A 118,010-nucleotide genomic window follows, 5' to 3' on the forward strand; every position below is an offset into this window, starting at 1 on the left:
TCACCAGGCAGCTCCCAGGTCAGCTCAGGACAGTTCAACTCCCAGGGCTGGACCCTGTGTTGAAACCAGCCAGGCTGGGCAGCCCTGGTCACTCTGCACCACGAGGTGCTCACAAACCCACGGGCCAGGCATTTTGGGCTGGTCTCCCTCCAGAAAGGAGAAGCAGTAACTTCATGATCAGCCTGGGGCAGGGAGAGCACTCTGACCACACAGGACAGGAACCAGGACCCCAGAGCAAGCACTAGATCATCTCACCAGGAAAATCACCTCCAGATCTCAACAGTGGGGGAAGAGAAAGACAAGGGGCACGTTCCTGGAGGAGCACAGATCCATGAGATACCTCCACGTGCTCCTTGGAGCTTGTAAGAATTTTCAGAGCCCTGAAGGCCCAAGGTCAATGAGGAGCAGCACTTGAGGTTGCAGGAGACCCAGGACACAGACCCACCCGTGGCAGCAGGTCCTGGGGACACGAGCCCTTCAGCACCTGAGCCAGCCCAGGACCAGCCAACAGGTGCTGCCACCTCAGCTCCATCCAAGGGGTGACCCAGAGCCACCTCCAGCCCAGCTGGGCATCCCACGGGAGGGGAAGGGCTGGGTGGGCAGGAGGATCAGTGGCTGGATCCCCCCAGAGGGGTCAGGAGCCCCCCAGGGCCCAGCCAAGCCTGTCACTGCTGCCCAGGGCTGAGTTCTCAAGGCTGCCACTCGATTTCCTCATGGAAACACAAATTCACAAGCAAAGTGTTTTGTCAAAAGAAAGACAAAATAAAAATAAAAAATAAAAAAATAAGAGACAGGCTTGTGTTTCTAATCCAAAGGTACTTCTCTTTATTCAAACCAGGGGTAATCACTGGTTAGTGCAAAATGCACCTAAACCTTTTGCCTGAGGGAAATCTACATCTGAACAAGGCCTCCGTTAACTCCCTTAACCCTGAAACCCACAGAGGGTCTGACACGTGTGAAGCCCAGAGCTTCCCAAGTGACTCTGTGCAGCAACAACCCTGCCCTGCCTCCTCACCAGCCCTACCCCTGCAGGTAACAACAGCAAAATACACTCAGTAGATTTCTTTTGTAACTCCCAGAGTTTCTGAACCATCCACCCCCACCACTCGGGTCGGGCATGGGGGGGCTGCAGCTCCCCCCCCCACCCCCAACAGTGCTAACGGAAACCCTGCTTTAAATTAAAAAATAAGCCAGCATACATAGTAGAAAATTTCTCTTAAAAATTTCACAATCTGTAAATGTATATATTTTTTTTTCTTCTTTTAAACATAAAAGTTTACAATATACGGTAAAACAAAGGCTCAGGAAAAATAATTTCAAAAAACAAAACAAAAAAAAGAAACCTGAAGTTTTGAATTAAAGCTGAAGACATTTTTAAAACCCTGTAGTTTGAACCAGTGACATTTTCTTTATTTGTGCTGATGGGTTAGAGAAAGGAAAATGTTTAAAAACTGCAGTCCAAACACCCACAGCTCTGCCTTCAGAAGCATCTTCCCCCACCCCCCAAAAAAAAAACAAACAAGATGAAAAAAAAAACAAACAAAAAAAATAAACAAAAAAAAAGTTGTTAGGTTTTTCTTCCATCAAGTATGTGATTGTCACAAGTTCAGAAGTCTGGGATTGCTGGGCTCTGCTGGGCCCAGACACCCCCGTGTGGACAGAATTCCCTGCTTGCAGCCCCGCTAGCGCCTGTAGGGGTGAAATCCTTGCACGTTGTGGTTCTGTCCTCGTCCAAAACCACTTCCTCCGGCCGGTGGGCCACTGGATGGCTGCACCGAGGGGCCTCCGTAGGGAGGGGGTTGCTGGCTGGGATCAGAGAAACCTTGTCCAAAACCACTCAAGTCTTGTCCATACCCTGGGGAGAAGGGAAAAGGGCAGAGTCAGCTCCCAGCACCAGCTCCCTCCCCCGCGCACAACACCTGCCTGGGACCTGCAGCAGAGCAGCCCCAGGCCCTGCAGGAACCTCCTCTGCTGAGGGAATGGGCCAAAAGCACAACTGCACAGCTCACGAGTGGCAGTGCCTGGCCCCCCCAGCTGGCAGTGGCTGCAGCTCTGCTGGCAGCTCCCAGTGCTCTCATTTTGTTTCGGTTTTTACTGGTTAAAAAACCAGACCTGCCAGGTTCAGCAGAGATGGGGATGCAGCAAGGAGGTTTTTCCTGAAATCTCACAGCTAGGCAGCTGCAGCACCTCAAGCTGGCTGCACAGAGTCAGCTTCACCACCCCCCTGGACAGGCAAGAAATTTCCTTTGCTGAAAAGACACACTAAGACAATCTGAAATCCCCTGTCAAAAAGCAGAGCCCTGCTGTCCACTCCTTTTAATTAACTGATCAGCCTCTCTTTCAAGGGATGCCCAATTCAAAAAATGTAACTTGAAACATGAGGGGGCAAAGCAGAACTCAGAAGGCTGCACCTGCTGCACTCTCTACACTCCATGGTCCAAAACTGCCCCTGGAAAGAACAAAACCCCCCCAAAACTGCCTGCGTGGGCAGCCTGAAGCGTCTTTGGTCTGAGAGCAAAAACAAAGATCTGATTCAAAACCTGGCAGGTGGGGGTGAACATTTTTAAGCCACCAGGAGATGCTGCAGCCCTTGTGCCTCCCCTACCCCCAGCTCAGTTCAGTTTAGGCCTGATCAGGCTCCATCCCACGGGAATGCTGCCAGATCCCTTGGATCTTGCTCTTTCCCAACCTGAGAACTCCATGTTTTTCCTCTCCTGCCTCCCTGGGCTGCTCTGCCACACCACAGGTTTGGAGTGAGCAGGATTTGGGGGTAGAGAGAGGGGGAGAAGACAAAAGACTTGCTGAAATTGTCAGTGTGAAAATGACTAGATGCAAATTAAGAACACTGAGAAATTTAATATAAGTTCCCCTAATTAAATACGACTCTTAACGATAGCAGTGGCATCAGGGCAAGCCTGGGCTGTGGAAGGCAGCATTAACCACCCTAATGCCCAAGGACATTCCCACAGCTCTGCCCCCCGGGCAGCCTCACAGCAGGTTTAACTCTCTTAATCCAAAACAAAGTCTCTTAGTGTGTCTTCAGTATTTCAATTTCAAGCTCTGCCTGTCTCTGAGGGCTCCTTCTCACTAATGAGCCTTAAAACACATCTATCACAGGCCTCTATGAGCTCAAAATGCTAATCCAGTCACTTTTTTTTCCAGAGATAAGCAGGCAACCAAAAATACCATTTAATTGTTTGCCACGGGGTGAGGCTTGGAGTGGAGAAAAAAAAAAATCCAGTTGTTGTCCCTGCTGACTGCAGTGCTGCAGCACCCAGTGCTGGGAGCACAGCTCCCCGTTTGCTGATCACAAAGGGAACCTGACCAGCCAGACATTTATGCCCACCTTGTCTCCCCCCTGCTTGCTCCAATTCCTGCTGCAGCTCCTGGTTTGCACCTGGCAGCAAGCACAGGGTGCACCCACTGCCTCAGAGGGCTCTGCCTGAGCTGTGCCCACCACCAGGCCTTGCTGCTTTGCTCCAGACCCAGAGCTGGGCTGGGTTACCCAGGACTAAGCCTGGCCAGGGCAGCAGCTTGGGAAGCCAAGAGCAGCAGCTTGGGAAGCCAAGAGCAGCATCACTCCCACTGCAATCACCAGTTTTCACCCCAGCCAGCTCGTGACCACCAGGAGCTGCGCTGCCCTGACTCAAGGTCAACATCTGAGCCCCACTGTGCCCCCCACCCTCTTGCAGAGACCCTGCAAGAAACCCCCAGTTCATGTCCCCAAGGCAGACATCCCGAGTTGGTTGTAAAGAGGCACCACCTACCTAGGGCTCCTCACTGCTCAGCCTGACCATAAGAGTGTAAACAAAGTATTGGCGCGTAGCCTGAAGGGTCTTGAGAATAGGAACCCAGCCCTAGTGAGAAATGAGGAGACCAGGGTGACCAACCCCAGGAGAGGCCTGTGCAGAGATAATCGTTGGGGTGGGGGGGACACACCCACGTTAGTGCCTAACTCACTAGTGCTCACAGCACTAAGATGCTGTCGAGCCAGGACAAATCAAATGCCAGTGACCAGAGCGCACTCCGTGCCTCTTTAAAGCCCACAAACGTTATGCATTTATGCAAATACATGCAGATCAGCTAGGCTGCCTGGTGTACAGCAGTGCTGCCAACTGATCTGCAATCACATGAAGTGCTGAAGCTCTTAAACAGGTTACAAGGTTTACACTCAGCTGTATGAGCAGGTGGATGGCTCTGTGGTGCTGGTAAGTGCCTCTGCCTTTTGGCACCTGCACTCAGAGCAGCTTTTGGGCTAGAAAAGCACTCTTGAAGCCAGGGACCAACTGCAGTTGTGGTTTCACCAACTAACCTCAGCATTCTCCCTCAAAATGCAGCACTACACGCCCTGTTCTCCCTCCCCAGCACTCCTGACAGACTGACCACCGGGAATATTTCACTGGCAAAGAGGCTTCCTAGAGCATTCCAGAGGCAAGTGGTACTAGATACATCAAATGTTGCCAGCCCCACTCCCCAGTTCTTCAGTCTTGGAGAACAGATTCTTCCTGAACCTCCAGCACATCCCAAATATTGGCTCCCCACTGAATATAAATGATTGTGCACAGACTTAGATTTTATTCAGTAGGATCCACTTCCCTTTAAAAAGAGTCTGCAAGGAGACAAGTTCCAGCAAGACAAGAAAAACTTCCTCCTTAGTCTCAAGGTCAAAGCTACCTATGGAAGCAACTTTGTTTAGAACAAACTGAGCAACATTACAAATCGCTCAGCATGAGAACACACACTTGCTTTATAAACACATCTGAAAGGCTCATCTTCCCTCAGAGTGTTTCACAGTTTTGGAACTTTGAACAGTATCCATTGAAATAACTGTACCAAGTGTCCCAGCTCTCTGGAGGACACTGCTCAGAGCAGGGCTGAGTGGGAGGACAGATGAGAACTCCCTCTCAGATGCCACAGGGAGGAGCAGAAATTTTATTCAGGAGCACAAGAACTTGCTTAACAATTGAGTTTTTGTTTGGTTTTGGTTTTTTTTTTGGATGTGTGTAGTACTGTCTTGCCTGGCTTCAAGCTTGCTAGATCAGTGCTACCAGCTATCTGAGCAGTTCTCTATGCAGCACCATTAACCTTTACACACTGAAGAACTCTTGCTTTGCCATAGACAGGAAAGGCACAGGGGAAAGGAAGGCACCCAGCTGGATTCTAACACCCTGCCCTGCTTGCCCCTCGGTGTTGCTCTCACTATTCCAAGTCTATTCTCCATTCTAATTCAAGTCAGTGACACAAAAAAGTTGACTACAAGCTCTGTTAAGCTATTGGAGGAAAAAAAATAACTACAGATTCAGAGAGAGCACAAATCAGTGACTTATCCTGCCAGAGCACAACTCTTGAGCTATTTAGAGCTGCTAAAGAAAATCCCCTCTGGCTACATAGTGCCTGATTCAAGGATCACTAGACAGTTGGTGGAGGGCACTTCCATCCTGGGGAAAAGAGCTTCAGCCTCAGCAAAGGGCTCCTGAACACTGACTTTCTACCCAAGTATCAAAGGAGAGCAGGAAGGAGGGAAGGATCAAGCTGAGATTATTTGACACGTTGTTACTTACCAAACTGACTATAAGGAAATTCTGGCTGAGCAGTTGGGGGTTTGCTCATGTCCTGAGTTGCCTGAGATGGTGGTGGTGGTGGTGGAAAAGCTAGTGGTGCTGCCCCTGGAGTGGCAGGTGGAGGGGGGACTCCTGGTGGGGCAAACTGGTCAGGTGGAGGAGGTGGAGCACCATAACCAAAACCTGAAACAGCAAAGCAGGATCTCTGTTAAAGAGAGACAGGCAACATGACCCCCACATCTGGCTGGGCTTTAGATAGAATTGAAAAATAATACTTAGAAGTTGATTAAAACCAAAGTGTTTGTCACCTACCACTGGCCAGAGCACAATTCACTCCTTCACAGCCACTGTGGCTGGAAGAGCCCAACAATAAACCTTTGAACAGGAAACATCTCACCACAAGGGAAAACTGCAGCCAGCTCAGCAACCAGCACAAGGGCCCAAACTGCTCACCTGGGGCACACGAGGAAGCCCTGCTGCCCCAGCTCTTTGCAGGCAACACAAAGACACCCCAAACAAATGGTTTCTCCACAGCAGAAGGAACAACTTGAGACAAGTGGGTGCTATTCTCCCCCTTGTTAACATGAGGTTTGTGATCAGACTTTTCAAAAGGTGGCCTGAGGGGGTAGGTATTAAAATCCTCTTTTCAATGCCAGTTTTGACCTTAATTCCTTAAGCTTCTCCAAAAATGCCAGCCTGTGTCCAGCCCAGGTCAGTAATCTCCAACTTTGCTCCTCTCAGATGTCACAACAGGGCCACACAATAAACCCCAGCTCGTTTAGCAACACAGATTTAGCCTAGAGAACATAACAAATGTTTACTGCACCCAAGGAAAAAAAGTTAACCCAAGTGGTGACAAAGACCCTCATCTAGTTAATTAGAGCTCAGAACATCCAATCTAGGCAGAACATCCAAGGAGAGACAAAACTTAAGGGGAAAAAAAAAATCCAAGCCCAGATGAAGATGAGCAACGTGGTGATGGGCTGCAGGTCACTTACTGAATGGTGGAGGGGTGCCATAGCCCTGTGGGAATCCTTGTGGAGGAGGGAATCCTCCAGGAGGTGTAGAGACTATGTATGAGGTAAATGGTGGTGGTGGTGGAGGAGCTCCCCTTCCTGGAGGAGGTGGTCCATACCCACCTGGAAAATAAGGAGAAACCAGGAACTTAAGTGGCTTAATAATGAGAAGTTGCTACTCAAGTCAGCATCCTCCAGAGGGGGTAAAGCTGTCTGACAGATTTCAGAGGCTGTCTCAGCCTTCTATCAATTTTTACTCAGGGAAATATTTGTCCTTCAAGTACCCCCACTGTAAATAATTGCAGTTAAGAATGTAATTCCTTGATAACAAATGAGCCCAGCTGGTGACACCAGGATGTGTCAGCTCCCATTACTGAGCTGTCAGGAATACACCACCATCTCCTTTGTTCTTTCAGGACAAATTCAATCAAGCCTTTAAATGTAGGTTAAATCCTACAGAAATCCACAAATCACTGTAGATTAAACAAACATCCCCCTCAGTCAGTAGGATTTTTCTTTTCCGATGGGTCCCACACAATGTACTCACCAATTGCCTGTCCAGCTGGCACCCACATCCCTACAACAGAACAAAAAAGCAACTTATACATGCTCTGAAGCTCTGAATTCTGAACAGGGGGAAGTTACAAGAAGTTGATCTTGCTCTGGGACAGACTGGGTATGCTCCAGTAGCCCTTACAGATCCATCTTTTATGGTCCAAGAAATAGTCTTGGACCATTTCTGAATAAGCAATTGTGAAAAGACTGAATAATTCAGAAAATAACACAGAGGAGACAGGAGCCCCCAAACGCAAATCAGACTGAGTGTTCAAGAACTGCAAGCACATCAAGTGCAGGAAACTGCAGCAGAAGAAAGAACCCACTGAGAGCCACAGCAGAGCACACATCCCAAGTGTTTTCAATATACTAGCAAGTTTATCCTGGTTATTTTTAATGGGTTTTTTAATGGTTTTGAACCATACAAATATCATCCTCTGCATTCGCTGCAGCACCAAGATTGAAAGATAAATGCATTTGTGTTGCACGTTCATCTTCCCAGCAGATCAGATACAATTTTCTCCACAAAGAACCTCGTTGCCAATCATCTCCTTTCCCCGTTTGCACAGTTGCAGAGCAGCACATCTGTGCAGGATGCCAGAGCCTCAGCTGCAGCTTTCAAGTTAATAAGCACCATGGGGAAACAAGCAATCCCTCCACTGAGGAACCATCTATTGTAGCAATAGATGAAGCAGTGACACTCCCTCCAGCCCCCCAGGTGAACATTTCTCATCTCTCAAGAGCCAGCAAGGTCTGCTCTGTCAAACACAACTCGATTATTCCCCCGGATTTCTCCAGAACTTATCAAACTGTCTGTAGATGAACTCGACATATTTATCTTGGCTGCAAATCCTGGTGGGGGTTATAACCATCACACCCAGAACACACGGCTGCTCCTTTCAGCCCTGAAGGGTTCCAGCTAAATCGAGAAAATTACAAGCAGTGAGTGCTCCCCTGCAAGCACCAGGAGCCCCAGAGCTGCTTGGTATTATTCCAGATTGCATTAAGCAATAAATCCAAAGACTAGACCATCTGTTTCTCTCTCATCCCTTTCAAATTGTTCTTATAACTTCCTCTGAAACTGCCTCATCCTTGCAAACCCATATTTCAACAGAATGTTTCCTTAGGGTCTCAGGCCAGTGACAATCCCACAGCCCCAGCCACAGCTCCAGGCACTGAGCTCTCCCAGCAGCTTCTCTGCACTGTGGAAACCCTGGGGGTGAAAACCCTCTGGGGACACACTGGACTTGGCACAACCCCTGACTCCTGCCCTACAGAGCAAAGGTTTTTGGAAAAAGAAGTGAAGGAGCAATCTCAGCTGAGTTGGGAAGGACTGACGTGTGGAATTTGAGTTCTGCTCTCCATAGCCCAGCCCAGCCATGGCACTGATCAACCCAGGAACACTGCCCTTTGCCAGCAGCACCAGGTGACCAGTGACCTGCAGAGGCAAGAGGTGATGACAGTGGCTGGGAGGTGGTACCTTGAGGGCCATATCCCTGTTGCCAGGTCGGAGGGGGCTGCCCTGCCCAGCCATTGGCAGCACTTGGCATGATCCTGCTTCCCCACTGGCTGGCCCCAGGGGGCCCAGGGGTCTGGCTCTTGCTGTCCCGAGGCTCCGCTCGCTTCACTTCCACCTAAACAAACAGAGGCAGCGCTCAGGAGGGAGGGTGGGGGGCAGGACACCCCCCTTCCCTTCACACACACCCTTCATTACACTTAAGACTACACTTAGCATCTTACGACTTACGTCTAAATACTTAATTATTAAACTTAAGGCCAGTAATTTAAAAATGTTTCTCAGGTACAACGTATCCGTTGGTAAGACATGGCAAGCCCTGCTGTGAGGGATTGCAGGTAACACATCCTACAAATCATGGGTGTCTCAGCACAGAGCTCATTGGCTTTCACCTTAAAACAGCAGTACCCTCTTACAATGGCTCTTCACTTACAAAAGCATAATCCTTTAAGTGATTTATACACTAATTTAACACGAAAGGGAGGAGTTACAAAGATGAGGTTTTCAGTTAAAAAAAAAAAAAAAAAAAAAAAAGAACTTGCAGTAAAGAGTTCTCTGAAAAAGGGTACTAATGCTTTAACCATTCCAGCATCTTCGGGGTTCATTTGGAAGTTACAGTTTAAACCCACCCCAGCTAAGTGCAATTTCAGCTCAGCTCATACCTGAGAAACACACTTTGGTTGGTTGGGTTGTTTGTTTTTTTTGTTTGCTTGTTTTTAAACTTAGGTTTTATTTAAATGTCTAATGGAAGATAAAGACTTACCTTCCCCAGGCTAACGCTTAAAGAATCTCAATTAACTCAAACAATGTCAGAGGGAATGGATGTGATAAGAGAATCTTACATTACATCTAACAAAAAAGTAAACAAACATGCAAGTAATAAAAATGGACAGTTGAGTCAATAAGAAGCAAATCTTCATACTGTGTTAAGTCAGTGACAAAAGCCCTCCTGTTTTTCAAATTAGCAAGAGACAGTGCTTAACTTATTTGGTTCAAAGATAAAATGTCCCAGTGTTCCAACCCACTAAGTGCATTTGACCTACTTAAAATAAGCTGCACATTCAACATAAACCCCTCAAAAAAAATATCCAATTTCTGATTTAATGAAACACTCTCAGCACTCATGCATGCTGAATTAAAGCCTTTTTTTATTATTATTATTATCTTACGATTAATTTTAATGGGTGCCAGAGTACAAAGGAAATAAATCCCAATCATCAATGGGCCTGAGTCGTATGGAAAATAAAGAATTCAGAATTCTTCCTGCCATGTCTTAAAAACCATTTGTGTCAGAGAACAAACAGGAAACAGGCACAAGGCAAGGACAAAGCCCACCACCCCCCCAAGGACATTCCACATGACAGGAACCAAATCTCTGTCAGCTGAAGGCCCTTCCAGAGAGGAACCAAGGGAATTTTTCAAAGGACTCAAATTAATGAGTCTTAACACATTTGCCCTGAGGGAATTCAGTTCTTGCTTACAAAAGCAGAGTCCTTCTTGCAATTTTAATTCCATTTTTTCCCTTTCAACAACACAGGGATTGATTTCAGCAATACCTTCTTAATTGCAAAAAAAAAAAAAAAAAGAAAAGAAAAAAGAGACACCATTTCCAAAGTAGGCATTATTAGTCAATGAAGAGTGGAGGAGCTGGAGTACATTAATCTAGATGGAAGAATTCCATTAATTTTGCAGTGCACATTTGGAGGTGGGGAGCTGCCAGCCTGAGGACTGGAAAATCCCTCTGCAATATTCCCAGCAGTGAGGTTACAGTTCTACTTCTGCCTGAAGCCCAACCTGCACCAAGACATGAGGCATCTCCACTGCTCCTGGCTGGAAAAAAAACAAACAAACAGCCTACTCCTGCTTTTTGTGTCATTGAAAGGGAAAAACAAAAAGGACAAGAAGAGGTGATTTCATTCTGGTACCAGGATTGTTTGGGAAACAATGGAGAACTCTGGGTCAGCACCGAGGTCGTGGCACAGGAGGTGACATTCCCGAGGCTCCCACAGGGCTCTCCATGCTTTCCCAGACCTGTGATCCTCTGCTCCTGTTTCTATCCAGCACACTGCTCTGTGACAGGACCCCTCCTGTAGGTGGTTTGTTGGTTTCAGGCAATTCTAAGGAAAGCTCAGAGGATGGACACAGGATATAGATCACTCAGACCCACACTGTGAATTTACTGCTGGCAAATGGGAGGGCTCAGCTGCTCACAGGAGGAAAAGGAGTAACCAAGGACACACACTGATGTTCCTGACTCCACAAGCACATTTCTGCATTTGCTCCATTCCCATCATCAGGAATCAGCCCACCCCTCATCCCCAAAACAAGTTCCTAGGAATAAAAGCATGACACACTGCACAGTTAACTCAAATGCCCCTGATAAGCAAAACCACGGACCCTGCTAAAGAAATGCTCATGAAATATCAGCACACAGAGACTTCAAAAGACAATGTAAAATTAGACAATGCAATAATTTTAGACAAGTGACTGTTCCTGTGCTTCCCTGAAACCCACTTACTCTAAGGTCATTTACTTTAATGACTGGACCTACTGTAAAGCTGCAAGGACTTTACATTTACTGGAATTTCCTGTGGTTAATTTTTCTTTCTGAACTTAAATCTTTTCCCTGTATAAAACCTGGGTTTCCTGCAACAATTTACTTGGCTTTTACGGTGTTTTTTTTTTTCCACAGGCTCAAGCATGTTCCTTGCTGAATAACATCAAAGCAAGCCTAAAAACTCCTTCCTATCAAAGACCCATTTGCTGACAACACAGTATGAAGATGAAACAACCAGAGGTCACTTAACTGCATTGTGGTTAAATACTATATAGAGTACGTGGGTTTGTATCAAAGTTCCACAGTAAGTGACCCAATTTTTTAAAAAACCAATCCTTCAGGATGTTTTTCTCTCTTTTCAAGTTTAAGATTATATCAAGTAGATTGTCTCACACCACCTCAAAATTTGAGTATCAAATGCACATCTGAAGGAGTGGTATCTTAAACCAAGCCTTGAACAACTCAGATTTCATTGGGACTCTTGATTCCCCAACATCAGGGAAGGACCCAGGTCTCTCCTTGCCCCTGAGCAGTGCTCCAAGGCAAGGCAGTGGGTGCCAGCCCAGCGCAAGCGAGCGATGCTCAGCCCGAGCAGCCCCCCAGGTCTGTCAGCACAAGGCCTTGCCCCCCCCCCCCAAACCAGCCCACGGCCCAAGTTCTCAGGCTTTCCAGACCCACCTCCCTCCCCTGGCTAAGCTGCTTTCCCCTCCTGCTCAAGCAAACTCAGACTTTCCCCACCTCCATGGATAAAGCCTCGAATTTGGATGTCCAGGCTCTTCCCTCCTAACTGAACCACTCCTTGTGATTCACCAGTGAAACTGAAAGTTGCCCAAGACTTGGCTCTTTCTTAAGGTAAAATAAAACTACAACTACACACTTTTTTGCCCATGATGTCGTGAAAATGCATGTTGACAGCCTGGTCCACTGATTGTTCGTCCTCGAAAGTAATAAATCCAAAACCTAGCCAACGACGAAGAGTGAATCAAGGTAGCAGGGTGTTGTGACACAAAACAGGATGATGAACAGTATTAGGGGTGGACCAAGGGTTCAAGCAGGGGTTTCAGATAACTGAGACTTGTGTTAAATTTTCCCAAAATAAAAAATAATAAGAAGAAAAATAAGTCAATCTGAGAAAATTGCAAAGGGCATTTCCTGTACTTCAGGCAGTGAATGCCTCGTATCTGGGTTTCACACATGCAACTTACAAACGGAGCTCGTTAATCTATCTTGTAATTTGGTTTTATTCCTAAAGCACCTACCAGGAAATGGGAAAAAAAAAAAAGTGCCAGTATAGTCATAAATACAACTGCACCACATGATTGAAAACAAAATCCTTGTGGGACAGCAGATCAGAGTCAAGCAACGTTGCTGCTCCTATCTTTGATTGAAAGCAGGTTCCCAAGGAAAACCTGTCATGTCCCTGCTCCCCAAAGCTGCAAAGCAACTTCCGCCCATCCCATATATCCCATCTTCCAATTAGGGAATTATTTTCCATGGAAAATAAGAAAGTTGTCTTTGAAATGTAGCTGTTAAAGCATGACAAATTTTACCACTCCATGGATGAATGAGAAGCTTCAGAAACTAACAACCTAGATCAGAGGTTCTCAAAAGTTTTCCACACCTTGGAGAGAGTCATTCCAAACAGCAACCCCAGCAGGAAGAGCAAGGCTGCTCACACAGAGCAGGATGCTTTGCCATCACATCCCTTTATTTCTTATTCATGTATATTTCATTTATTATATTTTCTGCTGCTTTTCTCCTGGAAACCCATGCAATGCTTTTCAGTCCCTCTCTTCAACCCAGGACCTTGCTAACTGCTCCAGACCCCCAAGGGTGGCTCACATCCTTAGATCTGCCCCCAGCCCTCGTGGAAGCAGCTCTGCTGGTTCCAGCAGTGATTTAAAAGGCCTCAGGGGAGGGTCTGGTGCCTGTGGATGAGGCTGCAAATGAGGCCCAGGACCACATGGCTTTTTGAGGTGACACTTTGAGAACCTCTGCGCTCAGGTCGTAGCTGCTGGTGCTGCCGAGAGAGTGGCAAAACAGTGGTTAATTGCACAGAACAGGGAGGCTGGTTCATGCCATCAACCACTGGCTGCTGGTGTGACACCCCAGGCCAGGTAGGAACACATGCAGTACATCAACTGTGCCATTCTTTGGATTAGCCAAGGGCAGAGCAATCAAAAATTAGAAAGAAAAACGAGGTGCGGCGTCAAAAAGCACATGGAATATGGATGCATTTCTGCTCTTCTGAAACCCAAGATTTCCCCCTTGGTTTGCATTTTGCTTTGCAGCTAGTGCTGACAGCAGCCAGATATTGCTCTACAGCGTTAAACAGAAATAAATACAGGATCTATGACAGTCAGTGTCTCTCTGAGCTTATCCAACTGGGTTGGGTAAGCCCAAAGAGGCCTATTGTAGAGAAAGTTTATATATAAATATATATATAAAAAAATACACAAAGATACAGGCCAAAACAGATTCCAGCAGGTCAAATTCTGCTGTCAGCAACAAGAGCAAAAGACATCACTAAAATAAACTTAAAATAAAAAGGAAAAAACTTGGCATTTCCCACACACAAGAGACTGGCAGTATAAACGAAGTTTTGTTGCCCTGTGATGAAAGCAGCCTGGAAATGCAGAGCAGCATTTCATCACAATATATTTGTCTGAGCTTCACTGGAAAGCTAAGGAGCAGAGCCAAAGGTATTTGTATTTAAATCACATATTTAGTATTACAGCCTTTATCTAAAAAGGCTGTGGGGAAGAAAAGTGATGGTTACCATCTAGACAGGAAGGCTGCTGGTCTGACTTGATTCCAAGAAGACTGGAAGAGGGGAACAGACTGGTTTGGGGATGGGGTCTGGAGGGGGAGAAGGAAGGGGAGCAAGACATCATGGAGGAAGCCAGGGAAGAAAAAGGGTCAAAAAGGGCCAAACATCACAAGATAAGAACAGTGAAGAAGTCAGAGTACAATACACAGCAAAATCCCAACAACATGTTATTTTAAATACATTAGAAGTGACCAAGTCTATCATCCAGGAGCTTTATTTTTTGGAGGCCAGGGCTTTGTGGAAGACTGGAGAAACAGGTTGCACTTAGCAGGAACCCAAGGAGACTCCTGAACAGAGCCATGACACTGCTTGGCAGCCAAGGGGAGGAAGAGAACAAAGACAGCAAGAACCTCTAAGTGACTTCAGAGCTGCTGGTTCAGCCAAGAACAGAGAGCAGGAGCAGCAGAGACCCCAAAGGCACCGTGTCCTGTGGTATGACCAGCCTGGCTGTGCTCACACCTGGGACCCTGAGGAGCAGCTGGTGGGACTGCCAGGGAGCAGAGGACCCGGACACTTCAAGACACCCACTGGCTCCTCCTCCAGGGCAGGGCTGGTGTTCCTGTGGGGAGCTGAAGGCAGGGGAATGTCACCGGGATCAGTGGGGGCTGGACTGTCCCTCCTCCTGCCAGCAGAGCTGTAAGAGGCTGTGCAGTGAGGGGGCTGCTCAGGGCTGAGAACAAGGCAAACTTCAGAGTGATGCCAGTAGGAGATGGCAGGGAATTGGCCTTCTGAATTTTGCAGTTATCTAGTTATTTAGGAGTCATACTGAAAGGACAGGTATGGACTGTCAGGGCTCTATAAACCAACCCCAACCAGGAGGGGAAGAGAAAACCTGTGCAGGGATGCAGGGCCAGGAGCACTGAACACACACTGAGGATTTCCCCCAGCACAGCCCAGGGACTCAGGCCATTTCTGGAGATGATGCCTGGTTACCAGAGAACAGAAAAGAATGTAACAGAACAAAAATGAAAGCAAGAGGACTCGAGACCACTGTTTAAGAAGTCAGATTTAAAGCAGAAATATGCTGCAGGACATCTGCACCGGGGATGCAGACAGATGGGATCCACACCTGCCTCTCCTGCTTTAAATTCCCATCCAGGAAAAGTGGACCCAAAATCCTTTATTTTTTTATTTATTTTTTTTTAGTATAGCTTTAAGCAGAGAAGCCATTAATTGCAACCAGGATAAATCCAGACCAGGCATGATGCTTTAGTACCTCCTACTCAGAGGCTGCAAGGCTGGGATTAAATATTACAAGGAGAGAGATGATAAAATAATTACTGAAAAGTTTCAGAACTTCAGAAACAAACTACACTCAGATGCCTGTATCTTTGCCTCCTCTACTTCAAATCAGATGCTCTAGAGCATTTAAATAGATGAATTTATGTTCTGCTTAAATAAAAGGTATCTGTTGAAAGAAGATTAAGAGAGCTAAAGTAAAAAAAAAAACAAAAAAACAAATATATTGAAACTTCGTTTACACTCCAATAAAAGACAAAGCCCGTCCCTCCTCTGACTGTGGAACTGGCCTGTACCTCTGTGATAAATTATCACCTAGAGAGAAGAAATCTAAAGAGATATCGTTAATCACAGTCAACAATGCACAGAGAGAAAAGAAAAAAATAAAAAATAACTTACTTAACATTACCATACTTTACTATGAAACACTTAAATATGTCACTAAGGATGTATGTCTAAATTAAAAATAAAACTAAGACTTAACAGCTTAATAAATATGAAGTGAAGAATATATTTCTTAATAATGAGTCAGAAGAGAAATGAAAGTTCAGATGGCAAACTATTCTCCAGCATGTAGAACATGCTACAGGGTGGTCAGAGCAACTGAGCTCCACGTGTTTAAAATATTGCCTCTTGCTTGGCCAAGAGATGACAGATGCAATGGAAGGTGGATGACATGAAACCTACTTCATACTTTGACCAAAGGTACCAACTTGATTAAAGAGCTTGGTGAAACTGGTACCAGTTTGTTTTGGGTTTTTTAGAGCAGTCTAGCATACAGATTACACCTCCCAATCAAAATATATACATTTCAGAATTATTTTGTGTACTTTAAGAAGTGTTTTGATTTGAAGTGAAGCCATTTAACCAAAAAGGATGTAATGGATGGATTCTGTTCTCCTCTGTTCAGACATCCTCTGAACTGGAGAGCCCCCCCTGTAATCAGGAACCAACACACCTTTCATGTGGAACAGGAGGGAACTCTACTTCCCCCCCCCCCCACAGGAGTGGCTCAAAAATCAAATTTCACTCAACTGAAAAACTAGCAAAAAAACCCAAACAATCCATAAATGAACATGAAACATCTGAGTTTAAATGCACAGGTACCAACTGAAGCTGTAGATGAAGAGTCTAGACTTGGAGTGAATTATTATTTTTCCTGAGGCAACACAGAAAAAAAAAGTCTACCTTTTCTGATGGTGTGAAATAGTTTGCCATCTGACTATAGGAGAGTATGAAGAAATTTCAAGGACAAACTAGATCAGCCTTTACCTCGGGGCCTCTGTTTCTCTGCGTCATAGATCATTACAACTTCAGTGACCTGGAAGAGAGAAGGGAAATTCTACTGACTGTGCTACCAGGGGAGTGTTCCCACCAGCTCCCAGGGCTGCTTTCCCACACTCTGTCCTCAAAGCACAATTAAATGCCCGCTGCAGCCACTGACACCAGGCTGGGCCAGGGGGTGCACACAAACTGGGAATATTGCTCTTCAGGGGAGTTGCAGAAAAGCCTGAGTTCATCTGTTCTGCAAAGCTGCTCCTTTGTGCCTTGTTACAGTCTCATCACACTTACAATTTTAATCTAGCACTAAGGTCACTACACTGTTTATACTCAGGCTCCTATAAACCCCCCGCCAGTTTGTTCTCAACCCACTAAACATCCATGTAGCTTCTCAAAGTATCACTTCTTCCATTTTTAAACATTTTCATTCTCAATGTGAAGAGCAGATTCAACTCCAAACACATTTTAAGAATCTGTACAGCTTCTCTGAGCTAGACTGGAGCAGCAGTGTGGCCCAGGGTGCCAGGTACAAACTGATGCTTTGCACAGAATTACAAAAAAAGCCCTAAGTGATAGATGATCAATACTGGAGTGATTTTAAATTAGTAAACAACAACAACTTACAAAACAATGGAAAATGCAAGCTGTTTGAGGGCTTAAAGACTCTCCTCAGAATAAGCATGACTGTGAGCTACAATTTAAACAAAACCAGAGGTGCAACATTCATGTCAGGGGCAACACTAAAGCAGCTGAAAGGAACTGCCTTGAAATTCTCCGATGCAGAAAAGCAGTCACAGAATGTGTGTGATCACATCCAGATGATCTTTAAGGTCCCTTCCAACCCTAGCCATTCTATGATTGAAGTTAATCTGAGCTTATTTTTTACTAGAATCCCCTGAATTAGCTTAAAATCTGACACCTTTCACTTCCAGCTACAAAAGATACTTGTCCAAGTTATTACACATCCACACTGACTGTATCCCACCGGATGCTGACAGCTGGGACTGTCCCTGTGTGGGGTCATGCTCTGAGACAGTGCCAGATCTCTTCCCCACAGTCCCTCTGGATCACCTTCAGGTCCCTCTAGATCCCCTTCCTCACCAAGCAATGACCATGGCTAGGAACCAGTGCCTGCTTTTGTCTCTTCACTCTGTGGCCACAAAACCTCTCTAAGAGCCTCTCCAAAGATAACTCACTCAGAAGCTACATCCACTCTTCAGCCTCTACACTATGGTTAAAGTTCTACTACTTACTTTTAAAGGCACTTACACTTAATGGCTGTTGCCTTCTCTATTTGGTGGAACTGAACCCTGGATCTCCCCAGCCATCCAGAGGTCAGAACTGGAAAGCCACAAGTCTGTGAGGAAGAGCCTTTAGGAAGTGTTGTGTTCCACAGCTGTGGAACATGCTCCCCTGTTTTTATTTACAACTCTACTGAAGCCTTTCAAACTAAAGAAACAGTTGTTAGCCATTGCTAATTTTTAATTATGAATACAGTACTGTTGACATTAGCCACTTGAAACCTGAAAGGTGATTTTTAAAAAAGAAAATAGCAAACAAACACACTAAATGCCACTCAAGAATGACAAGTTCACATCCACTGGCACAGTCCTGAATTTAACTCAGGCAGTCTGAGTTCTTCAAACTCAGACATAAGCTCACCCAAGTACTCACTGCTCCTTCCTAAAAAAAATCCATGAAAATTATTAAATCACCAAGCTATAAGTTATCAATTGCAAAGAGAAAAAATTATTCATCAGCCAACTCAGCTCAGGAGTTTTTTGCAGGAAGGGAACAGAATAATGCACCAGGTTGACTCCAAAGACAGAAGCAGCAAAGGAAGTTACAGACCAGAGCAATAGATCCTGACCAACAGCAAGATACATTTCAAGATGATGAACGTTTACTAGAGTTTATCACAAAGTGCTTCAATATGTCTCTGCAGTAGTTGGTCTAAATTAACTCAAAATTTGACAGCCTAATGAAATCTGAGGCAGGCAGAGGGGAGGGAAAGCACCTTGCAACCGACTGGTGACAAAGTGCCACCACACTGTGTGACTCACCACTCCGAACTTCTTGAAGTATTCCCTGAGCTCTGTCTCGCCACAGTTATGAGGAATCCCACCAACAAAGATTTTATTGGATTTATTGTTATCGCTCCTGGATCCTTTTTGCTAAACCAAGGAGGAAAAAAACATCAGTCAGAAGGACAATAAAGCTGGCTGCTTCTCTCACTTTACACTGCAGGATGAAGAGGGGGCTCCTGCAGGCCCAGGGGAGGCACCTCCAGGGGTCCCGCCCCTGAAGTGAAGCAGCTGCACCTTCAGACCTCACAGTTACAAGCCTCTGCTCTGCAGAGGATCAGAGAACTAGGGACTCTGTTCTGAGGCCATTTACTCATTTTCTAATTAAACCATCATAATCTGCAGGGTGTGAAGTAGGCTGGAAAAGCTATCAGTGCACTTCCAGACACTTGTTTCAAGATCTGAAGAACCCAACTACAGTGCTAAGAGCTGAAGGAACTCCCACTCCCACAAACTGAGCTTAACACAACAGAAAAGGTTCATTAACACTGCCTGGTACCATGTGCTACCATGGAAATCTAAGTAGAAGTCATTTTTCAGAAATAAAACTTACAGTCAAGGCCTTCATACTGACTCCTGATCTTTAAAACATGGATATAATCCAAGTAAACTCAATTAAACTGCTAGAAGGTTAAGCCAAAACTTGGAAAACAGGCAGGATACACCAAGTATCTTTCCTTACCCATCCTTCCTTTGGTCGTGTCCTTTCTGGCTGCATCCCCCTAGGTGTACATGGCTTTGGATCAATCTGGAAGAAGTTCCAGTTTGGTCAGATCTCAGAGTGCAGAACATGGCTCTAGAAGTTAGGTTTGTGGCAGCTGAACACAGCACTGCTGAGATCCAGCTCCTCAGATCAAAGCTACCAACAAGGCATCACTTCTACAACGTGACAAATCACCGAGTTAAAGGCATTTTACAATAAATAATTAAAACCAGTAACAGGTAACTTTGACACCATCCAGTCTGCAAAAAAGAAGCCAGAATTTAAAAGTGCTCTTTGAAGCAGTCTGGAGCAGAAAGTTCTGAAGCAGAAATAAAACCAAAACACAGAAGCAACTTACATTTCGGCCATCTAACGTGTGAGGTCTGCTGGCCAGCACTGTTCCCACACAGTTGGGGTCTTTAAATTTGACAAATCCAAACCCTCGAGACTGGTTTGTTGTTTTGTCTTTCATTATAACACAGTCTACGACTTCTCCATACTGGGAGAAGTAGCTACGAAGAGTTTCTGTTAAAAAGAAAGCACATATTAAACAGAAGCAGGTATTAACACCATGAGGCCGTGCTGGCAATGAGGAGACAAGAGATGAGCACATGGTGAAACAAGTGCAAGCTTCTTCTGAAAATTATTACATTCTACTTCCCCTAAACCAATGGTATGTACTGCTTTGCCTCCACTCACACAAGAGGTATCACAGTAAAGCAATGCTAAAAAGTTGTAATCTGAGCTGACAAAAACTTCCCCGATAGAAAATACAAAACCAAAAGTGATGAACACCCATTGAACTGTCTGCAGGAAGGTTTCTTCATTAGCAGGACAGAGCAGCCACCTCTGCTCCCAACCTTCCCACCTCAGCACTGGCTGTTCCTGGTACCTGCTGCTCACAGGGGCTGGCTCACCCATGGCTTACCTTGTGTTGTGCTCCAGTCCAAGCCACCCACAAAGAGCTTCCTGCAAACAAAGCACACAGCGGGGTTAGGGAGCCCCCCAGATCACCCCCCAGATCATCTCCATCTTATTACCAAAGAAGTCAGCCAGTCTGGAGGGGTCTGGCAGGTCTGAGGGCTCCACAACACCACCCACCACCTGCTCTCCACTAGAATTCCCTGTTCTCTGTGACAACCACCGTCTGTTCCATGAAGAGTCACATAAAACTAGATCTGTTTCATGTGCCACAAGCATGAACAGAGAACATGAGCTTAACACAGGAATACATTTTATTCTTTTATGCAAAGACAAAAACATTTTCAGTTCCTCCGAACTTCATATTTCCAGGTCTTTGCTAAGGCTGCTTTGAGAAATAAATATACAAAAGAAAAAAAAAAAAAAAAACCAACACAAAACATCACAGGAAGTACATTTACCTGCTCTTTGGGGCAGAAAGGAGTTCCAGCATGGAACACTTCACAGCTCAGAAAAATATGTATAAAGCATCACTGAAATCTGAAAAGTGATCCAAGAACCCTGCTATATAGTCATTCTACCCGGTAATCCCCACCCCTCCAATTAAAATGGGATGTCTGGATGCCTGTCAAGGATCATTGGCTCAAAGTCACTTACTGAACTTCTCTTAGCAACACAACAAAACAGCTGCAGGGTCCCTGCAGCTCCAATTTAAGGATGAAAACAAAATCCAAAACTTTTGAGATAAACCAAACTGACAGAAATCCAGATATCCTCGTTTAAATACCCCAGTCTGTCTCATTAACTGCTTTAATCCTGGATTAAGGATCAAGAGGTGTGCACCGTTGTGCATCAGGCCTGCTACACCAAGTTCAAAGAACAGCAGGGCCCTCCCTGCATCCATTTGCTGCTCAACATCAAATGTTACTAGAGACCAGATAAACAGAATTAAAAGATGATTCTACAAAAACACACGACCAGCACAGCTGCTGCAGCCCTTCCTGACAGGTACTGCACCAAAATACCACCAGACTCTGAAGTTCCACTTGCTGCCACCACCTCCAGAGACATGGCCCCATGAAAACCAGCACTGGTGGGAAGTTTCCCTACGGATGTACAAGCAATGGGCAGCATCCATGCATCTGTCCCGGGACCAACTCCCACGTGCCAGAAGATCAAAGCCCAACAGGAACCACAACTCCATGAAGGAATGCTGAACTAGTGCAGTGGTTGGAGTCAGACACCACCTGAACTGTCTGTACTTGTTCTCTAGCTCTATGACCGGGTAAGACCCAAAGCACGGGAGTTTTTTCCATCCTCAGATCAAAAAACTCCAGTCAGCCCTCAGGCTCCCTTGCCCCTGTGTTCTCCAAGTGCCTCATTGTAAAGAAAAGTCCTTAAACTGCTGATTAAAACTAAGAAAAAAACTTCACACGATTCTTTCAAGTTCTACTCCCTGGCCCACCCAGAAAGGCCTGTCAGAATCACTCCTGTCTGCCATTATCTTCTAGTGAAATGAAAGCAAAAGTAGAACCACCAAGTTCAAGTCTAAGAGAGAAGGCAAACCTGTGAGGCAAGTACTAAATAACACAGTAGCACTAATTCAGCAATTAGCTGTGAAACCATCCTACAATCTAGTTTAGAGGTATCTCCAAAGAGATGAGAAAGTCCTGGCTAACACCCAAACTAAACTCCAGGCTTAAAACACATTTGAATCAACCCATCTCTGAGAGGAGCACCCAAACCCGCACCACTGCATGTCCAGGCAGGCCAAGTGCTTGGGCAAGAGCACAGGGAGGAGCAGGGAGGTGCCAGCTGCCTGCTCTGCAACTCTTTATCAACCCTGGGGTGTGACAAGACTTCTATGCAAAGTAATTTACTGCATAATTAAAGGTTAGTTTAAAAGCCACCTCAACACTTGACCCTTTTCAGTAAGAAGCACCAACTCAAAAGCTCTTCTGTTAACAGCTGGATGGCTCTGCACAGACAGGCTGGGACAGTTTATCTCTGGAGGATGCCTTGGAGTTCTCAGTCATCAAAGAGAGGAACCACACTCTGCTTTTGTCTTCTACTGGCCCTCAGGTATCTGTGTGGCTGCAGCTGAGCTGGGGATTAATATCCTTAAATGGAGAAAGCTGAAGTTCTCCCAACAAAAAAAACAAACTAAACTTTATCTCACCTGTTTTCTTCAAGAGCAGCTACCACAGAAACTGACACCCCCACGCCCCCCAAGAGCTGGTGGAGCACAGGGAGCATCAGAGAAGTGAAAGCCTTGACCAACTGTTGTAGATCAAAGCACCTCCTTAAGCTGGCCAGAAAATCAAAGCTCTGCTAAGGTGCAGTGAGTGCATTATCCTGCTGGAGCTGCAGGGACAGGGGCTGCTTCTGCTCCTCTGGCACCAGCACAGGCAGGACCTGCACCAACACCAGCCTTCTCTGAAGACCTGGCTTCTGCTCCCATGTTTCAGGGTGACCAAGTTTTCTCAAGGAGAGAAAAGCTCCCCCCTGGCAAAGGCCCTGCTGGAGCTTCTCCACCACCTGTTAGCAGCAAGAAGGTCACCTGGTAACAGCCACCCTTCCCCAGGGTCCTCACACCTGGGCTGCCTGGTGGCTCCAGATGTCCCTTCCCTGTTTCCTCTCCAGAGGACACACAGATCCCTGTGCTCCTTCCTCTGCTGTTATTTTCAGGGCAAGTTCCATAAAGAAGTAACTTTATTTGCTAATAGCAATGAAAATAACCAATATAATGCTCTACTCTGGTGATAGTTTTGATGGCCCGTGGCTGTGTCAGCTACATTTTCTCACCCAACTGTATTTTGGGATTTTTTTTTAACTAAACTTGATAGTTTGGTGTGTAAGATCAATCTAGATAATCAATCTAAAACCAGCAGCTGCATCCTGACAGAGCCTCACCCTGCCTGCAGGGAAGGGCTCCCCACTCCTACTGGTCACTGACACCTTCCAGTTCCATCATGAATTATTTGTAGTCACCCTACATACAGTTAAACAAACAAAGCAGGGTTGCCTGAGGTCACCTGCAGCAGCTGTATGTAAATCCATGGCCTCCCTGATATGCCTGCTACAAAATGCCAAGGCCAGGACTCCCCTTGTGTTGAACCCAGGGAGCAGAGGCAGGAGTTAATGAGCACTGAGCTGACACAAAGACCCCAGAAGGGTGGCAGGAGGCAGCTGCCAGAGGCAGGACACTGGTGTGGAGGAAGGATGGGGGAGCCTCCCTTGTACCACATCAGCCCCTGGCTCAAGTCTCACACTTGCTGCCTCCTACAAAACCTCCTTTTTCAGTTTATGGGCTAGTAATTATTAAAACCGTGTAATGGGATGGAGCCTGCTGACATCCCTGCCCTCACACCCCAGGGGGCTGCAGCCCAGCCCCACCGACACGGCAGCAACTCTCCAGCAAAGGCTGGGGGGATGGAACACACACCCCTGGCTCCTTCCCTCCTGCAGATCCCTCTTCCCACCTGCGGGACACCAGAGACAGGCACAGGACAATGTGAGGCACCAGAATTCCTGGGTTCTGGAGCAAGAAGTGGAATAACAACTCTCTGTAAGTTCCAGCACATGTAATAAGCTGTAACCAAGGTTCACAAACCCACATCTTCCGCTTCAACTACTTCCTGACAACATTTTACTTGTTAATTTATTCCTTTCTATCAGAAATGTACCTATCACTGAACCAGCTCATCCCAGAACTAGCAAGGAAGCACATAAAGGTATTTTAAAGCCCAACAAAAGCAACAAACTTTTTGCCTACATAAAACCTGGCAGTCTGACTCACTCCATCACTTCTCTCAGCACCGTCCCCATGAGCTCCATCCTGGAGGACAGAAGGAGCTCAAGAGCAGCACTTGCTTTCATCCAAACTAGTCCCAAGTACTAATTACAAGGAATAATGCTCACAAAGCCCTACATACTCACACTGACCCGGCTGCCAGACCCACTGCCTTCTGAACTATTATCTTAAAATCTCTGCCTAGAAAAGTGGTTCAACTCATCGCTTCCCATGAAGACTCGCATCCCAAACAGAACTTCCTCCACACAACTAGAGGCAGCTGACCAGCCCACAGCTCACTCTGTGCCTTCCCCTCTGAGTCTGTTGTGGGAGGGGAAGAAAATTAAAATTACCACCTCTGATGAAAACTCAATCCTTTCAAATCTGATTACAACTCAGAAGGATCAAAAATGTAAGCAGCCTGCAGCCGAGGGGAGAGCTCTTTGGCAGCCAGGCCCATTCTGGGGGAAGTTAACAATATTTACCCCAGGAACCCACAGGCTGGACCCGCCGACAGCTCCAGAGCAGCACAGGGCTCCTCGGGTCCCTCACCAGGCACCGCAGGGTAATTAATGCCCAGCACTGAATAAAAACACTTCCAGAGCAAAACTTAGGTACTTAAACACGCCTCATGCAACATGCACTGTTTGTAGCAACGTGTTACATCCCACACTCTCCTCCTGCCCCCCGGGTCTGGCTGTACCGAGGAGGCTGAGGCAGCGCCAGCCCCGGGACTGCCCGGTGTCCGCTCCCGTTTCAAAAAGCGGGACGTGACGCGCAGGTCCCGTGCCCGGCCTCGCGGCGACAGCCGAGCAGCCGCTAGTTTTGTCCGGGTTTCCTTCCAATTGAGTTTATTTCGGCTATTTTCAGTTCTAACGTGCCGAGTCTCCGGTGACTTACATGCCGCCAGGCGCCGGGAGAGATCACCGAACACCCCTCACGACCCCCAGCCCCGGGTCGCGTCACCGGTTTGAAGAGGCATTTTCAAGTCAAAACAGCGTTTTTCTGAGGGAAACGCCGCTCGAGCGGGGGGGGCTCCCGCCTGCCGCCTTTGTCCCGCCACCCCCCCGGGGAGGGCCCAGGTCCGTGCCCCGGCCCTGATGAGTCACGGGCACAAAGTCCCCGCCGGGCTTCACCGCCCGGTGGGAACGGGGCGGGGGGAACAAACCGACCCCCCCCCCCCCCCCCCCGTGGCGGGAAGCGCGGTGACCTTGGCGCGCGCACCTGCCGCCGCAGCCCGGCCGGTCACGTGAGGGGCCCCCCCGCTCCGCAGGCCCAGCATGGCGGGCGGGCCCGCACCCCGCCGGCCCCGCGCGGGCCTCCCCTCCGGGAAGGGGGCCGGACCCCCGTCCCTCCCCCGCCCCGGTGCCTCCTCCCGCTCCCCCCCCCCCCCCCCTCCCTCACCCGATCTCGTCGGCGCCTCCCACGCTGTTCATGGCGGCGGCTCCTCGGCGGTGCCCGGGGCCGCGCCCGGCTCTCCCCTCCGGCGGCGGCGGCGGCGGCGGCGGCAGGTCGCGGGCTGCGGCGGCCGCTCCTCGCTGTCCCCGCTCCCCCCCCCCCCCGCGCTCCCGAGCTGCGCAACCGCCGCGGCCCGCCCGCCCCCCGCCGCTCGCGCTCCCTCAGCGCCGCCAACCGCCGCTGCGCGCGCACCTGCCCCGCTACGGGGTCTCCGGGGCCGCGCCCAGGGAGGGGCGGGGCGGGGCCGCGCGCGGGGGCCGATGGGAGGGGCCGCCCGCCCCACGTGCGGGGGGGGGGGGGGGAACCGGGACCCCGGGCCGGGCCCGTCCCGCACCGCCCGGCCTGGGCCCCGCACCGCCCGTCCCGCCCCAGCCGCCCCCGCAGCCCCCTGGGCCCGCCCCCCCTCCCCGTGCGGCGCGGCCCGGGCCTGCCGCGGGGGGCGCGGGGTGGCCCGGCCACGCACAGCCCGCAGCGGGGCACCTTGCGGGGCTCAGCGCCGCGCGGGGCCCCCGGGGAAAAGCCCTTCCTGCCTGCGCCCCCGGTTGCACCGATCCGCTCCCGCCGGGATGCCGGCCATCCCCGCTCCAGCCGGGCCCCGCACGGCGCTCCAGGCGCGGGGCCCACCCCCCGCACCCCCCAGCTCAGCCCCGCGGGGCCGGGGTCCCTCCTGCCCGGCCGCGTGTCCCGCCCCCCCCGCGGGGCCCCCGCCTGCCCTGCGGACTCAGCGCTTTTCCAGCCCCGACTATTTAAAGCCGGCCGAGCGCCCGGTGACCCTTCTCCCTGCCCCGCACCGCCGGCCGCACCGCTGGACTTTCCTCCCGCGGGCAGAGCCATGAGCGCGGGGCCGATCTTCGCGGCGGGGGAGGACTGCCGGGGGGCCTGGCGGGGGGCTGCGGCCGGGTACGATGCGCCCGACGCCCACCTGGAGATCCTGGGGAAGCCGGTGATGGAGCGCTGGGAGACCCCCTACATGCACTCGCTGGCGGCCGTGGCGGCCTCCGGGGGTAACGGGGGGTCCGGGCTGGGGTCGTGCCGCGGGGAGCTGTCCCCGCTGCGGGGGGATGTTGCTGAGGGGGGAGGGATCCCCTCCCCCCGTGCGCGTCCCCGCTCGCTGCCCGCTCCCCAGGGGGGCAGCGGGGGCTGCGGTGGCCCTTGTGCTGTCGTGTCAGGGCGACACATTCCCGCGCGGGGCTGGGGGCGGCTGCACAGCCCGCGTGGGAGCGGCCGAGCCTCGGGCCACGTCCCCGGGACGGGAGGGTTTTGGCAGCACCGCTGCTGTGGCCATTTGTTCCCGATACAGCCGCCCGGGGGGGAGGGGGGGGCAAAGGGCCGTGGCAGGGGTGCGGGACTGCCCCCCGCAGCACCGCGCCTTCCCGACCCACGCCGAAAAGAGCCAGATTCAGGGAAAGAGTGGAGAAGCATTTGGGGCTGGGGGTGCTCCGAGGTGCAGGAAAACCAGGGCTCAGCGCTCGCCGGGTGCGCAGCGACCACCCGGTGTCCCTGGGGAGGCCACGTCTGTCCCCCCCCAGCCCCCCAGCTGCCCTCTGGTCCGCAGGCGGCCGCGTGCTGGAGGTGGGCTTCGGGATGGCCATCGCCGCCTCCAGGCTGCAGCAGCTCGACATCGAGGAGCACTGGATCATCGAGTGCAACGAGGGGGTTTTCCGGCGGCTGGAGGAGTGGGCCAGGACGCAGCCGCACAAGGTCTGGGGTGGGACGGTGCGGGGGGCCGGGGCGCGGTACCGGGGCTCGCCTCCCACCCAGACTCACCGCTCGCCCTCCCGCCCGCAGGTCGTGCCCCTGAAGGGGCTGTGGGAGGACGTGGTGCCGACCCTGCCCGACGGGCACTTCAAGGGTGAGACACGGGGCAGGCGGGAGCGGGGAGGGGGCGGCGGGCGGGGGTCCCTGGGGTGCAGGGCAGCACCCAGCCCAGCTCCCTCCCGCGGGGACGGGTCCCCGGGAGCGGCACCAGGTCCTGGGGTGCAGCACGTTGCTGCTTTCTGAGGGTTGGAGACGTGGGGGGCAAATTAAAATAGGGGAAAAAAAAAAAAAGTATCAGGCCGTGAGGGGGAACCCTCCCCCCGGCACCACCGAGGGCTCTCCCGGCTAACGGGTGGTCCCGGTTCCCGCAGGGATCCTGTATGACACCTACCCCCTGTCCGAGGAGACCTGGCACACACACCAGTTCACCTTCATCAAGGTAACACAGTGGGGGGCAGCGCCCACACCCCAGCCCCACACCTCCCACTGCCCTTCACGGGGGTCCGGAGCCCCCAGCTCGTGGGGGATTTGGAGCACATGGGGGCACACGAAGCAGGGAGGAGGATGTGGGAGCTCAGAGGTCAAAGCCAGAGCTGGGGGTTGCTCTGCAGCCCCCACACTCTCCCTCTGGAAAACCCCCATGTCCCAGGATGTCCCCACCACCACGACGTGGTGTTGGCACGAGCTGGGGCTGTGCCTGGAGAGGGCAGGGCGAGGGGGGCAGGGCGAGGGGGGCAGGGCGAGGGGGGCTGAGCCAGCTGCCCCCCATTCCCGTTGCAGGACCATGCCTTCCGCCTGCTGCAGCCCGGGGGGGGTCCTCACCTACTGCAACCTGACCTCCTGGGGGGAGCTGCTGAAGACCAAGTACACCGACATCGAGAAGATGTTTGAGGTGAGGGATGTCCCCCCCAGCTGGGGAGGATCTGGCACCCCCAGCCCCCCCCATAGCTGCCCAGACAGCCTGGGCACCTCCTGCACCCCCAGGCAGCCCGAGTCAGGGTGTTTAACTCATCCCCCATGGCTGGGGCTCAGCAGGGAGAGTTTCAGGGAAGGTCAGAGGGGTTTTACCCACCACGGGGCTCCCTGTGCCCGGCTGCTCGTGCTGCCCCACATCCCAGGGCTCAGCAGCATCTCCACTGGCATCCAGGAGGCTCCAGCCATCCCTGCTCCTTCCTCTCCCCCCAGGAGACCCAGGTGGGGCAGCTGGTGGAGGCTGGTTTCAAGAAGGAGAACATCAGCACGAAGGTGATGGACCTGGTGCCCCCCCCGGAATGCCGGTACTATTCCTTCCACAAGATGATCACACCCACCATCGTGAAGCACTGAGGGGGGCAGCAGAGCCCCCGGGGCTGCCCCGGGAAGGGGCTAATGAGGAGAGAGTGATGATGTGCTCTGCCAGGAGGAGGAGGAGGGCTCTGGTCTCCTCTGATGCTAATGAAAGAAGGTTGAAGCTGCCTTACAGGGGGTGGGAGATGGCTGGAGGCTCCTGGACAAAAGGACTGGAATCCCTGCCCCACCGCGGGTGTCACCAAGCCCCGATGCCCTGGAGGGGTCTGCACAGGAAAGTCCCACCCTGTGTCTGTCCCAGAGGCCGTTTCCCACTCATCCTCCTCTCCAAATTCCTCCGTTGAGCTGCAGTTCCAGAGCTTTTAGCCTGAGGGCTTCGAGGACGAGATGTTTCCTCTGAAACGGGATCATTTTGAGACACCCCGGGAGCAGCGCCCCCCGCGGCGCTGACCCTGCCCACCCTCCTCGCAGTCCAAGAGCACACACATCACACCTCCCCTCTACCGAGAACGGATAAAATTAATTTTAAAAAGATAATTAAACGCACAGCTGCTGCTTCAGAGCGATTTCTTTGTCTTCCCTAAGTGCCTGTGGAGTTCTGCCCTGGCTGCTCCTGTCCCAGGCTGCCCAGGGAACACACCTGGGATGCACCCATGGGCTGCTTCACTCCTGCTGTGCCTCCGTTTGTGATGGTCACATCCTGATTTGAAGCACTAATATTTTACTTAGGTTATAGAAATAACCTCTGGCTGCTGCACACACTGACATAAAGGGCTGGTTAGATCCTTTGTAGGAATTCTCACCAAAAAAGCAGGTGGTGAGGAAGGAAGAGCTGAGCTTGGGGAAGCTCCGGGGTTCACCTGGATGGGCAAAACTTCCCAGCAGCTTTGGCCAAAGAGCCAGTCCCAGGTTTCTGGCAAAGGTCAAACAGTCTCCTTCCCTCACAGGCTCCTCAGACCAGGAAACCACCACTGAATGCCATTAAATTCAACTCCTGCTTTTTAATTATGTTTTTTTAAACGAGTTAAAGAACAGTTTGGATAGGAGGGATGTATTAAGGACAGACAAGCACCTTCACCAGGTAGTTTTATTGGAAGGCTCGTGAGAACATAGATTTATTGTGCGTACGAGTGGTGGGCAGGGAGGGGGGCATAAATAAGAAGCTATTTCCTGTACCAGATCTGGATCTTCTTCTCCCGTTTGATCTTCTTCTGAAGCTGCAGGATCCCATACAGCAAAGCTTCAGCCGTGGGTGGGCAGCCTGGGAGAGGGAGAAGGGAAACCAGCTGCACTGAGGTGTACCCAGCAGAACCAACCAGCCCCGGGCTCTATCCCACAGCAGGCTGGGATTCCCCTCTGGATTTGTGTGTGTCCCAGGCTGCTGAGCTCATCAAAGCCAGAGGGTTTGACTAGAGTGATTTATTTAAAAGGTCTTTACAACCTGTAGAAACGCTTTGTCTTTAAGGCAGGTGGGATCTCCCAGGGCAGTGTGTGCGTGGCTGGAGGGCAGCCCATGCTCACACACCAGAACTGCCCCATCGCCCCCGGCAGCCCCCGCAGCTCCTCCCGAGCCATCAGCAGCTCCAGCCACACAGTTTGAGACTGGAAGAGCTTTAACCCCCCCAAGCCCCCCTCAAACACACAGTTAAGGTCACTCGGGGCCTGCTTGTCGTTCCCACCTGGCACGTAGATGTCGACGGGCACGATGCGGTCGCAGCCCCTCACCACAGAGTAGGAATAGTGGTAGTATCCCCCACCGTTGGCACAGCTGCAAGAGAGGGGTGGGCTCAGCACCTCTCCAAGGCAGCTCAGCACCCCCCAGCACGCCCCAGCACCAAGCCACCCCTGGGTGTCACAGCCAGGGACGATGCCACAGGTCAGGAATCATGGAGCCTTTCCACGGGCCCTGGCGGGAGGGACAGAGGCCACTCTGGCCCTAAACCAAAGCATTTTCATTGCTGGTACAAGGCAGATACTCAGAGGGTCCTTCCCCTGGTCACTGGCAGCTGCAGAACCCTCAGAACCTCTCCCTGACAGGGGGGCACACTCTGCCCCCCACAGCACCTCAGCAGAGACCACCCTCCTCACCCCAATCAAAGGGTGTCTTTGTGTTTCACTTGTACCAAGGCCTCTTTATGCAGTTTAAGAGGCTGGAAACACAAGGAGCCACAGCTTCTCCTCCCTCCATCTCCCCACTCACGCAGACACTGGATTTCTCCCACGCAGGAGATAAGGGTCTCACAGGACTCACCTCCCCATGGAGACCACGTAGCGAGGCTCTGGCATCTGGTCGTAGACCTGCAGAACAGGGACATGTCAGGGCACTTTCCACCTGCACCCAGGGGTGCTCTGGGCATCCAGCCCAGCCTGTACCTTCCGAAGAGCTGGAGCCATCTTGTTTGTCAGGGTGCCAGCCACAATCATCACGTCAGCCTGCCGGGGGCTGGCCCGGAACACCACCCCGAACCGGTCCATGTCGTAGCGAGGAGCTGCCATGTGCATCATCTCCACAGCACAGCAGGCCAGGCCGAACGTCATGGGCCACAGGGAGCTCTGCAGCAGGGGAGGGAGGGCAGAGAGGCAGCTGAGAGCCCGTGGAGGGCTCACAGGGCAGGAGCTGAGCAGAACGGGCAGCAGAACACGGGAAGCACCCAGGCTGTTTGGTCAGAGCTCTGCCCGCGCCTGGAGCGTCTCATGGAATTGTCAGGGTTGGAAGGAGCCTCTGGAGATCATCCAGCCCAACTCCCCACTAAGGCAGGAGCAACCAGGGCTGCATCCAGGGGGGTCTTGAATGTCTCCAGAGAATCCACAGCCTCCCTGGGCAGCCTGTCCCAGGGCTCTGTCACCCTCACCATGGAGAAGTTTTCCCTCATATTCCAATGGCACTTCCCATGTTCCAGCCTGTGCCCGTTGCCCCTCATCCTGTCCCTGGGCACTGCTGAGCAGTCTGGCTCCATCCTCCCTGCACCCACCCTGAGATACTTGTAGGCATTGATAAGGTCTCCCCTCAGCCTTCCCTTCTCCAGGCTCAACAGCCCCAGCTCCCTCAGCCTTTCCTCGTAAGAAAGATGCTTCAATCCCTCAATCACCTTCCTTGCCCTCCATGGGACTCTCTCCAGCAGTTCCCTGTCTCTCTTGGACTCTCCCTCCCACACTGACACACCACCCAGTGTCAGCCTCTGGGTAGGAAACTCAGCGACTCCCCTGAGGAGAATTTTGAACCTATTTGCATCCTGAGGAGGAGGTGGCTCTGATCCACCTCTCACCAGCACCGTTTCTCCCCCAGCCCCAGGGACTCACCCTGCGTGCCCAGTTGACCAGGTCATCCAGCTTGGTGACAATGTACTCGCCACGGCTGGTGGGGACGTAGGACTTTTTCGGGACAACAGCTGAGCTCTTCTGCACCTGGAGAGAGCTGAAGGCAAAGGGTCAGGCTCCACTTGCTCAGTGCAGCTGCAGAGAACACTCATTGGCCTCAGGGAACTGTGACCCCCTAAGGAACCAGCGCTGTTCACACCCCCTGTGTGTGTTCATATGGGGGGTTTCCCCCTGCAGGGTGTGCTGCTTGGGTTCCCTGGACCCCAGTCACAGAGGGCACATCTCCGGGCTCACAGCAGCCTGGCAACCCCGGCCTTCGGGAAGGGAAGTGGGGAAAGGATTGTCAGACAGGGATACGGGGAGAGAAGGTTTCTGCCCCCGGGCCACCGGGGATCCCGCAGCCGCGGGAGGAGGGACGGGCTGCGGAGCTGCCCCGCAGCAGCCGTGTCACCTGTCAGCGCGGCCACTCGGCGTCTGATGGAGCAGCCGGGGGGGAGCGGAGGTCACGGCGGGCCTGGGAAAACAGGGAACAGCAGCTGGAGAGACACGGGACCCCCGGCATCCCAGCCCCGCGGGAGCAGCACGGGGGTCAGACCCAGCGCGGAGGGGACCCCGAGCGCCCAGCCCCCCCCGCCCGGACCCCCAGCCCCCCGCTCACCGCCAGGCCAGCGCGCCGAGCCCCGGGAGGCGAAGACCTGCGAGGAGAGGGCAGGAAAGCTCAGCGCGTGGGGACGGGAGCGGGCCGGGAGGGAGCTCAGCACCGGAGCCCCGAGCACCCGCCCCGGAGGGGACAGGGACAGCGCAGCCCCCCCCGCCTGCTCCCCGGGACGAGCCACCCCGGGGGGAGCTGCGGTCCCTGCCTCGGGGTCCCGGGTCCCGCAGCAGGTCCCGTCCCGCCCAGGCCCCCCCGCCCCGCTCACCGCCCCGCGCCGCCATGTCCCGCAGCCCTTCAGGCAACCTCTGCGCGCTGCGCCCGCCCAGCGGCCCCCGGCGCAGCGCCTCACGGCTCCGGCGGGGAACGCGGGCGGCGCGGAAGGTTCCGCGGGCGCACGCCGGGCAAAACGGGAACCGGGGGCGGAACGCGGCGGGACGGCCCCGGCGCCCCGGAGGAAAAGGAAGCGGCCGCCGTCCCTGGGTGGGCTCGAACCACCAACCTTTCGGTTAACAGCCGAACGCGCTAACCGATTGCGCCACAGAGACCGCGCTGCTGCCGCCGCCGCCGCCGCGTCCCCTGGTGGGGGCACCGGGACCCCCGGGACCCCCCGGGTACCGGCCCTCCCGGGACCCCCCGCCCTGCCCCGGCCCCCGGGACCCCCCAGGTACCGGCCCTCCCGGGACCCCCCGCCCTGCCCCGGCCCCCGGGACCCCCCCGCACCCCCACACCCCCCCGGGGGGCTCACGGGAGGGGGGGGCAGGGCCGCTCCCGCGCAGCCGAAATAGCTCAGCTGGGAGAGCGTTAGACTGAAGATCTAAAGGTCCCTGGTTCGATCCCGGGTTTCGGCAAGTGCTTCTTTTCCAGCCCCAGGGGGTGGCAAAACCGCCCCCGTTCTCCCCGTTACCCCCCGCCCCGCTGACCGAGCCAACGACCCCCACATCGCGTTCGGGTTTTTGTTTTAATATCCTCAGAAGCAGCCCAGGCAGGGCTTGTGGGCAGGGGGGAAGGGGCCTCAATTAACACCAGACACTAACAAGGAGCTCGAGCTGCAGGGGAATTAAAAGTGCAATTGGAATATACCCACATCATTAGTATCTAGCCCAAATGCACAGCTGTGTCCCCACTGACATTTAAACTTCCTCCTTACTTTGAAGCCATTTTGCCTTCCCCTGGACAATTTTTCTTATGATAGAGAAAAATAGGAATCATTTGGCTTCATAATTAAATTACCAATTAACACTGAGCACCTGCCAGAGGAGGTGGCAAAGCTGCACCTGGAGGGAGGGAACCACAGTTCAAGGTGGTGTTTCCAAAGATAATTCACAGTGATCCTGAACGTGGGGCCTCTGGTTCATCAAGGGTTCCAGGGTTGGATGGGGAAGTGAAGGGGTTTGTGACCCCAGCAACTGCTGGATTCCCAGCCTGTGTTGGAGCTGTAAAAAGCCTCTGTCACACCAGCTGCAGCACCAGGCACCACTTTTATTTCCCACCTTTTAAACACCCAGGGCAGGGGAGGCAGCAGGAGCACTGGGCTCCACCCCCCACCCACCATCTCCCCTTCCTCACGTTTTGGCCCAAACCCCCCCTGGCAGCTCAGGGTCCCAGGCAGGAGCTCTGCAGAACACGGGGGGGGTTGGGCAGCTTTGGTTGAGGGGCTCCTGCCCCTTTGGGGGGGGTTCAACAGGCCCAGGGAAGCAGCTCCCAAGGCAGGATGAGAAGCAGGGGCTGCAGAGACTCCACAGTGACACATTTTCCACCAGTCCAGTGTCTGCAGGAGGGGGCTCAGGCCTGTCCCCCCAGCTCAGGTGCTGCTGGCAGCCTCTGGTTTGATCTTCTGCTTCTTCCTTCCCAGAATTTCTTCATCAAATATTTCCCTCTCCCTGAAGAGAAAGGAAGTTCTGTGGTGAAAAATCATCCTACCAGTTCCTGGGGGCCCCAGAAGGAGCATTCCCCACCTTCAGGGGTTTCATTTCTCAGACATGAAGGAGGAAACAAAACTCCCCTGCCCTCAAACTCCCATTTTTCTGTATCAACACTCAAGGAGTAGGAAAACCCCAGGAAACAGCAGGAGTGTCAAGGTACCTTTTGCTCACAGATGGTCCTTTGATGTATTTCTCTTCTGCCTTCTTGTAATCAATGTCATCCACAGCAGAAATGGCATAAATGATGGCCTGTAAGAGTCATTAGTCCTTTTGTACACATGAAACTGAAGCTGAACTACAGACAAAAAGTGACCCAAGACCCTCTCAGCAGAAGGACACATTGTTAGCATGAGGTTCCTCCATCACCTGGGTGAAATGCCTTGTTTTGTACCTTAAGTTCTGAAACAAAGGATGGAAACTTGTCCTCTAGCCCCCCCCAGGAGATTGTTCTTAGAACCAGATTAAGCCATTTGGTTTCTACAAAAGTTCCTCATGTTTTCCCAGAAAAGTTCCCAAGATCAACAAGAAGTATCTAAAAGTCTAACTAAAAAACAACCCCCCCCAGCACCACCACAAGGCCCAGGGGCCTCTTGCCAAATCAAAACCAGCAACAAACAAAGCCTGTGAGAGCTTCAGGAGCAATCACCACACACCCAGCAGGGATGACTTGTCTTTGGACACCTAAAACTTCTCCATTCTGTGTAAATGGCTTAAAAATCAAGTGCTGAGGCCCCCAGGATGGCAGGAGAAACCCACCTGGCTCTGACACCTCTGGGGACACTCAAAGGTTTCCCATCAACACCAGCTGGTATTTCCTTAAACATTCACATTCCCCAGTGTTCCATGTTTACTTACTTCAGGCAAAAGGACGTCAGAGATAAATTTGATCCCATCCCCTTTGATCTGGTGCAGGCCCTTGGTGTCCATCTCCCTGTACACCTCCTTCAGGTAGTTCACCACCAGCTCCAGCTGCTCTTCATCCTCCAGGTAGGTCTCGATGCAGGTCACATAGTGCCTGGAGTTCAGGAACTCCTTCAGCCAGCGGGACTGCTTCCTGCTTTTCAGAATGGCCAGGAGATGCTCCTCAGCCCCCTTGGTCTTCACTATGAACTCCACAATCTTCTGATTGGCCCTGTCTCTGGCAGCTCGTGTTCTGTCAGGAAGGAGTTTCTTGGAGGGCTTCTGAGGTGAAGCTTCTGGAGGCTCTTTATGATCTTCCTCTGCTGCACTGGGAAAGGTCACTTGGGCTGGGCCTTGGTAGCCTTCCTTTCTGACTGGGTAGCCTGAGAAGAGAAGCCACAACCCTCCTTACACACAGAAAACTAAGGGTTCTCACACACACACATAAAGCTGGAAACAAGGGACTTTCCTGAGAGGTTCTTCTTCCTCCCCTACCCCACCCAAAGGGTAAAACCCACCCCCAAAGTCTTAATTTTGCCTTACAGAAGGAGCAGGAGCCGGGACCCTTGGCAGGAGCTCTGAGCTGAGCTCACTGCAAGGTGAGGTAACCAGCTCCCTCGTTGTCTTGAACGAGATTTATTCAACTTTCGTCCTGGGACGGAAAAACCTCCAAGAGCACTAATGGGGTGTGGTAACTGGGGTGGATCCCCCCCTCCCAGGGGGATGTTCACACACTCACCACACACGTGTGATCAGAGCCACCAAGATAAACACACAGGAGTGAATTCACTTACTGATGTCAGCAGCAAAATACTCCAGGAAGGATCCCGTGAAGGAATGACAACCTGAAAAGCCCCAGACAGGGTGAGCCATCAGCTGAATGCAGCCCAGGAAGCAGAGCTGACAGCTGGGGTGTCTCCCAGGGCGGGTGGGATGACCCCTCCTTACCCACTCGGATGCGATAGTCGGAGATGAGGCGGATGCACCACTCGATCTCCTGCCGATAACCCTCCCTGGCCCGCTCCTGCAAAACCAGAACATTCCCAGCCCTCCAGAGCCACCCGCTGGAGCCTTCAGGTCCAGGGTACGAATTAGGCAGCAGAAGTGGCTCATGATAACAAACCAAGCTTTGCTTGCAGCCTCCTGGCCCCCAGCTGCTGCCATCCCACAGGCAAGAGGCCCATGGAACAGCCCAACCCTCCCAGTGTTCCCAGCAGCAGCCTCAGCCAGATGGAAAGAGGTGGCAGGAGATCCCATCCCCAGATCACTCTCCCTTTTGTGGAGCACAAATTACATTGAAATGCTTTGTGGAGCAGAGTGAGAGAGGACAGAGGCCCCTGAGCACACCCAGCCCAGCCAGCAGCACCAGAGGGCAATTCCATGGGGTGACCACAGCCAGGCCCATCCCAGCCCCTGTGGACACAGCTGCTACTCACTATCAGGTCCTGCTTTTCTTCACAATCAAAGTGTTTCAGGTTCTTCAGAGACACAGAGAAACTTAGGAGGAAAAACAAAAAGGCAAATGAACCAATGAGGAAGAGGCAGTTGAGCTGCACCTGATTTACCACAGCTCCACACCCCCCTGGACATGAGGCTTCCCAAGGAATTCAGGTTCCACTGGTTCGGGTTTTCCCAATAAGCCCAAACTATGGAATCTTGTAACAAGCCCAGCTCCTTTTTCATTCCTCACCTCAGCACCAGGGGCTCCCCCCAGCCCCAGCCTGTCCCAACAGGCAGCACCTGAACCCCCCCCTCTTGGGCCCCTCCCTCCTCTGGAATCTACACACCAGTTAACTGGGTGTTAATTGCCCTTTGGCAGGGAGAGCACAGGACACAGAATGAAAGGAAATGAGCCCAGAGGGTGATCAGGACCCCAGGATGTACCCTTTTTTCTTGGTGCTGGCATCCCCCTCGATCAGCAGCACGCAGGCCCGGCGGTGCTTCCGCCGCACGGTCTTGACCTGTTGGAAGGACAGAGCCCCCTGAGCCCCAGGAACCCCAGCAGGTTCCCCATGGATCTCACCCAGGACACCCCATGCTGCAAGTTACACCAGGATGAAAATCTTAAAAGTGGCAAGAAGAGCAAGTGCCCAAACTGGAGGGGATTTGTTGGAGCACTGCCTCCAACACCTCTGGCACCCCTCTGCCCCGACTCTCCACACAATCCCGGCCCCAGGAGCCACGTTCATCCTTTTACACATTTTTATCACACGTTATTCTACTCGTCAAGAAGGGCAAAAGACCCTCAAGACCTGGGGAAGCTGCTCCTCCTCAGCCCCAAGAGGGCAGCAGATGCTCTTACCACGGCCGGCCAGTAGGGAAACCTCCCCATCTTGCACCAGACCAGGATCCCCTCCTCGATCGACTGGGGCTCTGCGATCAAACAGACAAGTCATTTTCCTTCAGCACCTTCACCTCTCAGGAGTTTCACCTCGAGGCTTTTACAGGCTTCAGCCCAGGTGACATCCCCCCAGAAGGCAGCACAGGAACTGGGGCAGCTCAACCCCTGCCCAGTTTCCCAATGTTTTGTGCTGTTCCCGGAGCATCCAAGAAGTGGGTTCCAAGCTTGAGCAAACCTGGATTCACTGCCCAGAAAGGTGGGGCCTCCCCACCCAGGCCTGTCAGCAGATTAGGAGCACACACCGACCCTGGGCAGCAGGCTCAGGCCACGGATCTCACCTTGGAGTGATAAAATACTGGGAAGCTCCTCCTCTTCCTCCTCCTCTTCTACCAGCGGTGAGAGGCGAGAGAGACTCTCTGAGGAAACAACCTCTGAAGACAGGGCAGATGGTTCCAGTCCTGCCAAGAGCAGCAAAACCCCAGAGCTCATCAGCATGGACCAGTGTGTGGGAGGACCAGAGGTGTGAGCAGGTCACACACACAGTGAGGGACCCAGGGGACAGGGTCTGTCACACCCCCCTGCTCCCTGCCCAGGGAAAGGCAGAACAACCTGGGCAGAAGGTGCAAAGGGAAGGGAACCAGAACGGGCTGTTCCCTCCCATCTCAGCCCTGCCCACTCATGAGACAGGACAGAAAAACCCCACGTGTGGGGCAGGGTGGGAACTGCTGCCACGGGCAGGTGCCCAGCACAGCCCTGACAGCCCCAGTGTCGCCCTGTGCTGCTCAGCCAGCAACAGCCTCTCCTGCCTCCCCAGACCTCACAAGGACTCAAACCCTGCAATTCCAGACCCACATTCCCACAGAACTACAACCCAGCAGGATGAAGCTTCCCCTTCCCAAGCAACGTGCCCACCTTCATCCTCCTCAAAGTCAGGCAGCTGAAACTGCTTCACTTTACTCAGAACCACGGGGGAAAGGCTCTTATTTTCCTCCTCTTCTGGCTGAGCAGGGACACTCTCAGAACAGGCCCCAAGGTTGGAAGGCCCAGATGAAGATGGGGGGCAATTCCTGCTGTTCCTTTTCCTCTCAGAGGACACCCCTGCCCCGCTCTCTTGCTCTCCATTAACCTGTTTCAAACACCTTGGCTGTTCTCCTCCATCCAGCTGCTCTCCCACACCTTCAGTCTCAGTGCTGAGGCCTTTCTCCAAGTCACCTGAGGCACTTTCACAGGAGGAACCTGGTAACTTCCTTCCAGGCTGAGTCCTTCTGGGGAGGCTCCTGGTGGGTGCCCCCCTGGCAGGTGCTGCTGGGTCAGGCCCACAGGGGGTGGGCAGGGCAGAGCCCCCCTCAGCCAGGATCCCTGCTGGATCCTCAGGGAACCCATTCCCACCCAACACACCTGGTCCTGCACCTCTTGGCTTTTTTCCTTTTTGTTTACTTCTTCCCTCCTTGGGCTTAGGAGGGATTTTGTTTCCTGGTTTGCACTTTGCCAACAAGCTGCTCTTGGATTGTTTCTCTCTTGGTAGTGACTTTGACTCTGGGAGTTTGGAGGTTTGATGCCTCAAGTTTGATGCAGCAGACAAAGCCCCAGCACCACCTCTGGAGAGGTTTGCTCCACCTGTGTGTCCTTTAGTGTTCTTGGAAAGGAAGGAACCCTTCTCCTTTTGCCTCTTCCCATCACTCTTCAAGCTGAGGTTATTCTTCTGTCCTCTTTTGCCCCTGGAAGCCTCACTTCCCAGCTTCTCTTTGGGCTGAGGGAGCTGCTGAGACCTGCGTGAGGGGGTAGATGAGACAGACCCTGCTTTGTTCTCCTGGGATAATGGGGGATTTGCTCCTTCTGCAGGTGGCACTTGTCCTGCTGACCCATTCTGACTCAAAATATCCAGGGCAATTCTAAGAGAGCGGCAATACTTCAGCTCTTCCACAGCCCTCCTGGAGTGATCCCTTTGATCTGATGGAGAAGAAGATGCAATAATCAGGAGAGATTGGATTTGCTGTGCTTAAAAAACCCAACCTGACACTTGAATGGTCTGTGGCTTTTCAGGCCAAGCACCCAGAGCCAGCCCAGGGCAGCTGCCCAGGCCTTGTTTTGATGGGATCCCACTCAGGTGATTTCCTGACTTTAGGGATGGAATGGAAAGGGGGGGAAGGGAATTAAAAAAAACCAAACAACCCCACCCTCAGGAAACACACCAGGGAAATAAGAAGAACTACTGTCCCCCAGGTTGACTTTTTCTGGTCTATTTTACACTCCCAGCATGGACAAGGCAGCAGTGCTGCCAGCTCCTCACCCAAGGTAGCAGCAATGTTCTCTATCAGGCTCTTCTCCAGCGGGACGGCCCCAGCACAGCTCACACTGGCCCTGGAAGTGCAACAGACCAGGCTGAAAACCCCCCAGGACCAAACACACCCCAGGGAGAACAGACCCTGCTTCCCCCTGACAGTAAACCTGCAGCTTTTCCTCCCCCAGGGCTGAATTCCTCAGCAGAAACTCAGAAAAGCAGCCCAGGGTGGGAGTGCCCAGGCTCACTGCTGGGGGGCTCCAGCACTGCCCCCCTGCCAGCCCCAGGGAGGCACCAGCTCTGGGGTCACATCAAATCCTTCTGTAAATCTATGATCTCAGCTCAGAGATACCTGCAGATACAGGGGTTACCTCCTTTCATGCCTAAGAGTGCAAACGGAACAACAAAGACACTTAACTGTTCTTTCAAGCCAAGGATTTCAACTTTCAGAGAACCCTCCTTTGTTTCAGGAACAGATTTTTTCCCAGTAGCTCCAGCTTTGCACAAAACCTACATTTAAGACAAAAAAAACCCCACAGATGCTTAAAATCCTTGCCCAAGACTGCTGGAGAGACCAGACATCAAAACACTTTTACCAGGAGCAGCAGAGATAGACTGATGTCCCACAGCACCAGGATCTCTGCAGATTCACTCCTGAATTATAAAGTCTGTACCTGGAGCTCTTACCTGTGACTCTGCTCCACCCCTGCCCAGGTTACCCCCCCCCAGCCCACCCTCAGCTCCACCCCTGCTTTACCTTGGCTGGCCACAGCCGCTCCTGCCACATGCAGAGCACAAACTCCTGCTCTGTCATGTCTGTGCTTCACGGGGAAAGCAAAAGTTCCAGTGAGCTCTGAAGGAAAAGGAAATGATAGTCACCCAGCACTCGGCCTGCTCTTCCTTCCTTATTTATTTTTTTTAAATACAGGACTTAAAACACATTATCCCAATTACAGTTTTATCTTTGAGGTCCCTGGACAACCATTACTTCGCATGAATTGTCCAAAATTAAGTTCTCAGGGAGTATCATTTCACGTGCCACAAAAGGTCTCACTGAAGGTGCAAGTCTACAAAATCCTGTCACAAAGAAACAAGAACTGCTGCTGTGAGCCCAGCCACCCTGGAGACCCCGATAAGGAGCCAAATCACACCATGAGGGGCCAGTTTTTTTGTGCAGCTTGACAATGACCTCCCCTCATCCTCACGTATTTCTGTAGCGACCTGAAAGGCGTCAGGACAGTTAAGCACAGTCACATCTCCCGGTACTTACAGCACCGCAGCCTGCAGCCCCCTCGGCGCGCTGGAACACGGTCCTGCCGCACAAACGGTCAGAAAGAGCCGGTTACCGGGGGGCCGGGGCCGCCGAGCCCGGGTCACCGCCACTCGGCCCGGGGCTCCAGCAGCGCCGCCGCAGCCGCCTCCCCCCACCCTGCCCCGCCCCGCTCCACCTCAGCTTCCCCCGTTGCTTCCCGGCCGCACCGTGAGGGGCGAGCGGGGCCCCGAGGCGGCAGCAGGCCCGGTGACCCGGCCAAGGGAACGGGCCGCCCTCCCCGCCCCGGAGCGAGGCCGCCCCACCTCCCGGCCCCGGAGCGAGGCCCCCAATCCCGCCCCACGGCGGAGCGAGGCCCCCCCCGCCCCAGGCCCGTCCCCGTTACCGAGCCCCAGGCCGCCTCCCGCCCCGCGCGCCGCCCGCCATATCAGGCTGCGCGCCCCGCCCCGCGCATGTGCGTCCCGCCCCCCCCGGGTCCCGCCGCAGCCAATCATCGAGCTTCGCGCATGTGCGTCCCGCCCCCTCGGACCGGCCGCAGCCAATCAGCGGGCCCCGCGGGAGCCTGGGTCCCTGCCCTCCCGCCGCCAAAACACACGCGCGCTCCAGCCAATCAGAGCTCCCGCCCCTCCCATCGCTCCGCCCCCAGCTCCGCCGGCTATTGGAGGGTTGGTTGTGACGTCAGCGCGAGCCCCTCCCCGCTCTGTCGTCATGGCAACAGGCCCCGGGCCTGGCGGGGCCGGCGCCTCCAGACGAACCATTGTAGGAAAATGGGCCGAAAGCTCCGAACCCGCCCCCGGCGGAGCCGCCGATCGGCCCCGGCAGGGGCTGCCCCCGTGGCGTGAGAGCAGCAGCACAAACGCAGGCCCCGGAAGGGAGGTTGGTCCTTTATTGGTGTCTGCGCTCCGGTACCAGCCCCCGCCGCGTCAAACGTCCCCGCGGGCCGCGGTTCTTGAAACACGCCCCGAGAGCCGCACACGGACCCAGGGGGTCTCCTCTCAGCCCCACCCCCGGGAGCACATGGGTTTCCTGCCTTTCAACACTGCGAGCTGGGGAATAACTTTGTTGACACGAGGAAAAGCTCTTCCTGCTGTTTTCCCTCCCGTGCTTTCTGCCGCTGCGGACGCTTCGTTACCCGCTGTTGATGCCTCAGCCCCTTCCAGGATCAGGAGCTTCGTATTTCATGTCAAAGGTTATGAAATGGTCCTTTAAGACCTGGGTTAGTAGAGAACAAGGTTGCAGCTGGAGCCACGGAGCCTGAAGGACAGCACGGGTCACCCTCGGGGCAGAGCCCAGCACACAGGGCTGAGCCCGCCAAGAAAAGGAGAGGAACCAGCTGCCCTGCCTGCAAAACGCCCAGGAAGAGCCAAACCAGTCCCCTGGCCACAACATCCTCCCATGGAAGCAGCGTTTGCTTGCTCCAAAGTGAGATCTGGCTGTGCAGCTGCTTCCCCTTCAAGGTGTGACCATGAGATGGAAAAAACAACACAGTTCTGGTCCTGACAATATTTTTCCAAATTAAAAACAAAAAAATCCCTCGGACACCTGGTCTTTCCTCTGTGGGGATGGTGCCTTCCAGCTCAGCAGCACTTGTTTCCCTCCCCTCCTGTATCAGCTCCTCAGTTCTGTCCTCATCCTGGGAAGATGAACCTCGGGAACAATTTCTGGTCTCCTCCAGTTGAGATTTTGGGCCCAACACGGCTGTTCTAGGCACAGACCTGGAGGGCTGCAGGTCATGGTCATCCTCTCAGCTCAGCACACCGCGAGGTGGATCCCACCAGCTGAGATCCATGGAGCAACTGCCCAGACTCCTGTCATCCCCCCGTGTCCGTGGGGCTTTTCCTGTCCCATCACTTGTTCTGGACTAAAATCCACACACCCTTACCCTGGGGCTGGGCAAGGAACTGCCTACAAATCATGGCTTTTCAAGAAGTTTGTCAGCAGATTTCACACCAAAACCTGTGTCAACTTGTTGTCTTCACTCAGGAAACAGCAGCACCATCGTGTGTTAGAGGCTGGCAACAAAGAGCTGGTTGTTCTTCCTTAAAAATTTGTGGTGTCAATTGTAGCTGGAAACGTCACCAGAGGCCAGAGGAGTCGTGACAATCCCAGTGCCACCAGGGATCCAGAGCAGGACTGAACGTGGGAGCAAATGAAACTGGAACCAAAGCTCAGAGTGGAGGTCCTCAACCTTCCAGAGACCATGGAAGGGCCACAGGGAAATGCTGTTTCTCCAGAGAGGATCAAGCAGCTGGTTCAGAGGCTCCTGCAAACGCTGCCAGACACAGCCCAGGGGACAGGACTGCAGGTGGGACCTTGGTGGCCAGTGATGATCCTGGTGGGATCCAGAGGGGGACCCGGAGGGGGATCCCTCTCCCCTCAGCCAATAAACCCCTCAGGACTAATAACAGGAACTTACAAAACTCAGTCACCACGACAACTCACTGCCTTTGGAGGGAAGGAGAAAGAAATCCTTTTTTCTGCTGTTTGCTCCGTGGTTTTAAGCCAGGTGGGGCCTTTCCCAGCTGCAGTGGCCAAGACTGGATCTGTGGGCAGAGTCCCCAGCCTGGGCTGCTCAGCGGGGCCCGCCCGGACACACGGCGAGCGGGAAGGACAGCACAGGACACCACACCCCACAGCCCCGGGCTCCCCATGCACACCCACACCCGGGGGGCTCTGGTGTGCCCCCCCCTCTCCCCGTGCCAGCTGGGAGGGTCAGTGGGATGTGGGCACCGTGCCCAGCCCAGCACATCAGCTCCTGCCGCCGGCACCGGGCACGGGCACCTTGGGCACAGCGGGGACGTCGCTCCGGAAGGCCTCGAGCTCCTCGGGGGTGGTGGTGGCTTCAGGGCTGGTGGTCCCTGTCCCCTGGGACAGGCGGGTGCCAGGGGGACCCCCCTGCTGGCTGCGCCCGCTGCGGGAGCAGTCGTGGTGGCCGTGGTTGCCCAGGCGGCTGGAGGCCACCACGGCTTTCATGGCAGCCTGTGGCAGAGCACAGGGGGGGCTGTTAGCAGGGGCTGCTGTCCCCCCCAGGGCCCTTCCTGAGGTGCCTGAGTCCCCGGAGCCAGCAGAAGGGGAGATGGTTCCTGCTCCTGCACAGCCCTTCCCCTCGGGCAGGGCTCCCCAGGGGTGCAGGGCACAAGGAGCTGTCACCCCCCTCCCAGGCCAGCCCCCCCGGCTGCTGCACTGAACGTTGACCTGCTCGGGGCAGGGGATCCTGAACTCCCAGCAGCTCTGGGTGGCTCCAGCCACGTTCACAGGGGGGCAGGAGCAGGAAGCACCCCCAGGGCTAACAGGGCTCTCCCCCCTCACCTTCAGCTTCCGCCGGGCGTTAAATTCCTGCAGTTTCTTCTGCGTGCTGTCCATGTGAGCAAACTTCACAGCCTTCCCAGTGACCCAGGGGTGCTCCAGAGCCTGGTGGACAGTCAGTCTCTTCTGGGGGTCCAAGACGATCAATTTTCTCACCTGTAACCAATTTCACACACACACAGACACACACAAAAGGGCAGGTTGGTTGACAGGCACCGCTCTGAAGCCTCCCAGCCCCCCCCCCCCCCGCTCACCAGGTCCTTGGCGTTGAGGGAAACCTCGTCCCACCACGGGGACACAAACTCGTAGTCGCAGGTGAGGATGCGGCCGTACATGTACTGGTCCCCGCGGGGGTCGAAGAAGGGCTCGAAGCCGCAGAGCCTGCGGGGACGGGAGGGAGGAGCTGCGACCCGCCCGGGCCCCGCCGCGTGTGCCGGTGCTTCCCCCGCACAGGGGGGGTCGAGGGGCAGGGGAGGGTCCGGGCACCGCGACTCACAGGATGTAGGTGATGACGCCCACGGACCACATGTCGACTTCGGGGCCGTACGGGCACCCGTGGAGGATTTCGGGGGCTGGAAGCAGAGGTTGGGGTTCACCCGTGGGGTTGTGGGGAGATCCCGGCAGCGCGGGAGCAGCTCCAGCCATCCCTGCACCGAGCTGGGCGCGGCCTCAGGCAGGGAACAGCCCCCCCGGGACCCCCCAGCTCCTCCCTCCCGCTCACCGCAGTACCCCGGCGTCCCGCAGACGGTTTTCATGGTGTCCTGTTCATCCACGATCTTGGAGAGCCCGAAGTCACCTTGGAGGGACACAGGGAGGAGCGGCGCTGCCGTCAGAGCGAGGCACCATGAACCCCCCGGTGCCCACCCCCCTCCGGGGGGGCTGCCCAGAAACCCACCGATTTTAAGGGGAGCGTCGGGGGACAGGTCTGCGTAGAGCAGGTTCTCCGGCTTCAGGTCCCGGTGGACGACTCCGTTTTCATGCAGATACTACAGAGAGACAGTGGGGATGTGGGAAGGGGCAGGGAAGCCCCGTCTGGCTCGGACAGGACTGGGGAAGAGGCAGCAGGGATTCGGGAAGAGGCAGCAGGGATTCGGGAAGAGGCAGCAGGGATTCGGGAAGAGGCAGCAGGGATTCGGGAAGAGGCAGCAGGGATTCGGGACCGGCACAAACACGGGACCAACTCATCTGACCGTTCCTTTGGGAACACCCGCGGTGCCGGAGCTGCCGGCGTGGCCGCCGGGGCACAGTGAGGACATTTCTGGTTATTGAATTTCCATTTAAAACCCTCCCGTTGCCATAGAAACCCCGTCTCCAGCAGCCCCGGGTGCAGAGCAGCCCTGACCTCCCTCCCTCCGCTCCTTCATCCCCCCCGAACCGGGATGGGAAGAGGCTCCTCGGCCAGCAACGGCTTCGGAGGGCCGAGGGGGCAAACATCTCTCCCCGGGGGTCTTTGGGATGCTGCAGCTCCCAATGCCTCTCCTGGGGGTCTTCGGGAGGGTGCAGCCCCCTCAGTGACACCCCTGAAGCTCTCACGGGACCTCCTGACCTGACCTCAGGGGCTCCGGGGGGGAAAATGTTACCGAAACAGCCTCCAGGATCTGCTTGACGACGTGGGCCGCGTCCCGCTCGCTGTAGAAGCCCCTCTCCACGATCCTGCGGGCACACGGGGTCAGGGTGGCAGTGCCCTGCCCCCCCACAGACCCCCTCACCCCCGTCCCCCAGCCCTGGTGTGCATCAGCCCCCTCCATCCTCATCCTCCCCCAACATCGGAGGGAGGTTTGTCCCCGCGCCCGAGGGGCAGGGCTGGAGGTGGAGCAGGGATGGGGTGGGACGGGATGGGGGCACCAGCTGTACCTGTCGAAGAGCTCTCCTCCTGTCACCAGCTCCAGGACGAGGGCGATCTCGGAGGCAGTCTCGAAGATCTCCTTCAGCTTGATCTGCAAGGAGAGACAGGAGGGATGTGGATTTGGGATGCAGAGCCGGGCTGTGCCGGGAGGAGCTCTCGACCGCAGGGTCAGGACTTCATCGGGGCAGCCACGTTTCCCTCCTTCCCTTTCACTGGTTTGAACATTATTTTTCTTCAGCTGTTTGGAACAGCCCGGCTCACTTAATCGTGCCTTAAAGAGGACGCTGGGAATGGGAAGAGAAGGCACGTGGTGCCTTTAACCTCCTCATGTCTCCAGGCTCGTCAGCTGGACCAGAAGATCAGGGAAAGCTTTTTAATTTCACAGCTTCTTTGGCCACGCAGGCACCTCGGGTGTCTGCATCCAGCCCTGGGGGGTCAGCCCAGCAGAGCCCTCGTCCATCCCGGGCTAGATCCTGCACTTGAGGGTTGCAGGAAAGACACACGGAGCCCTGAGGAGCCAAATCCACTCCTGGGACCAGGACCCTGGGACTGGTTTTCTCCTGATTTTTGGTCTTTAGCTCCCATGCGAGGTGGGCTTGTCTGCATGAGACCTTTGTGCCACTGCAGCAGATCTGGAATTACCAGGTCTCTCTTCAAAAATATGACAAATTGCAATTTTTTTAACTTATTTTTTTTTCCCCCCCAAATGGAAAACAGGGAAATTCATGCTGCTTAAGACTTTTGTGACACTGCGAATTTCATGGGGCTTTAATCATTACCTTCACAGGCTGGGTGACAAGCCGTGCTACCCCGCGGGGTGAGAGACACTATGTGGCAGCTTATTGCATTATAATAATACACGGAAGCACTATAATTTTCCTATTAACTTCAAAAGTTTACAATCCTATTATCATCTGCTGTTGAGGTTGGTGCTGCACGATAGCGGCGCCGGCGCGAGACGGAGCAGCTCTTCTTCAAACATCACTGGAACTGGGGAGTGAGCAGAACCCTGCAGAAAACTCGGTGATTTAAATATTAAAACTGTCCTGCTGGTTCCTGCTCGGAGCCTCCGTGGTGCTGCTGCCTGGGGAGGGCAGGAGGAGGGAGGCAGGAGTGGGATTTTCTGATGACACATCAGAGGAGCCTCTGCCCATCACGGCTGATACCACTTGAGTGTCCCCCCAAGGAGCAAGTGATCCCCGTCCTGGCTGTTGTCCCTGCATCTGCCTGAACATCCTGGGGCAGGGGAAACATCTCTCTGGAAAAGGCAGAAGCCCCAAAATTCTGGAACACCCCCAACAGCCAAGGCAGGTCCGTGGGAAGCTCCTCGGGATGCCCTGGCTCCAGGCAGGCTCTCCCTCAGCCCTGTTTTTAGGATGTTTCTTGGTTTCATCTCTTTGTGCCAAGGTTAGGGGGGCTGGGGGGTGGGCAGGATGTCCCCAGGGGCTGGAGCCACAACTGCAAAAACTGGCAGCTTGGGCAGCAGCTGCCAGGATCGAGGTGATGTCCTGGCCATGTCCTGGGGATGTCCCAGCCACAAAGTCCCTCGGAGCAGGGCCTGTCACAGCGCCAGCCCCCAGCCCCGCGGTGGCAGCAGCTGCCCGGTGGCTTTTTGTGTCACCTCTTTAGCTCAGCTTGTCCCAAGATGCTTCTGCCATTTGCCGGCGGAACTAAGCAGCCGGGAATAAGCCTTTTTGGCAGGCGCAGGGATTTGGGGGGATGTCACGGAGCCCCCCAGGCCCTGCCGAGGGGCCGGCAGGGCAGCCCCGGCGCTGCCCAGGCTGCCGGTGATTAGCTCCGCTCCCGGGCGTTGCGAATCGTTCCGGCCGCGCTGCCGTTATCCCCGGGGCGCCGGGCGGCGGGAGCGGCCCCGGCCCCGCAGCCCTTTATCTCCCCTTGCAGGACTCATTACAGGCGGGCGAGTTGCTGCGGTGTTCATTTGATCTCCTGGATGGAAATTGCTCCCGAATTGAAATCTCAGGGCAGGGGACGCGGCGGGGGGGAGCGGGGGGAGAGAGTGGGGAGGGCGGGGGGGTCTGTCCATGGATGTCAGAGCTGGGAAGCTCAGCGGTGCTGCAGGGAGAGAGTCACCCTGGCAAGGACCTGGCACGGGTGACCTGTCTGCAAGGCAGGGAGGGGACACGGGGCAGGGCTCCCCGGGGGGGGTCACACTCACGATGTTGGGGTGCGAGAGCCGCAGCAGGACCCCGATCTCTGTCCTCACGATCTTTTTGTCGATCTGGAAAGCAGAGCCCCCACGGAGGGGGTGTTACCTGGGCCTGGGTCAGACACACCCCCATCCCATTGCTCCTTTAAGGCTCCCATGTCTGTCCCAGGGCCCATTCCAGCAGCAAAATGCACCCAGTCCCCCCGCCCCCCGTTGCACCCCCAGTGTTTTTGTCCATCCAGGACCCCCAGACGAGTGCCTGACCAACAGCCCCGTGCCCATCCCCCTGTCCCACTGGTGCCAAGGTGCTTTGGGAGTGGATCAGAGCCCCCCACCCTCAACACTCACTGTCTTCTTCAGTATCTTGGCAGCATATGGGGCTCCAGTGCTCTTCTCCTCGCAGCTGAACACCACTGAGGTGGCTCCCCTGAGGAGGGCAGAGGTGTGTGAAGTGGCTGGGACAGAGGGGGGGTCCTTCTCACCCCACACCCCCACCACAACCTGTGCCAGTGCCAGGCCTGAGGACCTCAGTGTGCATCCCCCCACAGTGCATCCCCCTCCCTGCATCATCTCCAGCTTTCCCTAGTAAAGCCATTTTAATGACCACCAAGTTCTGCAGGGGGGTTAAATCATTAAGCATCTTTCACGACAGAATGGGGCTTCCCCATCCCTGCTTGTGGCCAAGGATGACCCCAGTGGGGACCACAGGGTCCCCATCCCAGCTGCATCCCCGCCAAGGCTGCTGAGATCCCGTGCTGCCACAGCCCCCCCACCAGCTTAACCTGCTCCAGGTCAGGAGGAGGATGGTTCCCATTGCCCACAGCTCCCAGGCATTTTAGGTTGAGACAATAACGTTTCCCAACCCCAGCCAGTGAAACCAGCCTGTGGCTGCCAGGTGTTACAGGGCTTGTTGACAGTGTCATCTCCCCTGCCTGGCTCCTCAGAGAAGATTCATTCTCACCCCCCCCAAGTAATCAACCATGTTTGTTGCTCTTTGGCTTCTCCATCTTCTGGGACTGAGCTCAGGCTCTGCCCGGAGTTGCCCAGCCCAGCACCGACCCCAGAGCCCGGCCCCGTGCACCCAAACTCCAACTTTCACACCAAAACCTCCCCCAAGACCAGCCCCTGGCGTGGCTGGCAGTGACCACGTGCCGGCTGCCCCGGTGCTCCCACAGAAGATTTGCTTCAAAAACCAGGGCGGATTTTGCAACTCATCTGGCTGAGCTTGGGAATCGTGTTCCCATGGCAACAGCAGAGCTGGGTACCACGGGGCTGGGGGATGCAAAACCTAGCCCTTCCAGACCTTGGCCATTTTCCAAACATTTTCCTCTCTTTGCTCAACATTTTCAGTGATGTTTCATTTTGCAAATAAAGAGCAATTTGGAAACAAGCAGCTCAGGCTTGGTGTGGGAGAAGTGCCTGTCACCACCTTCTTCTCCAGCTCAGAAAAATGGGCAGAAGCCTGCAATTTGAACCCAAAATGGCATCTCTGCTGCTGCTGCTGCTGCAGCCCCACTGGATGTGCCAGAGCCCAGCCCCTCGCCCTGGCAGCTGCTGCTCAAGGCCTCAAATAAACATCCACCCTCAGCCTTGGCTGCAGGAGGAGTTAATTTCATTTGCTTTATAGATGATCTGGAAAATGTCGAACAATGGGAGAGGCTGAGCAGGGGGCAGGGGCACGTGCCAGACTGGCACTGGCCACACCTCAGGAGGAGGCCTTAAACACCAGGTTTTACCCGAACTGCTGGTTTTCAGGCTCAAAGGCTCCTCTGCCAATGGGGAAGGGTTAAATCACATGTCTCCAGGCAGCCCTGGGAAGCAGCACATGGCATCTGTGGAACCTGGGACACCAGCTCTGATGTCCCCTGCCCATGAGGCTTTTCAGAAGGGCCTTCAATAAATACATTAGGACAGTCTCTGCCAAACAGGTGGAGCCTCCACTGAGGCAGCTCCCTGAGCCACCAAACATGAGGACACAGCTGGTACCCTTGGAAGGGCTTTCTGACCCAGGGGGACAAATCCAGATCTCGGAACAAACCCCCAGCATCTGTGTCCTGTTGCAGGGTCTCAGACTGCCTGTCCTTTGTGGGGGGCTGCTCTAGGGGGGACCCACCCTGACCCCACACACTGCCAGGCTTGCTGTCCACCTTCCCAAAACCTTGGGCTGCTCAGAGGGGGATGGGTGTTTCCACAAGCCTGCTCCCCACCCTAGGAATGAAAAACAGAGCTCCCTGGGCACAGGGAGCCTGGGAACAACTGGCCAACCCCCAATTAGCACTTCCAAAACTGCTACAGCATCCCTACAGATCCTAAGCCCCAGCTTACATGGGAGGGCAGGATCTCCCACCATTCCCACCCTTATCCATCCCTCCATTCCCCCCTGCATCCCTCTCTCCATCACCCTTTATCCCCTTCCCTCATCTCCATTAATCCCCCCCACCCCTCTCCCCACCAGGCCATTCCCTGCCCTGCTCAGGACACACTCCCCTGCACTGAGGGCTCCTTCCCTCCCCGCCAATCCCTGCCGACCCCCCCTCGCCCCCCGCCGGCCGGTACCGTCCCAGCTCAGGGCCCACGACGTAGAACTCCTCCAGGGCCGCCTCCCGTCGGGAGCCGTCGATCCAGTACTCGGTGCCGGTGTTGGAGGAGGGCATGGTGGGCCGGGGGCCGCCGGCTCCCGCCAGCTGCTGGGACCAGGAGCCTGAAGCGAGGCCGTGTCCCCCCCCACCGCCCCACGCCCCCCGGCCGCCCCCGCCCAGCTCGGGATTATCGAGCGCGATGGAGCCGCAGCCACAAATCCCCTTCCCACCAGGCACGTACGCTGCCTTTTCGGAGATAACACCCCCCGCCTATGTCGTGCCCCCCCGCTTTTCACACCAGGCCCCCACGCTCTCCCCGGCTCCCACCCCATCCCCACCCTTCCGGCACGACCCGGCACCCGGAGCCCCAGCTGTGCCACAGGGAGCGGCACGTTGGGGTCTTTGCACCCCAATTTACACCCCCAAACCCTCCCCCGACATCAATCCGCCCCCTCTTTCTCCCCCCCTCCCGGGACTCCACACGCCTCTTTGCAGCCCCCTGAGGTCGGGGTGGGCTCTGGGGACCCGCACATACCGGTAGCTGCGGCGCGGCTGCGGGACGGAGCCGTGTCCCCCCCGGGCGGTGCCTCATCCCCGGCGCGGGGGTGGGCGCTGGGTGCGGGGGCCGCTCAGCCCCCTGACTCCTGGGCGCTGCCGCTGCAGCCCCCCCGGGCCTGTGCTGCCCACCGGCGGGCAGGGCCCCCCGCGGCTCCCCACCGGGGGGCGGGGAAGCTCAGGGCTCAGCTCCTCGGCGGTGCCGAGCAGGGCTGGGGTGCGGGGATGGGAGACGGAGGGAGGCGGGACGCAGGAGCGCGAGGCTGCAGGGATGCGGGAAGGCAGGGAGAGCGGAAGGCGGGGGGGGATGCGGGACGGGACCCTCCCAGGCAGCATCACCGCCCGGCTCCGCTCTCCGGCGGCTCGGCCGTGCCCCCCCCCGGCCCGCGCCCGCCACTGCACCGCGCCCCGGGGGTCCGGGCTCTGCCAGGGGCGGCCCCGGCCCCCGCCCCACGGAGCAGCCGCTCCCCGGGACCCCCAGCCCGGCCCCAGGATCGGGCCCCGCCCGACACCTCCTCGGGTACGGGGGGTCGGATCCTGCCCCGCATCCCCGGGGAGCACCCGCAGCCCGGCATCCCCCTCCCCGGAGTCCCGACACTGCCCCGCTGCCCGGGGGGGTACCCCGAGGCCGGCACCCCCCACCCGGGTCCCGGGGGCCCGATCCTGCCCCGCCCGGGCGCTGCCAGGCGCGGCCGCACGGTGACGCCACCGGCCGGCGGATGGGAGCGGGGGTGGGGGGTAAATAGGGGCGGGAAGGGGGTGGGAGGGGCTGAGGCTGGAATTGGGGCGGGATTGGGCTGCGGAGATTGGAAGGGGGCGGATTCGAGGTGGGGTCTGGGTGGAATAGAGGGCGGGGTGGGATGGGGCCTGGGATGGGGTGGGATTGGAGTTGGGACTGGGGATGTGGTGGGCTGGAGGCAGGAACAGGATGGGAATGGGGATAGGGTTGAGGTGGGGCCAGGATGGGAATAGGGGTGGGATCAGGGGCTGTTGGCCCCGTGGCGGGGGCTGCCCTCGCTGTCCCTCCCAGAGCCCCGTGGGGGTTTGTGTTTCCCTCAGGAAGGGGGAACAAACAAATCCCGGCCGACGGGTCACACCAGGGTCAGCTCCGACACCCAACACACCCGAGCATGGGGGGTTCAGCAACACACCCCAACTCCCAGTCATCCATGGCCTGTGGGAAGGGCTCCTTTCCCAGCCCTCCTCGGCAGAGCTGCCAGCCAGGGGCAGGTCTTTCTGTTTTGCTATTAAAAACTGGAAACAGGAAGAATGTCCCGTGGGACAACGACCTTCCGTGTGGGAGCGATGGCTGCAGATGCCAGCAGGGCCCTGGGGACACTGGGGTCCCCACTGCCATGGATTGGACAAGAGACACATGGAAGGACCCACCGCAGAGGTCTCTCTGGCAGGAAATGTTCTCCTTGTGATGGGCTTCCCAAGTGTTTATTAGAATATTTTATCATATCTGAGGGAGGCAGACTCAGCCCTGACTGATCTACTCCAGTTGCAACTGTCTTTTGAAAGGGATGTTCTTAAAGGGAGTGACCTGCTCAGTGAATAAATTGGCTCTGCCTCCATCTCTCCCCATCCTGGTATGTAAGGGGGGGCTGGAAGAGGCTGGTTTGCATAATTAATATTTATCACTTCACCCTGAACAAGCACAATTCCCCTGCTCATCCCCAAAAAGAGCAGTGGGCTGCGTTTGAAGCTTGGAGGCAGCCCCTTCCCTTGGGAAAGCTGATAACAGGCCTCTCAGTGAGGGGGCTGCAGCCCCCCCGTGGTGCCCACAAACACCCACCCATGGGTGGGGCTGGATCCAGCCTGGTCAGTGGGAGGTGGGATGGGGCTGTGGTGCCATCTGGGCAGCCCCAGTGCCCTGAGTGTCCCCCCACATCCCAGGAGCACAGTAGCCCAGGAAGGGGGGGCTGCCCTTTGTAGCCCCCCCATCCCCAGCAGGACACGCACCCGGGGTGCAGCCCCCCCACCTGCTGCACCTCCAGAATCCGGCCCCATCCCCGGGCTGGCTGTCCCGGGACCCCTCCTGCGGGCAGTCTGTGGAGCTGGGGCTGCAGGAAAACCTCCAGCCTTTTGTCTGTGGGAGAGGAATTAATTATTTTGTTCTCTCGTTACACTGGAATAAAATCCATTTTAGAGCAGCATAAATTTAGGTGCCTGAAAGTCGCTTTTTTTAACATCCCAGGAAACATTTCTCTCCCTCCCTTGCCCTTTTCCAAATCATTTCTGTCTTCCTGTGCAGCCATCGGGGCTGGGGATGAAGCACAAGATGGGGGAGGGGGGGGCATTAACCGGGCCGCTGAGGGGGTGCGGATCATCCCTGGGCACAGGACACAAAGCGAGGCCAGAGTGGGGACCCCCGAGGTTCCCCCAATCCCCAGCCCTGGGCTGGGGGGTCGCCAGCAAAGCGCAGCCCAGGCAGGGCAGTGGCTGGGGACAGTCCCCACGCCCGTTGCCACCGAGCGAAGCATAATTGTTCGGAACATAAAATGGAAATTAACACATACGGTGAAACTCCCCCCGGCACCCCCGCCCCCCGCCCCCCGCCCCGCGTCTTAATTGAATGGCACGAAGCAAATGAGGTCAGAGCTCACTTAAGCCAGACAAGGACACAGGAACACACCGCCTGGCAGCAGACAGGTCTGTCTACCTGCAGATGTTTAGCATTCCTGCCAGGAACCGTTCATTAACAAACCGAAGAGCCGGTTGGAGCGTCCCGGGAGAGCCCCTGGGGTCCGTCCTTCCGAGGGGCCCGTGGGACCAGGGAGCGGGGAACAGGGCAGGGCACTGGGAGGGAGGAGGAGGAGGGAGGGGATTTGTCACCCGTGGAGGTGCAGGGCTCGTGGGGTGCAGAGGCAGCGTGTGGGGGCCCCTCCAGCACCCCGAGTCGGCGGCAGGAGAGGTGCTGGGACCCTGCCAGAGCAGAGCAAGCCCCGGGATGTGCTGGGATGTGCTGCCAGGGCTGAGCTCCTGTCCCGTCAACTTCCTCACTCTCTTCCCACTCTTCAGTGGGATTCCCTCGGCCAGGGTTGTGGGAACGTTTCCCACACTCTGCCTCAGTTTCCCTGGCTCTGGCACAGCCCACCCTTCAGAGGCTGATCCTCCCCATCGTCAGGGCTCCCTGGGGATGCTCAAGGCTCTGCCTGGGGCCGTGACCCCTCCTCTTGGGCCAGACCCCACTGCTTTCCATGCTCCACACGTGTCCCCCCAGCGCTGACCCAGTCACAGCTCACCAAGGCTCTGGACAGAACCACTGCCCCCCATCCCTGCAGGACCCCCACCTCCTGGGCTCCCCCTGCCAGCTCCACGCCAGGCCCGGGGCACCCATCCCCACGGGACACACAGCCCTGGCTGTGCTCGGTGCTGCACGCTGACCTGGGGTCCCTGCTCCCCACGTGTCCCCCCCAGCGGGACCCCAGGGCAGATGGGCGGTGGCGCTCAGAGCCACCGTTTGAGCACCCACATTCCCAGGCCTGGCTTGGCCAGGAGCACCTCGTGCTGCTGCCCCGGGGCTTTGGCTGCCCCCTCCTCGCCGGGTGCCAGGGCAGAGCCCCCTGGCACGTCCCCTCTCCCAGGGGACACTCAGCATCCCACATTCCCCTCTTCAAACAAAGGCGGCATCTCCCAGCGCCGCCGCCCTCCTCCTCCCGCGTCCTCCTCATCCTCCTCCTCCTCTTTCTCCCTCTCTCCCGTTTTGTTGTGCTTTTTTTTTTTTTTTTTTTTTTAAACAAGAAATGAGTTGTCTTCCCGCAGATGTGACTAAAAGCACTCTGGAAATGTCAGCCACTGCTGGAAAGGGACCCAGATAACATTTAGCTTTAGGTAAGAGAGTAGATTTTCTCTGCACTAATTCATATTTATAAGCTCTCCCGTTCCCGGGGAGAGCTCGGCACTGATAGCACTTGCTGATTGCCAGCGAGCGGAGCAGGGAATTGTTTTCATATCTGAGATTAAAGAGTGGTTTCTGCTCCCAGTGGCACCCGTGTATTTACGCTGGTCATTCTCAATTCATTCTTATAAGATTAAGACTGGAAATGGGAAATGGTTCTATAGAGCCGAGCCCAGGGGCCGCGGGGACGGGCAGCGCCGGCTCGGTGGTCCCGGCACATCGGAGCCCGAGGAAGGAGCAGCAGAGCCTGGACCCTGCTGTGGGACAGCCTGGTCCCCGGGTGGGCACAGAGCAGACCTGGGCCAGGGGCTCCAGGTGGAAACACTTCGCCTGGGATGGAAACTCCTCAGCCAGACTCTTCAGCACGGTCCCTCCGCGGGGCTGGGTGTGGATGAGGAGGGCGACGACGAGGGGGACGAGGAGGGGGCGGCCCCAGCACAGCGGGACGGATGCGAGCGGTAGATTAGGTGAAAGATTTATTTCTACTATTATTTTTCAACACATCCCAGGGTTTGTGTCAGATGATTAAAAGCAAACAAGTAAAGCCCTTCTTCTCCACAGCGGATCAAGGACTTGGGAACTTTTAGAGCTTTATCTAGTTTTTCTTTCTGATTTTTTTTTTTTTTTTTTTTAAATCGTGTTTGCGAACTGGTTGAGCTGCTCTGGGGAAGAGTCCGAGTGTAAACACGGGGGGGAAAGTGTAAACTGGGCTGTGTTAGGGACGGTAGGGCCTGGAATTAGGGGGTGGAAGGGGAAAAAAAAGAGGGAGGAAGGGGAAAAAAAAGAGGGAGGAGGGGGAAAAAAAGAAGGAGGAGGCGGTGGGGGAGGCGGGAGGGGTTCGGGGTGGAAAGGGAAAAAGGCGAAAGGAGAAACAAGACAATGGCAGAAGGCACCCCGGGGACTTCCTGAGAGGTTTTAGAAATTCAAAATACGCCTTAGAGCCTCAAAGCTGTGTCAGTCACAGCCCCGGCGCAGGGATCACTAAGGCTGCGGCCAAACAATACCAGATTGTGTGAGGAAGGTGGGAAAATCGGGGGTCTCAGCGGCTCCCGCTCAGCCCCGCGGTTCCGCCCGTCAAGCACGCGTTCCACATGAATCAGCTCTGGACAGAGCAGCGGCATAATCCCCGCCAGCCTCGCTATGACAACTTGAAGGAGAATTCGGCGGCTGAGTGACAGCAGACGGAGAACTGACAAGGCAAAAGGCTGCAGGACTTTCCTTTGCTTTTTGTTTTCCCTGCTTTTCTTTCTTTCTTTCTTCCCCCCCCCACCCCTCTGTTTTCCCTCCTCTTTTTTCCACCTCCCCCCCCCTCGGTAACTCTTATTTTTTGGCGCACACGCGTCTGCACTTGTGTGCTCACCTGTGTGTGTGCTCACCTGTGTTGTCTGTGCTCACACAGGCTCCTGCCCTGCTGGAGGGGGCAGAGGGGTTCTGCTCCCTCCTTATGGCCAAAAGGACCCCCCTGACCTCACCCCACTCCTGGGACCTCACCCAACCCTGGGAATGCTGGGGGTCCAGCTGGCTCCCCCACCCATAGTCTCTGGAGGAACAGCAGCAAGTGCCCCGGGGAGTCCAGGGGTGCCCCGGGGACCCTCTGGCTGGGAGCAGGTTGGCAGTCACCTCTGTCCCTGGGGAAAGCCACACAGCACTGGCACCTCCCCTGCACATGTCCCCAGAGCATCAGCCAAGGCTCCCTGGGGCCTGGGGGGCAGGGGGCAGCTGTAGGACCCTCCCAGAGCTGCTGAATCCCTTACCAGGCTGGGGGGTCTGGCCGGGCCCAAGGCTCCCCTCACCCCACCCATTAGGGCTCTAATGCCCACGGGCTCATTATCAGGGGCCTGATGGGAAAGGGGCAGTTCAAATAAGTCCTTTGCCAGAACCAGCCACGTGTGTTGCAGCCATCGAGGGGCTCTGACACCTTCACATCCACACCCCTTCCTGGGGGCTCTAGGCCAGGAGGGACCAGGGTGCAGGCAAAGTGGGGTGGGTTGGGGGGAGGGGGGGTCATGGGAGGGGGCTGGGCCAGGAGCTGCTCTCAGAGAACATTTAATGCTCACAAGCTGCTCCTTGAACCCCACAGCACCGATCACCCCATCCTCCCACGTTCCTGCCTCATTAGCTAAATTATGTGTATTATTAATAATCATATCAAGAATAAAAAGGGCTTTGTCACCTCTGGATCCTGCTCCCTTTTGGGTTCCCCTGTTCCGGTTCCACATCCCTGCTCGGGGAGGCAGGAGGTATAAAGGAAACTAATTAAAAATTGCCAGTGTCTTATGTCGGCGCGTTCGGCAGTGGAAGACGAGCGGCTTGTTGCGAGGAAATCAATTTTACAGTTACAGGAGCAGAATAAATAGAGGTGGGGTGAGAAAACAGGAGGGTGAGCAGGGTCTCTGGGGGTGCCAGAGTAGGGCAGCAGGGTTGTGGGATGAGCCATCCTGGGGATGCTCCAGGTATCCGTGTCCCCACACCTGGAGTGTCCTCCAGGCCTGTGGCTGCTCCAGCCCCGTGGCCACTCTCACCTGTGGAGGTTTTTCCTCAGAGCGTGGGTTTTCCACCCAAAGCTACTCAGCAAACCACGCTCTGCACCACAGCACAGACTGGCCAGTTAGACGGGTCCATTTCCAGAAAAGCCAAAATTTGTCCCCAAAAATCCACCCCGAGCCTCACTGTGAGGCACCAGGGGGGTCATCCCATCCGGTCACCATCCCTGCTCATGTTCTGAATCCATTCCCTGTCTCCACACACGAATCCCTGTCTGGGTTTTATTTATATCTCTCCACAGGCGTGTGGCTAAAATCTATTGGTTTCGTGCACAATTTCGTTGTCGTTTTGGGGTCAGGAACATGGCAAACATGCCGATTATCCCTGGCGGAGCCATCCCATCCCTCCAGCACTGTTATCAGCTGCCTGGAAATGAGGGAACAGATCGGGGGGGGGAACCAAAATTACTTTTATGCTAAACTGGAGGCAGGCGGGCAGAGAGCAGGGGGGGAGCATGGCAAGAGCATGGGCAGGCACAGGGGTCTGCTCCGGGACCCCTTCACCAGCACTGGGGTCTCCCTGCTGCTCCTGCAGCCATCCCTGCTGCCCGGCTGGATCCACATTCCCTGCCTGGCCCTGCCTGGATTTTCTTCTCTTTGCTCCTCACACCAGGACAGCGCCGATCCCCTAATCCCCAAATCGTCCCTTGCCGGGTTACATCCAGCTCTAAGCTCCTCATAATAGATTTATTAGAAAAAAAAAAAAAAAGGAAGGAAATAAAAAGCCTTCTGAGGGTTATTACAGGATATTTTTGTTTTAATTGAAAACCACCCTAAGCAGAGAGGGCCACATCCTCAGTGGTGCAACCCAGCACAGGGATAAGCCCAGGATGGGGGTGCAGGATCTGGCCTGTCCTGCCAGATCCCACCCAGGCCTCTTTGGTGCTCCCAGGATGGGGAACTCAGCATTCCCAAAATTGCACTGAGTGTGGCAGGACCAGCCTGTCTAGGGACCCCCAGGGTCCCTCCACCCTGGTGGATCTGGTGCCCACCATGCCCCTCACACCAAGGTGGGAAAGAGATGGCAAGGATGGCCAGAAGGGAGACCCCCCCTGCACAGCCCCCCACCCCACAGCCACCCCTGAGCACAGCCAAGCATAACAGGGATGACTTTTCTGACTTTTCTGACATTTCTCTGACTTTTCAGCCGAGCAGCAGCAGCAGCGAGGCTGGCTCAGCCAGGATTGCCTTGTTTCTCTGCACCTGATTGAAAATCAATGCAGGAGAAAATGGAAAAAATGAGATTTGGGGTAACAGACACCCCTGATCTCCAAATCCAGGGCTGGAGTTTGCTGGGCATGGCCAGTCCCCGGCCCAGGGGACCTGCTGCCTCTCTCCTCCAGCTCCATTCACCCCCTGAGATGGGTTCTCAGAGTTTGCTCCACTGAGTTGGGTTTTTTTTGGAGACAAGTTGCCTTGAAACCTCAGTTCTCTGGTGTGGGGAGCCAGGAAGGTCTCGGTGTGAATTAGCATTTCTCTGGCTGTGCCTTGCATTTCAAAACCCCCTTTATCTCTATTAGCACCTAATAAAGACAGAGCTTTGCTCTAATTCATAATTATAGCACCGGCTGGAAATATTTGTATTTCTATTCCCTGGGAGTTTGTCTCCAAACCTCTCAGCCAGTTTGGAGCAAGAGATGGACAGTTCCCCCCAGCCCAGCTCTGGCATCAGTGAGGGGCTTCATGGGGTCACCCCAAACCCAGAGGCCACAACCATTTGCACAAGGGCTCGATTGCTCGAGGGGCTCTTGCACAAGGGCTCAGGTGCCCACGAGGCTGCAGGGAACACAGCCGTGGCCCCGGTGCACACAACCCCCTTCTCAACACAGCCCCCTCGGGGTCCAGGAGACCCCCAGGCTCCAAGGGCCACCGTGCCCTCTCTGGCTGTGGCCACCCGGGGCTGGATGTGGCCAGCAGCCGCCAGGCTGGCACCCAACGTGCCGCCCGGCCGGGCGAGGAGCTCGTTGTGGATTCACGGCACTCCCCGGCACAAATGGGTTTAAACTACCTTAAGTGTTTCAGCAGGGAACTGGCGCTGGCGGTGAAACACTGCATTACCACAGCATTAGGAGGGAGGTATTGATCCTAATCCCCTGGTTCAAAAATAGGATTATCAGAAGGGGAGGGAGGGAGTGAGGGAGGATGCCCCATCCCTGTCCCCATCCCAGGCAGCCCCGGTCCCTGCAGGAAGGGGCTGAGGGACCGCGGTGGTACCTGGATGTCCCTGGCTCCCAGGCGAGGATGTCTCCTCCCACAGGTCAGATCAGCATCTCCTGGTGGCAGCGACCACCCCATTTGCCGGTCCCCAGATATTTCTATTCCCCAGCCCCTGAGAAGCCACCTGCCCCGATCAATCTCCACCCTGAGTCCTGATTGATTGATTGATTGATTGATTGACTGACTGATAGAGCAAACCACCTGGGGACTTGCCTGGGTCACCGCCACACTTTTCTGTTTTTTTCCTGCTCTTTTTTTCCCAGGGAGGAGGGAGCAGACCCTGGTGCACGATGCTCGCTCCTGACGGGCTTCACTGCCGTGTGCCAGGAAAGGATGAGACAGAAAGGGGCTGGGGGAGCTGCAAAGCCCCTGGGGTATGGGGCTGCAACAGGAGCAGGTTGCACCAGAAGCAGGTTGCACCAAGGAGGAGGTTGCACAGAGCAGCAGGTTGCACCGAGGAGCTGTCACTATGCCCCAGCCCCGCCCCTGTGTCCCCAGCGCCCCCAGGAGCCCCCCAAGCTGATGCCAATGGTTATTCAGTCGTGAAATGGATTCCCTGGACTCCCCCGTGTGCATCTTATTGCCTGTGACCCTGGGCTGGATGGCGGCTCCTTATTACACATTAATGCTGTGATCCAGGCTGGGGACAGATTCGGGGCTGGAAATGAAGAGGGGAGGGTCTCTGAATCCTCCCCCACGCCTCCCCCACCCTCCTGCCTCCCCTCTCCCAGCCCTGAGGATTTCTCCGGCCGGCCCTGCCCCTGCTGCCGGGCTGAGCCCCCCCGGCACGGCCGCCCCCTCCTCGGCTATTTGCTTCTCCCTGCCTGGCTGCCTCTGAATACAGTTCGCGTTTCGCTCCTAATCTCCTCTCCTTAGTTTTTAATCCCCTCTCTCCTCCCGGGCTGCCTTTCCCTCTCCTCCCTCGCCTCCGCTCCTTCCCTCTCTCCCTTCGCCCTCCCCCTCCCCGCAAGACAAATTACCCTTAATGATATGCTGAAGGCCATGACACCCATGTTGTCTCTTTGTCATCCTTCGCGGTGCAGCGTGAAAAGATAATACAAAATGCGGCACTTATCTACAATTGAGCGCCAAGACAACTTGCTAATCCCTTAATAACGCGGCGGCCGGGGCCCCATCGGCTGCCGCCTCGCTCCGCCACAAGCCAAATCGCCGCCGCCGCTGCCAGAAGCTGCTCCTGCCCCTCGCCCGGTCAGCGCCGTCTGCCGGGGGAAAAACCCCCGTAAATAACCCACCTCAAAGGATGCGGGGAGGGGATGGGGATCTGGCCTGTCCCAAGGGGCACAGTGGAAGGGCCAGATGCTGCCCCCAAGCTTAAACGGGCTGTATCCCTGTGGGCCCGATCCGGACGCTGCTGGGAACCCATCCCCGACGGGGCCGGTCCCGCTGCAGGGCGGTGCAGGGCACGGCTCGATGTGCGCCCGCCCATCGTGGCTCTGGGCACCCCTGAGGGTGTCCCTGAGGGGTTGGGACACTATGGCCACCCCCAGGGTCCCACCACAGGATGAGCATCCCTGCACCCAGAGCGTCCCTGCGGGACGGGGACACGGCTCCCGTCCCCCGCTGCCCTGACGGACAGAAATTGCCACTTAATTTCCGGCTCCCTTTCCCCTCCCCACCCCCCGCCGTGATTTACCTCTCCCGAGAGGAGCCCAGAGCTGTAAACACACTTTTATTTGTCAGTTGTGTCCCTGCAGCCGGCGAGGCTGTTGAAGAGGTAATATATGATTTCAGTCCTCTTTGCTTGATGATGTCGGGATTAGGAGCCCTACATATTTTATAGAAACCTCTCCATGATCTTCCTTTATAAATCATTGAAATCCAAGTGTCTTTTCTTGGTGTGTGATATAAAATATTCACGGGGTGGGTGAGGGCTCTTCACCCGTGTTTACCCTCCCGCTTCCCAACCGGCTGCGTTTCCATCCCGCTCAGCCGGGGAGGCCCCGGTTCAAGGGGAGCTGGACCGTGGCACATCCCTGGGGATGGCAGCTCCCGGCGAGGGGAATTTTGTGGGGCCGACACATTTCCCCAGACTCGTTTTGGTGTAGAAAGCAGTGATTTTTGGCACAGCGCCCCAGAGCAAGCTCCCCACAGCACCCAGCAGCCCCGTGCTGGGGTGAGCCATGCACAGCAGGGCCGGCTCCAGCTTCCAAAACCAGGGTCCCCCGGCAGCTCCGGCGTTCCCAGGGCCGGGCCCCCCCACATCCCTGCTCCCCCCAGCCCCAGATCCAGCCCCGCAGCCTCCTCCTCCCCACCCCATTAGCATTCATTGCAATTCTTTTCATTTGTTACCTGGCAGGGGAATGAAAACACGTTGTTCCCCCCAGCGGGGTGTTTCCTACAGCGAGCCCCAACTTTTCAATCATTTCTTGGCACCGGCGTGGCGAGCGGCCCCCCCGCCCCCCAGGCAGGAGCCATTGCTATTAAAAGGCTCACCCAGGGGCATGTATTTTACATAAGACGCCGTGTCCCCGCTGTGCACTGTTCAGGAGGATCATGCTGGAGCAATCGGGCCGAATATAATGCCGGTTACCTGGCGAGAGCGGAGCTGGCCGAGGGGGATGGATGCTGCTCCGTGCCGGGGGGGGGAATCGCTCCCGAGCAAAGCTCTGGGGGCTGCCAGGGGCAGGGGGTGATGCTCGGAGCCTGCTTCGCCCCTCGGATGGCCGAGCCGGGGGGGCTGAGGGGGGGTTAGGATCACAGTTTAGTCGTGGCCTTGGCGGTGTTGGGCAAACGCTGGATTCGCTGATCTTGAAGGTGTTTTTTTCCAACCCAGACGGTTCAGTGACTCTCTGAAGGTCCTCGGGATGTGGGTGAGCTGCACCCCCCCTCCCCAGACTCCTTCCTGCCCCACACACCACCCGGCCCAGCCCCGCGTCCCAACCAGCCGGGAGCAGCGGTGCCAGCACCACCCACCGTGCAAACATCGGTGGCACCAAACTGGTGCATCCAGGAGTCTGAGCCCGGCAGCATTCCCAAGCCATGAGCACAGGCACGAAGCCGCGGGGAACACGGTGCCTGACCTCTGGGAATCCATCTGAGTGGAGAAAATGGGAGACTGATGCTGGGCAGGAGACATGGGGCAGCTGGCAGGGACAGAGCCCGGAGGGCAGGGGTGGGGTTTCAGGGGGTGGTCTGGCCAGAGCAGGGTCAGAGCCCCGGGAAGGTCAAGAAATTTGCAGCTTCTGTGGAAAGAATAGTTTTCTGCCCTCCCGGAGGAGGGAGCTGAAGAGGTGCTGGGGCGGGGGGCGGCTGAGCTGCCAGCCTGACCTGGACCCCAGCGCGGGGGGAGCCTGGACGGTGTCAGCGGGGCTGGGGCTGCACCCCCGGGGCAGCCTGGGGGCAGCAGCCGGAACGCGGTGCCGGGAGGGATATTCCACGGGCCAGCGGAGCACGGTGCTCCATGGGATTAGAAGAAAAAAAAAACTATTAAGGCTGAAATGCTGCAGTGGAGCCAGAAGCAGCACCCGGTGCTGCAGGAGCTGCTCTGCTAGGAGAGCTGCACCCCCTGACAGGGGCTCAGGACCCCTCACGTCCTCCCCCCAGCTGCCAGCAAAATCCCGATTGCAGCTGGGACTACGGATATTGGGGGGTCATGGGGCTGGGGGGAACCCCCTGGGGCTGGAGGCTGTTTCCTTCTGAAGAGATTTAAGACGTGTTTCATTTCTCCGGGTCAGCATGCAGAGGAAATCCCTGTTATCCAGCAGTGCCAGACACTTCAAATCAGGAAAGAGATGGGAAAGCTGTTCCCGTTCCCCCACAGCCTGGGGTGGGTTATTCTTCCCCCCCTTCCCCCCAGCATTGCTGCAGCCTCCAGCATGGCAGGAGATACCACAGGCTCCCCTGACAGGATAGCAGGTGAGACACAGGGATGCTCAGGATGGGAATGACCCTGTCCCCACTTCTGGGGGTGGTGGTACCTTGATGGTGATTCCCAGAGTGGAAACTCCTGCATTCCCAGGCTGGGCCAGGTCTCCATCCCCAAGAGTCTCCAAATCCAATCTCATCACGGGCTGCCTGAGCTCTGTGATCCCTTCCAGGCCTTGAAACTCCCCGACTCCATCCATTAATTACCAGAGATGATGGGTCTCAGCCTCCCGCCTGCCAGTTTGCTATTTTTAACACCATATTTCCAACCCCCCATGTTAAAAAAATCATGAGTCAGACCTCAAAAAAACTGACTGAGTGGATCTGTAAAAAAAAAAAAATCTTTTTTTTTTTTTCTGGCAAGTCCCTTCCAGACTCTTTCCCCAGTGCTAGCAGAGCCAGCAGTGACCAGAGCTCAACACAGCACCAGCCTCCCTGGCCATTGATCCTGACAGTTCCCCCCCACTCCTGGCACACAGAAGGTCCTTATTAAAAAGCCAAATTAGTCTTTCACCCTCTCGTGACAAACTTCAGAGCCTTGGATTAATTAATAGCAGATTGTTCCTATTCTGCTAATTAAGCTGAAATAGGCATTAAAGGCTGGGATTGAGGCCGGGCTGCCCAGGAAAGTTCTTTAGTACTTGAGGACAAAAAGAGCTGGGGGGCAGAGGGAGGTTTTGGGGTCTTTCACACGGTGTGAGGGTTGTGACTGAGGCTGGCACGGGATGCTTGTGATGCCAGGTCCCAGCGGCCTCCCAGGATGTCATCTGTTGGTGGCTCGATCCTGTCCCAGCACGGGGGAAACTGAGGCAGAGGCAGGAAAGCAGCTGGGGCTGCAGCAGCACCCAGGAGACACCAGAGCATCCCAGCCCCGAGCGCCCCCCCCGCCGGGCTGCAGTGCCTCCAATAATTAATTACTATCAACAATTGCATATTAATTAATTTAATATCCATTATTATTCATTAACGTGGTAATTAAATCCTTCCCGTAATTAACACACCACCCAGCAGAGCGGTCTGGCGGCTCAGCCCTGTGGCACCAGAGGAGAGAGATGCACAGGGAGAGGGGATGGAGCCGAGCACGGCCCCCCCGTGCGGGTGTGACCCCCCCGTGCGGGTGTGACCCTCCCAGTGCCCGCATCACCCCCCGGGTCACTCCAGTGTCCCCCTGATCCCCTCCCCAGGGGCAGGGGCGGTTCAGGGCGGGGCGGCGCGGGGAGGGACAGACACTCCTCTCACACGACATGGATTTTTATTTTATTATAAAAAAATACAGACTCCCGACGGGGGGGGCGGGGGTGGGGGCAGGATCCGGGGACCATCAGCACGACGTCGAGGACGGAAGCGCGTGTCTGCGGGCGAAGGGAGGCGGGACAGGACGGGACTGAGCGGCTCCGGGGGGGGTTACCCAGCCCCAGCACAGCCCCCCCCAACCCCGCCTCGCTTCTCCACTCTCCCACAGTCGCTGTACACAATATAGATATTTATATATATAATCTATATATATATAAAACACAGACCGAAGGCCGGGTTGTGCGGCGCGGCGGCCGAGCCCGGTGGGTGCTCAGCGCCCGGCTGGGTGGGTTCCCCCCATCCCCTGGGTCGACACGATGCTTTCGGTCACCTTCAAGAACCACAACCTGGCCTGGGACACAAGGGGACAGGGAGGGGACAGGAGGGACAGGACAGCAGGGGTGCGAATTTTTTTACTGTTTTGTTTGTTTGTTTGTTTTTTTGTGTGTTGTTTTTTTTTTTTTTTTAATTTTTTGGATGGTCGAGATGAGCTTATTGCGAGAGTTCAGCTTCCTAGTCTAAAAAATAAAAATAAAATAAACCCTTCCATAAAATTCATTCTCAACAATACATAAAAAAAAAAAAACCAACCAAAACCAACCAAACCAAACGCTCACAGTTTAGCGCTGTATGTACAGGGACGGGACCCCCGCCCTCCTGGCTCTGGAGGGGTCTGGGGGACACTCAGAAAAGCACCTGCAAGGAGGGGCTTTGGCCAGTCCAAGCCCACCATCCTCATCTCCCCCCCCGGACCACTGACCCCCGGGGTGTGGGGGGGGGGGGGCCCTGGGGGATCCCCCCTGGTGGGATGGCCCCAGATTTAAGGCGAGGAGGGGTCAAGGCTGTGGAGAGACCCCTCCCTGGGCACCTGCCAGCCCCAGGCTTGTGGCCAACCTTGGCTCGGGGCTTTGGGTGAGTTTTGCTCATTAATGCAAAGAAGGAAAAGGAAAAAAATTCCCAAGCCCAGCCTGGAGCCCCAGGGGGTGACCCCGGGGAGCGCCACGATGGTCCCTGGGGGTCTCTGGCACCCCCCAAGGCACAGGGGAGACACGGCGCAGAGCAGAGGCTGCAGAGGAGGAAATCCTGCTGTGCCAGCAGTGCCAGGACCCCGGCACACCGCTCCCGGCTCCAGCCCAACGCCCTCGGAGCGGCCCCGGCTGCTGGGCAAGCCCGGCCCGCCGGCTCCCAGCGCCCGGCGGGGCTCCCAGTGCTGGCCATTCCCGGTGCTCCCAGTGCTGGCCATTCCCGGTGCTCCCAGTGCTGGCCATTCCCGGTGCTGCTGGTGCCTGCTGGACATTCCTGTTGCTCTCTCTGCTGGCCATTCCCGGTGCTCCTGGAGCCTGCTGGCCATTCCCAGAGCTCCCTTTGGGTACGTCCACGTTGCTCTGCCGCTTGCCGAGCCTCCCCAGGGTCCCTCCGGGACAGCGGTGACATCCGTGGCACGAGCGGCGGGGCCGGGGTGGCCCCTCCGGGCGCTCAGCGGGGGTTTGTGTCCAGCCGAGCCCCCCGGCCCCGCGCCCCCGCGGCAGGGGGGGTCAGGGGGGGCACCACAACGTCCTGCTGCCGGCACCGCGGCCCGGCGGGGGAGGGGGCAGTGCCCGCGCAGCCATCGGCACCGCCGCGCCCGTCCGGCCCTCCCGGGGCCCCTCCCGCTGTCCCGGTGCCGCCCGGGTCGGGGGGCTCGGCGGGAGGGGGCTGAGCCCGGCCCCCTCGGGTCAGTCTGACACGGGGCCGCCCGGGCTGAAACAACCCGAGGAATAAAAACCAAAAAATCTTTTTTTAAAAAAAAAAAAAAAAAAAAAAAAGGAAAAAGGAAAAAAATAAACCCAAAACAAAACCACAAAGCACCAAACGAGGACTCGGTATTTGGTCTAGAAATGTAAAAAGCAACATCCGAGGGGGAGGGCGGCGCCCGGCGAGCCGCAGGATCCGCAGCGATTCCTGTTCCCGGCGCGATGTCCTGGCACGGGCGAGCCCCTCGGCCCCGGCCCCGGGGCGGGGTGGCCACGATCCCCGGCGGCTCCTGCCCCCGGAGCTGCTCCCGCCCCCGGAGCTGCTCCCGCAGGTCGGTGCGGCCGCTACGATGCCAGGAGCGTCCAGAAGACCGGCACCACCGCCAGCGCGGCGTGCGGGACCCTGAGGCTGCAGCACGAGTTGTTGCTGGTGAAAATGGGCTCCGGGGACTCGTAGAGGGAATCGTCTGTGGAAAGGGAGGAAGAGGAGGAGGCGTGAGGTGGCAGCAGGTACAGGAAGGACCCATCCTGCCCTGGCGGAACGGGGGTGATGCTGGACACCCCCGGGTTGAGGTCTGGTCACACACAGCAACTGCCCCAACCCCCAGCACCATCTTTAGATCGATGGGATCTTAAAAAATTAAAGGACCTCAGGACCCCGGCACCCCCTGGGCAGAACCCCCCCCCCCAGCCACGCCAGGGCAGCTCCTCCTCTCCCCCAGGCACGGCTGAGCAGCATCCCACTATCACTGAAACACTGAAAAAAGGTCTCAGGAGAGGATTTCCACCCCCCTCCTATTATACCCTAGTCCTGCACAAAACAGAATGATTTTTTACAGATGGTTTCATTATATTGGGTTTTATTTTACAGCCATGCAAATAAAAAAAAAGAAAGACATCCTTTTAAATGGTGACATTTCACCAGCACTCAGCCCTTCCCCAGGGAGAGCTGCTGCCATTTGCTAATTACACGTTAACAGGAGAAGAAAATTATTAATTTGTTTTTTTAAATGGCTGAGTTATTTGATTCCAAAAAGTAGCCACTGTGCAGAGATTATTATTATTATTAATTTTTTTTTCCTATCTGAAACTCAGCAGCAAACGTCCACGGCAGCGACGTGCCCACGGGACCCCCCCCAGCACTGGCTGCAGGCACTGTCCCCATTGGGGTGGCCCCAAGGTGGGACATGGGACACCCTGTCCCCCTCCATGGTCACCCAGGACCACCAGGAGCATCTCCCCCTGCCCCATGGGGCAGGATTGCTCCCCCCAGGGAACCACTGGGAGTGTCCCCCTCACTCCATGGGGCAGGATCACTCCCCCACAGCCTCCTCAGCTCATCTGGGGTCATCAGGAACACCTCCCTTGCCCCGCATGGACAGGATTGCCCCCCTCCATGTCCCCCATCACTCACTTGTTGGCCGAACGTAAACCTTCAGCTTCAGGCAGGGCTTGTCCACCACGTTCGGGGGGGACGCGGCTGCAGAGAAGCACAAGAGAGGGAGGATTAGGAGTTGGGGGGCAGCAGCTTGAAACCCCCATGGGCCTTGAGCGGAGCCCAGCTGGGGGCAGGGACCCCCACCCGCCGTGGCCCTGCTGGGATGCCATGGCATGCCGTGCCATGCTGTGCCATAACATGCCATGCCAAGCTGTGCCATGCCAAGCTGTGACATAACATGCCAGGCTGTGCCATAACAAGCCATGCCATGCCATGCCATGCCATGCCATGCCATGCCATGCCAAGCCACCCGTGGCCATCCCCCAGCAGCCCCACCCCCGGGCAGCCGGTGCCCTTGACCCGGCGCGGGCAGCCCGCGCTGTCCCCGTGCCCGCGGGGTTAATGACATTCCAATTTGCCAGCTCGAGGAGGAGGTAATTTCTTTTCTTTCATGTCTGCTAAATACGGTGCCTCAAAGAGGCATAATTTCTAATGTTCCGCATGACGGGAATTCTAACCGGTTTAGCAATGATCAGCTTCACCATTTACTTCTGTGTAATCTCTCCCTAACGACATTAAAAAATAATAAAAAAAAATACATAAAATAAAACGGGGCGGGGGGGGAAGAGAGAGCTGTCGATGCGGTTATTCCGCCAGTGACATTTTGCAGGGGGAGAGGGAGAAGTGGGGGGGAAATGGTAATTTAATATAGATAAAAGGAACAAATTAAGTGGGCTGAAAACAGATGCTTTAGGAAAAAGGGGGAGAAATACTAAGGAAGACGAGCGTGCGGCTGGTCCTGCGCGGGGCCCCGGCTCCCTGTGACACCCGCAGCGCTCGGGGTCACCCTTGCTCATTTGTTTTGAGTGGCTTTTTACCCTTTTCTGGTTACCAGGCTCCCAGCGCCTGCTCCGAGCCCCATTAACTTATTTTTCCACGGCTCCAGGCTCCCGAGGCAGCCGGGCCGGCTCCTCTCCCCCCTCCCCTGCCCTGGCCCCTCTGCCTGCCTGCACCAGAGGAGGAAATTTATGGAGGGGCCTGATCTGTCTTATCCCATGGGATCTGACCCTGCACCCAGCACTGGGTGCTGGGAGAGACGTTTCTCCTGGAGCTGGTGTGGGGGGAAGCAGGGGGGCTCCATTTGGCCTTCATCTGATGGGCAGGGAGAGGGGAGTGGAGCCCCAGGAGAGCCAGGAATGCACAGGAGCATGTGGGAATAGTGCAGGAGCGTGGGGGAGTGTGCAGGAACACACGGGAATGTGCAGGAACACACGGGAGCACACGGGAATACATGGGAGGGCTCAAGAACACACAGAAGCACACGAGGCCACTGCGGTCCCTGGAAAGTCCTGGTCACCCTCGTGGCCACCCTGTGCCCATGGCCACGACCCAGCCCTGGTGAGTGTGCCAGCTGGGACGGTCACCTGGAACTGGAGCTGCTGGCAGAGCTGGGGCACAGCTGGGGCTGGGGGGCTCTGCAGGGCTTTGGGTCACCAAAGCCAACCGAGCCGCAGCTCAATGTCACCGTGGGGCGGTGGCAGGGACATCCCTGCCACCCCCAGTACCCTCCCCACAGCCCCCACTCACAGATGTAGTAGTACTCGTGGCCAGGCCGGAACTCAAAGCCCAGTGAGAAGGGGGTGAAGAGCTGGAACTTCTCGGAGAACTTGAGGGGCCCGCTGGGGGAGTCGGGCCGGTTGCACTCCCAGCGCTTGAAGCCGCGCTGCCGGTGGTCGCAGGAGACGTGCCCCTCGTAGTTGACCATGTAGAGCACGTAGCGCTCCATGCGCTCGGGCAGCGGCTCCTCGTAGTGCGGGCAGTAGATGTCCAGGTAGTCGTTGATGCTCACCTCCACCGTGTAGTCCCCACGCTGGAACCTGTGGGAGAAACCAAGTGTCACATCTCCCCATGTTTCACTGTATCTCCCCAGATGCCACAGCCAAAACCCTGGCTGGACTATGACCCAAGGCCAGCCCAGCCCAGCCTTGCTCCCCCTCCTCTCCCCATGACCCCCCTGGCCCACCCCAACACCCCCAGTAACCTTTGACATTAACCCAGAGCCTCTTGGGTTTACGCTCGATAAACCAGCACCACTGAGCCACAAAACCCGTGTTATTCCTGGCATAATTTGTGTTTCTGGCACTAATTATCTGAGAGATTAAGGGATTACCAGCGCTGGAGAACCCGCAGTGCACACCAGCAGCCACATCCCCCCTGTCCCCTGACCGTCCCCACGGGGGACACTGCAAACCCCCAGTGCTACCAGCACCGCAGCCGATGAAGTTCTGGCCAAACTCCCCAGCTCACCGAGAGCCAACCGGGCAGCCTGGTTGAGCACGTTCTCTTTGCTAATTAATTAAAAGCTCCCACACTGTGTGTCCACTGCCCTGGCGTGGCCAGGGACACCCCTCAGCCCCAGCACCCAAAGGAGCAGCATTGTGCATCCCTGTGGCTTGGCCCCAGGGTGGTTGGTGGCCACAGGGGCCAGCACAGGCCTGGGTGGGATGGGGATAGGGGCCACGGCCCCCCCAGCCACCCCAAAGCGGAATCTTGGGGCTCTTGGACACCCCCTGCCCCGTCTGAGCCTCCAGCAGCTGCGAGTGGGGCTGAGACTGGCTCAAACTCATCACAGCCTGGGGCAGCCGAGCGCTGAAGGGGACACAGGGATGGCAGCAAAGGGCTGGCAGTGGTGAAGGGTGACCCAAACACACCCCAAAAAGGGAAGGAGGGCCCAGGATGGGAGGCAGGGGGGGATGGTGGCCACCAGCCCCCATCCAGCTCATTACTCGGCTCCCCCGGGGCCCGGCGCTCATTAAGGAGAAGGGCTTTTCTCTCTCTCCTTCTCTCTCCTTCCCCCAGTCAGTTGTGCCAACCCTGCCCCTGGCAAGGTAACGCTGCACAAGGGGAAATTAACACAAAGGGCCAGGATTTACGGAGAAACAATTTTCAAACGCGCACAAAACAATACCAAAAAAATTACAAAAAGCCTCTTCTCTCTGCCTTTTATTTTTTAAAAAATTATTTATTTTAATGATGGTTATTAAAAGGCGACTGTAGCGGGAGGGCTCGTGCTTATCAGGGGAATAATAACAATAATAATTATATTTTGGGGGGAGAAAAAAAAATCAACTAAGTGCCTGGGCCTTCCCCGGACTGACAAATTGCTGAATTAAAGCTGATTAGCTGTGACAAATGGCACTGATGGGGAGGAGGGTCACCCTCTGCTGAGGGGGTGGTGGGTGCAGGGAAGCTGTGGGGATCCCTGCATGGGGCACCTCAAGCCTGCAGCAGGTCCTGGGCTGACCCCAGCCCCACTGAGCATGGGACAGACTCCCATGTTCCTGCACATGCCCACCTGGGACTGGCTGAGGGATGGTGGCACTCAGCACACTGGGCTGCAGCAGCAGTGACCTGTCCTTGTCCCCATCCCCATCTCAACCCTATCCACAGCCCAGACCCTCCTGCATCCTCTTGAGCACCAGGAGTGACCCCAGACCCCTTGTTTAGCACTGCCACCCCTGGAGCCACATATCCCCAGGTGCCAGGTGACTTTGCCTTGGCTCTGCCTTGGCTTTTCCTTGCTGGCAAATCTCTGCCTCTGTCCCTGTTTCCCTCTGCTGATTCACCCCCTTCTAGAAATGTTCTATCTCTGCCTAATCAAATATTCCCCTCCTGGAGGCTCCACCAAACACTGCTGCATGTGAGCCCAGAGCAGCCACTTCAGGATGGTGCCACGGGATGGGGCTGTGCCACCAGCAGGGCTGCCCATGCAGGGGGGCACAGGTACCCCAGCACCACGGGGACCAGCACCAGGACCCCCCAAGCCTGGCACCACCAGCAGCTGCCCCACTCTCCAGTTTGGTTTGGGTTAATTGGTAACTTCCCCAGTGCCATCATGTGTCTGCCTCTACGTGAGAAGAGTGGGAAACCCTTGGATTCCCTGGAATAAAATATCCTTTGGATTCCCTGGAATAAGATCCCGGACTCATGAGGCAGCTCCCGTGCCCTCCCCTCCTGCCACACTGCAGCAGCACCAAACCCTGCCCGTGTCCCAGCACCAGCCAGGGCAGCATCTCCATGCCAGGAGCCTGTTGGCTTCCCAAATTTTCACGTCCTGGATATGCACCATGGAGGGAAAAACCCTTTGGAGAGCCTGCCTGGCAAACTCACATGGTGGAGGCATCTAAGACCCAGGAGAGCAAACCCTGGCCATGCCAAACCCCTGCAGCTCTCCTGGCCCCAGGTCTGGGTGTCACGAGACCCCAACCCTGGTCCTGTTCCCCTCTCATTGTTGCCGGTGCCTCAGTTTCCCCTCCAGGTAGCAGCAGCTCCCCCTGAAATTCCCAAAGAAGGGCAGTGACCTGGAGCAGGAACAAAGCACATTTCTCTCTGGCTACAGCCTGCAAGCCCAGCCAGTGTCCCAAGGGTTAAATAATTCAGATTTTTCTTTCCTGAACAGCTTGAAAAGAGATATGATTGCGCTCGCTGAAATACGGGGGGGGGGGGGTAGATATTATGGATGGAAAAGAGCTATTTAAGCTGAAGAACAGGGCTGGCACATAAACAAATGGGTATAAACTGGCCATGAATAAATTGAGGCTGGAAATTAGGAGATTTGTAACCACTGGAGGAGTGAGGGGCTGGTGGGGGCAGCGGGAGGAGGGGACTGGGGGCAGGGGGCTGCAGGGGCAGGGGGCCGGGCGCGGGGTCCCCTGGCTGCAGGGACACCCGTCCTGGCAGGGACACTCCAAATCTCCCGTACGCTTTCATCTCCCAAAATCTCCTTCATTCAAATAGTCACAGCGTGATCAGGAGTAATAAGCCTATTACAGAGCAAAATAAAACACAGCAGCCGCCCCCCCAGCCCTCCCCCCACAAGCCCCCAGCCTCGCCCGCCACCCGCTCGCTGCTTCAACACAACCTGATGGAAATTGGGCTGCACCAGCCCCCCGCCAGCTTCAGCGTGGTCCATCCCCTGGGAAATGGGCACAAAGCAGCTCCTGGGAACAGGGGGGGGAGCAGGGGGAATGGCCCCCACCGGAGGAGACCCCCGCCCGGCACCGCACCGCAGTGTTCCAGTTCTTCTCTGCATTAATCCTGTTGCTCGGCTGGTTTCTGGCATGTCCACAGTCAGCAATGGACTTGATGCCAGGACCATCTCAGCTTGTTTTCCCCATTGGTTTCCTTCCCCTCGGACAGGCACCTGGAGCCCAGCACCATCCCACCAGACACTGACAGGAGAACCAGGACAGGCTCTGTCTTGGTCACAGGCTCCATCTCCCCACCCCAGAGGCAAAAGCCACTTGTGGGATCCCAGAAGGGCCAGAGCTGGGTGCATCTGGACACTTGGGTCCATTTGGTTTTGGTCCAGCAGGGTCCGGGGTCCCCCTGTCCCGTCCCCCCACCCTGCCAGTGCCGCGGTTTATTTTAACCACGTTGGTAAAACGTTCTGCGCAGCTGGAGAGGGAGCGTGGCTACCCTGGCGCTGGCACCGGCCCTCCAGCACACTCTGTGCCGGAGCAGCCCAGCAGCCCAGCAGCCCAGCATCCCGGCATCCCGGCCCAGCCCAGCCCAGCCCAGCCCCTCGTGGGATCCAGGCGACGCCCAAGGTTCCGGCAGGAGCCGCCCCAGCCTCGCCTCTCCCGGTCCCAGCGGGGCCAGCAGCACCGCGCGCTCGGGCACCGTCCCCAGCAGCTCACGGAACGCCTGTAATGTGGTCCGGAGGGACCCGCCGTACACACACCACCTAAATTATTTAATTTCTCCAAACTGCTGCACCTTTATAAATCATTAAAAGCTCCTTTTGATCTGTGTTAATGAGGTTTCCTGAGTGCGGTGGTTGGAAACGCACTTGGGTGCCAGATAGCGAATCAGCTAATTAAAAAAATAAAGAAGGAGCGAGCGGGAGCGCGATGGGACGGGAGGGGGGACGGGCATGGGTGGGGGCCCCTGGCAGCCGGGTTCCCCCGCCCCAGCTGGGCGGTGATGGGCACAGGGGGTAGTTTTGGGATGCCTGTTGGATTTTTCCCCCGGGATGGGAGGGTCTCGTCTCTCAACACACGCCCTGGCGGCTGAGCAGCCGGCCTGGCAGAGCGGGAAAGGCGGCATGAAGTGAAATCTGGCAGGAACAACCCAAAAGGCAGGGACGGCAGCCCAGGGATTAATTTCTTTTGTGTTTCCCAAATTTTTGAGCCCTGGGCCCACTGGCTGCTGCTCCAGCTGGGCTGCAGGTGCCACCCATGGGCTGCAGCACACCTGCTGCCCCCCGTTTTTTCCTCTTTTTTCCCCTAAGCAATAAACCACGAGCACATCCAGGAGTTTTCCAGCCACAACGCCCCATGAGAACACCGAAGTAACAGGAGGGGATGAGTCCCTGGGGCTGCCAGTGGGAGCCGGGGCCAGGCAGAGCCGACGGGTCGGGCAGGGAGATACCAGCGGCGCGGGTGTCAGTGTCTCCTCGCTGGCCCTGACAGCTCTAATATCCATATTTATCTCAACTACAGAACTCCCAGCCCAGCTACATATTCAGCACCTCGATTACAGTTATCTGGAATGACGGTGACGGCTCCCACAGACGGGAGGTTAGTTTGGGCTTAATGCCATTTGACAGCCCCGGCGCAGCCGCGGCCGGCAGCCGAACCGTGCCCAGAGCTGCCGTGCTGGCAGGGGGATGTGTCCCCGTGGCACCAGTGGGACGTGTCCCCTTGGCTCTAGTGGGACGTGTCCCCGTGGCACCAGTGGGACATGTCCCCTTGGCTCTAGTGGGACGTGTCCCCATGGCACCAGTGGGACGTGTCCCCTTGGCTCTAGTGGGACGTGCCCCCTTGGCACCCATTCTGTCTGGCTGCCTGACCTGCCCGCTCCAACATGTTTCCATGCTCCTTTCCCAACCCACTCTCACCTCCTCAGTCAACAGCATTGGCCCAGCTCGGCTTCAGCATCTGCCTCCCCACGTCCCCCTCAGCCGCCTCCCATGCAGCCATCGGCAAACCCTCACTGGATTCACCATCACATCCTGGCAGGGAGGGACCCTGTAAACCAGGACTTTGTGGTACTTCTTTTCATCCTCAAAAACCTGGTGACTACAGGCTGAGACCCCCGCCCCGGGCACTGGCTGCAGCCCCGGCCACGGTTTCGCTGAGCTGCCGTGTCACAGCACCAGCAGTTCCCCGGCAAGCACCGCAGGGCCGGCTCTGCCGTGAACCCCAAACTCACTCCCTCTAAAACCAGCTCTCTCCCAACTTTCTGGGGGTGCAGCAGAAGCCACCAGCACCACATGGGTACAGTGAACCTCATCCCGGCTCGGCCGCGCTCCCACGGGAGACAACGGCTCGTGTTACCTGGGGCAACAGCGGGGAAATTATGGCTGGCTTCTAAATTGCCACCATTATGCTCCAGAGCCAACACTCCCCATTTACACTTTATTGTCATCTTTTGCTTTAGGGAGATGCTGAGATATTACAGGACGGGGTGACAGAGTGGGATGAGATGGGATGCACAACGAGATAGACACGGAGATAAATGGGTACACCCGGAGCTATTATTTCAGCCTGTTTGCAGATCTAGAAAAAGAGCAGCAATCCCCGCTCCCCCGGGCTACAGGGAGGTTTTATCATGGAGAAGAAAACAAAATTTGTTTAAATGCAAGCACCAGGCTGCCAAACTGGTGGCAGCGGGTGGCAAAGAGCTGGCACCACGTCCCGCAGCCACTCCCTGGTCACACGGCACATCCATGAGCTTTCCCACCAAATCAGTACCAAAAATCAGCCCCAATCTCCCTACCTGGTCCCACTGTGGGGCTAGTACCCCCTTATGGGATCACCCCCAAGGGAACTCACAGGCACCTCAAAGCAAAACTGTTCTTGATCCTTGAAAGACCAAGTTTCTTCTCCCCCCCCGGCTTATTTTGCAAAGTTGCAGGAAGAAAAAGAAAAGCCAAACCTGAGCATCGTTCCTCCCCCTGCACCGCACAGGGACCAGGAGGGGTAGAGCAAGGGAGAGCTGCTAGAAAAAGTGGAGGGGGAAGAAACTTGGTCTTTCAAGTATATTCAAGGAGAGAAAAAAGAAAAAAAAGAAAAAAGGAAAGGAGTTCAAATAAATGAGAAGCTTTTCAGGAGAGAGGCAGGGCTGCTGCGCCCCCGCGGCCCCGTGCCGGCTCCAGGCTGCGCTTCCCCGTGCCCGGGAATGGGAACATTTTCCTTTCTGCCTCCCGAGGTCCCTCCCAGCCCCAACACCCCATTAGAGGGGACGCCAGAGCTGCTGGCAGCACCACAAGTGTTTGGGACCAAATCTGAGCAGCCATGGAAGAGCTTTGGCCACCAGCGCTGGTGTGAGCGGGGTGGCTGCTCCGAGGTGGCCACATCCAGGACCATCTCAGGGCTCAGACCCATACACTGCTCCCGTGAGACCAGCACGGAGCCTACAGGTTTTCTTCAGGCTCACAAGGTCACTCACTTGCCCAGAAAAATTCATCTTTTTGGCACACCAATTCTCCATTTCTGTACACCAGCCCCATCCTCCCCTGGTCCTACCACCCCAGTGGAGGAGCCAGCCAGGCAGGCCCTTTTGGGTGGGGGGCTCTACCATCAGCCCCCGACCAAAGCTCCCCAACCGCACCAGCTGCTGCCATCCACACCCCTCATTAACATGGATGCTCGTTAGCCCAGCACTGAGCCTAATCAATACGGCTGTTAATGGCCTACCCTGAATTAATGCGTTTTGACCTGGCAGGCCTCAGGATATTGGCCATTTTTCCACTTAACCTGGCAAGAGTTCTTCCCATTGCAGTGCCCGGCTCAGGGAGGGACAGCTTATCCCAACCAGACCTGTTGCCCCTTGATGCTGCTCATGAGGAGCAGGACCCCTGCTCAGGAGTCCCACAGGGGGCAGCTGCTTCTGAGACTGGAGGAAACTGCACCAGGAGCCCTTTACTCCCGGGGCTGCCGCTGAAGGCAGCACTTTGCTGCCAGCTTTGGGCTTTGCCACCAGCTTTTGGTCAGTCCGTGGTCACCAGATGCTGCTGAACCTCCAGGAGCATCATCAAACCAAGGGGAGGGCAACATCCGCCCCATGGCTGGGAACCCCACAGAGGGCTCTGGGGCCTCTATCCCAGCATGGGGTCCTTGACCCTTGGGTGTCACCACATCCCTGCAGCATCAACCCAGTCTGGTCCATTGCAGCTGCTGCAGGTCCCCGGCCCCGTGGCCGCAGCCCCCAGAGCAGATCTTCCCCAGGCACCCCAGAGCCACCCTCCCCTCCTGCTCCCGCAGTGCCTCTGGCTAAACAGAGATCAGAAATGTTAGATCTTCCTTAACATCTCCTGCCAGGCTGTCAGTGGCCCTCTCCAGAGTCCCCGGGCCCTCTGTTATGTAAACACAGCACATTCGCTGTCAAAGATTAAAAAAAAAAAAAGGCTCATTTGCACATAAAAGCGGGCTCTGCACTGTGCTGGCACCGTGGCATGTAGGAAGGCTGTAGGTTAAACTCAATAATAAAGCGGCGGCGCAGAGGTTCCCGCTCCGCTCCCCCTCCCGCAGCCCAGCCCCACCGCGCCGCGCTGGCCACGAGCCCACGGCCACGGAGAGCCACAGGGTGAGACGTGGGGGATCGGCCCCACTGCCCCTCGCTGCACCCCAGGACCCTCACCCTGCCCGGATGCTCCTCTGTGCCCCCCTCATGCCGGCACCAGCTCCCTCAGCCTGTTGGATCCACAGTCTGGCACCACTTCCCAACTCCCCTGCTCGGCACCAGGCCGGCACGCTGCCTGCATCCTTCTTGCATCCCTGCCCACATCCCTTCCCGCATCCCTTCCCCATCCCTGCCCACACTGCCGGGGAGCACCGGGCAGCACTGGGCTGACCCCCGCTCGGCTGGGCTGGCGGCAGCACCGGGCATCGCCACAGGGGCCACCGCACGAGACCCACGGAGCCACGAAGGTGGTGGCACCTCCTGCCACCAGCACTCGACATGGAAGTGGTGCCCACCTGGCTCCTCCAGCAGGATGGCACTGGGGGGGCTCAGGCTGCCCCTCGCCCTCCCTGGGGAACGCCGGCGCCCGCCCGGCTCCAGCGCGGCGGCAGACACCGTGGCTAGGGCTGAGGGCTGCACAAATTGAATCAGATCAGAAGCTCATCAGTGGAGAGATGGTGGCTGGGAAGTGTAACGGAGACGGTGCCAGTGCCAGCGGTCCCGTGCCCTCAGCTCGCCACAGTGTCTGCAGAGCCACAGTGAGGTGGGCACAGCAACACCGGGGCAGGGGGCTCATGAGGGCCCAAAGCCCCCTGGTCCTGGTGGGGGATAGGCAGGAGGACTGGGAGTACTGGAGGGAGCCATCATGGTCTGCCAAAGAGGCACCAGATGGCTCTAGGGATGCTGAGCACAGCGGAAGGTGTTTGTGGTGGCAGCAACAGCAGAGGTGAGAGCGGCAGCAAAGGTGAGAGGGGCAGCGGCGAGGGGAGGAGAGGCCACCCCCAGATTGTGCCATGGGCTGGCACACGTGCACTCATGAACACCCGGCCCAACACTTGCACCCACGCACAGCCAGCCCCATGCCCCCCTGTCCCACATCCCCCCAGCCTGACAGGGTTCCCTCCATGTTGCTGTTGTCCCGCTCAAGTCCCCAGAGCTGCAAAGAAGCTCCAGAAGCCATCGGGCCCAGCACGTCGCTCCCAGCCAGACGCCAGACACGTGCCAGCCCGTGCACGAGGCCACGCGTGCTCATACGTGCTCCGGCTGCTCACGCTGAGCGCCCTAATTAACACGTCTGGCGAGGCGGGTGGGCGCTGATAACGGGCGCGGGACGGAGCGGCTGGGGGTTATCTGCCGGAGGCAGCCGGGCCCCCCGCCGCCGGCTCTGTGCCGCAGCCCGCCGGGACGGCTGGATCAAGGCCCCTGTTTTGGGGGTCTCCTGCAGGGGACAGGGAAAACAGCCCCTGAGGTGACCTCGTTAGCACCGCCGAGCCCCAGCACTCATTATGGCTGGGCCTGGCAAGCTGATTCGCCAGCACCGCGGCCCCACGGCACGGGCAGCGGCACCGTGCCAGCCTCTTGCCCCATCTGCTGTCACCTCCGCGCTGTCCAGCGGTGCCATCGCAGGGACGAGGGACAGTCCTTCCTTGGGGCGTCCACCTTGGGTCTCTCAGCCAAACCTGCCACTGCCCCCATGCTCCCCGGGGCCGTTTCCTTTGGTCCCACCCCAAAGCCCAGACCTGTGGTGACAGCGGCGCGGCAGCCACTGCCTCCTGCCTCGCTGTCCCTGTCCCAGGGCTGGACCATCCTGCCCAGCCCGGGTCCAGCAGCGCGAGCAGCAAACCAGGAGAGCCCTCCCCACCCCACTTTGTGTAAGACACACAAATTAATACAGATAAACACGTATTATCACATTATTTCGGTCATCGGCCGCTTCATTTTCCGGCAGCGACTGGGTCCCCGAGGGGGGACCAGGGGGGGCAGCGGGCGACTCTTTAACCTTGCAACACTTGAATTTGCAGGAAATTTCACGCCAGCGGCGGGAGCGATTTTCCGAGCGCGTTTGCGGCGAGCGCGGCCGCGGTAATTTGAGCGGCGGGAGGCGGGAGCTCCACGGCCCCGCAATCACCGCGAAAACGCCGACGAGGTGGAAATCGGCCACCCGAGGGGCTGCCGGCTGCCCAGCAGGACCCGGGGACAGGCTCGGGGGTGGGCAGAAGGACACGGCGTGGAAGGACGGGCGCAGCGGCGGCCCTGGGCAGGGACCCCTCTGCCCCGTGCCACCCCGGGGCACGCCAGGCAGGGCACAGCCCCGCGGTGACCCCCGGTCGGCAGAACAAGGCGGGACTCTGTCCCCCCTGCCCCACCCCGACGGTGATGGGCTGCGGAGCCGCAATTTATCACACCAGCCCCTGACAGCTCCCTCTGACAGGGTCCCTGGGGGGACCAAGCAATGCCTTTTGTCTGCCCAGCAATTAATTATTTCCTGGCTAATGATGAACTCTGACTTGCAAAGCAGGTAGCGGCTGTGTGCAGGAACGAGAGCCACTCCCTGCCCTCCTGTGCCCCCTCCCCACTGCAGGACCCTCATGGTGGGCTGGGGCAGCTGGGGCAAGGCTGGGCTCTGGAAGACCCCCGCACCTCAGCATCTTTCCCGTGGGTACATGTCCCCAGAAGGGCACCCTGACACCAGGTGGCCCCAGAGAGAAGAAAAGTGTCAGTCCAGAGGCAGAGGGAGCACTGGGACAACAGTGCTGTGGCAGGAGATGTCGGCTGTGCCGGAGGCAGCACTTGAAAGGCCAGTGACTGCAGCCCCAGCGCCGCTGGCTCGGCAGGAATGGAGAAAATCCATTTAGATTCACTCCATCCTTCCCCTCCTGGGCTGATATCACATCTCGGGGGGCCATGGGGTGCTAGGCCCCAACACCACCACACTGCCAGCCTGGAGAACAGTGGCTGCTCCACTGTCTCCAGGGGGGATGTGGAAGGGATGTGGAGAGGGATGCAGGGAGGGATGGGGCTTGGAGCAACCTGGTCTAGTGGAAGATGTCCCTGCCCATAGCAGGGGGTTAGAACTAGATGAGCTTTAAGGTCACTTCTAACCCAAACCAGTCTGGGATCCTGTGATTCTGTGCAGGGAGGGATCCAGGGAGGGATGTGCACGCAGGGAGGAATGTGCACGTGGGGAAGGACACGTGCTCGAGGGCTTCAGCCCCAAGCTCAAGGCTGCAGGCGGCAAAAGCAACACCAGCATCCACTGCCCGCTGCCCTGCGAGGGACAGGCAGCAGCAGGCAGGGGCATGCTCTGGGGGTGCAAGGGGGACCCTGCCCTGGAGCAGCTCCTGCGGAGCTCAGCCTCACGCAGCGCTGCAGCACGGGCAGGGCAGCGGGTGCAGGCAGGTACAGGCAGACACACACAGGCAGACACAGGGAGGCGCAGGCAGACACAAGCAGGTGCAGGCACAGACAGGCAGGCACAGGGACCCCCGAGGTACCACTGGCAGGGAGCTGTGCTCAGGCCAGCCCCCCGCAACGGAAAAAGCGACAGAGCCATGAAAAGAAGCAAAATAATTATCGGGAGCTCCCAGCTTGGCCTCCCCGCCTGGTGCTTTCTGTTTAAGGCTAGTTAATAGCTAGTGTTCTCTGGTTAGGCCTGAATGACATTTCCAGAGTTATAATAACTGAGCTATTACTTGCCGTATTGATGCATTCCCCCTGCCGGCAGCGGCTCATCCCGCGCCGTGCCGCCCGGCCGCCGAAAGCTCCTTTAGTCAATAGCACTTCTATTTTTCATTACTCCCTGGAAATGTGGCTCTTGGAAGCTCATCCGTCATTCAATTACGCCCTGGTTCAGTCCTATCATACACGTGTCATAAAGTTCCTCAGATCTGAACTGCTGTTAATTTTCTGCGCCATCCCAAGGGGATGCCCAGGACGTGCCTGGAAAGCAACCAGGCAGCCGAGGGCATGCCGGGTACGGGCGTGGCGGGGAGCGGGGCTGCGGCGGTACCGGGAGCTGCGGCGGTACCGGGGGCTGTGGTGGTACCGGGGAGCTGCAGAGGTGCTGGGGGTCTCTAGTGGTACCAGCGGCTGTGGTGGTACCGGGGAGCTGCAGAGGTGCTGGGGGTCTCTAGTGGTACCAGGGGCTGTGGTGGTACCGGGGAGCTGCAGAGGTGCTGCGGGTCTCTGGTGGTACCGGGGGCTGTGGTGGTACCGGGGCATGGGCAGCTCCTTGCCAGCTGGTTCACCCAGGAGCTGGGCCGGGCAGCGCACGACCTTGGCAGCGCAGGCAATTTATTCCTCTGGTTGGTTTATTCTTTTATCAGGTGTTGGTTTAACAGGGTGAGCTCCCCCCCTTCCCCTTCCCCTTTAATCCTATCGGCATCTGTGTTCAGCACGTCCGTACACAGAATAATCACTTGCCTGGCAGATTTGTCACTTCACCAGATGTAATCGGGGAACTTTTTTCTCTCTCTTTTTTTTTTTTTTTTTTTTTTTTCTTAAACCCACATTTTCTGTTTCTTAGAAGCTGCAGCTCCTGGGCAGAGGTGGCTGCTGCAGGGGGTACCTGCTCTAGGTCATTCCTCCCCTAACCCACAGGTCTGCAGGGCTTGGCTTCGCTCTCCAGCTGCGTTTTGGTGGATAGAAGCGGGGAAGAGGCACGAGGGAGGGATGGCAAACACTGCCAGGCTGTTCCCTCTGCCATGCTCCTGGCCTGGCAGAATCCCGGGAGTTTGTGGGAGAAACGGGCAAAGGATGAGGCTGGGGCATGGCTGGGGGGTGCTGGGTCTGGGGGTCTCAGTTCAGACACCCCAAGGTCCCCTCTGGTCCCCAGAGTCACTCAACGTGTCCCTGCACAGATGACAAGGACCTTAATAGGCTCAAACACTCAAGCAAAGAGAGGTGACATTCAATCTGCTCCCCTCCACGCGACATCACCCTTTCATTTTCCCCGTGCTCCCACACCCTCCCATGGGGCTCCCCAGGCTCTCCCATTCCCAGGGCTGAGCCAGGGGTCCCGTCCAGCCCTGCCTGGGTGGGCCTGGCCCCACCACTTGGCCCTGCAGTGTCCTGCTCCTTCACAGGCTGGTCCCTGCGGGGCCTCCCATGGGCTCTTGTCCCTAAGCCAGGATGGACACGAGCCCAGGCAGCACTTCTCAGCTCCAGGACAGCCACAGTGTCCCTGGCCACGCTCCTCCCTGTCCCCTTGGGGCAGCTCTGGCCACACCAACAGCCTTCAAAGTCCTTTATAAACAAACATTCCTAGCCAGGAGGATGCTGCTGCCTCACAGCTGGGGACAACCCCGGCCACGGGGCTGCCACGAGGCTCTCACAGCCCCTGCAACCAACACCAGACTCTTGATCCTGCTGGGAAGAGCACCAGGGCCGGGATGTCCCCATCCCGGGGGCTCAAGGGACCCTTCAGCCTTCCCAGGGCAGTGCTGGGTGGGCACCTCCTCCCAGGCCGGCAACTCCCCCGCTGCCCTCCCAGCCTCGCGCTGTGCTCTGGGCACATCTAATGCCTGGTCTAATTGATCTGTGCCGAGGCTCTGCTCCTCGCCAGGAGATCGATGCTGGAACCCGCTCCAGGCTCTGCAAAAAGCTGCTTCTCCTGCCCTGCCCCGCCGGGCTGTGCCGCCCCAGGCCCGCAGGGAAGCCCATCGATCCAGGCAGGGATCGATCCAATGGAGCAGAGGACGGAGGGGAGGGCGGCCACCCCCGCCGAGGAGACAGGGCAGCCCCCCCGCCCCTTTCACTGGGGTTTCAGCCTTTTCGCTTTTTCCAGTCACTCCAAGACTAATCAGATTAAAGCCTGGCCCAGGGTGCCCCCCCTGCTTCAGCCCCTTTGCCCCTGGTGGGTTTTGGCACCTGCCTCGGGGGTCAGGTCATTGCCACGCCGGGGTGGTGGCAGTGGGCAGCTGCAGGGGGAGAGGGAGCAACAGGGGCCAGAGGGGTGGGGATGATGGCAGCAGCAGCAGCTCTCCCCACCAAAGCCATCCTGCTCTTTGGGGAATCCCTCCCCCTCTCAGCCAGGCCTCGCATTTCAAGTCAGGCTAAAGGCGCATCTCAGAACAGGATAAATTTAGTAACAAAGGTATTTTTATAATTTTTTTCCCCTTCTTTTCACCCAGGAGCCACGTGCTCCAGTGCTGCTCCATGCCTGCTGCCCTTTCACCAAGGACCGGGAAGCAAGATGCTCAGCCTGCCCGTGGGCAGCCAGACACGAGGCTGGGACCCCAGCTCTGACTCAGAGACCCCCGGACACACACGAGATCTGGACCCACCTGGGCCACGCAGCAGCACCCACGCCCTGTCCCGTCACCACCAGCAGCACCACACAGCCCAGCCTCGCTCCTCTGCAGCTCTGGAAAAGGATTCTTTCCCCGCTGGAAACTTTCCAGCCCCATCCCGCTCACCTCCCCACGTGCTCCAGCCACAAAATCACCAAATTCCCCCCACTAAGCCTTAAAAATTGATTTCAATTCACTTCGGCCCAGCTCCGCACACAAATGCATTCGACACGGACACTCTCCCCCCGCCAGGATTGTATGCAAAGGCAGTTAGGGGTCAATGAATAATTCATACTCTGCTGTCTTTCAGAATTATACTGTGGAAAAATAAATCTGAGACTATATAAAAAAAAAAAAAAAAAAGAGAGAGAAAGAAAAGGGAGGCTGGGGGTGCGAGGAGGCAGCTCTCGCCCCTTGGCCAAACTCGGGTGCAGGATGAAAGCGGCGGCAGCTCCTCTTCCATTGAGCAACTCGACATTCAGGTCTGTGTGGAAACCACCTCAAATCCTTCCTGTGCTTTGTTCTGCTGCCTTTCACCCGCCCCTCGCCGCGCTGGGGAGGGGGCACGGCCGGCTGGGGGGGGCCCTTTGAAGAAACCCACTCATCCGTTCGGCTGGTTGAGTTGAAGGGGCAGCGTGCTGGGGCGAGCAGGGGGCTGGGGGGGAGCAGAGGGGCAGGGAGGCTGAGGACTGGGGGAGCAGGGGGCTGCCCTGGGGGTTGTCCCAGGAGTAGGGGGCAGTGTGTCCCTGCCCTGACTCAGCCAGGACCCCCCTGGCACCCTCTCAGCTCCCCCATGCCAGGGCCATCTCTGCCTCCCACCCATGGACTTTGCAAACCCAGGGAGAAGGAGGGATGCTCTGCCCTATCCCTGAGGGGTCCCGCAGGGCCCTGCTGGGTTTTGGGGTGCCCACAGCCCCCCAGGCCCACCAGTGCCTGGTCTGGGACCAGCCAGCAGCCCCATCGGCCGCATCCCCACTCCCTGCAGGCGGGGGCCACGTGCTCAGCGCACGACGTGCGAACGGGGAGGAAAGGAAGCGGGAGTCACTTTAATTTGGCTATTTAAAAATAAAGAAATAACAGAGGCTTTGAAAGCCCGGAGGGGTCCCAGCGGAGGGACCTCCATCTCCCCCTTCAAAGGCCGCCTCCGCTTTCTTCCCCCCGTTCACAGCACACAAAGGTGCACAAGCACTTTCGTCTCTGTGGAAAGACCTTTTTAATTGGTTCCAGGCAGAAGGTTAAAATCTCTCCCCTTCCCTGCGCGCTGTTCTAAGGGGGGAGAGGGGGTGGGGGGGAAGGAAAAAAAGAAGCAGAGGGGAGGGGGGTTTACATCGAGGCAAAGCAGCTCTGCCAAGCTGGGGGGCACCTGGGGACAATGTCCCCCTCCCTGGGTTCCAGGGTGGCCAAGGGTGATGGTGGGAGCAGGAGAGGTCAGGATGGCCGTGCCAGGGCGGGGAGGGCGGGAGGTGCTGCGGAGTAACGGGAGATGCCTGGTGCTCCCATGGGAATGCAGGGTTTGAGGGATACCACAGGGATTCCCAAAAGGAGAGGGCAGGGACAAGGCTGGGCAGGGACAAGGCCAGGCAGGGGGCATTGGGGGCTACCCTGACCTCAGTGGGTCTCCCTGGACTGCAGAGCCCCCTCAGCACACCCCCATCTACCACTGTCCCCAGCACGGTGGCCCCCAGCATCACGCCTGGCTCCTGGCCGCTCCCCCCGTCCCCACCATCCTCCCTGCACTTGGGTTTCCTTTCACGGAAGGGGGAGCTGAGAAAAACGCATCAATTATTGAGCCGGGGCGCGGCGAACCCGCCACGTCCCCCTTGCTGATGCCGCTCAGGTAGAGCCGCAGTCAGACACCTCCTGCACGCTCGGCTGCAGGGGCTGCCGCCGCTTCAAGGTCAATTTTCCTGAGGCTGACAAAAGGCACCGCCGGGCAGCGGCCCCCCTGGCACGGCCTGGGATGGGGCAGGGTGGCAGGGCACTGGGGAACAGCACCCGCAGCCCCCTGGGTGTCGTCACCTGGCCAAGGGGACCTCCAGGGCAGGATGGTGGGACTCCCGGTGGGATGGGGACACAGCAGTGCTCCCAACCACGGGATGGGAACACAGCAGGATTCCCAACCATGAGATGGGGACGTGGTGAGGTTCCCAGCCATGGAACAGGGACAGGGCAGGGCTCCAGTTGGATAGGGACACTGTGCAGTTCCCAGTGGGACGGGGACATGGTGGGGCTCCCTGACATGAGACAGGGACACAGCAAGACTCCCAGCCAGGGAAAAGGAACATGGCAGAGCTCCCAACCATCGGATGGGGACATGGGAGGCTTCCCAGCCATGGAACAGGGACACAGTGGGGCTCCCAGTGGGATGGGGACACGGCGGGTCTCTCAGCAAAGTGACTCCCAACATGCTGCGTGGGAGGAGCGGGTCCAGCCTGGCCAGCTGCACATGGATCCAGCAATTGGATCCAGATGTTTCCCCCAGCAGCCGGAAACCACTTCCCCCATCCGGAAAGTGCTGGGCAGCCCCTTCCACTGCCCCACACTGCCTTTGGTGGGGATGGGCAGTGCAGGCGAGCCGTGTGCTGCTGGTGCTGCCGTGTGCCAGGGCAGGGAGTCACCACGGCTGGGCTGGGCACAGATGCAGCAACACCAGCTCTGCCACAACCCCAACCCGCACACGGGGTTTCGGTCTCGCAGCTGCAGGATCCCTGGCTGCACATCCCACGGCTCCAGACAGTGCCAGCTGCAGGTCCCCACCAGTGCCACTCCCGAAGGACATGCCAACACATCCTGCTCCAGGGACGGTGCCCAGGGCAGTGTGTCCCCACACAGGACATGGATGCAGCTTTCTGACCCCTCCAGCCTCAGAGCAGAGCAACAAAAACCACGAGCAAACCTCAGAAACCTACACGAACAGCCAGAACATGAAGCCCAAGTCCTGGAACGACGCAAGAATCTCAATTACCACTAAAAGAACACGTTTCCACGCTGCACGTTACAGAAAAAAAGCCTGAAAACCCACCCTGGGGATTAAACAACTCTAGAAAGAAGAAAAATTTTTAAAAAATCATATAATTTCTATTCTTTAAAACCTGGCACTTGGCAAGCCAGTTTCTTGACTGGAGGAAACTGGGGCCGTTCCCAGCTTGCGGAAAGGGGGAGATGGTCAGGGCTGGAAACCCCGACCCCAGGCCGGTGCTGCCCTCACCCCCGCCCGGCAGCAGGATCTGCCTTTAAGTGGGTTCCTAACCCCCCGAGCGCAGGGGCTGCAGCCCGCTGCGGAAGGACGGGAGGCTGGTTTTATCCTTGTGGTAGTTCCAGATTAATTGCTGGGATGTTATGGAGTGCCCTGAGCAGAGGGGATGGGGGGCACGCTGCTGTCCATCTGTCCTGCCCCAGACCCCCCAGCAGCACGTGCTGCCCCTCGCACCACCGCGGCTCCACGCTCTGCTCCGTGACCCCCAGGGACAGGAGCCAGGGACCAGCGATGGAGCCTCCCAGCTCCTCCTCTCCCGGACACACCTTCTCCAGCTCCATTCAGCACCAGGGAGCAGTGCTGGCTGACTCCAGCTCCTCCCTCTTCCTCTTTGCTCCACACCACAGATCCCAGTCCCCTCCAGTCTCTGTAACTGGGGATGCTCTCGCCATCACCAATTCTTCAGCCCCAGGGCTCCATCACACCCCATCAGCCCGTCCTGCCCAGGACTGTGGTGTCCCCCTGCAGTCCCCTCCAGCCCCTCCTGGAACCTGCGAACACCCCCATGTTGTGCCATAGCTCCTCAGGAGCTGGGAACACAGCTTTTGCCTTGGCTGCTCCATGCAGGAAACCTCCTGGAGCAGAGATGCCCTGGAGCTAACCCTGGGCCTCACCCCCGACACCTCGAAGACCCCCCAGGGACGACACTGTGGGGATCCCAGCGCCATTCCTGGTGGCTCCATCCCCACGGCTCCCAGCGGCAGAGCAGGAGGGAGACAGGAGCACATGGCGGAGCTGCTGCTGAGAAACCATCTCTGAGGACACAAACCCTGGCAGCCTGAGGCCCGACTGGCACACGGGAACCGGGATCCCCAGAAACGCTGTCCTGGCCGTGGCCACCCAGGCACATCTGATCCCAACGTGTTTTCCTGAGGAAAACCATTGACATCTGCTCGGCACTTCAGCTCACACCTCTCCCAGCACAGCATCCCCAATCTCCCCTGTCCCCACAGCCCTGCTCCAGCCCTGGGATTCTGTGTCCAGAATGCCAGAGCTGGGATGTGGGATTTGCTGGGAGTGCAGGGTGGTACCAGAGCCTCCAGGCTGGTTGAGCCCACAGGGAATGGGGGATGCCAGGGGTGCCCAAGCAGGGATGAGCAGCGTCACAGGGAGGTGACAGCGGTGTAATCCCAACACACGCACCACTTCCAGCGGGGAAAGCATGGCAGAGAAGAAGGATCAGGTCCAGGAGGATGCAGCAGGGCTGGGCTGCACCCCAAGCTCCAGGGCAGCCCTGGTGGGGTGTACACCATGGAAGGCACCAATCCCAGGGCCTCCTGCTGAGCTCCTGACACCAGCTGCCTCCTAGTTCAGCAGTGGGATGATCTGGGGCCACCAGGTGCCTGTGGGGACCAGCAACGTCCTGGGTGGATTCACTTTATAGGGTGATGGAGGAAGGGACCAGCACAGAGATATTTAAGCGGCGTTTTACCATTGGAAAAAATTAGAGTCACAATATTAATTAATCCTCAATGCACTTCAGGAACATTAACTAATTAAGCCTCCTAACCCCTCTGCGAGGTGGGAAAGGTACCATTGTCCTCATTTTACAGCTGCAGAAAATGAAGCACACAGAGGTGAGGTGACCACCCAAGGTCACTGCCAGCTGGCTAAGGTGGGACAGGGACCCTGAAATCCCACACACACATCCCATGCCTCCTGAGCAGTACCACGCTCCCCAAATCCCCCCACATCCTGTGCATCCCACTGCCCTGAGCTGGGTCCCAGCACCCTGGTCCCCACCCAGCCAGTTGGAGGGGCTGGAGATGGGGCTGTGGCACAAGGACCTGCTGTGGTCCCCCCAGCCCTGACCCAGGGGGTGGGCAGAGCCCTGGCAAAACCCACCGGAGCCTGGGGCAGGGTTAGAGCAGAAGATGCTGAGGGGCTTGAGTGAAAGCACCGAGGACCCCGCGCGGTCTGCAAGCGCCGCAAGGCCCCGGCTGCGTTATCAACCGGTGTCTCCATCACACGGCATCGATCCGGATAATAGCCGGCAATTGTTCAGATACAATATCATAAAGTCACTTTAACCACAGCCATAAAGCTTCCCCCGCCTGCGGCACCACTGGGCGCTGCCCGCACCGCACGGGCCCTGTGAGGGATGGGGGGCAAAGCCCTGCACCAGGGGGACAGGGGGCAAAGACCCACACCTTGCTGGGGGGCAAACCTCATGGGGGCATCGAGCACTGCGAGCACGTGCTCGTCTCTGTGCAGGATGCGAGGGAGCAGCCATCCCTGGGACACTGACCCTTGCAGGAAAAAGGCCACCTGGCACGGTCCCCGTCCTCTGGGGATCATCCCTGACCTCTGCTGCTCTCCTTTGCTGTGGTAGGAGTGGAGAGCAGTGGGAGGGGACACTGAGGTCCCTGGGCTCCCCCTGACATCCCTGCTGGGAACTTGTAGCACACGGTGCTGGGGTCAGGGAGGCTCAAAGGCAGACGCCGAGATTTGCCGTTTCAAGTCTTAATCCGTGGGATTTACCGTAGCCAGAAGAAAATGCACAGTGATGCCCCCAGGTTTGCTCTCACAAATATGGGGTCCCTAACCACACAGTGCCAGGACCCCCCCAGGCTTGCCACTGCCAGCCCCCCAACACCGGGGTGCTTTGTGCCCCAGCAGCAGCCACAGCCCCTGTCCCGGCTCCACCATCAATCGCCGTCCCCGCTCTCCAGCCGGAGGCCGGTGGGTTCGGGCTGCCTGCAGCCCCTGCCCGCGCCAGGGAACGGCGCTTCCTCACCCGCCGCTTCCCACTGCTTAATGAGCACAAAATATTTCCATGTTGCCAATTACTTGGTTCGTTTGTGCTGCTGCGGGCAGCGCCAGCGCTGGGAAAATCCTGCAGGAGCTGCCCCGGCCCCTAGGGAACCCAGGCAGGGTCCCCCCGGCACTTCCAGCACCAAGTATCCCCAGGCCCATCCTCACCCCCAGCGCCATGTTCGTTACCAGCTGGCTAATGGCTTTCCCTTGTCCCCAGTGTGACACCAGCACTGCTGTGGCGGGAAAGCGAAACCTTCCTGGGATTTAAACCATCCTTTGAGGGTCACGTTGAATCCCCTGTTTTCCACCAGCCACACAACCAAACTCTCCCCTGGTTGGGCACCTCAAGTGTCCCCACACCAAGTTACAAATATCCCCATGGCTGGGGCTGCTGCCACCCAGACGACAGAGCCGGGAAGTGCAGAGACCCCCGTTCCCAGGTGCCGGAGCAGACCAAGGTGTGAAGGTCAAGTGTGGCTGAACGGGCCACGAGGTCCATTTAGCTGCTCAGAGGTGGTGGGCCACCTGCCCCCAGGGTGCTGCCAGCACTGCCACCCCACCCAGCACGGAGCAAACCCTGAGTGGCACCACAGATCCCAGCCGGGTCCATCCCACCCTGGGGACCAATTCCTGCTCCAGCCACAGCCCCCAGCAGGATTTCCAGCCAGGCAACCCCTCTCCCCCACCAGGATCGGTGCAGCAACGTCGGCACCAGACAAACATTAACCCAGGTCGTGCCCTGGGAACGGCAGCAGCTCCACCTGCACCATAAATCCTCTCTCACCAGGCAGCCCAGCTCGGGTGATTTATAGGGTGAAACAAGAAATACGATGTTTAAGAGAAAAAAAACAACAAAAACCTGCCCAGCTGGGCTGCCCTCCTGCCAGGGACGGGACTCCCAGGGTATACTGGGGACCCTTGGTGACACCAGGTGCCCGGGGCAGCCCTGGTGAAGGGCCGTGTCCACGGGATGCCCAGATGAAGTTGGGGCTCCAGCGCTGCCAAATACGCTTGGCCGCGCGGTGCCGGCAGGAGCAGCTGCAGCTCTGAGCCACCACAGCCCCGGCACAGGGGAACCGTGTCCCCAGATCTGCCCTGTCGGGGCTGGGGGTGCAGCCCCTCCTGTGCCCGGGGTCTGTGGGCACAGAGAAGGGGCTTTGCAGCCTCTGCGTGCGGCATTCATGGAGCTGCCGAGGGGACACTCCAGCTCCCAGCCGAAATTCCTAATCTGCAATCAGAGGAGGACATGCTGTGCAGTGGGGTATGGTGCTGACAGAGCCATGTCCTTCTCAATCTCTCCACACACTCTACAAAAATTAATTTAGCCTTAAATTGATGCTTAATTTAGCCTCTGGCAGCAATCCTCACCTTAAGAGCAGAGAAACTGAGGCTGGGAGACTGGAAGCCATTTGTCTCTGTGTAATGAGCTGGAAACTGGATCCAGGACTCACACCCCAGCTCACTGTCTCACTGATGGCAGTATCCCTCCACCTTATCCAAAAGATTTCTATCTTAAAAGACAACATTATGATTTATTATTATTAATCAGCTCTGAAATGTTTTCTGGAGGCGATTCCCGCTGCCGTCCGGCCACACCGAGCGCACAACAGCCCCTGCTGCCCCTCAGCCCCGCGGAGCTGCACATCCAAACACCAGAGGGAGATCCAGGAAGGAACCAAGGCACAAAATGGACAACTGGAAAAGGTGGGGACCAGCCTGGCTGGACCTCAGAAACATCAACCCTGAGAACCGGCACAGACAGGGAGCACAGGCAGGGAAAGCTGGGAAGCACTGGCCAGGGAAGCTGGGAGCCAAGTCCCGCTCCGAGGCAAGGGCAATCCATGGTGATGAACACGAGGCTCGCCAGCACCGGGCAGGCTGGATGCCACATCCCAAGCACACATCCCACCACAGAGGATGATCCCTGATCCCATCCCTGGTTTTAGCTTTTAATTCCATCTGGCGGGGCCAGGCAGCGATGCCAGGGTGTGGTGCAGGGGGACCAAGACCTGTGAACCCGAGACGATCCAACAGGGATGGTGTTGGACAAGGCTTAGAGCCAAAAGCCATTTCTATTCTGGATGGCGGTTTGGATGCTCTGTTGGAAACCAAACGGGGAGCCACCATTTTGACTGGAGCCAGAAACACTGCGTGCTGGTGCTGCATCCCACAACATGGTGCCCGTGGCAGCAGGACGGCCCCCCCGTGAGCTGGGGGACCATCGGGTCCTCCTGAACACCAGGCATGAGGAATCTCAGGAAACCCAAGGAGAGAGTTTGGATTTCCAAGATGGACATGATGCCGTGAAGCAGCGAGGGGCCAACCGCAGCCTCCCGAGAGGCTCCGGCGGGATTTGATGCCCCAGCGCAGAACCCTGGCTCCCAGTTTTCCAGCAGAGCAACGGGAAATTTCAGTGAACACCCAAACACCAGGAGGGAAAACCCTTCGGGAGAGCATCTTCACCGGCAGCAGCGTCTCCCACCTCCAGCCCCACTTGCCCAGCCACCGTGGCCACGCTGAGAATTTGTCTGGGATTTGTGAAAAGCCCCTTCCCGTGGGCAGCTCCGGCGCAGTGTCAGGCAAATTGTCTTGGTAAAAATAAAATACAATTTGCAACAGAAATGCAAGAGGAAGCATCAGTCAGCAAGAACACCGAGAACGTCAGTGTGATGGGAAGCAGGGGAATTCCCGCTGGAAGGCCCGAATATAGACATACAGATTCCTGGTACGAAGGGGAGAGGAGGCTGCTAAAGGTTCCCTTTAATTTCAGGGCAAGGGCAAAGTAAGAAATATTTAGCAGATATTTATCCATTCTTTAAAAACAAAACAAAACCCGACTATTTCAAAATACGCTGAAATAAAAGCACCGGGCACCACGGCCCTTCCAGCCACCCCGAGCGCGGCGCCGCGGGGGAAGGACGGACAGACGGACACGGCGGCACATCCCACCCGCGGCATTGCTCCCGTGTCCTGCCGGAGCAGCATCTGCTGCTGGGGCCGGTGTCCCCACCCCAGCCCGGGGGGCTCTGCCCCACATTTTTCCACTCAATTTCCTCCCCGAGCCGGCAGCAGATAAATCCCTCTGCCGAGGCAGGCGGCCGGAACGGCGAAGCCAGTGGTGCCAAGTTTAATAAGCAACCCTGATGGAGAAAACAGATAATAATTGGGATTATCGAGCTGGCTGGGAAAGAGCTTCCCAGCTCCTGGCAGATGCTTGGGCTGTTCCTGACCACACCAGCACAGGGTGGCAATGACACCAGTGGGGTCACCAGTGGGACTGGGATGGCTGCTGGGCACGGCGAGGCCAGGACGCAGCCAGGGAGCAGCACCAGATAATTTCTAGTTAAAAAAACATATATATCTATCAAAACAATACAACCCTTTTTGGCTCCACAGCTGGTAGCTGCAGCACAAGGGACCCGACCAGTGCCCTGTAGCCCCTGTGTCCCACAGAAGCACCCAGGGACCCCAGCTCCATCCCCACATCCCAGTGCCGGCAGGAAGCTCAGCCGCCGGGATAATCCCGTCGCGGTTGAATTTTGTGTGGGGCATGAGGTTCAGGGGCTTTTTTTCTCAGTAGAAACGCGACTGGAAAAAGGAAGAATTGGGATTTTTCAAGTTCTCTACAGGGTCAGGCTTGGCTGATTTTATTTTACTGCAAATATAAATAAGGCTTTTAGGAAAAAAAAAAAATCCAGCCAGCCTAAATAAAAACCCACCAGACGACACAGTAAGAAATCCTGCTGGAAAACAGGCAGAAATATCTGTAGCCAGGCTGAGCGCTCAGAAATATTTGTATTTGCTGTCTAAACACTTTATCTGTTTCCCAGCACATGGGAGAGTTTTGCTCTCCATGTAATGTTAAAGAAAAAAAATAAACCGATACAAATAATTTCTCCTCTTCTGCAGGAAAATAAAAATAGAAAAAAAAAATCCTACAAAACTTGGATGCAGACGCACCAGGGGAAACAGCAAATCCTTCCACTGGAATCAGGCTGAGCACCACGCTAATCACATCGATGGAGGAGACAACCCAGATGCAGCAGGAGGAGGAAGAGGCTGGGGGATCTAACAGGGCCTTTCCCAGCTCCCGTCCTTACAAACCCCCGTTGGAATTTATGAGCCTTTTTGCCAAATCCAGTGGCCCCAGGGAAGGGAGCCAGGGGAGATTCACCTTTTGTACAAAAGATCTGAAACACCCATTTTAATTCTTGGGGAGATTCAGGGTGGGGCGGGGAAGGAGCTTAAATAAAAGCACGTTCCTATATTCGAATAACAAGCATTGAGGGATGGTTTGAAGCTCGGCAGATTCTGGGAATGCTGTGGGAATCCTGGCGGTGCCCAGGCAGATGCTGGCGGGTCCAGGCTGGTTTGGTGGGACCAACCCTACACCAGCAGCCCCCCCGGCACCGGCACACGTGGGGGTCACAGCTGCAGGAAGAAAATGGAAAACCCCCCAAATGCAAAAGCCAAGAGGAGGGGTGAAAAACGCCAAGAAGAGCAGAAAATTGGAGGGTTGGGAAAAGCTAACATGCCGAGGGAGCCACGGCTGCATCCTGCAGGATGCCAGCATGGCTGCCCCTCTGGCACAGCGCTGCCGTGGCCGTCCCTCAGGCAGCAGTGGCAACACCCCTGGCCCTCTGTCCTAACGACCACATCTTGGAAAGCAAACACAAGAAGAAAGGAAAAATTTAAAAGGGGGAGGAAGAAAATTTAAAAAAATAATAACAAAAAGGAAGTCTTGATCCCTGTTTCTGCATCCCTCTTCCTCCTTTAACAACCCGCAGGAAAACAGCTCTTGGATCCAAGTAAGGCTTGGAAAGGGGAGCCAAGGGCGCACGCATGCGAGGGATGAGCTCAGAGCAGCCCTGGATTAAGTGCTGATTCCCCTGAGGGTTTCCGACCTCCCCTCAGACAGGGCTGGTGGAGGAATGTCACACTGGTGGGGACATGGGCGACCGTGCTGCCGGGAACTCTGCTGAGCACCATCTCGGATCCACCCCAGCAAACCCCACACATGGGGTTGCCATTTCTCCCTGGCAGTGACCAGGTTTGGAGCTCAAAATGGGACTTTCAGCAAGACCATTCCCAGCCACCCTTCGGGACAAAGCCCCTGGTCATGGCTCTCACCACAGCCAGCCAAGGATGTCCTGGTGTCCCACCGTCGGTGCGGCAGAGCCAAACCCAACTGCTGCCCCCAGGAGGGTCTGGTGAGCCCCCCATTGCCCCCTGTGAGCCCATATCAGACCCCAAGAGCCCACAGTCCCCCATGAGCCCATCATTCCCCATCACCCCGGTGCCCTGCCAGCCCTGTCACAGCCCACCCCACAGCCTCCTCTCTCTCTCTCTCTTGCTTGGCTTTTGAGCAAGGAGCCTCATTAAGAGGTAATTAGCTCTCGAACAATGGGAAGCTATTTAGCAGCCCAGCCACAGCAGCATCAACAAGCAAAGGAGGAGAGGAGGGAGGAGAAATAAATAAATAACACCACTCTGACCGCCCAGGAGCGAGCTGGGCTGTGTGGGGTGGCAGCACCTGGCCCGGATGGTGGCACGACGTGACACAGCACAAGCTGAACGGGCTCCCTCCCGGTTGCCCCATCGCACGGCCTCGTCCTTGCCCCACTTTCCTGCTGGGGTTAAACAGCCCTGGCGCATCGCGGGGGCTGGGGGAGCCCAAGTGGCCCCACGGGCGCTGCCACCCCAACACAGCTTGGTGGGAACAGCAATGGGGACACCAAGCTCAGCCCTGCGCTCAGAGGCAGCGCCGGGTCGGTCGTGGTTTCACAGGGAAATGGCCCAACGTTGGGCTGGAGCAGACTGGGCTGAGGTGGGTCATGGTGAAGGGGGAAAACACTGAAACTCCTCGTGGGGGCTGAAGGTAACCACACCACGACCTGCTCACCTTCCGCAAAGCCCATTAAACCCAACGGAGCGGGGCAAGATCTCTGCCCTGCGTGGGGAAATCCACCTCGGATAAAAAACAAGCCTCTAAAATCATGATTAATATCTAACACAAAAGAACCGAAATTTTCCCCATCAGGAACAAGGAGCTATTTAAAGAACAATTGCAGCAATTTTACAGACAAGCCAACAGATGAACCTCGTCAGATGCAGGCAGGTACGGATCCGGATCCGGAGCCACAGCCGGGCACGTGGGATGTACGTGCGTATGCGGCGAGACAGACAGACGGACAGCTGGGCGAGAGCGGGCCGGGGTGCAGAGGTCTGTGTTCAGAGACATGTAAAAACAAACCTGTTTCTGTTCCTCAGCCCGCGGGTCGACGTGACATGTGTGTAACCCAAGGATGGCTCCAGGCAGGCGCTGCCTCCCACGCCAGGCGCTGGAAGGGTGTTGGGGCACCTGCATTGTGTGTGAAGTGTAGATATGTGCATATATGCACACACCCCCCTCCTATATATATATATATATATATATGCGTCTGTATGCATATATATAATGTATATGTGTGTGTAAACATATATATATATAAGAAAAAGGACTCGTAAAGCTCTCCAGTGGTAACTGAAGGCACCTCCAGACCGTTCTCCAGGGCCCGCCGGGCTGGGGAGCGGCCGGCAGCACCCCCAGCCCCAGCCCCCATTAGGATGCGGAGCATGGCAGCATTTGGATACCAAATGGGCAACCAGCAGGGAATGTAATTGCGGTCCCTGGAAAGGGACAGGCAGAGAGACAGCGACGGGCAGGGAGAGAAAATCTTGTCAGAGACGCTGGACCTGTTTGTATCTGCTCTCCATTAACGGCGCTCGCCGCAGACCTGGGCTGGTGAAGAATAGCTAACACGGCTTAACGGGCTGGAAAAGAGGGGTGGGAAGGGCTGCAAATGATCTCGGCACAAAGGGAGAAGGGAACAGATGAAAACTAAAAGAGCAGTAATTGTGCAGGATGCAGGAGGTGGCCAAGCACCAGCATCCCCAACCACTCCAGCACGGCTCCTGGTACCCCAATCCCGGTGTGGGGGCTCAACCTGCTGGGATTCGGGAACCACCCGAGCACCAGAGTTAAAATTAATGTTAAAATTGTTCTGAGGGGGGAATGGGGAGCATTTCTTGCAAAGGGTGGTGCAGACAGGAGCAAGGATGGGGGTACATAGGGATGGGAGCCGAACCTGAAGGTCTCGGCCCAGGCAGCCCCAGACAGAGCCAGGACATGGAGGATTTGGGAAGCAGCCCATGGCAGGGCTGGCACCAACCCCCCCAGCACCAAGGCATGAGGGGCACATCCAGCACCAGGCACGCTCCCCAGAGCTGAGCCCTCCTGCTCAGCCACCCCTCTTCAGCAGCAGGCTCCCCTGGAAAAGACAAACGCGTTGGCTTCGCTCCCTCGAAGGACAGCTGGCACACACGGGCTGCCACCATCCTGGCCACGAGCCCTTGTGACCCACAGGGGGGCACAAATTTCCCCAGGCTGGGGCAGTCAAGGGGACACTGCCCTGGCTGCCACCCACCCAGCTCTCCGACAAAGCCAGGGCTGTGGCTCTGGGAGACAGCAAAGCAGGAGAAAAGGGGCACAGAAACCAGGGAGCATGATCCAGACACCCCAGGACAAGCCCTGATCACCCCAACTCCACCAAGCCTGCAGCATGGACCCCTTGTCCAGTCCTGAAGGACAAAAGGACCCCCCGAAAGTCTAGCTCTGCCATCATCACTGTTTGAGTGTCACCTGGGCTCCCGCCAGCCCCAGTAAATCCCTCTGCTAGAAACCATTTCTCCAGCTTCCCAATGCTGGGACTGGGAGAGCAGAGGAGCAGAACAGAAATCCCAGCTGTGCTCTCAAAACAAAACCAAAAGAAAAAGGGGGAAAAAAAAAAAAAGAAAAAAAAAAAAAGAAGGAAAGAGAAGGACCAGAAAATAAGCCTTCCAAGGGAAAGAAATGACTTCACAGTTAAATATAGGCCACGGGTAAAATCTAGACCATTTACAGCATTTGTGTCTGTACTGTAAACAGGGAGAGGAAAATATCCAGTACTTTGCACATCTCCCCCACCACAGAGCCAGGGACACGCGGCCGCGGGGAGCTGCAGGAGCACGGCAGCCTGGAATTCCCAGCACCGGCCCAGCACCCAGCTGTGGGCAGAGCGGGGGTTGGAAACACATCTCAAACCCTCTGGCCTTCCAGAGTCTTCCACTGGCAGCCCCGAGGTCGCAGGTCCTGGGATCAGGGACCCTCTGAGGACAGGTTGCTCCTTCCCACAGACCTTTTCCCCCTGTAGAGGCTTCCCAGACTCCCAATTTTTTGTGCTGCACAATTCACTGTCGCGCTCCGAGACGTTCACCCCAAATCCTGCTGCAGCACAGGGGGCCGAAGCCAGAGACCCCAACCCACCTGGGCAAGACCCCGACTCACCGGCGGATGCTCCGGGACGCCCGGCTCGACTGGCCGTGGGTCCCAAGGCTGCAAATCCACCCAAGGACCCTTTGGGTGAGCGGCTCCCGCCTCACCAGCCGGAAAACACGGATTGACCGCACGGTCTCCCCAAGATCCCATGGAGGGAAGACCCCTGCCCACAACGCCCGACCCCTGCCTGTGAGGCCAGACCGCTGCCCACAATGCGGGACCCAGGAAGAGCCCTGGGGTCCCACTCACCGGCGCATCACCCGGACGCAGCACCCACACCCGGCCCTGGATGTGCCCGGGCACGGCCAGCGCCTCCCGCACCCGGGGAGAGGAAACCAGCTCAGTCTGTACGTGCCAGGGAGCAAAAATCCAGAGTGACACACGGGGCCGGGAACAGCGCATTGTTACAGGCAGATCCGTCCTTCCTCCGTCGGCAATTTCCAGGACAACCCGGCAGTTACATCCAGCCAAACCCGAGCAACCTTTTCGAAATGCACGCTCACAACATCGTTTGGGGAAGAGAAAAAAGAAAAAAAAAAAACACAACCGTCAAGTAAAAAACCTGTAAATCCACAGCAAGTGGCTAAATACCTCCACAGAACAAGCAAATTGCAGCATCCCGAGGTACCACTTATTTTTAATTTAGACCCAATTATGAAATATAGAATTATTCTAACCTGGGCAAATCATATTGACTATGAGATTTATTACTGGCTTTTATAAAATATAGATTGCACTATAAACCTGAAGAAAAATATTTATCATCAGATAAGGTCGGTGGGTTCAAAAAAGCACTGGGCATCTCAACCTTTTTTTTTTTTACCTTTTTTTTTTTAAATTCCTTCTGATTTCCCTCTTGCTAAATGAGATGGTAGGTGGAAAAAAAAAAAGACAGAAAACAAGGGACCAGAAAACGCATCTACACATTGCTCTTCATTTTTAAGGACGAGATAGTCTTCTCGTAACTCCAGAGACCCAAAATAAAAACACCGCCGGGTTCAAAAAGGAAAATAAGCAGAAAACTCAATGACAATTTCTGTATTTGCAAGGTCTGATAAATTGCCTCGAATTCCAAGATCTGAAGGCAGAGGCAGGGAGCGAGGGGCCCGACGGCGACACGGGGTGCTCCCACATTGGGGAAATTTGGGTCACATCCCCGAGCCAGGCGCTGCGGACGTGCCTGCTAAACCCACCAGCCATTGTCTGCTCTTCCCTCCTATCCCTTCCCACTTCCTTTGCCCTATTTTATTTCCCCCCCTCAAAAATGTCTTCCCTGCCAACATCAGATTTAAAATATCTACACATTTCATAGGAAACCACCTATTTTCGAGGAGAATTTCTCCACCGCCTTCTCCGCGGCGCCCATCCCGGCGACGGGACGCGGGCGGCTGAGCCGGAGCCACCACCGACACCAGGTCCCACACCAGCTCCCAGCGTACCCATCACCCAACGACCAGGGGCCACTTTTGGCCATCAGGACCACCACAGGAACCCTTGAGTGCCAAACCTCAGCTGCAGCTATGACCACCCGGCGATGCCGCCCTGGTCCCCTCAGCCACCGGGATGCCGGAGTTTGACCGGGGGGATCATCGTGCACATTTGGCATTTGGGAGAACAAAAGAAAAAGAGCCCAAAATGTTGGAGCTGGGGAGGACCAGGAACTGTAACCAAAAACTCTGCAGTGGGCAAAAAAAAAAAAAAAAAAAAATTAAAAAAAAGAAATCGCTGCCTCTTACAATCCCCCACAAAAATGTGAGGGAGATAATAAAATCCATATGCACCACGGGCGGCCCGCAGCGAAGGCACCGCCGCGCACAAAGGGATGGGGATTGCCCCGATTTTGGGGCACAATGGTACAAGGCTGGGAGTGACAGTGCCCGGACAGTCCCTCCAAGGGGGCACAACGACCTGCCGGACAACGAAGACCACCACGAGGGTCCTCGGCCCCGCGCGCGTCCCACCGGCTGCCGGTGCCTGCCGAAACGCAGCCGGGAACTTCAGCGAACTGCGCTGGTGGCACCAGGACGCTGCCAGGAGAGGAGAAGGTGCCACCAAGGGTCACCTCCCAGCTCTCCCACTGCTGGAGGGGCACAGCCCAGCAGTGCCAGAGCAGCCGTGCCAACTGCCCTGGCTCCTGCCTGCTCTGCCCCAGCCGTGCCGTGGGGACGAGGGCCAGGCCACGCTGCGCCCCTCGCCCTGCAGGGGACAAAGAAACCCCCCTCTTACCCCAAAACCAGAACAGCCCAAACCTGGAGGCAGCAGGAGCAGCATCCTCCAGAACAGCCATGAACCAAGCGTCGCCCCACAGCCCCTGGCACAGCAGGGACACTGCCAGGGCCTGCTTAACTTCCATTAACCGGGGGGAAGAATGTGGGTTTGGGGGTTTTGGTTTGTGGAGTTTTTTTGGTCTTTTACCAGAGCCCCCCCCGAATCGCCCCATTCACACCCCCGTGGTTTGGGTCTGAGGCCAAGAAGGGGGCAGGGGTCTGAGGGTCCCAGCCACCTGAGCCACAAGCAGAATTCCTCCTGGCTTCCAACTCTCCCAACAGTTTTTTGGTTCTTCAAAATTACGAACAAAGAAATACAACAGAAATTAAACTGTCGCCAGGGAAAAAAAAAATAATAAAAATAAAAAAAATATAGATGCTTGGAAAAAAAATAACTGTGTATATTTCAACAAAAGTCTGAATTCACAGACAGACCGAGAGAAACCAAACCAACCCGGCCCAGCAGGATGGCTTTTCCAGGATGGAAATAAAATGGGGAGCAGGACCAGGCTGCCTCAAGCGCCGGGCACCCGCACCCCTCGGCCGGGCAGCCCCAACGCCCACGCGGCTCCCACCCCGGCCCGTTTCACCCCCAAATCGCTCGACACCCCCCCGCCCGCCCCAGCCGCCTTTTTCCGTATTTCGGGGATTTTAGGCAGTAGCTTCGCCGAGAAGTCCCCGGTAGCGGAACCGGGGGGAGAGGGGGGGTGGGGAGGACGGGACCGGCGGGGAGAAAGAACTTGAACTTCCCCAAAGTTGGGCGCGGAGGGAGCGGGGGGGCCGACCCGCAGCCCCCGCGGGCCCGCTCCCACCCCCCGGGGACCCCGACCCGCCCGCGGGCGACGGCCCCGAGGCTGCCGCACCCCCCGGAGCACCGGGAGAACTTTGGCGGGGGGGAAACCCGGGGGGACCCGCGCTGAGCCCCCGGGGCCACCCGCACCGTTTACCGGAGCAAACCACAGACTGGAGCAGGGACCCGAGCCGCTGTCACCGGGGGGCTGTGGGGCACCGAGATGGGGGGAGAAAGATTAAAACTTGGGCGTCGCTGCGGTGCGGACCCCCCCCCCACCCCGGGACCGGCTTCCCCCGCGCTCCCGGCCTCACCTGGGGTTGCTCCGGTTCCAGTAGACGGCGTAGCGATCCGAGATAACTTTCCCGGTCTCGTCGGTCCAGACGCAGACCCCGACCAGGGCGGCGAGCAGCGCGGCCGCCTCCCAGCGCACCATCGTCCCGGGCGGCGGCGGGGGGGGCGGCTCCGGCCGCTTCAGGGGGCGGCGGGGCGGGGGGCGGCGGAGCCCTGGGGCCGGCCGGGGGCGGCGGGCGGGCGGCGGGCGGCGGCGGGCGGGCGGCCAGCCCTCACCATGGCCCGCGGCCCCGAGCCCCGTCAGCGGGGGGAGTGGGGGGCGGCCGCGGTGCGGCGGAGCCGGGGCAGCCGCATCCCGCGCCCGGGCGGCGGGGACCGGCCCGGTTCCCGCGGTGCCACCCGGGATAAGCTCCCCCACCCCGGGGCACCGGGAACCTCGCCCCCCTCCCCGCCGCCGCCGAACTTCGGCCAAGTTCCTGCGGGCGCCGCCGCCCCCGGTAGCGAGCCCCGCACCGGCGGGACGGGAGCGGGAGGGAGCGGGCTGGGCCCCGCCGCGGGCTCCTCCGCTCCGGGGAGACCGGAGAGACAAAGGCCGGGCCGCGGAGGCCGCCGCTCCCTCAGTGCCGCCGCGCCATGCTGCGCCCGCCGCCCCCCGCCCGCCCCGCCGCGCTCCGCCCCCCCCGCCCCGCCCGGCGCCCCCCGCCCGCCCCCGGCCCCGCCCCTCGCGGCTCCGCCTCCCCCATCCCCCCCCGCCTCGCGCCCCCCGCCCCGCCTCGCGCCGCCGCCTCTGACACGTTGTTGGTACCGGCGGCCGCGCGCCCGGCCCGGTCTGAGGGCGGGCCCCCCCCCCCGTGCCACCGGCCCCGGCGGGGAGGGGGGGCTGCAAAGAGGGGGGGGTCACCGGCAGCACCGGGAGCCCTTGGCGGGGGGGCTGGGGGGGCTGCATTGCAGGCTGCGGCACCGGCCGTGGCACCAGCCCCGGGCCTCGTGTCCTCGCCGGTCAGAAGCGCCGCGTGGCGCGGCCCCCGGGACGGGCGGACACCGGGAGAGCACCGGGGAGAGCACCGGGGGGCTGCGGGGCCGCGCCGGCCCCGGGCAGGACAGAGCTTGACCGCAGAGCACGAACAGGCGGGAATCCCGGCAGGATTTGCTGTCGCAGGGATGCCCAGCGTGGCTCTGGAGGCCACAGCACGAGGAGCTGCGGCCCCGGGTGAGGACGCCGTTCCCGGGGCTCACCAGGGCAGGACCCGCCCCACCCCGGACCCCCCAGACCCCTCCTCGAGTTCAGAAAACTTCAAATTGCAATCCCTGCCGCTGCACAAGCAGGCACAGAGGAGCCAGACCCACCCTTCCCAGGGACCCTGCCCAGCCCCTCCCAGGTGCTGAGGCCACCGAGCCGTTCCCCTGAGCCCCCCGAAACCAGCACCAGCTCCCGATGCTCCTCAGGTGCCTCCAGCTGCAAATTCTTATCCAGCTGGATTCACAATAGCAACAAGGTCCCCATGAAAGCCGAGAGGAGCGAGCAGCCGCCTGCCTCGATGCTGCGGCGTCCAAATCTCCTTGTAAATCTGCTCCGTCTGATGTGCTTTTAGTTGGGAGTTTGTTGGCTCTGGCGGGGAGACCGCGGGGCCACCGCACGACACCTCCCGCGCCGCGCCGAGAGGGGCGGGATATAAATAAAATATGGATCGTCGTCATTATTTATTTAGCAAACCTATTTTTGCAGAAGTCGGCGGCCCGCGGGGGCCGCGCCCCCCTCCCCTCGCCAAAAAAGCAAAACAAATAAAGGCAGAATTATTTGTGAATAACGCTGCAGGGGCGTCCTCCCCCGCAGCCAGCGCCGCGCCCTCCGCCAGCAAGGTTATCCATCTCTTTACCCTGCTCCCATCAAGCGATTTCTCTATCAAGCCCCCGACAGCCAATCTTTCTCCCTGTCAGAGGGAAACCGTCATAAACCCGTCCACTTGTCCATCAAGTTTATTTGCTTTCATTTCTCAAGCCACTAAAAGCCTTTCCGGGCACGCGGCTGCAGCCGGCGCGGGGGTCGGCAACGGGAGCCTGTGTCCAAGGAGGGCAGACCCAGGAGGGAATTCCAGGGGGGAGAGCAAACACTGGAGCAGACACCGCCCACAATGGGGGTATTTCAGGATTTGAAGCCCCCAGTGCTGGACCACCAGGAGATGCTGCAGCAGCTGATGGGAAAAACCTTCTCCCAGATGCTGGAAGAGCATCTCTGGGGTGGATCCAGCTGGAAAAGCTGGACCCTGCCCTGGCCCAGCCATCATGGGGTTCACACACGTGCTGACTGCCTCTGGTTTGCTCACAGAGAGGGCTGTGCTGGGGCAGAACCTCAAAAAATTAAGGCAAAGATCCCATAGGAGTAACCCTGGGACATGGAGGAGATGGGAGAGCCCTGCAGGCTGCCAGCCCACCACCCTGCTCCTCCACAGGCATTTGAGAAGTGACCAAACAGCAGCAGGTAACCCAGAAGGAGCCGTGAGGACTCAGGAGGGGACAGCTCAGGCTGTGGCATGGAGCTGATTTCCATCACCTCCAGGCTCTATGGCTCCAAGGTCTGGATTGGGGACAAGTGATCACCTTCCTCCCTAGAAACACAAGAGCTCAGGACTGGGCTCTCCTGACACTCCCTGGCTCCAGATTTTGGTTATTCCTCTTCATTTTGACTGCTGAACTGTTCAGCTGCCAAACTGGGAACACTGGTTTCCCCCAGCTCTGGCCAGACAGTGCTGGGGCACCCTGAAGGACACCCCATGGACCCCCCCAGCTTCTGCCCAGCCCTTGCCTGGTCTGGGCTCCCAGCTGGACCCCAGGACAGCAGCTGGCCAGAGCTGCCATCCCTCCGTGCCAGGCTCCGTGTCCCTTCCCCCAGGCACTGGGCATTTGGGCTTTTGAAAGAAAAGGTCACCAGAATATTTTAACATAATTTAAAAAAAAGAAAAAAAAAATGTCCTTTTCTAAAGCTTTGTTCTTGGAAATGGCTAAACAAATTTGGCTGAGATTACAGGAAAAGACACCTAGACTGGGAAATTCAGCCCTAACAGCAAGGCCAAGGAGCTGAAGCCCCAGGCTTGGGGGAGCAGGCTGGGACCCCCCTGGCAGGGCTGGCCCGGAGGGGCTGCACCAGTGACAGACCCAGGGATGGAGCTGCAAAGAGCAGAGCAGCTTCCAAGCACCTGAGATATGCCCGGGAACAGTGTAGAGCTTGGCATGTCTGTCCTCAGAGGCACATAGGAAACAGCCCAGGTCAGCATAGCCCAGCCCAATTCCAGCTCAGCCCAGTTTATCCCAACTCAGCTCCAGCCCAGCCCAGTTCCAGTCCAGTTCATCACAACCCAGCCCAGTTCCAGGCCATTTCAGCACAGTCCAGCCCAGCCCAGTTTATCCCAGCTCAGTTCCAGCCCATCCCAGCTCAGCTCCAGCCCAGTTCCAGGTGATGTTCCCTGGCAAAGGGCTGGAGAGCAGGAGCAGGAGGAGACACCAGGCCCAGGGTTGGCTTCAACACGTCTCTGCCCAGCCCAGAGCCTGGCACCAGCTTTGCATGTAATGACTTTTTCTTCCCCTCTGCCTCATAATTGGAAGAAAAACGTTTTCTATGGGTTCTCTTGCCTTTCTAACAGCACCGAGTTGTTTTTCTTACTAAATAAAAACAACTATTTGCCTTAATTACTGCAAATCCTCCTATTTCCAGCCCCTAGCTACTCCAGGGGGGTGAGACTGGCTGCAGGGAGGTATAATTTACACCCGTCTTCTTTGGCTTTAATTATACCAGCCTAGGAATTATGGAAAATATTTGCTACCAAAAGGAAAAAACTCCCACTTAAAAGGTGAAGAGCAGCAGCAGAAAGACCTGGGCAGAGCCAGTACTAGCCCACCCCCTCCCCAAGCCTGCTTATGATTTATCTACAACAGGAAAAAAAAAAACGGGGCCCAGGAGGGTCCCTCTGAGCTTCCCAGCCCCGACACAAACCTGGTGCAGACACAGGGTGCAGGGGGATCCCAGCTGGCAGGGGGTCGTGCTGGTGCTCCAGTGCCTTCAGCATCCACCCTCCCCAAACCCCCGGGGTTGTTGCCGTTTAGCACCTTTGCTGTGTAAGTACAGACACGTGGGAAATGGAGGGCTAATTTAGAGCTGGGCCTGGGCTGGGGAGGACGAGACAAATCCATTAAGCGACCCCAGTGTCAGAGACCCCAAAGCCATGAGCAGCCCCGAGCTCGTTACTGCTGGTTCATTAGTGGCCGCTGTCACTTGGGCCTCGCAGCTCCCCCCGAGTCCCGCCGGCGCTGACGGCAAAGCCGTGACCGCGGGCACCGGGACGCGGCGGCTGCCCCCGGCCGGCAGGGACGTGTCGGCGCCGGTCGGGGGACCAGCCGCACGGTGAGGGTGAGGAGCCGCTGCGGCGGAGGCTGCTCCATCACCCGCGGCAGCCGCAGCCGAGCGCCGCAGTGCCCGGCGGGGACACGTCCCCGTCCACCGGGGGCCTCGCACCAGCCCCCACCGGCGGTGAGAGCCGCCCTGGAGCTGCTCAGGGGCGTCCATCGCTGCAGAAGTCCTACGCAGATCCCCCCGGGACCCCAGACACTGTGTCCCCGCCGGCAGGAAGGGTGGGACAACCCCAAGCTCTGCTCAGGATAGAAACATGGCAGAGGGAAACACCCAGACCTCTCCCGCACCCTCCACGCACGGACACGCTTTGCCCGGGGCTGTCCCGGTGCAGGCTCAGGCTTCCCCAGCAGCACCGGGCACGTTTGGCTGCCTCATCCGACGTGTGTAAGAACACCCAGCCCCGCCACGTCGGGCAGAGCCCTGCCCGGCAGGGACACCTCTGGCTCTGGCACCCGCCGTGGCTCCCACGGGGCTCCACCAGCACCGCGACACAGCGGGACACTGGATCGACACTCGATCAACACCGGATCCACCCGGGCCGTCACTAAAACCGTCGGTCTCGCACTAGCAGAGATTTCTAGCAGTCCTAGTAGTATTTTCCCATAATAATAATTTTCTAAGCCAGATGAAGATCAGCGCCGTGCACGAAGGCCGTGGTGACAGGGTGGCCCGGGCCAGCACTGCCAGGAGCAGCAGGATGGCTGAGGGTCCCCTGAGACCCTTCTCCAGGTGCCCCCAGCTCTGCCCGGGACGATTGAGCTGAATCCCGCAGCACCGCGGGGATGAGCAACAAGTGCCCGGTCCAGGGACCAGCCCCGCGGTCCAGAACTTCGAAATCGTGTTTTTCCCCCAAAGCCGAGGCCGGGTGAGCAGCGGCAGCAGCGGCAGCAACGCGGAGCCTCATGGCTTAGCCAACACCCCCCCCTAGTGCCGGTGCCCTCCGCGGGCTGCCCGGGCCGGGGGCCGCATCCTGCCCAGCCCCGAGCCACGGCCCCGCGGGCAGGGACACCGCGGAGTCAGGTCTCCCCGCGGAGCTCCAGCCACTCCCAGCGCCGTTGGTTTGTTTGGGGGAAGTTTTGTCACCTGGGAAAACAAGCGAAGACCCCAGACCTTTAGCCCTGCAGCCCAGAGAACCACAGCCCTCAGACCCACTGCCCTGCAGCCCCCAGCCCCACAGCCAACTGGGAACGAGCAGCAGTGGCTCAGCTAAACGCCTGGGGGCTTCAAGGGGGTCTGCAGCCCTCGGCCCCCTTCCCTGCCCAGGACGGAGAGTGCGTGGCCGGGACCATCCACCCCCATGAACCCTTCACAGAAGCTCCCTGTTGCAAAGACACAGCACAGTGTCACAGCCACACACCTGGGCACATGGTCCCTGTCCCAGCATTGTCACAGACCCCCCCAGGTCCCAAAGCCCCGCTCCCCCTGGCATCACGGCACGGAGCACACTGTGCAGCCCCTGCTGCCATCCCGGCCCCACGGACGCCCGGGCTGCGCTTCAGGAGGTTTTGAATATGGAAACCACGGGGGAAAAGCGTTTTCTGTTTGGCCTGAACCCACCCAAGTGGAATGGGAGGGGGAGGAGGGGAGGGCAGCCCAAAGAGTTAATCCACTTTGAATTGCAGCGTGGCTCCAGCCAACACGCAAACACATCAGGGCTGACAGCTTGACAGAGACGGATTGGCAGCTCCCGAGGAGAAACAGCCCGGCCCGAGCCACGGAGCCGTAATAAAGCCCGTCTTGAAGAGGGCAGGTTTTGTTACGTGGTTTTACTCAGTGGAGAAATAAACCAAACAAATAAAGGGGAGCAGGGAGGGAGAGCAGGGAGCTGGAACGGGCCCCGGCAGGAGGCACAGCTCTGGGGACCCCCTGCCACCGGCACCCCCTGGGTGACTCCACACACACAGGGTGGGAAGCACGGCTGCTCCCACCCCACAAACATGTCCTAGGGGTTTGCAGGGCTCCCCTGGGACGCCCCGAGCACCATCCCCAGGCTCCCATCCATAGCACAAGGTCACAGCTGCCCCAACTCCTGCAGGACTCAGAGCCACGACCCCCGAGGAGCTGCTGAGATGCAGATAAAGAACAAAACAGGGGACCCAGCACAGAGAGGTGCCCACTCGTGAGGGCATCAAGGGTGAGCACAGCCCCGAGTAGGGCGTGAAGACTCCGTGTTTGGCAGAAAAAGGCATTTTCCTGGAAAGAGCCGGGGAAGGCGAGGCCGGCTCTGCCCTCCCAGGGCTGCCTTCCTGTCAGCAGGCAGGAATCACTGAGCTACGACGGACGCCTCCGAGGGATGATAGGGCAGCGACCTTCATATTTTCTGCAGCGAGTGCTCCTGTAAACCACCTTTGTGCTGGAATGATAGGAATTCATTACCAAGCACCCCCTGCTGCTCACGGGCTCCCAGGGGCGGAATCCACCATCTCTCTCCAAGCCTCAGTGGGATGAGGTTTTCATCCCCTGGCACCGCATCCCAGACACCGGGGAGGAGCCCGGCACATCCAGCTCCTCACCAGGTTCTCACCAGAGGGTTTACTCCTCACCCAGACACGGGGGGACCCACAGAGGCATTGCCACCAGTCCCGGGAATGGGGACAAACCCCCCCAGAGGAGGATCCACTCCAAAATGGACACGGGAGAGAGATTCACGGACACGTGTTGTTGCTGTTCATTTGGGGTAAACTTCACCCCTGTCATCCGGCAGTCACCAAGTAACCCCCACCCTGTTACTGCCCTGTTAAGAAAGGGTCTGCTCTCCAGACCGGGCAGAGCCTCTCCCCATCCTCTGCCTCAGCTCACAGTGGGGCTCGGCCATCCCCTTCCAGAGGCATCACTGCTGCATGAAGACCACCACAACCGTGTCCATCCCAGCAGAGTCCGGATGGGACCCCCCAGGCTCTCTCAGCACCCACCCTCAGCACAAGCAAACCAGCTTCCTGGGCTTGGTTTCAGCACTGCTGCATTTGCAACCATTTTCTCCTTTCCCTGCGGCTGCTGGATTCCCTCTCAATCATGTCAAACAAATCCAGAGAAAAACATGTTTGACTGCATCAAAGTTCAAACCTCCACCTGTCTGTGTCCCCGAGCAGAGGCCCTTTAATGCTGCAAAGATGTAAACTCCCCCAGGTCTTCATTATGTCTTACAGGCCTGATATTATATCAGATTATGGAATCATTAAACAAAAAATTGTACTCCTCGCTGTCCGGAGGGGCCTCTAGTTACCTTGTCTAAATATAACAGCATCATTTTTAACCAAGGAGCTGGTACAGTCCCTTGGGCCTTCATTATATTTCATGGGCTTGGGCTGGAATATCATCTCACTCACATGTTGGAGAACTCATTCTGCACTTGTACTGAGGCCAGGGCAAGTGGCCCCGGTCCAAGGGCATCACCTCTCTCCACACTGGCCACAGAAAGGATCTAGCACCTGGTCCGAGAGGAGACAGGCAGGGAGGTGTGTGATGGGCTGCTGAGATGAAACAAAAGATGAAGGGAAAGCAGATGAAGGGAGAAAAAGCAGTGGAGGGGGTTGAAATCAGAGCTAGGTACGCGCCCAATTATTTTAATTGCGTGTAGGTGCCGTTCAGGGCTCACTGATGCATCACACATCATTGTTTACTGCTCCGAGCAGAACCAATTATGTTTGAACATCGAGGGGCTGAGAGACAGCAAATAAACAAGCAGGCGTGTGGGGGGATCCACTGTCCATAGGTTTGCACCCGTCTGTCAGTGACCAGCCAGGCATGGATCGAGGGGAGGGAGGCCAGGGCAGCTCCCCCCAGGGCTGCCAGGACAGGGTTTGGGGAGCCCTGTGGCACCCCAAGTCTGCCAGCATGAAGGCAGCATCCAGAGGGGAGAGAAAAGAGATCCATTTAGGAAAAGAGGGGAAATAAATAAAGACATAAAGAGATAGTTTCTTGCGGGGTTTTGACACGAGTTGTCAGAGGCGGCGGCGCGTGCGCTCCTGCCTGTACAGTAAATAACTGTCAGCAATTAGAACGTGTCGGGGGAGCCAGGCAGCTCTGACACATCCATCATGGGCACTGGGGTGCAGGGCCCACCAGCTGTGGCCCCGGGGCCATGTTCCCCCCAGGGCTGTGTCCCCCCAGGGCAGAGCTGCCATCAGACCTCAGCTTGCCCAGGGCCCAGCCTGTGGTCAAGGTCAACTCCCCAGCAGGGACCACGGCTGCTGCGGCTGCGCCCAGGGCCACCACGGGGAGGGGGCTTTGGTAGAAAGCTGCACCCAGAGCCTGGGCTGCAAATGCAGTATTTTTGGACAGCCCCTGGAGCTGCTCTGGTGCAGGCAATCACCTCCTGCAAGGGCAGGGACACCCGCCACAGCCCGAACACACACCAGTGGTGGCCTCAGCAGGGCTGGGCAAACGGTTGGATTTGATGATCTTAAAGGCCTTTTCCAACCAAAACGATTTTATGATTCTATCAGAGGCAGAGAGACAAATCTCTCCCTGAGCCTCAGCCCCCAATCCTTCCTACCTGCATCTCCATCCTCATCCTCCTCTTCCTCCCCTCCCTGCTCAGCAATAACTCCTCCAGCTCCCAGCCTGCCCCTTCCCCTGCCCTCCTCCCGGTTTTGCACTCCCCTCTGCTAAGAAAAACGCGATGGCAGTTTAGCCTCTCAATCTGCAAGTTCTGTGACACCAATAACCTCTGCCTTTGTGCTTCCCAGCTCAGACAAAAACTCTCCCTTTCAGGCTGGTGCAGCCTGCCGGGGAGCCGCGGCCCCGGGGCCGTGTAGCCCGGCCTTGATAAGCCCGACTTCAGAGGCTCGTTAGAGCGCAGCCCCCGGAGCGGGGCCCCGGGGGAGCGGGGCGCGGGGGACCCCCCCCGGCTCCTGTTCCTATGGTGACCGAGGATGCCGATGTTGCAGCCCGAGGCGGTACTTTTGGTACTTACAGATCAAACAGGCAGGGCAAGCGGTGACGGGGAGGAATACACAGGGTGCAGGAGATTTAATGACTTGAATTTAACAACAGGAGAGTTGGCGGCTCCCCTTGGCGCTGGTCGGGAGGAGACACAAACTTTGCCTGGTGGGGATAAAACTTTGAATCTCATCTCTTCCCCCTGCCCTTGTCCTCTCCCTCATTTTAGCATCTGTCTGGGAAACCCACACACCCCAGGGACAGCCAGCCAGGACCCCCAGTGGGGGCTGTGGGGCACTGACCCATGGACACTGGCCCTGTTGTGTGCACCAGAGACAAAGACAGAGGTCAGGAAACTGCTGGTAGAGCCTGGGCATCTGACCCCCAGAACCCTCTCCCAAGGTCCAGAGCAGAGCCACAGCCTGTGCCTCACTCCAGGGACTGGGAACCAGCTTCTCCTCTTGCAACCTGCCCTCAGCTGCAGGACAGAGCCTGGGAAAGGGGGAGCAAAGCACAGCTCTGCCCTGAGGAGCAGCAGAAGCTGGGGAGACCCTCAGCATCCAGCTGCCTACACAGCAGCCAGGATTGGGTATGTGCAGAGAAAGGGAGGGAAGGGTGACTTCACCCTGATTTTGTCTCTCCTCACAGTCTCTTTTCTTCTCTTTTTCCATCACCCTCCTTTCCCTCACATGCTCTTTCCGCTCTAGAGCATTTTGTGCTTTACTGGGGCATTAAGAAGCAGCATCTCAAACTGTTTAGTGAAGCATTAAAGGGGCATGAAAACACTCACATTGCATCTGAGCACTGAAAGCCCTGAAGCATCCTGAGGAAAAAAAAAAAAAAAAAAAAAAAGCAACCTACCAATTCTGTAAAATGAGACATATTTCTGTGCACAGCAGATGCCAGACATCATCCCCATCGCAGCCATCGCCAGCCTTTCCAGCCCCATTCCCAGCCTGGCCATCAGACAGTTCATGGCTCCTGGAGACAATCCCTCCCTGCTCCCGGCCAGGCCACTCGGGAGCATTTGGGCCATTAGTGGCAGCAGCTGCCATCTGCCACCATCCAGCCCCAGCCTCCCCAGGAAACCTCCTGCCTCCAGGAGCTCATGGCCAAGACCAGAGATTCACATGAGTCGGGTCACATTAAAATCATCCCAGCTCGAGCACTCAAGGAGGAACCCACTCCTTCCTCTTCCTCCCTCCCAAAGCTGACAGTGACCTTAGACACCAAGGAGGGATTCTCCCTCTGTGCTGCAGGATGTAATGGAGGGGTCAGAGAACTCGACTCACACAGAGCAGAGCTCGGGTGCCCCCTTTGTCCCGTTCCATGTGCCAGACTCTGAATGCAGCATCCAACCCATGGGCAGCTCCAGCAGCTGGAAACCAGCCCAAAAACCAGCTGGGAGAGGGGCTGCCCAGGGGCTGCTCCATGCAAGTCCCTCAGCAATCACTTGAGGTTTTCATTCTTCCTCCTCCTTTAAACCTCCAACCACAGTGAAACCGAACTCTGACTCTGCCGTTCTCCTCCTGGTCCCAACAACTCCCCACGGGAGCGATGCTGGTTCCCCCTGCCATGGAACTGCCCTCCGGGCTCACAGGGGGAGGAAGCAGAGGGTGGCATAGCAGGAATGAGACCTGGGGCTCTCTGCTGGACCCCTCCCCCTTCCCAAGCTCCGAATGGGACCCAGGAGCCCCTGGTCCCCCCGCAGAGCATCCCCTGCCCCTGCTGCAGACCTGGCTGAAGGTCCCTTCTGACTATTCCCATCTACATCTCTGTGCAGTTCCCAAAGGGGGCATGCCTACAGCTGCAGAGCTTTGGAAAGAGGAAACAGGAGCTGGAGAACCCCGGGAAGCACCGTTCGCATGAGCTCAGCTGGGAGCCGGCAGCACAGCGCTCCGGGCAGCGGCTGCCCTGGCTGGGACACACCGAGCAGGCAGGAGCGTGTGCCAGCGCAATCCAGCTGGTGCTGCCAGCTCAGCAAGGTGTGACAAGGTGACCGCGGGGTGCTCAGTGCTGGGCTGTCCCTGGGGACCCCGGGAGACCCGCCAGAGGTCGGCAGAGCAGCAGCAGAGCCCGGCAGCCCCCGCTCCAAGCGCCGCTCCGGGAGCTCAGCCCGCACCCGCCCTCGGTTCGCTCGCCCGTTCAAGAGGAGCGAGGCAGGGGCCGGTGCTGCCCCCGGATCCATTTCCCTCCTCCTTTCTTTTCGTGGATTTGCATCTCTCTTTTGGGCAGCTCCATTTCCAGCACAGAAAGGGCTCTGTTCAGGTCTCCCCCCTCCTCTTCCAGCAATTGTTATGTTAAAATCCCCAGGACATGTTTCTGCAAAGAATTAAAAGAGGGTGAGGAAGAGATTGTTTTCGTCGGTGTCTCGCTAAGTCTCTGACCTTGAGTGTGAATAGAAAACAAGAAAAAAGGGACTTTATGCTAATATCACTCACTAAGCACAAGGGGGGAAAATAATAACGGCAAATGAAGATTATGAATGCAAATCAACTTAATAAAGAGACAGGGTCTGTGCAGGAGTCTTGTTTTGCTCTTGTATAGACAACTGGCATTGCCTGGTTGTGCTGCACCACAGGTCTAATCATTACTAATTATATCAGGATAGGAAAAGAGAAGAACGGGAAAGGTTTAATTCTCTAATTGTGACATTGTTCATTTCCCCTGCTCACGGCTGCTCTTTTCAAGAGGCTCCTCACACCGACCCTTCCCAAGTAGCTGCAAACTCACCTCCCTCAAGTTAACTCCCAGGTGTTATGACCAGAGACCAGCCCATCACCAGGCAGGTCCTGTTGCCAGGGCCAGATCCCAGGCTCAGGACCCCAGATCCATGTTCAGAGGGTGCAGCTGCTCCTTGGGAACAGGAGACACATCATCTCCCTGGGAGCACCCTGCCCTGCAGCCAGCCCCTCCACCTCACACACATTTATTTTTTCCTCCCCTTTTCCATTCTCTCTGAAGCCTTTTCAGCCGAGGCTGCTGCTCCGCAGCCCGGGGACCAGCTCGTCTTGGGGACTGTGCACTGAGCATCCAGCACAACAAAGCCCTGCTCCTGGCAGGGATGCAGGCACTATCATTACACCATCATCATGGCTTTAAAGCAGCAACAGCCCTGACAAAGAGCACAGTCACCAGCCTGGTCCGCGGGCAGATCCAGAGCGGCAGCAGGAACTGCTGGCTGCTTTTGAGTGGGTATTTGTTTACATGCAGGGAAGTCTGATGGAAATGGCTGGGGCTGGTCCTCAGCACAGCACTGCCAAGGCTGCACGGGTCTCACTGCCTTTGCAGAGTCTCTAAAGGCACCTTTGCCATGGGTGAACCACTTGGAGACAAGGCCCCGCTCTGAACGGAGTGAAAACCTGAGCTCAGACCCACACACTTCAGGAAAGGTCCCTGCCCTGCTGGAAGATGCTGAAAACCCAGATCCACGTGAGAAGGTGATCCCACCACTGCTACTGGCTCTTCCCAGGGGCTGTTAAAACACTCCCCCAGTAAACGCTGGGGGCACAGAGAGTTCTCCCCACTGAAAGTTAGGAAGGGTTTCTCCTTTCTTCCACAATCAAAAAAGGTCAATTCTATTATTCAGACTTTTGCTGACCTGGGAGACAACATCAGGCCCCAAATCAATTTAAAACTGATGCCTTGCTTGCTACAAACCCCCTGGAGCAGTCAATACCAAGCAGAGTTCCTGTGGGAGCTGCCAGGGCCAGCAGCACCCTGTGCCCCCAGCCCCTCTCCTGTCCGTGTCTCCAGCACGGAACAAACCCTGATAGTTCCCTTGCCTTCCAGCCTGCTGCAGACCCAGGTGCTGCCCTCAGGCTTTGCTTTTAAACTTGGCCTAAACCAGCTAAAGAATTAATGGAGCTTTAAAACGAGAGCAAACCCTCCAAAACGCCACGACCCAGGGAGCAGGGACCTCACCCAGGTCTGAAAACCGTTCCCCCAGCTCTGGGTCACTTTTCTCCATCGATGCCACGGCAGCACAAGCCGTGGCTGGTGTTAGCTTCATCCCACAAACATCCCCCCTTCCCTCCCCTTCCAAACAACATCCACAAGAGAGTTTAGGCGGGGAACACAGCTCTTTAATCTCCCGCAAGCCTTTGACAACCTGTCTCGTCCCGGCTTTTAGCTGCGTGAGAGCTGCTCGCTAATGGAGCATTAACCTTGGAGAGCTTCTGCAATTACTCCAACACTAATTCTGACAGTTTTTGGTGTATCTGTTTGTTCTTTTGACAGGCAAAAGGAATTTATTTTTAAAAGCTGTTTGATACATTTGAGACCTTCTGTCCACATTTTTGTTTCTTCTGCTCCAGGTGGGAAGGTGGGGGAGAACCAGGGGAGGCAGAGACGCCCCCTTCCCGCAGACACCCCGGTGTGGGCACAAGTCAAGATGTTTTTTCCCCCCCCCCCCGCCCCGTCCAAGCCCCTCCCACCCTTGCTTTAAGTCACAGAAGCGTTTGGTCTCTCCTGACCTCATTAGGGTAATTAGTAAACCTTTTGAAGCTGGGAGAATGGCTCTGAGCTGTGGGAAAGTGAGGAGAGCAAAGAGCCTCTAAAAGGAGCGCGGGTGGATGGAGGAAGGGGGAGAAAAACATCTTCAGTGGCAAAGAGGTGACCTGTGGAAACGGAGTGGAAGGGGAGGCGGATGAGGAGCGTGCTGGCAGCTCTGCACCCCTGGAAATCTCCTTAAATTGCCTCTTTTAAGAGGATGGAAATTCAAGTCCTGGTTATCCTCCAAGACGCTGCGGGCAGCTGAAGAGGAGGGAAGAAAAATGGTGGTGGGCAGGGACAGGCTGAGACCTGAGGATCTCACTTCAGTTCTCTGATCTGCCACCACTTCCCTAGATGCCCTTTGGCAAATCAGTTCTCACTGTGCCTTAATCCTTCCTCCTTTTAAAAAAAGGTTCCCTACATGTTATTTTCTGTGTGGAAAACAGATGCTTTGGCAGGAAATGGCTACTCCTGTGTGTCTGCACAGCTCCCAGCAAACCCAGCCTTCTCCTGGGGACCTCATATGTCCTGGAAACATGTCCACCCTGGAAGTGGTGGATAAGGGACACCTCCCTCTGAAGTCTGATAAGGCAACGGGGACATTCCTGCCAGCTTCAGATGGAGGAGGAAAGTTATTTTGGTTTGGACGCCGCTTTCTAAAATGGCCTGAGCCACCAGTTAATACCACCACGTGTGCCAGGGATGGGAGCCTTTGTTAAGGACACACAGTCCTCCCTTCCTCCAATAAAAACGTTTTCAGTGCACTTATCCAAGCCAGTCGAGAAGCCAAACCAATGACTGCGGAGCAGCTAAAGTTATAACACGGATAAAAACCTCTGCTTCTAAAAGAAGAAAGCAGATCTCAAACCTTTGCTACATCTCACAAAGGGCACAAGCCTAATACCGCTCTGCATTCTTTAGAAAGAGGGAGTTTGATGTGAGAGAAAAGCAGATTAAAATAACACTGGCAAAAGGAGAGATCAGAATCAGGCGGTACCGGGGGCTGGAGCCAGCGCGGCCCCGGGTCCCACTGTGCCTGAGCTGCAGAGGATGCCACCAAACTGCTCCTCTGCTCTGAGAGTCCCTCTCGTACCACGAGGTGCCACAGCCAACCCTCCACCCCAGGAAAACATCCCCTTGGGAGCTGCTCCCTGGGGATGTCCTTGGCCAGAGGTGGGCCAGCCCTCCCACCCACCCACGGGTGGGATTTTGGCACGATGGGACCTGCCAGGACAGCTCTGCAAAACACCCTGAGAGTCCTTGAGGCCCAGGCACTGCCCACGGGCAGCAGCTGGGGAGGGGACCGTGTTGCTCCCCAGCAGGATGGTCCCAGACTGAGCCAACAGCCAGCAGGGAGAGCTGGGAATTGTATTGGTTGGAAGAGTCAACCTTGGAGAAGGCACCACTGCCAGGCAGGGCCAGGATGGAACCCTCCACGGCCCTGCCCGGGGGTTTGCAGGTAAAGCAGCACCGTGGCCCCCCCAGAGGCTCAAATCCCCCAACCAGTTGCTCCTGGTGTTAACACCCACTGGGTTTTTCACTCTCACAACATTTAAACCACTCCTGCCAGAGAGGGGGGAGCGTGTGCTCAGCTCAGGCTGAACAATGAAACAGCCGGGATTACCTGAAGTACCTGGGCTTTCTTCTTTAAAAGAGCAAGAGTAATTAACCACCAGAAGGTATCAGCAGCGTATCAGGGATGCAGCAAATGCTTCCTCCTTTCCAAGAGAAACCTCCCAGTTTCAGCACACAGGAAAAAAAAAAAAAGGACAAACCAGCCCCACACCATGGTCTGCTCTGGCTGCAGGACCTGCAGAGCTCGACACCTTCACGTCCCACGGGCAAGGGTCCCTGAGCACCCATGACAACAGTTGCTGTGGTTTCACAGAATCACAGAATCTTAGGGGTTGGAAGGGACCTGGAAAGATCATCGAGTCCAACCCCCCTGCCAGAGCAGGATCACCCAGAGCACATCGCACAGGAACGTGTCCAGGTGGGTTTGAATGTCTCCAGCCAAGGAGACTCCACAGCCTCTCTGGG

At 56.9% G+C, this 118,010-nt stretch overlaps 6 protein-coding genes and 2 non-coding genes across 14 annotated transcripts; 2 read left to right on the top strand and 6 right to left on the bottom strand.

Annotated features, from left to right (window-relative positions):
* Window positions 1-796: 796 nt before the first annotated feature.
* DAZAP1 (DAZ associated protein 1) lies at window positions 797-25,673 on the bottom strand. Of its 5 annotated transcripts, XM_051639479.1 has the most exons (13): window positions 25,461-25,673; window positions 20,271-20,311; window positions 19,701-19,867; window positions 19,322-19,387; window positions 18,619-18,729; window positions 16,547-16,595; window positions 12,083-12,165; window positions 8,613-8,766; window positions 7,125-7,154; window positions 6,560-6,700; window positions 5,562-5,744; window positions 3,768-3,857; window positions 1,767-1,855 (listed from the first exon to the last, which is right to left on the bottom strand). In XM_051639479.1, the coding sequence occupies exons 1-12, from the start codon at window positions 25,490-25,492 to the stop codon at window positions 3,778-3,780; spliced, it is 1,137 nt and encodes a 378-aa protein (XP_051495439.1). In that variant the 5' UTR covers window positions 25,493-25,673; the 3' UTR covers window positions 1,767-1,855; window positions 3,768-3,777. The 5 variants fall into 5 exon arrangements, with proteins under 5 accessions (XP_051495437.1, XP_051495438.1, XP_051495440.1 ...); XM_051639477.1 differs by lacking the exon at window positions 3,768-3,857 and having other exon boundaries at window positions 797-1,855; window positions 25,461-25,664; XM_051639478.1 differs by lacking the exons at window positions 3,768-3,857; window positions 25,461-25,673 and adding an exon at window positions 24,957-25,132 and having other exon boundaries at window positions 797-1,855.
* A 622-nt stretch (window positions 25,674-26,295) lies between these two features.
* Window positions 26,296-29,125, top strand: GAMT (guanidinoacetate N-methyltransferase). The gene is given in 7 exon segments (XM_051639525.1): window positions 26,296-26,518; window positions 27,070-27,215; window positions 27,303-27,366; window positions 27,644-27,711; window positions 28,053-28,076; window positions 28,078-28,164; window positions 28,458-29,125. Coding segments are annotated over 7 exon segments (702 nt in total). The 5' UTR covers window positions 26,296-26,346; the 3' UTR covers window positions 28,599-29,125.
* Window positions 29,126-29,632: 507 nt separating this feature from the next.
* On the bottom strand, window positions 29,633-32,911 carry NDUFS7 (NADH:ubiquinone oxidoreductase core subunit S7). Its single transcript, XM_051639529.1, has 8 exons — window positions 32,798-32,911; window positions 32,536-32,572; window positions 32,329-32,391; window positions 31,860-31,974; window positions 30,933-31,112; window positions 30,811-30,857; window positions 30,239-30,327; window positions 29,633-29,820 (listed from the first exon to the last, which is right to left on the bottom strand). Exons 1-8 carry the CDS (start codon window positions 32,811-32,813, stop codon window positions 29,723-29,725), a joined length of 645 nt encoding a protein of 214 aa, XP_051495489.1. The 5' UTR covers window positions 32,814-32,911; the 3' UTR covers window positions 29,633-29,722.
* Window positions 32,912-33,003: 92 nt separating this feature from the next.
* On the bottom strand, window positions 33,004-33,077 carry TRNAN-GUU (transfer RNA asparagine (anticodon GUU)). The gene has a single exon. It is a non-coding gene; the product is annotated as a tRNA-Asn (tRNA).
* Window positions 33,078-33,307: 230 nt separating this feature from the next.
* Window positions 33,308-33,380, top strand: TRNAF-GAA (transfer RNA phenylalanine (anticodon GAA)). The gene has a single exon. It is a non-coding gene; the product is annotated as a tRNA-Phe (tRNA).
* Window positions 33,381-33,991: 611 nt separating this feature from the next.
* Window positions 33,992-41,681, bottom strand: PWWP3A (PWWP domain containing 3A, DNA repair factor). 2 transcript variants are annotated; one of them, XM_051639414.1, is made up of 15 exons: window positions 41,632-41,681; window positions 41,247-41,289; window positions 40,734-40,829; window positions 40,395-40,486; window positions 39,986-40,056; window positions 38,608-39,645; window positions 38,034-38,153; window positions 37,657-37,727; window positions 37,239-37,315; window positions 36,791-36,851; window positions 36,303-36,378; window positions 36,149-36,199; window positions 35,310-35,737; window positions 34,615-34,703; window positions 33,992-34,412 (listed from the first exon to the last, which is right to left on the bottom strand). In XM_051639414.1, exons 3-15 carry the CDS (start codon window positions 40,788-40,790, stop codon window positions 34,334-34,336), a joined length of 2,310 nt encoding a protein of 769 aa, XP_051495374.1. In that variant the 5' UTR covers window positions 40,791-40,829; window positions 41,247-41,289; window positions 41,632-41,681; the 3' UTR covers window positions 33,992-34,333. The 2 variants fall into 2 exon arrangements, with proteins under 2 accessions (XP_051495374.1, XP_051495375.1); XM_051639415.1 differs by lacking the exons at window positions 41,247-41,289; window positions 41,632-41,681 and adding an exon at window positions 40,931-41,216.
* A 1,685-nt stretch (window positions 41,682-43,366) lies between these two features.
* LOC127393894 (calcium/calmodulin-dependent protein kinase type IV-like) lies at window positions 43,367-51,736 on the bottom strand. 2 transcript variants are annotated; one of them, XM_051639476.1, is made up of 12 exons: window positions 51,680-51,736; window positions 51,122-51,249; window positions 48,914-48,992; window positions 48,575-48,637; window positions 46,407-46,489; window positions 46,133-46,205; window positions 45,448-45,538; window positions 45,274-45,348; window positions 45,049-45,124; window positions 44,807-44,933; window positions 44,556-44,708; window positions 43,367-43,691 (listed from the first exon to the last, which is right to left on the bottom strand). In XM_051639476.1, exons 1-12 carry the CDS (start codon window positions 51,734-51,736, stop codon window positions 43,668-43,670), a joined length of 1,029 nt encoding a protein of 342 aa, XP_051495436.1. In that variant the 3' UTR covers window positions 43,367-43,667. The 2 variants fall into 2 exon arrangements, with proteins under 2 accessions (XP_051495436.1, XP_051495434.1); XM_051639474.1 differs by having other exon boundaries at window positions 43,367-44,225.
* Window positions 51,737-67,606: 15,870 nt separating this feature from the next.
* On the bottom strand, window positions 67,607-102,378 carry EFNA2 (ephrin A2). Its single transcript, XM_051639714.1, has 4 exons — window positions 102,211-102,378; window positions 70,300-70,589; window positions 68,689-68,754; window positions 67,607-67,741 (listed from the first exon to the last, which is right to left on the bottom strand). The coding sequence occupies exons 1-4, from the start codon at window positions 102,330-102,332 to the stop codon at window positions 67,620-67,622; spliced, it is 600 nt and encodes a 199-aa protein (XP_051495674.1). The 5' UTR covers window positions 102,333-102,378; the 3' UTR covers window positions 67,607-67,619.
* Window positions 102,379-118,010: the final 15,632 nt, after the last annotated feature.

This window comes from Apus apus, chromosome 24, assembly GCF_020740795.1.
Source record: "Apus apus isolate bApuApu2 chromosome 24, bApuApu2.pri.cur, whole genome shotgun sequence".
NCBI lineage: Eukaryota > Metazoa > Chordata > Aves > Apodiformes > Apodidae > Apus > Apus apus.

Coding starts and splice junctions, on each gene's coding strand:
- EFNA2 (XM_051639714.1), bottom strand. CDS start 102,332: ATGGTGCGCTGGGAGGCGGCCGCGCTGCTCGCCGCCCTGGTCGGGGTC. Junction 70,590..102,210: donor TGGAACCGGAGCAACCCCAG/GTGAGGCCGGGA, acceptor TTTCTCCCACAG/GTTCCAGCGTGGGGACTACA. Junction 67,742..68,688: donor GGTTTACGTTCGGCCAACAA/GTGAGTGATGGG, acceptor CCCTTTCCACAG/ACGATTCCCTCTACGAGTCC.
- PWWP3A (XM_051639414.1), bottom strand. CDS start 40,790: ATGACAGAGCAGGAGTTTGTGCTCTGCATGTGGCAGGAGCGGCTGTGG. Junction 38,154..38,607: donor TGACTTTGAGGAGGATGAAG/GTGGGCACGTTG, acceptor TGCTCTTGGCAG/GACTGGAACCATCTGCCCTG. Junction 34,704..35,309: donor CTGACGTCCTTTTGCCTGAA/GTAAGTAAACAT, acceptor TGACTCTTACAG/GCCATCATTTATGCCATTTC.
- LOC127393894 (XM_051639474.1), bottom strand. CDS start 51,736: ATGAGGCACCGCCCGGGGGGGACACGGCTCCGTCCCGCAGCCGCGCCG. Junction 51,250..51,679: donor CAGCCGCGCCGCAGCTACCG/GTATGTGCGGGT, acceptor TGGTCCCAGCAG/CTGGCGGGAGCCGGCGGCCC. Junction 44,709..44,806: donor CCCTCAACGCCAAGGACCTG/GTGAGCGGGGGG, acceptor AATTGGTTACAG/GTGAGAAAATTGATCGTCTT.
- DAZAP1 (XM_051639477.1), bottom strand. CDS start 25,492: ATGAACAGCGTGGGAGGCGCCGACGAGATCGG. Junction 19,868..20,270: donor GGACTGGAGCACAACACAAG/GTAAGCCATGGG, acceptor TCTTTTTAACAG/AAACTCTTCGTAGCTACTTC. Junction 8,767..12,082: donor ACGACATCATGGGCAAAAAA/GTGTGTAGTTGT, acceptor CTGTTTGTTTAG/GTGGAAGTGAAGCGAGCGGA.
- NDUFS7 (XM_051639529.1), bottom strand. Junction 32,392..32,535: donor CTCGGCGCGCTGGCCTGGCG/GTGAGCGGGGGG, acceptor CTGTTTTCCCAG/GCCCGCCGTGACCTCCGCTC. Junction 31,113..31,859: donor TGGTCAACTGGGCACGCAGG/GTGAGTCCCTGG, acceptor CCCCTGCTGCAG/AGCTCCCTGTGGCCCATGAC.